Genomic DNA, 131,329 nt, shown 5'->3' on the forward strand with positions numbered 1-131,329 from the left:
GTGATGCTCATATCCGAAACCCACTTCACCGATAAAAACTACCTCAAAATACACGGCTACAACTTCTACCACACCCAACACCCCAGCGGAAAGGCCCACGGCGGCACCGGAATCATAATCGAATCAAACATTAAGCACTACGAACTTCCACCATTCCAGAAAGACTACCTCCAAGCAACAAACGTAGCAATAGAAGACTGTCATGGTACAATCACCACTTCAGCTGTATACTGCCCTCCCAGACACTCCATCGCCAAAGAAGACTTTGACGACTCCCTGGACACCCTGGGCAATAGATTCATAGCTGGAGGAGACTACAACGTCAAACACACCCAATGGGGCAGCAGATTGGTTACAGTAAGAGGCAAAAACCTCCTCAACAGCGTAATAACCAACAACCTCAACTACCTTACCACATACGAACCTACACACTGGCCCACCGACACAAACAAAATACCCGATCTCCTTGATTTCCTCATAACTAAAAATATCTCGTCAAGACACGTCCAAATCAATTCCTCGGCTGATCTCTCCTCTGATCATTCCCCCGTGATAGTAACAGTCAGTTCAACTATCATCGAGAATACACCTAATGGCTCCATACATAACCAACACACCAACTGGCAGCTCTTTAGAGAAGTCTTTACACACACAACTTCAGCCTCAACTTCACTAAAAACCAATGAAGAAATCGAAGCAGCCACGGAATACTTAAACACGAACATAATAAACGCTATCCGCTTCTCCACACCGGCAAAAACGTCCATCGGCAATCACGAATACCCCCAGTACATATTAAAAAAATAGCAGAAAAACGTAGACTAAGAAGGATATGGCAGACCCATAGAACACCGGAGGACAAACGCAAACTAAACAACGCAACTAGAAAATTATCCAAAACTATAAAAATCTACAATAATGACCGTTTTCACAAATATCTCGTCAGCTCGTCCCCCACAGCCGACTCCAACTACTCACTATGGAAGGCCTCCAGGAAACTCACGCGCCTCCCACAAATAATACCTCCAATCCGCCGTCCGCAGGGTGGATGGGCGCGTAGCCCTATAGAAAAAGCCAACCTATTTGCCAAACACTTGACTGAAGTATTCCAACCCCATTCCTCCATAGCTGCAGCGGACGTTACCGAATATCTGCACACTCCCTTCCAAATGTCCCCTCCTATTGAACCCTTCACTTCTTCAGAGATCATAGAAGCAATCAGTCGCCTAAACCCCAAGAAAGCAGCAGGTCACGACCTAATAGACAATAAAGCAATCAAGGAACTTCCCATAAAAGGGATTGCACTCATCGCATCAATCTTTAACGCTATCTTCCGCCTTGAATACTTTCCTCAGGCGTGGAAAATCTCACTGATCACCCTCATCCCTAAACCCGGTAAACCAATATATGAAACCAGCTCCTATCGCCCAATCAGTCTTTTACCTACACTGTCTAAACTATTCGAGAGGATGCTCACGAATCGTCTCCTTCCACTCCTAGAAGAATTGAAAACACTCCCAGATCACCAATTCGGCTTCCGAAAACAACACTCAACAGTAGAGCAAATCCACCGCATAACCCACATGATCAGCCAAACCCTTGAAAAGAAAAAACACTGCTCAGCGGTATTCCTAGACATCCAACAGGCATTCGACAAAGTATGGCATGAAGGGCTACTCTACAAGCTTAAAAAGATCCTACCCCACCCATACTACACCATATTAAAATCCTACCTAACCAACAGACAATTCATAGTTAAATGCCTAGGCGCCACTTCCGCAACATTCCCAATAGAATCCGACATACCCCAAGGTAGTGTCCTCGGACCCCTACTGTTCTCCATCGACACTGCCGACTTACCTATATCAAACGAGGTAACAATAGCAACATTTGCCGACGACACAGCACTATTAGCTACCCACGCAGACCCGGCAATTGCCTCATCCACTCTCCAGCGAAGTCTCGACTCCATGGAAAAGTGGTTCGAAAAATGAGGCTTCAAAATAAACGAAAAAAATCCTCTCATGTAACCTTCACGCTCCGAAAACAAACCTGCCCCCAGGTCACCATTAACAACACAATAATCCCAAGCAAGGACTCCGTAAGATACCTGGGCATGACCCTGGACAGGAGGCTAACTTGGAAAAAACATATCTCAGAAAAAACAAAGCAACTAAAGGAAAAACTAAGAAAATTCTATTGGCTCACGGGCCGACGCTCCAAGCTAAACATACAGAACAAAATAACCCTCTACAAGGCCGTAATAAAACCTGTCTGGACCTACGGAATCCAACTATGGGGAACAGCAAGTAATTCCAACATTGAAATACTCCAACGCTTCCAATCGAAAACGCTAAGATCCCTATCAAATGCACCCTGGTATCTTACCAACGAAACAATCCACCGTGACCTCAAGATACCTACAGTCAAAGATGAAATACACAAGTCCAGAAGCAGATATAACACAAGAGTCAACAACCACCACAACCCACTAGTCACCCAACTACTGGACACGACGGACCAGATCCGCAGACTAAAAAGAAAATACCCTCTAGATTAAATCCTTAGTTTCTACTAGAACCAACAATATAAAACTATTATGATCCATGTCATTGTATCACGCCAAATTAAATTAATTACTGAAAATTCTCAACGAGAATTGATCGTAAATATTCTAATAAAAAAAAAATCTCTAAAAAATTCGATGAAAATTCTCATGAGACATCAATTGAAACAATTAAACGCAACAGAGAATGGGTATAATCATATAATTCCTCCCCATTTCAAAATTCATTAATATACATCGATTTTTGTTTTCATATTTGTTTTATGTGTGAAGAATACGTATTTATTGGCATAAAAATATTTTCTATTTCAATTCCTGGTCATTTTAGATCGAAACTTCCAAATATCGTTGATTAAAAATTTTTTAATTTTTAAAATGAAAGGCACTAATTATAGGACAAAAAGTTGTTTCAATTATTTGAACATTCTGCTTCATTCCTACAATAACATATTTTATTTTAAATTAAAACAAGAATCAATACTATTGTGTATAAGTTTAATGGAGTGACACAGGTGATTTGTAGCTAACACTGTAGCTAACATAGTTTCTGCAATATACCCTTTAATCGAGTAGAAATAAGGGGATTTTAGAAATTTCTATTAACCGACAGTATTGTCAACAAGTTTTAACAATGACTGAAGGTTGCAAAATTAAATATAAAATGATTTATTAATAGCATATGCAGTGTTAAATTTGTAAATAAGCAGTTTATCTTTTAAGAATAACAAAGACACCAGAAAATAAAGATAATATTCTAATTATATTGCAAACTAACGAATAATGTAAAGAATTTATTTTTGTTATCTATATCACAGATTTTAGGTAAAATATTAATTTACTTATTACTAGGAGATTGAATTTGAAATATAATTATAATTTATAAGGGACACCTTTAAACTAGCAGATATTTGGTAGCAGTTCTCTAGCCTTTGTACAATATAACACAGTTCGGTTTAATTGAATTTAATCCCTTTGACCAGCCAGTTTCCAATTTCATTTATGGCATAATCTCCTGACAATTTCATACCCTTCAAAAGAAACACGATTTTCTATTATTGTTTTACAATCGCGGAATATGATCAGTGTTTCAATTAAGCTCCACTGTTTTAATTTCCCGTCTACGCACGATGTGGGTACACCGTTTTTTTTGTTGTTTTTAGATACAAGTGACGAGAAATTATGAAATGATATTTTAAATTTAAACTGATTTCATTCATTGATTTATTGTAGCGACAATGGTAACTTGTTTAAATAAAGATTTTATAAATAAAATATTTAAGGTCTAAAATAATAAATAAACACATGTGAAAACATTAAAGCTGTTATCCTTATTCATGGTCTTGTTGGAACGTGTTTAACGAGCGTAACGTAGGCGTGAAAACGAAAACGTTGAGACTCTTGTGGCGTAAAAAGACTGAATTCCTCATAAAAATACAAGAAACGAGAGAAAACGTGCACATAGTTTATTCTCGACCTGGGATACATAAAACCAAAAAAAAAAAAAAAAAGAAAAAGAAAAAGGAACAAAAATTTTTATTGGTTATTTACCGAAACTCATTGTATCATTTTTATTACTCTATATAAAACGTAGAATCATATACTGACGAATGCTATTTCGAATTTCTAACTTCAGAACGATAATTACATATTTGAAATTACCAATAAGTGGTAGTAGCATTAAAAATATGGAATATTCAACGAGATGAAATATAGGTAAGGTATTTAAAAGAAAAAAGATTGAAACGTTCGATGTAAAACGATGAAATTAAATGATTGGATTTGAAAACTTGATTCGGTTTAATAATTCGATGAAAAAAGTATTCATCCTATGAAAAAAGAATTCATGTTCCTGTCGATATATCAACGACGTGCGCCGTTACTTCCGACTGCTCTGCAATTCAAATGCAATACTCGAATATACATGGCGAAAGAAATGGAAATTGAGCAATTTAAGGGAACGAATTACTCTCGCGTCCACGTAACTTCAAAATGTTTCACGTGCCCGTGTTTGCGAAACGAAATTCGTCGTTGTCCAACTAACACGCTTGCAGATGCTACGTTCACTTTGTTGCATATAGGGCTTAAATATATGAACAAATAGAACGGCGCAACTGTCACTAGCGTAATTTTTAAAGTGAATTAATGCATAATCTCGTCATCTACGTTTGACCATGATTATGGCAGTGATCATTGTTATATACGAATCTTCGTGCAATATATGTGAAAATTCGTGGTTGTCCAATTAACACGCTTGCTGATGCTACGTTCACTTTGTTGCATATAGGGCTTAAATATATGAACAAATAGTACTGCGCAAGTCTCACTAGCGTAATCTTAACGTGTTAAAGTGAATCAATACATAACTTCGCCATCTACGCTTGACCATGACTACGGCAGTGGTCATTGATATATGTGAAGCTTCGTGGAGTAGATGTGAAAATTCGTCGTTGTCCGGTTAACACGCTTGCAGATGCTCCGTTCACTTTGTTCCATATAGGGCTCAAATATGTGAACAAATAGAATGGAGCAACTGTCATTAGCGTAATTTTAACGCGTTAAAATAAATTAATGTATAATTTCGTCATTTACGTTTGATCTACGTTTTTTCATCTACGTCATCTACGGCACCTACGCGAATCTTATTGATTACGTCTTTGGCAGTGTTCGTTGCTATAAATGAAACTTAATAGTTGTTGAAACCGCTCGAAAGTCGTGTTCCTAAATCATTCCCTCGTCTCGTATCGTGTTCATCAAATGGAAAAGGAGATTGTGTTTTAATGAAATCGCTTGTTACTATCAATCTTGCTGTGTCACTCGCATAGGAGAAGAAAGTGAGGAAGGAGAAAAAAATTAAGGTAAGGTCATCAATGAGCAAAATGTTTAATGTACATTAAAATTGAGTCCGCTGCAACCCTCGTGACTTTTAAAATTCCATACGTATATTGTTATACGTAACATTGCCATATTAAATATATTCGATCAAATATTCAATCTCGTTCCCTGAAAGCTGTTCCTGGATATCTGGTTGGATACTTTACGCACGGAAATACAGAGTGTGAACAGTAACAAACCCTCTATGTAGAGTTTTTGCTTTGCTCTTTTGAACAGGTAGATGACATTTTGCTTCGAAAAACGGATATATGTTCCACGGATATGCACATACAGAGTATGTGTATCGATATACACATTGATATACACCTTTGTACAAAGTGTCAAAAAAGTATTTATCGCGGTTTTTTTTCAAGCCATTCTACACCTTCGATTTGATGAAAATTGGTTAAATAAGTGTAGCGCAAAATTGATCTTGACCACAATTTTCAGTGTCAAATTGTTTTTCTATTGCATCATATAGTGCTCATTAGAAAGGAAAGTTCCGTTCTTTTAGAAAAAATGTTTGCAATTTCATTAATACTTAGACTGATTTTATTCATATTTTAAGGTCAAATATGGAATACAATAACATCAATACTAATATCTACTTTTTTGTGCGAATTACTTTATATTTCAATCTTCCTTGATATGCAGTGACAAGCAAAAGTGTAAACACAGCCCGTTGATTTTATGTAGAAAGCGAATGTCGAAGGTATAATGAGAAAAGAGCATTATTTGACCATTCCACAAAATAATTTACCTAAATAGTAGTTAATTCTATTGGATATAATAAACGTGAAGTAGTACTAGTGGACGAAATACTATGTTGAAACCTTGATTCGACGAGTATAATTAATGTGTAAAACTGTAAACGTGGTTTGAGATGTCCATTTTTGTAAAATGTTTTGTACATTATTAATGTTAATGAAAATTAACTATTACATTTCGTTAATAATAACTTGTAGTTACTGTTACCTAATCTTTACCGATCACTTGAAAAATTAGTTTTTTATATTTATGTGTTTACTTTTTTCGCTCGTCGCAGTACATGTTTAAGTCAGATATGAAATATCTGGCGTATTCCAGCGGCTTTAATTAAATCTAAGATGTTGATATCCTTAATATTGAGAATGTTGTTAGTAAAGTAACTATTTCTATCCAAAAACAAGATATCTTTGAGACAACGTGAATTTTCGTTCCAATTTTCTTAACTTACAAGTATAAAATTTTCATCGCATGATACAATCTATCCTACAAAGTTCTTGCACACGACGAAGCTGAGAACATAGATCTTCTTCAAATATTATTTTTTTCACTGCTTCGTGTGGAATTTCTACTCGACGAGATGTTATTAAACGCTTAAAAGCTTATTATTAAACGATAACATACTTTTTCCTACATGAATGAACATGAAAGACGTCGAGTGAGGAATTAGAACAATTGTGGATGGTTGGAAACTATTATGCTGCGATCTACCATTCGTTTTTGCCTATACATACCACGGAACAAAGGATAATTATCACCGAATTCATCCAGAGCACATTTTCTAAGTTTTACTGTATATGATTACGCCCATTATATTATATTATGTTATTACGATGTTATCTAATTAATTGTTGTCTATTTGTTTTGATACTTATATTAACCATTATTTATAACATAATATACTAAATACAATTAGTATACACAATTAGTATAGGGATTAGTATAAGAAATTTTAAACAGCTTTTTTCAAAAGAACGAATCATTTACGATCCAGGGGTTTTCTGAAACTTTCGTTTCTCGTGATGAGTACTTTATGATGCAATAAAAAATTTTATCTGAAAATTATACTCAAGATCAATTTCATGATCCATTTTCTCTAACAGATCTCCATCTTCCACAGCTATAACAAATAATTTTTTGACACTCTATACATTTAACATCGATTATAATTCTGATAATTGAAACACCGAACATCAATGTGTTTATTCACTACGCCAACACAGATAACAATTAACATTGATATATAATATATATTTGACGATATATATCTGAAAGAATAGAAATTTCATTTAATCGACTATATGACCATACTCGGTTAAGTACCAACAACGACTATCTATCAACCTTATCTTACTTCCTCGAAGATATAGAAAGACTTTAAAAATTTCAGCCATGTGATTTGGTCCTTTAAAATTTAGAAGTAATATAACGATAAAAAACATAGGGTAATCTGAAAGAATTTTTCGCAGAATTTCCTTCCCCTTTGAATTGGCTTTTATACAGAACGACTTTAACCTTTTCAAGGAAATACCTATAGATTGTGACGATCTATGATTTTAAATAGAGAGGTATATCTGAAAAGAGGTGGATGTAAAACGTAGCGTATAAAACGTAGATCAAATCTTTATTCAAGGTGTGGCGGCACTCGACAAGCCGAAAAATCAGCAGTACCCCGGCAGCGACATCTACAGCCCCCAGTGACACTTACAGCGGAACAGGCCTACTATCTACCACAACTATAACTCACAACACGGCCACCTCAAAGGATTTTTCTCTTCGCAGAGAATCAGGTTTTCAAGAACGATCGAATATGTATGCACTTGATTTACACGTGAAGTTGTCATTAAAAATATTGTTGCGTTTAAAAAGATAAATATTGATTTAAATTTAATGAAATTGTTAGTCCAATTGTTTTAAGCTTAAAGATACGTAGGTGTCACATTTATATATTGAAAACCTGGGAGCGGCATTAATTAACAAACCTAGTCACGCGCACACGTACTTCAAAACCATGCTTGAAAATCGATATTCCCTGAAACAATGCATCGTTCTCCGCTACCAATTTATTTTCGCACGAAGAATCAGTCCATTCATCGTTGCCGTCACCATCGCTACTGTAATCTATATTACTCGAATAAATTCTATATCTTGATTGGAAAATCGCATATTTTAACGAACTTTCTGTGTTTTTTTTTTTTATGATTTTAATTGGCAATTTCCGAAATTGAACTATAGCTTGAGAATAAACCGATAATATTTGAGGGTATATATACATACATCATGTTTTTGATGGGTTTTGTAGTAAAATAATTGTAGAAAAAGCAAACTTTTTAAGAAAAAATTACCATATTCGAGTAATAAATTATAGAAAATTACCAATGTAATTTAAAACTTAAAAAGAAGAATCTATTACACGTAATAAAGAGAAGGACTTGTTCGCGAACGGTAATTCAACAAATACAGTCGTTGCAGAAACATAGTTTTACAAGGGAGAAGAATCTCTCTAGGAACTCGACGTTGTCACGTCAAGCGAAAATTCAATAAAGTGATTACTAACCGTATTACCAGCGACAATCGTGTAACGGCGATTCGTAAATAAGTTAGTCGTCTATTTGGAGAAACGTCGCTGGCAATATCGTCACATTTTAATTACGTCAGCGCTATCAATTGGTCTTGGAAGAAAGTTTTCCATTATGTACTTTTGCCCACGGCGTCGTTCCAACAAATGAGTCCGAGTTTTGAATCGCTTTCTCTTATATCACGAATTTGTAACGGTGCTTCTTCAAACTTTAAACGATTGTAATGAATGCCTTTGCGTACAAAGACTGATACCTGGTTTGACTAGAAGCTTCAGCTAATTAGTGCCCCAGTTAATTTGGATGTTCACTACCACGCCACTTATGAAGTGGCTTCGTGTCCGAGCGGATTTCCTCCACGTAAAAAAAAAAGAAAAAGAAAAAGGAAAAAAAAAGAAAAAGAGATAGGAAAAGAAGAAAAAGAAAAAGGAAGAAAAATAGAAAAAGAGAAAGGAAAAAAAGAAAAAGAAAAAAAACAGTTAATTTGGATGTTCACTACCACGCCACTTAAGAAGTGGCTTCGTGTCCGAGCGAATTTTCCCCACGTAAAAAAGAAAAAAGAAAAAGAAAAAGGAAAAAAAATAGAAAAAGAGAAAGGAAAAAAAAGAAAAAGAAAAAAAACAGTTAATTTGGATGTTCACTACCACGCCACTTAAGAAGTGGCTTCGTGTCCGAGCGAATTTTCCCCACGTAAAAAAGAAAAAAGAAAAAGAAAAAGAAAAAAAAGAAAAAGAGAAAGGAAAAAAAAGAAAAAGAAAAAGGGAGAAAAAAAGAAATGAGGGTAATGATGCAAATATTTTTTGTAGCCATTATATAGAATTTCGATGGTATAATTAATCAGTATCAACTTACCAGCCCCTGACGGGACGATTGTGACGAAAATAGCTTGCACACAGATGAGGATTGCAAGTATTTTCGAGTCCTTCATGGTTGTAAAAAATCAGGTAATGTTGTCGCTGTAGAATATGGGAAAATCAGGCGTTTCAATATCAGTTGTGCGGGCACTGGAGTGCGTAGACCAGAAATATCTGCGACAAAAATCAGAATACATTTGTTTTCACATGATTGGATCAATTTTGTGTAGGACTAAGCTGACTGAACCTAACACGGGATAATTTTTTTTTTTTTGCGTGGGGAGGGGAAAATGCTATTACGCATGCCCAGTGACCCGCATCACTGGGTTATGTGGGAGTCGGTCGGATGTCGTTGCCATACCCAGTAAAAACCCCTCCTCCTTCTTCCTCCGCTTGGGGGGCAGACAACCCCGGTAAAACCTGTCGGCAGTCATCAGGGTTGTCCTTTCGTGCCCCGTAGTATCTGCTTCTTCGGGCAGTTACTGCTCATGTCGTCCTCTCAGCCAGTTCAGAATACTGGGCTGGTCTCCTTCTGCGGTTTTTCGTTGTTTCATGTTCTTGCCCTCATTGCCCCGCGTAGTTGTTGTTTCGCTCGTTCTCCTCCTTGCTTCCTCCCAGGCCCTCGCTGTCACCCTCCTGTGACACATGACGGTCTTGCAGAATTGCCTGAATTTATTCGAGCTCTCGTCCTTGGCGGTCGCCGTGGCGATCAGATTGCCCACGTCTATCTTCCCGCCCAGAGCGTTCTCCAGCTCGATCCTTCTATCCGTCCACTTCGGGCACGCGAAGAGGGCGTGCTCCGCATCGTCGTTCGGGTCTCCACAGTCGAGACAGTTGCTGTCGCTGTCCCTGCCAATCCTTTTCCTATAGACACCGAAGCTCCCATGCCCGGTTAGCAGCTGCATGGTGTGGTGATCGATGTCCATCTTCTTTTTGGTAAATAGCAGCGCACTCGGTATTAGCTTCTTTGTGATATTTTCTTTTTTGTAGTTGTTCCACTCCTTCTGCCAGTCCTCTTGGGCCTTCTTGCGAATCGCCTCCAGTTCCTCCTTCAGCTTGCAGTCGTCATCCGTGCCACTCCTGGACCCATGGATCTTGTTCCTCTCGTAGGTCTCTCCGAGCATCTTTATCTTTATGTAAATCGGGAGATTCCCGGTCAACACGCAAAGTGCCGCGTGGGAGACGGTACGGTATGCCGTCGTTGTTATGCACAGGGCCGTTCGTTGTGCACGTTTCAGCTTTTTCCTGTTCTTATCGGTATTCGCTGCTCTAGCCCACACCGGTGCTCCGTAAGTTACGATGGACTCCCACACATTGTAGTAGAGCCTACGAGCCAAGCTGGGCGGCCCGTTGATGTTGGGTAGAATTCCCCTAAGTGCTCCTATTAACTTGTCGGCTCTGTTACACACCATCTCGATATGCGCACCGAACCTCCGACTGGAGTCAATGACGACTCCGAGATACCTGATGCGATCGACCGTTTCGATGTCCGAGGAGCCCAACGTGAGTTTCACCACTCTCGGCACTCGCAAGCTTGTGATGAACATGACCTCCGTCTTTTCTCTCGCCAGGGTGAGCCCGACACTCGTGCACCAGTCGTTGGCGATCCTTAGCATCGTGTTGACCTTAGCGGAGGCCTCTTCGTTCCTCCCGACGGAGCATGTGATGGCCAGATCATCCGCGAAGGCGGTTGCTCTGACCATTGGCATGTTGTCGAGTCTCTCGAGCAACCGGTCGTATACCAAGTTCTACAGGAATGGTCCGAGGATGGATCCCTGCGGGACTCCCGCCGCCACCTCGTGCTCCACCGTGCCGTGCTGGTTGCTCACGATGATCCTCCTTCCGGATAGGTAACTGCCGATTAGCCTTTTGACCTTCCATGGCAGCTTCCTCTTGTCAAATTCCTCGTATATGCTCTTCCAGCTGAGCGAATTGAAGGCATTGCTAATATCTAGGGTGATCATCACGCATACTACCTTCTTCTGTCTGCAGATGTTGGCAAACTTCATCACCTGCGTGATGGTGTCTACCGTACTCCTCTTCTTTCTGAAGCCATATTGCCTCCGATGGAACGGGTCCATTCCGATGCATCTCTCGATGATCTTCTTAAAGTATTTTTCCCAGATCTTGCTCATGGTTGGGAGTATGCTTATCGGCCGGTACGCGTTAGGGAGACTGGGATCCTTACCCGGTTTCCTTAGCAGTATTACTCTGGCCGTCTTCCAGCAGACTGGGATCCTTCCTGATTCAGTGATGCCGTTGAACGCCCTTGTCACGAGCTCGCTCCTGCGACTCGCTACCAGCTTCGCGATCTCGCCCGGCACGCCATCGACTCCTGCAGCCTTCTTGGTGTTCATTCTTCCGGCGGCATCGACGACATCGCCTTCGCCGATGGTGACGCTGAGGCTAATATCTCCTTCTTCTTCGGTCTCTGCCTCTTCGCGGCCCTCATAATGGGGGGGTCCGTGTCCCAAGTTGAATAGCCTCTGTAGGACTGCCTTCACCATGTCGATCGGCATGTCGTTGGTTGGTCCCTTGCTTTTACATATCTTCATGACCGTGCGATAGGGTTTGCCCCAAGGGTCGCTCTCCAGTATCTTGCAGTATTCTGCCCAGGCTGTTTTTTTGCTGCGGGCGATCTCCTTTTTTAATTGTCTTCGGATCTCCTTGTAGGCGTTGACGAGGGGCTCGGTGTTGCCGGCGTTCTTCTTCCTTTCTCTCGTCACCTTCCTGAGCGCTTTGTGCGCCTGCGCTCTCAGTTCCGCGATCATCGGGTTCCACCAGTAGTTCGCGTACTTGCGGGTCGCCGCACAGTTCGACTTCCTTAGCATCCCTTCGCACGTACCTTCGATGCTCTTTTGCAGGGGCTCGGCCCCATCCTCTCCGATAGCCGCGTTGAGGTCTTCCTTCTTCAGTGTGTCGTCGAATCTGCTCAGGAACTCCTCCGGCGATATGTCCTTCGTCACGTACCTGTAGAACTTCGATACGGTTCGGGTCTTCCTCGCCTTAAACCTGTGGAGCACGTACAGATGGTCCGAGGCCGAGTATTTGTCCAAGACCGCGCTTCCGGCGTGTATCTCGCTGACCTTATTGGATACGCTTATTTGTCGGGGAAGCTCGTCTTCCCGTTCATGAAGAAGGTATACTTTTCCTTGAGCCTCAGTGGAAACACCCGGTGGCTGCTTAGTGCCTCCATTAAGACTCTCCATCTCTTGTCTGTGGTCGATCCTCCCCAACAGGTTGACTTTGCGTTGAAGTCTCCGGCCACGACGACCTTGTCGTGTCTTCTAGCAGCGCTCTTCGTCATAGTCGACAGCGTGTCTATGTATTCGGAGTATGCTAGCATATTTATGTTGGGCGAACAGTATCCGCTGAAGCAGAAGACGTCGCCGACGCGGACGCCCACTATCCCGTCGCTCTTGACCTCTGTTGTTTCATCAGGCAGTTTGCCGTTGAGGAGTGTGACCCATATCGAGGCGTCTCCTTTGGTGTCATTAAACCAGTGCGGTAGCTGCCTGTTCGGCTCGGAAATTATTATTATATCCGGCCTAAGTTCGATCGCGCATTGGTGCATCATGTCCTGCGCCAGCTTGCATCTGTTGAGGTTTATCTGCAGTATCCTCATTTATTCGCTTTCAACCGCCTTCTATACTCTGGACAAGCCAGGGATCCGGTTACGTGGTCAAATTTCACACCTTTCTCCTTGCTGCAGATGGAGCAGCAGGGTGCGTTGGCGCAGGCAGCTATCGTGTGGTCTTTGGCTCCGCACTTCCTGCAAATCTCCTTTCCAGGGCTTATCGCCGTGCATTTGTTCGCGATATGACCGAACATGTGACATCTGTAGCACTTTACTACATTGGGTAGTGCCTTTATCGAGGCTATCGTCAAGCCGGTTCTGATCTTCCGGCTCGCCCCCTCTTTGGCCAGGTAGGCTTTCGGCATCGTCACTATTGCCGATTGGGTGCCCCACGGCGCCATTTTTAGGGTCTTTACTTCGACCTCAGTGATGTCGCTTATGCCCAGATGCATTCCTATCACCCTGGCTAGTTCTTCCTTGCCTACGAGCGGGTCTATATCCCTGATCTCTACGGAGGTCTTGTCGCGCATTGGTAGCGCTCTCACCTTGCCTCTTAGCGCCGTGTTCATATCCGCCGCGGTCTTTTTGGCGTTGCTACCTGCTTTCAGCTCGATCAGAATGTCACCTGTTCTGGTCCTCCTAATTCCACAGCTCTCTTTTAGGGTCTCCTTTGCCCCCATCAAGTCTTTGTAGACCTGGATCCACTCCTTGTCTTGCCCTACTTTGACGAGGATGGCTTCGGGTCTGTTACGTATCCTCTTCGGTCCCTCCGGCCTCTTTGGCTTGTCCAATGCCGCCCTTCCTGCGTTCGCCTTACTGACCACCGTCGGGGTGTCCGTTCTTTTTCCTCTCCTTCCGCGGACAGGGATCCAGTCATCCTTTACATCGCTGTCCGTGTAGTCAGTAGTCGCTTTTGCCGAGCTGTTGCCGGCACAGGCTCCTGCGTAGGAGGCCTCCATGGTCGTTGGTCTCTTTCTCTTGGTGTCGCCCTTCCCCTCGACGGGCGATCTCTCCTTCCTTTTTCCTTCCTTCTCCTCACTCCTCCCCGAAGGGGTGGTCATCCTGGTGGCCGTGACTGTCCTAGCGTTCCTCTTGAGCCTCATCTCGTTCAACATCGAGTGGAGCTTGGACGCTTTTTTACTGATAGCGTCCCTCCTTTTCTTGATGTCGGTATCCTTTTTGCTCATGAGGTAGAGTCTGCTACCTATGTATTGGATTTCGCGGAAGACTTCTGTGATGATTTCCGTCATCGCCTTCCATTCGCTCATTTTGATGACGATACTGTCCTCGTCATTGCTTTCGGTCTCGGCCGTTGCTCTGTTCGCCATGGCCTTCCTCCTGAGACATTCCCTTGGTGCCGCCGCTTCGCTGCCGCTGTCCGACATTTCCGCCGGTGTGTCTAGCTCCGAGGTGCTGGCCGCTTCGTCCTTCGTTGCCATCGGCTGGCTCCTGGCCAGGCTTCTCGTTGTCTTGCACGCGCTCCCCTCCACTGGGGACTTTCTCAAATATCTGGTGATCTTGTCACCTTTCGGGATTTTTTCCTTGGCGAATCGGGTCGCCTTTTCGGTGGGTGGTGTCTTATCCTTGAGTGCCTGCATTGGCATCTCGACATCCTCGATGAATCCCGCGATGTCTTCATCAAATTCGAGGTATCTTCTTGTGCTTTTTTTGCACATCTTTTCCTCTGTGACATCTGCGGGTGTTTCTTGGTCCCCGGTCGTGTTTACCGAACGAGGGGAGGCCCTGGGATCGACCTTCCCCTCGCCGTTCGTCCAGTCGTTGGGTGACCGTCGGGTCGAGCCTGGGACGCTACTCGAATCCCCGACGGGGCCTGGAAGCTCCGAAACCCCCTGAGCCGTAAGTTTACTTACCTTGTAGTACTTGTCCATATTGTGTTTATGACTTTAATATACATATATATATATGTATGTTTGAGGTGTATCCTTCCGCGTGTATGCGATTCGTGTCCTAAATAACTTGCCGATGTCGTCGTAAGGTCGCCAGTCGTCTGTCTGATGACCGGATACTTAAACTCGCAGTGTCCCTACCACTGTTCGACGCGGGGAGTTTAGACTGGCCCTCCACGGGGGCGCTCTCCCACTCCTTGGTTACCCAGGTAGCCCGCACGGTGGCGCTTCGGTCTCGCGACCCAAGATGGCCTTCGCTCTGCCCCTAACCTCACTTTCCACACACAGCACTTTCAATCGTTTCTCTCGCTTTTATACCAGCGAGCTCCCCTATTTCTTGTATTCCCACTCATTCCGGAGCACTAGAAACTTCACTTTCGTGCACTTTTCCGCCCGAGTTCTTTAATTTACCCAGATATTTCGGTTATGCCTACGGAGCGACGTGCACGTGTCCGTTCTGCTTGCCGCCATCATCGAGCATGCAACACGGGATAATTGTCCAACTTACGACCTTAACAAGCCCGCTTGATTCCCTATAAGCGCTTGAAATTGATGCTTGTATTCTTTCCAGATTAACAAGCTTTGCCCCCCCCCCCCCTTAGATCGTGTTTTCTCAAACAGAAAATATTGGAAGCGTACTCGTTGGCAAAACAGTTCACGGATAGTTCGTCCTCTGCTTGTTATTTGTTACAATACCGTTAACAAATAAATTCATGAAACATAGTGGTATCGCATAAATTGAAAATAAAAGCTTTGCGTATACTTGGGAGTTGAACTTTGGCTATTATACGTGTGTTATATATATATAATACACAATTATATGTACATATATAGAAGATTGCTTAGAATTTGGAGCTTAATAACATATCTCAAAATCATTGACATTAAAGAAGGTGAACCTTACTTACAAAATTTCCTTCCGCCAAATGATACATAAAAATTGAAAAAAATAATATACATAGTTTTGACTTTCTTCCGCATTATAATTTGAATCACTCGATTTATTCGACTAAAGATAATCAAGCAATAACCTTACTTTACAAGTATTCTCATCACGTGAAATAGGTCACATCAGGGATTTTCAAAAGTCGATGGAATATTAATAGCGATTAATTATTTATGCATGTATTCTGCACGGTTAAAGCAATCACCTAGTGAATTATCGAGTTCCAGGAATATCAATTAGTCTTGGAAAAAAGTTTTCCATTATGTACTTTTGCCCACGGCGTCGTTCCAACAAATGAATCCGAGTTCTGAATCGCTTTCTCTCATATCACGAATTTGTAACGGTGTATCTTCAAACTTTAAACGATTGTAATGAATGCCTTTGCGTACAAAGACTGATACCTGGTTTGACTAGAAGCTTCAGTTAATTAGTGCCCCAGTTGATTTGGATGTTCACTACAACGCCACTCCCCCCCCCCTCCCAAAAGTGGCTTGGTGTCCATGCGGATTTCCTCCACGTAAAAAAAAAGAAAAAGAGAAAGGAAAAAAAAGAAAAAGAAAAAAAAACAGTTAATTTGGATGTTCACTACAACGCCACTTAAGAAGTGGCTTCGTGTCCGAGCGAATTTTCCCCACGTAAAAAAAAAAAGAAAAAGAAAAAGGAAAGAAAAAGAAAAAGAGAAAGGATAAAAAAAGAAAAAGAAAATGGGAAAAAAAAGAAAAAGGAAAAAAAAGAAAAAGAGAAAGGAAAAAAAAGAAAAAGAAAAAGAAAATGAAAAAAAAGTTAATTTGGATGTTATAAAATGTTATATAACCAAGAACTTATCTTCTACTTGGTAGTCGAATAAGAGAAGACCGAGCCATTGAATCGCTCAAATAGATTAGCTGATTCGCTTAACGTATTTTTACTTCCCATGACGTAAACAAGAGCAGAAAGTACACAAGTAATAATACAGAAATGTCGAATGTACAGAGGAATAGATTTCGTTAAATCATTAGCACGTAACATTTCCTTATAATTCTATTTGTGTATAGCAAAATAGCTTGTGTGCTTTCATGAATTATATTTGATATTTAGAAGCTTTCATGTAGGTAGATATATAACTCGTGTTAATTAGTAATTTAACAATACATCATGACAACATATCATTTTCGTTTCTTCGTTTATCTCGTTATGCGCGTAAACGAATGTGTAAATAAAGACATATAATCAACGATAACATGTAGTGGCAAGCATTATAATTATCGACAAAGGAGAATATTGGTGAAATGATTGTGGATGATTTCACTCGGTGTATCGGTAAATAAACTTTGATAGACATTGCCGATGAATTCGCTGTCGGTGAAATCGTGTCGATGAAATAATTGTCAGTGATTTAAAGATAACCCAATTTATTGATCTCTCCTTCATAGAGTTGTACGTCTCTCTATAAAACATATTCTACCTGGAAGGGCTGAAACATTTAGCTTAGTCGCACTAAACTGGACTGGACTGCAAGTAAGAAGATTGAAATGCAAAATTCACGTGTGAGCGCAACGGTTTAGATGGAAAGTTCGATAAGGCGATTATGTATATTAACCCGAAAAAAAGCTCATGGCTTTGCAACGCGTTACACGCAACACGGAATTTCCCTCGCTGAAATAATCCTATTACAACGATACGATTTTCCTTAACTGATCTCGCAATGTAATTCTCCCTCTACAACTTTTTATTAGGTTTGAAACACGAGAGTTTCGAAGCTCTGCAAAGTCTCGCGAATCTAGAAGTCGAGTTTCAACGTATCTTCGCTTCTTATTTTATAGCTGTTAATAGTTATTATCTCTCTCTGCACGTACATCAAACGAGTACTTATGTAAATCCAAAGGAAACGGAAACAACCGAGAATAATTGAGGATAATTCGAATACGTACCGATTAGTAAAGTGTTTGGCAAAGAAAAAAAAAGGAAAATTGTATCGGAGAAATAGGGGAAAAACGGTGGCGTACATCAAGCAATCTTTATGGCTGTAATACATTTATTATTCATTTATGTTCATTTTCTATCGCGTAACAGACGTTGAAATAACTGGCAGAACGAGCATATAAATCTTGTATCGCTCGACATGACTTCTCCCGATGGAAAAATATTCACCAGCCTGGGATCGTGCATCGCTAATTACTCCGTTACTTTTACATTTAGAACGCGTTTCCATCCATACAAAAAAGCAAGAAGGCAAACCCTATCGCACAGTCATGAAGAGATGCAAAAGCAAGAAACCAACCAACGACATGCCGATCGACATGGTGGAAGCAGTCCTACAGAGGCTATTCACCATGGGACACGGACTCTCCCATTACGAGGGCCGCGAAGAGGCAGAGACCGAAGAAGAGGAAGACATCAGCTTCAGCGTCGTCATCGGCGAAGGCGATGTCGTCGATGCCGCCGGAAGAATGAACACCAAGAAGGCTGCAGGAGTCGATGGAAGACTCCTGGACTGCTGGAAGCAGGAGCTGGAAGCAAGCTGGAACCAGACTGCTGGAAGACGGTCAGAGTAATACTGCTAAGGAAGCCGGGAGAGGATCCCGGTCTCCCTAACGCGTACCGGCCGATAAGCATACTCCCAGCCATGAGCAAGATCTGGGAAAAATGCTTTAACAAGATCATCGAGAGATGCATCGGAACGGACCCGTTCCATCGGAGGCAGTATGGGTTCAGAAAGAAGAATTAGCTTAGCGAATACCGATAAGAACAGGAAGAAGCTGAAACGGACACAGCGAACGGCCCTGTGCATACCGTACCGTCTCCCACGCTGCACTTTGCGTGTTGACCGGGAATCTCCCGATCTACATAAAGATAAAGATGCTCGGAGAGACTTACGAGAGGAACAAGATCCATAAGACCAGGATCGGCGCGGATGACGGCAACGAGCTGAAGGAGGAACTGGAGGCGCAAGGAAATTAATACCGAGTGCGCTGCTATTTACCAAAAAGAAGATGGACATCGATCATCACACCGTGCAGCTGTTAACCGGGCATGGGAGTGTGACGGCACTCGACAAGCCAAATACCACCACTCGACACTAAATACTGTCGGACGACGGCAGCGACATCTACAGCTCCCAGTGACAATTACAGCGGACCAGGCCCAACTACTACAACTATCACGCACGTCCAATAAATATATAACGCACACACGCTCACCTCTACAGGAGTTTTGGTTTCTATAGGAAGAGGATTGGCAAGAGCAGCGACAGCAACTGTCTCGACTGTGCACACCCTAACGACGATGCAGAGCACGCCCTCTTCACGTGCCCGAAGTGAACGGACAGAAGGATTGAGCTGGAGAACGCTCTTGGCGACGTGGACAATCTGATCGCCACGGTGGCCGCCAAGAACGAGAGCTGGGATAAATTCAGGCAATTTCGCAAGACCGTCATGTCTCACAGGAGGGTGACAGCGAAGGCCTTGAAGGAGGTAAGGAGGAGAACGAGAGCAACAACAACTACGCGGAGCAGTGAAGGCAGAGATACAAGACAACAAAGAACCACAGAAGGAGATCAGCCCAGTATTCTGAACTAGCTGAGAAGATGACGAGAGCAATACTGAATATACAGTATACTGAATATACAGAATAACTGCCCGACGAAGAAGATACAACGGGGCATGAAAGGACAACCCTGATGACTGCCGACAGGTTTTACCGGGGTTGTCTGTCCTCAAAGCAAAGGAAAAAGGAGGAGGGGTTTTTAGTGGGTATGGCAACAACATCCGCCCGAGTCCCACATAACCCAGTGATGCGGATCACTGGGTATGCGTAACAGCATTTTCCCCTCCTCACGCAAAAAAAAAAAAAAAAAAAAAAAAAAACTATACACTCTATCAATTTTAAGTTAATAATTTCGTTATTATATAATTTTTCTTAGTCTAAACTGAATCCAGGAGGAAGAACTTTCATCCAATTACATACTTCATTAATTCATGAATTATATTCGTTACCGTACGTACAAAAAGAAAGTTGACTGATATAAAAATTCAAAGGATAGAACTTCTAATCTCGCGATTGGAAACAGATTCAGTTCAATGGTTTAATTTGCCATTTAATTGAATTCTCTGGCAATTTCAGCGAACTGTGGGCTTTAAAAGTGTCCCGCATTCAAACGCAAGACTTCTCCTCCACCTTTCCCTTTCTTTCAATTCCAACCTCAAGTAATTGACCTATTAATTCGACGATATATTTACATGCTTGCAAGGGATTCAAACAACTTCGTTGCGTTAAATTCGCAATTATAACCAACACGAATGTCTCAATCAATGTGCAGCTCGAAACAAATAAAAGATAATTAACTTTTCAATATAACGATTGATATGTTTGATGAAGAAAAATTTATGAATTTTTAAAAACGTCTCCTAGTACATTTAGCATTGTTATAATAAAAACTTAGAACACATACGCACACATATACTATTCCATGAAATGATTTACACAGCTATGAGTCTAATCCTATCATGTTATAAAGGGATGAACGAACTTTTCCTAATAAATATAACTTTATACAAAATCTTGTTTAAAAAAATTAGTTTTTTATTCTCATTAAATTAATTTAATATCAGAATATATAATTTTAGTCGTTATCAAAATTTTATGTCAAATGCGTTCATAGATACATATATAAATAAATGTATAATCCTATGTATTTATTTCAACTGAATTCTTAACTTAAATATTTATTAACAATATTCTGACGAATATGCAATGAAAGATAAAAACAACTTTATTTTTCTTATAGAATGTCTCATGCTTCTTACTCATTTTATGTTTCTCGTTGTCAGTGCGTAACTACTTATCAGCCGCATGAATGCTAAGTTTTACTACTGAGAAACGAAGAGACATATAGATGCAAATATACGCTACCTCGTGTGAAAAAACATCAGATACATTAACCAGAAGGAATATCCGATACATATAAAATTCATAGCGTAGTTATTTATACATACGGAATATTTCTTTCTGTATGAAATATTCTTTCTTCTGAATTCTTATTATAAATGTATGTCCATTTCCTACCTTAAAATGTCTCTCCTTTGAAAAACTCCATTTAAATATAACGATTAACAAAATATTACCAATAAAAATATTAAAACGAGATGCTGAAAGAACCTTTTAACGAAGTACAAATGATTATTTCAACTTTAATTCTGTTAAATTTGAATTGAATCATTTATAAACCGAACAGGTGTATAAAATTTTATTGCGTAAAAATCGTGAAGCTGAAAATTAGGAACGAATAACGAATGAGTAACCTAGTTTCATTAAAAGGTACGTGTACGCCGATCCGCGTAACAACTTCGACACTCCAATTATTATAAAGCATGTACCCTTCAGAGATTTTTTGCGCGAACGCAAGATACCTTTTACACGTGCAACTGAATAAGTGGAACGTGATTTTCAATATTTCTTCTTGTAGAACTTGTAACAACGTAACTGTTTCACGAATATTTTCCCTGACACTTTTACAACGATGCGTAGAAATCTCCTTTTCTAATTAATAATTTCAGCATTTCTCTGAACAGTTTCGTTGCGATTAAAAAATATACAAAGCTTACGACGTGCTTGTTTAAAAATATTTATATGGAACAAGATTTCGAATTTGTCGCATCAATCGCGATCTCAGCAGGTGTAAATTAATTCGTTCTAATGAACGAATAAATTAAACGGCTCGTGACAAAAATTATCCCTGTCCATGTTTGTTTTTCTAAAACTAATTCAAGGCGAGTTAAATGAATCGCTGTGTACCCTATTCGCGCAGCATGTGTTTTAACGACCAGCATGCAAGCGTTAACGGTGTACTTTAGTTTCTCATGGTTGTGTTAAGCTGGTTGCTCTTAGAATGAGCATATACTTACAAAAGGAGGTGAACAGAAGATAGCCTGGCACCATTTTGGCTCCGAATGGTAGCAGACGCAGAGGCTGCAAACCGAAGGTCCCGGCACATACATCAGTCCATGTGAGATAACTTCTCCTTCGAAATCAATACAGTTTTCTCCTAAAGCCACTGAAAACGATTACCAGCGTCAATATCTTTGCCACTCGACAATTTTTCGTACTTCGCCTCATATATTCTCCATGTTAGACATACCATAAAATATTTCGTGCAATCGCGTATTCCTGTCTAATGTCATGAATTCTCTTTCCATAGATCTGCGTTTCCCATATTAAATATTTTGCTTATCAGTAAACATTCTTACAATTTGTGATTAATACTGTACGTACAAGAACGTTAAGTTTTTGACGTTGTAATATTTCACATGAAATAATAATGGCTGTATAACGACTAACTTATTAATTAATTAAATTCGTGTATATCAAGTTTCCTATCATTTAATACTTTCGTGTAACTACAGAGATTTGATACTATGAAATGAAATATAAAACTTGGTAAAAAGACGCGCTTCGTTAGGAAATGAGGGTAATGATGCAAATATTTTTTGTAGCCATTATATAGAATTTCGATGGTATAATTAATCAGTATCAACTTACCAGCCCCTGACGGGAAGAAAGTGACAAAAATAACCTGCAAGCAGATGAGCATTGCAAGTATTTTCGAGTACGAGTTCTTCATGGTTGTAAAAGATCAGGGGATGTTGTCGCTCTGGAATAGGGGAAAATCAGCTGTTTAAATAACTGTTGTGTGGGCACTGGAGTGCGTAGACCAGAAATATCTGCGACAAAAATCAGAATGCATTTGTTTTCACATGATTGGATCAATTTTGTGTAGGACTAAGCTGACTGAACCTAACACGGGATAATTGTCCAACTTACGACCTTAACAAGCCCGCTTGATTCCCTATAAGCGCTTGAAATTGATGCTTGTATTCTTTCGAGATTATCAAGCTTTGCCCCCCCCCCCTTAGATCGTGTTTTCTCAAACAGAAAATATTGGAAGCGTACTCGTTGGCAAAACAGTTCACGGATAGTTCGTCCTCTGCTTGGTATTTGTTTCAATACCGTTAACAAATAAATTCATGAAACATAGTGGTATCGCATAAATTGAAAATAAAAGCTTTGCGTATACTTGGGAGTTGAACTTTGGCTATTATACGTATGTTATATATATATATAATACACAATTATATGTACATATATAGAAGATTGCTTAGAATTTGGAGCTTAATAACATATCTCAAAATCATTGACATTAAAGAAGGTGAACCTTACTTGAACGATGAAACGTTTGATCAAATAATGTTCTTCGTTCGATACTAAAGGAAATTGAGAAGAAACATCGAAAATTCGTTAATAAAACGAATTTCTTTGTTTCTGTGAGATAATAAACTTGATATACGTATTGGTTTTTAAAATCAATATATCTAACCAATGGGCACACTTTTAACAAGGGTGATGGAACATACCAAAAATCTTTCAAGATGGTCTTGGCAACGGAAGAGTCGAAAATATGACAATTATAAATGAAAAATTCTAATATTTTACAGCTGACAACGATAAAGAACTCCAGATATTCTCCTAATTAATTTACAACAAATTCGCGTATATGATCGATAGCTGACGTCATTGTGCCCCACAGCCCTTGTAAAACGATAAGAATTTCCTGGAAAAACTTGTAGCCACGAAATGAAAAATATGATAAAACTTCTAACAAGAGTACTGAGACGAGCAACTTTGTACTTACCCTTTCGGAGTAGGGAACGTGATTAAACGTCCGCGAGTTCGAAACTTTTGTAAGTCACTGGCACGGCCGCTGCTTATGGTGGGAATGTAATAGATATGTCGGAGATGAAAGAACACCGGAGCCTCCCCTTTGGAGCGGTGGGAGGACCCCCTTAGCGCTGTAATCCAGATTTCATCATAGCCGCACTAAGAAACTGTTGTAATTCTATCCGACTGTACTTATTCGAAATTTATGATAGGGAGCTCGGGCTCGAGGTGACAACCGGTCGCCGAACGTAGTCGCGGTCAAGGGATGAACGTTTTATCTAACAGAGGCATGAAGTAACTCTATAGCTTTCCTTAAAAGAAATACTTGGGACGGGGCACGACGGTAAACATTTCAACGATTTCTGTCCCGTGGCTCGCCACACGCAGACTTTGTCCTTCGGGTAAGACGATTGCCAGATGCCAACGCATCTTCACAGTATATGTTTAGCTGGGCGAGGACCCGCTACGAATATTAAATTTCAATTACACAAAGTCTCTCAAATAGACAAATGGCCTGTGCCCCGACTACGGGAAGATAAGAGAAATCTATCCTTCCACGAACGACGCTTCTCGCTAGCAACTTTCCCCAAGGACAGCTAATATCTTTCTCTAACCACCAACATGGAAATTGACCAATTAACAGCAACGTCAATTTCCCTCACCCTTCGAGCGAAGACTTTTCTCCGCGAATCCGATGATCTCGTGCCCTTAGGCACACCCATCATAGTTTTCTTCGACAGCGTCACCGCGACGGAGAGTCACTCTCTAGTGCGATCTCATCAGTAATCGACCTGTCTTTCGTATACGAAATAATTGCCCCCGTGCTCTAACATATAGTGTAACTTAGACGCAAACGAAGGGTAAAGTCCAGTATCCGTTGACCGCGGAAACGTTGCCGGAGCCGAGACCATTGTCATAGTGCCGCGAATATCGAAACCTTGCGATTATCTATCGACGCTGTAAATCTCCCTAATTTGTGTCAATAAACTCAACCATTGTTACACCGCACCTATGGCTAATTCCAACGAAGATTCACCGAACACCCCCACCCCCAATCCTGACGTGCGTCCGACAGATATAAGTACAGAGCGCGTGAGCGAACTAAAAACGCGATATAGGGCTAAAGAGAGAGACCGTTCCGTCCTTCTCTAATGCCCGCGTACTTGTACCGGAAATATGTAACAACGGTAAACGAGCGCCGTCAGTGTCCACTAGTGTGCATGCCTGATTAAACAAGGACAGGAAATGCCTATATACAGCCTTCTCTTTCTATTTCCATGTCGCATCCATCTTACTATACAGTAGACAGGACTCGACTATTCCATCATTATATTCGCACCCTGCTTATGTGTGAACCAACATCGCCATGACAACAAATCGTTCGTCTCCTGTTTGATGCTCAGTTTTCAACGGAGTTGAAGGGAAACTTTATAAGAGAAAGGAAGTGACGGATTGTCTCAAAGTAATAAACGAAAATTCTCGTAACTATCGAAAAACGATAGTCAATACAAGGATATCATTATCACATTTAAAACTATCACAATGAACGGTGATTTATCGCTGCAAGGTACCACAAATAAGATATCTTATAATTTGCGAAAAGAGGTAAGGAATATTCTAGATTTTAGACTTTGGAACTTCCATGACAGTCATGAGTGTGTTTTGTCATTGATTTGCCATATTGCGTTTTTCACAATTGTTGTTCATTTTTTGTGATATTTTACACTCGCACATAGTATCTATGATTTTTTCTTTCGATAATTCTTATAATTATTGTCAATAATTAATTATTTATAACCATTTACGCTGTATCATATATCATTAAGATTTATCTTTGCACGTATCAAGATGGTAGATAACAAAATTATGTGTAACAAATTGATTAAACTCGCAATGTAACAGAAAATTGCATGAAAATCTTTATATTATTAATAATTATTGTTAATAATAAAAAAAATAAATGTCGCATTAGGAGGAGAGTCGTACTTCGGAACGTAATCGGAACATATTGTACCTTATATGTGATTATTTGGGACGCAATGGGTGAGTACATTGCAATTTAGATATCTTCTTAGTTGCAATTTTTTCGAATAATATCGGTGACCAATCGAAATAGAAATTAGTGCGGAAAGAGGGGAAGGAACCAAAATTTGAAAATCGACATCGGTAACTCAGTAGTTATAGAATAACTCAATCGATAACGTAGATTAACTAGTTATAAATGAAAATATATATAAATTCAAACTTTAAAAATTGGAAATTAAAAAGCAGAAGGCAAAATATTATCGCCGAGGATTTATATAATAATAAATAGACAGTACATTCTTTTTGTCTGTCTTACCTAGAAATAAAACAGTTAATTGATGATTATCGTATAGTGTGTACTCATAGCATAAAATTTGTTCAATGAATTAAAAATTATATTTTTTAGATATGTAGACATTAGCGATGTATTAATCCGGGAAGCTCGTCTACCTCGGAAATATCGAGTCTGCGACAACGTCGATTTGGAAATTATTCTTACAGAATATGAAAATTATTACAAGATGAAATTCCAAAAATATCCTATATTGTGCAAGAAAATAACTGAAAAGGAAATAAAGACGAGGGAAATGACAAATGCGAACAAAGTGTAAGAATTTAAATTATTTAACACTATTCAACGTTCTCAACGTATTCAACGTATCGATTACAATATCATTCAATCTTCGAAGAAGTAGTAAAACGTGTCAAATCTGTTAGCAAAGAAACGAGAAGTGAGTCTGTGAAAGGGAGGAATGTACAACAGAAGATGACGGGTGACGCTACGGATGATATTAATCTCGCAATGACAGTGACACCAATTTTCGCCAATGAAAGCGATGGAGCTTCATCAGAAGAGCTATTTAACGTCTCAATGGAACAATCCACGCAATCAAAGATATCGCAACGGGCTCGGAAGCTTTATATAGACAATCCGGAATTGCGGAAGATTGCTGAAGACATTTCATGCGTAAGTTATTTTCGATTAATATACGTATTGTAAAGCTTTTTAAAAATAAAATACCTATCGATAAACAATCCACTGTATATCAATGACGCAGGGATTTCAGTAAAGCTTTAAATAACGAATTACATAACACTTACGGAAATTAATACGGAGATTATGCGCCATTTCATCTTTGTATTGTCGCAGGAAATCATACTGACAAAATTAAATGTATATTGGGACAACATTGTAGGCCTAGAGGAATGTAAATCTGCTATTAAGGAGGCCATTGTGTATCCCCTTAAGTACCCTATCTTTTTTAATGGCCCATTTTCTCCCTGGAAAGGTATTCTGCTATACGGACCACCTGGTACAGGTAAGATACTCGTATTTCTTTCATTCCCGTACATGTTTACAATCAATTACGAAATAGGGAAGACGATGTTGGCGAAGGCAGTCGCAACAGAATGCCAATGCACCTTTTTTAACATAACGGCCAGCTCATTGGTGAGCAAATGGAGAGGCGATTCCGAGAAGTATATCCGTGTAAGTTGATTTCCTTTGTCTATGAAGAAGAGATTCTAGGTTTAAAAAGATTTGTTTTTATTTGTCGTCATTCATATATAAATAGAATAGTTGTTTAGAAAACGAAATGATATTACGTTCGTGATGAAACAATGAATTTAAGGAATTTTGAATATAATATTTAATAAATAATAAATACATTTGTTAAACTGAACAGGTTTTATTTGAACTTGCCTATAATTATTCGCCTACAATTATTTTTATCGACGAGATTGACTGGATAGGCACAAATAAAGGAGTAAACTGTACATTGTCTGAACCTGCAAAGAGATTCAGATCAGAACTTCTTTCTAGATTGGATGGATTAGTATCTAACGAAAATTCTAATGTAGTTCTTTTGGCTGCAACTAATTGCCCTTGGTATGTATATCACGCTATTTCAATGTTTTCTAAGTAGAAAATATCTTAATATCATAATTATTCATTATCTTAATCTTAATTATTGTGTTGTTCGGAATATTCCTTCGTTATTATTAATATAACAGAACAATAATATTTATTGTAAATATATTATTAGGGACATTGATGCAGCTTTACACAGACGCCTCGAAAAGAAAATATACGTATCATTACCAAATGAAGTTACTCGACTCGATATGTTCAAATTATACCTTAGCAACCAGTTATTAGAGAATATGGATATTGTAAACCACATAATAAAATCTACTGAAAAATATTCTTGCGCGGATATAAAATTGCTTTGTAAGCAAGCATGGCTGCTAGAAATAAGTCCAATGTGGGAAAAACTTGAAAAAAAAGAAACATCTGTTACGACTTTGAAATATGAATTAAAGAATTATGAAATAATAGCAAAATTGTTAAAAACAATGTCACCTACAGTCACGGATGTGGATAGATATAAAGCGTGGAATAAATATGTATGCCATAAGAACATATTTTAAAAAATATAAATGGTTATCATAATATATATCATTAATATAATTATCGTTCGAAAAATTGTTCGTGTGCGTGCATGTATGTGTGCGCACGCGCTATAAACAAGTTTGAAATGTTCGTTCTACATATATGTATACGTGGTATACGTATTCCCTTATAATATATAATATGTGTAATCTGAGTGGTAATATATCCACGTATTACATATGTGTTAGTGTATTTTATCGATAATCTGTCTTTTATTTCCTCTTATCTTATTAACGCATGTATGGGCGCGTATATGCGCCGGGCGAAAGCTATGGGTGTAGACTCAGAACACATATATGCGTTTTTTGCAAGTATTCCGCATGGCCTAAGGACAGATATACGCGTTTGTCGATTTTTCCGATCAAGTAGAAGTAATACTATTACATTTATGTGAGATAAATATGAATGTATTCCTTAGTAACGGCAGTAAGCAAATGCCAATAATGTCTCGTTATAATTGTCTACCTGTTTCGAGGACAGTCGCATCTAATTATCGAGAAGAAAATGTGTTGTTTGTGAGAAAAATAAGAGAATGCAGAAAATGCGATGTCGGATTATGTATCGATAATTGTCTTGAAATTTTTCTCATACAACTGAATTATTAGCCAAATTCTGTTGTAAATTCTAAATGTTTATTGTAAATTTCAATGTTTAAAATAAATAATCAATACTAAAAAATAACGCTCTTGAATTATTTAATCTCGTGCAAAAGAATTACTATAACTTATTACGCTTTGCGCTTTCAATAGTCAATCAACAGAGTTCAGTCTAACGAAGAAGTTCCCTCCTACGCTAACGAACTGTCCTGTTTTTGCGTCCAGGCTTTCAGGACATAAATTAAAATATCGCACATAAGCACAGCGTAACAGCGGCTTAAATTTAAGTTACAATAATAATCTTAAAAAAAAAAAAGAAAAAAAATGTAATAATGCATGGCTATGTCGTACCGTCGCGTATCGGTACTTTTGCCTGTACCACCCTACAATCAGAATTCAGCGTTTATTCTGGAAGAAAATCATGTAAAAAAAAAATATGTAAAAAATCTGGAATTAATAAACAAAGATTTAAAAAAATCAACAATTAAACAAGGGATTGAGATGACCAATCCCGCTCACGCTGCGAACTTCGAACGCGGAAGAGTCGAGCCGTGGCCATGATGGGTGATTCCAGGAATCGGTCGCGTATGGCAGGATCTGCCATGCTTTACCGATCCCAGCCGCGCCGATTTCCGTCAACAGGCACAGTAACGGAGATATTTGGAACAGAAGCAGCCGCATATTCGTCTATCTGAAATTAAAGAGATGATTTCATGTAGAAGATACAAATTCGTTCCCTGATATTGAAATGCCGAACACGAGGAAAATGAGACATGCAAATGACAAAGTCGATGATCAATAGGAAGATAACATAAACAATTGTAGATTGCAAGGAAAATTTTGAAAAATGATACGTGTTCTAATAATAGAATATAAATAATAAAAAGGAGAATGTAATTGCCATTCTTCTATGTATTTTAATTTATGAGACGTAACTTCTGAATGACCTGTAATGCCCGTTTCCGCGGCATTATGCGCCGAGTTCCGGACTAAGCGTAGACCCGGTAGCGCGATTGTTCACTCGATTACATTTACCATAGCGAAATCGAACTAGAATTCGACTCGACACGCGTACGCGCGCAACCACTGAAAGTTCAACGCACCAGTACCGTCAGACGATTCGAAACTTGTGAATCATCTGCTAACGATACGTATCCACCGTCAAAATTTTTCATTGCAATAATTTTTCATAACGTTGCAACGATCGCTATATTTTCAATATACATGTATGATCGTAATAAAGAGTGTTTACTCTTCTTAGACTGTTATTTGTACAACATTATACGGAAATGTATGTTTTACGTGATATGGCTTCTCTCGACGCGTGGATCCATTGGGAAAACTGCTATATTTATGGTAACTTAATCGTTACAATAACATGAGAACACGTAAAACCGACTCAAAGTTGTAAAAACATGCTTGATACAACTCAAGTGTATTATATACGTTTGAAGCATCACCGCCCATTACTACACCATCAACATCAATCATGTTCTACACCACGGTCATTCTTCTGCAAAAAACGATAATTAAAAGAGAAAGAGAAAGAAGAATTACTGCACAAACTTCGACAACCATGGGACTTCCGTATACATATACAACAATGAGATCACCGTGAAATTGTCTTATCTTGTTCTTTTAATCGCGAAAAATCTGTCCGTAAGTTCGTGGACCGTGTCGAACAGAACGCTATATACGAGGTAGAACGGGTTTTTGTCCGACTGTTGCACGGTTAAGAGCACGACGAGCAACATTGTTCGTGGCGATATAATGAAAGTAAAAAAATGCAACGAGGAAACAAAGGATAGAACGTCTAGACATAGCGGAACAAATCTTCGGCAGGAAGATCTTCTCCGTTAACATCGACTCCGCACAGTTACGCTCGCTCTTTTACAGTTAGCCTCGCGGACCTGTCTTAATTTGTAACTACGTTTCGGGACATCCTCAACACGTTCCCCAACGCGTAGGTTTCATACGACAAATTCAATGTCATAGTGGTTTAAGTCGTAATTCCGAATGTTTGAATTCATTTTTACTCTAAAACATATCTTCCCTTTGGTTTCAGAACCGATTAAGTCGTAACTTTATTCTCTACCATTTCTGTTTCCACGGTTTGAACAGATGTAATCTATTTTTACGGTAATAAACACAGAAGATTATTTGATGAAAACTGGCAATGGCCTAACTTACACCACTATGATTCTCAACCCTGTTTTCCAAATTGTGTTATATAATATTTTATGAAATGTTGGTGCCATACAGGATGAAACGATCTTAGGCGAATCAAACATCTTATTTTCCCTTACGCCATTCAAATTATAAAATATGCAAACTTTTTAACATTTAACTCCGCTGTCTCATTATGTCGATTCCGTCAACTGTACGTATGCTGATGAACAGTAGTTAATTGTCGGTTTCACGATGGGATTTCGAAGAGGAAATTGGATAACGGATAGGTGAGGGGCTCTGAAGTAGGATAAGAACGTAATTGTAACTCGACTTTTGATGATTTATTGCCTAGCTAGCGGGATCGAGAGCGTGACTGGTGATGTAAGATACTGAGGAAAGTTAATTAAACTTAGCTTCATTACGTAGAGTAAATAAGATGTTTGATTGCAGCAGAAATTGTCACATATTTGATAAATGTTAGATTTCTATATATAAGAAAAATGTATAAAAGATATGTAAGAGTATAAGACTATTTCTAAGAAAGGTAAATTATGGGTTTTTCATCAAATGTTTGAATCAACTTTGTTAAAGCATTCCCTAATTTAACCATTTAGATGTTAACTATCGAGAAACCAGTCCAGTGTGTCGTATATCTCATCATTTACATAGGAACAAAATCTCCACGTTCAGGCTGTACAGTTAATTGAAATTAAAGGCAAACACTGTAACTCTGGCACAACTGTCCTTATTTTCGCAACTAATTACCATTTGTCCCATTTCATTAAAACTTTTTAACAGCCGGTAAATAAATTGATGGAATTTCCTCGGTTCAATTTATGAGTGATGAAAATCAAAATTACTTAAAAGTACCATTCCTCGATATCTCCAAAAATATGTCATTTCTAACCGTATAATAATCTATAAGCAGAGAAATGTCAATGAAAATTTAAGACGAAAAAGAGGTAAATTTACCTGAATTCCAGAGCGCGGCCGGCTTTCAAATGTCGTTGACTGTTCAGAGTTACCACGCTTACTACGGTCCGTGAACTACGGCTTGCCGGTTTACCCCGGCTTCGTATCTGCATACCGTGTGCTGTTGTCGCCGCTAAAACACGCTCACCCCTCTACTCGCGGACTTAACTACCGTTCTCAATTGGTCGCTGTTTTTAACTGTAGTTCTTGTTCCGAAAGATAGGTAAATGGCTTCCTCTATGATCTACGAGCCAACACAATCAAAGATGATCGTTTAAAGTAGCTTATAGGAACAGGCAGACTACGGGCACATTTACGCTCCGATCGTGTGTAGAACGCTAAAAGGTAGAATTCTGAAAACTGTAGAACAAACGAGCGATAGTATTGCTAAAAAGACAAGTTAAGAGTACATAAATATGTAGTAAGAGGAAAGAAAAGATCTTCAACTGACAAACAAGTAATTGTGTCTATCATCATTTCGTCAATGCGGTTAAGGATAGTTATATACATTTATACATTACATTCTAAGAGTTACAGTTGCATGAAACAAAGGAGAAAGTGATGGGAGCAACTTACCTGCTCATTTATCCTCTGCACGTTCGGAGATGCGCATTAACATTATCATAATCGCTCAGTTGAATTATGCTTGTATTAGTATGTTTTATCTTCTTCGTTAATACATAAGAAGTACTTCAATATCGAATCCAAATCTGTGAAATCTAAGTTATATATAAATATATATACTTTCAATGTGATTATCAATAGTTTAGTTTATTTAATTCAACATATGTATATTTTCATGAAAACAAAAGTACGTCAAATTTTAACGAGCAATAGCTTTCGTTTTACATCACTATACGGTAATTTGCAGGATGCAAAAAGAAAAATAGAGAGTCTGATCTGAAAATAGAATGATCTTGAATAAATTGTAAAGGACATAATAGCGCTGTCATGCGCTATGGTGCATAAACTAGGGTAGAATTAAAAGCGTAGTAGAATGTAGATCGTTAACAAATAAAAATTAATCTAGGTGTTATTAAAGAAATTTGTTTCACCTTTTAAACTTTTTGATGATTGGTTTACTTTGAATATTTTGCATATTTTTGCATATCATGAGCATTTTGTACATTTCCATACATTCAAATTTTCTATGAATATAAAATGATCCGCACTCTACTTCATAGTATACTCTATACGTTTAAAATGCTCCATTAGAAGCTTAAATCTATCAAAATACAGCTCCTAAGGAAATGTGAACTTTCACATGAACACATAATATCGATTTTCTGATTGAAACGTATAGACAGATATATACTAGCATAAGCCACCTTCGGCATTTGACTGCATGGTGCAGCACTACTCTCTCTGGGATATCCTAGCCACTTTCGGCATTTGGCCGTATGGTGCAGCACTAGCTCTGTAACATAGAAAACCATAGGCGTCAGTTCTTCTTATTTCCTCTCTCATATATGTTTACTTTAATGTCACTTATTCAGGCGCTTGATATATTGTCGGAATGAAATTTTAGTAATGTGCAAGTAATTGTGAGTAGATTAATAAAGTATAATAAGATATTAGATTCATGCACATAGTTTCAAGTGACATCAATCTTTATGTCTAGTATATACATGTGTATTGATCTATAAGTCAGTGTTAAAATAACAAACAAACCAGCAGAAGAAGGAAAGAAGATTTCCTTCGGTTTTGCAAAATCTATTAAGAAATCTATTAAGAAAAAATGCTATTCCACAAGAAAAAAAGAAAGTTGATTACATTGAATGCCTTAATGAAAAAGGTATTAAAGTAATAGGGTGAGTTCAAAAAGTAAAATTTATAATCAAGAAACATATAACCTCAACCTAACCTATAAAAATCACCAATAGCGGAATATATATATTTGAAAACAATTTTTTATTTCAATGAGGAAGAAAGAAAAGATGAATCTCTAATTATTCCATTACTAGGTTCAAAAACCTGGCATGATAGAATTGTTAATAAAATAGATGCAGACATTTTCCTTCCGAAGGCAGATAAGGAAAAGGTAGGAGACGCTAGTGTTAACGAGGCAAAATCAAAGCTATCTAATGGAAAAACATCGCCAATAATATCAATAAAGAAAGAGCCAGTTGAAGATAGTGAAAATAAAGTTGTTACTTTAGAAGAGCAAGCGGCGGAAGAAATCATTGAGGAACTTAAGTCAAAGAATGAACATGAAACTAAAACAAATGATTTAACTTTACCTTTAGTAGAAGATGAATCATTAAGAGGCAAAGAACAGGTACGTTATCAACATATTGATGTGCAATGCACAGATGTATTACATTTGCATATTATAAATATTGTTTTTTATTCTTCAGTCTACGTTACAAGATTATGAAAAAATTCCTATTGATGCTTTTGGTGTAGCAATGTTACAGGGAATGGGATGGCAACCAGGAAAGGGAATTGGTTGAAATGAAAAGTATGAATTTTATTCTAGATTAAATTAATTATATGTGTTTAATACATCACTTATTGGAAAGTAAACAGAGAACATCATTTTTTATTTCACAATCGTTTATTCTAACTATTACAGATTAGTAGCAGCTGTCATACCAGAATTACGACCAAAAGGTATGGGTCTTGGAGCAGACAAAGTAGCATTGCAGAAGAAAAATACAGATTCCAAAAAAGAAGAGGAAGAAGTTAAAATCGAGAAAGGAACATTTGTGAAAATTATAGCTGGAAAACAAGGTAATAATTATGGTCAAATAGAAGGATTCGATGATGATGCAGGAAGGCTCATAATAAACCTAGCTCTTGGTGGAAATATAATATCTGTAAATGAATTTATGGTACAGCCAGTGACTAAATCAGAATATTCTAAGAACTCAAAAGTTCTAAGTTAGTATGAAGTGTTAGTTTTTCATTAAGGGACTTTTAAGAAAATAAATTTGAATTGACATACACATATAAAGACATAATCAGACATGTAGAAAAACTAATTCAAGAGTACCTGTAAGTGTGTTGTTGCATGCAATTTTTTAAAGGTCCCTTCTAATTTTATATAAAATATGATAAATGTAGATCGGTCCGTCGTGTCCAGTAGTTGGGTGACTAGTGGGTTGTGGTGGTTGTTGACTCTTGTGTCATATCTGCTTCTGGCCTTGTGTATTTCATCTTTGACTGTAGGTATCTTGAGGTCACGGTGGATTGTTTCGTTGGTAAGATACCAGGGTGCATTTGATAGGGATCTTAGCGTTTTCGATTGGAAGCGTTGGAGTATTTCAATGTTGGAATTACTTGCTGTTCCCCATAGTTGGATTCCGTAGGTCCAGACAGGTTTTATTACGGCCTTGTAGAGGGTTATTTTGTTCTGTATGTTTAGCTTGGAGCGTCGGCCCGTGAGCCAATAGAATTTTCTTAGTTTTTCCTTTAGTTGCTTTGTTTTTTCTGAGATATGTTTTTTCCAAGTTAGCCTCCTGTCCAGGGTCATGCCCAGGTATCTTACGGAGTCCTTGCTTGGGATTATTGTGTTGTTAATGGTGACCTGGGGGCAGGTTTGTTTTCGGAGCGTGAAGGTTACATGAGAGGATTTTTTTCGTTTATTTTGAAGCCTCATTTTTCGAACCACTTTTCCATGGAGTCGAGACTTTGCTGGAGAGTGGATGAGGCAATTGCCAGGTCTGCGTGGGTAGCTAATAGTGCTGTGTCGTCGGCAAATGTTGCTATTGTTACCTCGTTTGATATAGGTAAGTCGGCAGTGTGGATGGAGAACAGTAGGGGTCCGAGGACACTACCTTGGGGTATGTCGGATTCTATTGGGAATGTTGCGGAAGTGGCGCCTAGGCATTTAACTATGAATTGTCTGTTGGTTAGGTAGGATTTTAAGATGGTGTAGTATGGGTGGGGTAGGATCTTTTTAAGCTTGTAGAGTAGCCCTTCATGCCATACTTTGTCGAATGCCTGTTGGATGTCTAGGAATACCGCTGAGCAGTATTTTTTCTTTTCAAGGGTTTGGCTGATCATGTGGGTTATGTGGTGGATTTGCTCTACTGTTGAGTGTTGTTTTCGGAAGCCGAATTGGTGATCTGGGAGTGTTTTCAATTCTTCTAGGAGTGGAAGGAGACGATTCGTGAGCATCCTCTCGAATAGTTTAGACAGTGTAGGTAAAAGACTGATTGGGCGATAGGAGCTGGTTTCATATATTGGTTTACCGGGTTTAGGGATGAGGGTGATCAGTGAGATTTTCCACGCCTGAGGAAAGTATTCAAGGCGGAAGATAGCGTTAAAGATTGATGCGATGAGTGCAATCCCTTTTATGGGAAGTTCCTTGATTGCTTTATTGTCTATTAGGTCGTGACCTGCTGCTTTCTTGGGGTTTAGGCGACTGATTGCTTCTATGATCTCTGAAGAAGTGAAGGGTTCAATAGGAGGGGACATTTGGAAGGGAGTGTGCAGATATTCGGTAACGTCCGCTGCAGCTATGGAGGAATGGGGTTGGAATACTTCAGTCAAGTGTTTGGCAAATAGGTTGGCTTTTTCTATAGGGCTACGCGCCCATCCACCCTGCGGACGGCGGATTGGAGGTATTATTTGTGGGAGGCGCGTGAGTTTCCTGGAGGCCTTCCATAGTGAGTAGTTGGAGTCGGCTGTGGGGGACGAGCTGACGAGATATTTGTGAAAACGGTCATTATTGTAGATTTTTATAGTTTTGGATAATTTTCTAGTTGCGTTGTTTAGTTTGCGTTTGTCCTCCGGTGTTCTATGGGTCTGCCATATCCTTCTTAGTCTACGTTTTTCTGCTATTTTTTTAATATGTACTGGGGGTATTCGTGATTGCCGATGGACGTTTTTGCCGGTGTGGAGAAGCGGATAGCGTTTATTATGCTCGTGTTTAAGTATTCCGTGGCTGCTTCGATTTCTTCATTGGTTTTTAGTGAAGTTGAGGCTGAAGTTGTGTGTGTAAAGACTTCTCTAAAGAGCTGCCAGTTGGTGTGTTGGTTATGTATGGAGCCATTAGGTGTATTCTCAATGATAGTTGAACTGACTGTTACTATCACGGGGGAATGATCAGAGGAGAGATCAGCCGAGGAATTGATTTGGACGTGTCTTGACGAGATATTTTTAGTTATGAGGAAATCAAGGAGATCGGGTATTTTGTTTGTGTCGGTGGGCCAGTGTGTAGGTTCGTATGTGGTAAGGTAGTTGAGGTTGTTGGTTATTACGCTGTTGAGGAGGTTTTTGCCTCTTACTGTAACCAGTCTGCTGCCCCATTGGGTGTGTTTGGCGTTGTAGTCTCCTCCAGCTATGAATCTATTGCCCAGGGTGTCCAGGAAGTCGTCAAAGTCTTCTTTGGCGATGGAGTGTCTGGGAGGGCAGTATACAGCTGAAGTGGTGATTGTACCATGACAGTCTTCTATTGCTACGTTTGTTGCTTGGAGGTAGTCTTTCTGGAATGGTGGAAGTTCGTAGTGCTTAATGTTTGATTCGATTATGATTCCGGTGCCGCCGTGGGCCTTTCCGCTGGGGTGTTGGGTGTGGTAGAAGTTGTAGCCGTGTATTTTGAGGTAGTTTTTATCGGTGAAGTGGGTTTCGGATATGAGCATCACATCGATTTGCTGTTGTTTTAAGAATAGTTCTAGTTCAAATTTGTGCTGAGCTAGACCGTTGGCGTTCCGCAAAGCTATGCGTCTTGGTTTTATTTTGCTTCTGTGCGTATGAATTTGTCCATGAAGAGTGTGAGTAGTGACAGCAAGTTGTTAATTTGCTCAGTTTGCTTCTCGATAAGTTTTTCGAGTCTGGTGAAGTTGTTTGTGTTTTGTGGGGTGGGAATTCTATTTTCTGTGTGTACACTGTGGGTTTTCGAGTTGTTTACGTTTCCTTGTGTTGCCTGCGCGTGGGATACTGATGGTGAGGTGAGCTTTGGGGTCTAGGTTCTTGTATGGTTATGTCCTTGGGTCTCAGTTTTGGATACTTAATATTATGTAGTGTTTTATATGCTGAGCATCCTTTGTAGTTCGCAGGATGCTCTCCTTGACAGTGGATGCACTTAGCGGGGGTTTCGGGGGATTTAGTGTATTGGTCAGTGGGGTGATTACTTGCACATTTTACGCACCGGAAGTTATGGTTGCAGTATTTCTGCGTGTGGCCGTACCTTTGGCACCTTTTACATTGTATTATTTCTTTCTTTACAAGAGGTGGTTCGAACTTAACTATGGAGTTCATCAGCCGGTTGACGTTGTAAATTTCTTTGTTGTTCCCTTTTTGTTTTAAATTTATGAAGAATAGTGATAGTGGGTATCTTGAGATTCTATGTTTAATGTTGCTTATGTTTGTTACCTCATGGCCAAGATTTTGAAGTTTGTACTTTAGTTCATCTAGGTCGACTGAGTGGTGGATGTTGCGTAGCACCACACGAAAAGGTCTTTCTTCTTTGAGCTGATATGTGTGGAATTTAGCGTTTAACGTTTTTAGCAACTTAGTTAACTTTCTACAGGCGTCTGGGTGGGTCAGCAGAATTTTCACGTGGTTGTTGTTAATTTTTAACTTGTAGTCCTCTTTGCTGATGTCTTTTTCAATGGTCCTTATCATTGACTGTATGTCGATTACGTCGTCAATGAATATTGGTGGAGGAGGGGGAATTCTTTGAGTATGGAGATTATTTACCTTCTCGGTTGTATTCATGGAGTTTTCCGTAGACTCCAGTATTGAGAATCTATTGAAGGTGGTCACCTGGCTGGCTGGTGGTTTAGTTTGACTCTTATTCACATTTGTCTTGCTTGGTTCCAGCTTGCGTTTTTTCGAGTGATGGTCGTTTACCAGGATAGATGTGTTGCCCCCTTGCCACGGGGGAGGAAAAACGGCGGTGTTATAATTTAGCTCCGGAGAGCCTGTTTGGAATGATAGAGCCATCATCGAGCTAGTTAATTCAGTGTGAAAGAACTAGTCGAGAGGCTGTTAACCCTTAGCTAGGTTTGTTGGATTTGCTTTCGACAGATGAGCGTCACGTGGAGTTTTGTGAATTTCACAGGGCACTGGACACACGTCTCGGCACTCAGCAGCAACTGGATGGTCACGTGCTGTTTTGTGGACTTCGCAGGGCACTGGACACACGTTTGCACGCCTCGGCACTCACCAGCAAACTGTTCATGGTAACGCTGTCGAGGAAAACTATGATGGGTGTGCCTAAGGGCCCGAAATCATCGGATTCGTGGAAAAAAGCCTTCGTTCGGAAAGTGAGGGAAATTGGCGTTACTGTTAATTGGTCAATTTCCATGTTGGTGGTTAGGGAAGGGTGCTAGCCGCCCTAGAACTATCGAAACTCGGCCACGAAGTCATCAATGTCAGCAACATAAGGCATAGAGTCTCGAAAAAACCGTTATCCCTATTTTTTATCGATTTAAAACAGAAACCCAACAATAAGGAAATCTACAACATCAGTCGCCTAATGAACGCTATAGTAAAATTCGAACCACCGCAAATCAAAAAGGAGATAGTGCAATGCAAGAGGTGCCAAAGATACGGGCACACGCAGAAATACTGCAACCATATCTTCCGCTGCGTCAAATGTGCAGGTACACACCCCACCGACCAGTGCAGTAAATCACCGGAAATCCCAGCGAAGTGCATCCACTGTCAAGGTGACCATCCTGCCAACTACAAAGGCTGCTCAGCCTACAAAACACTGTACTCAAACAAGTACCCCAAACTTAGAACAAAAGAGGTAACCTACCAAATACCCAGCTCACCGAAATTCATCTTTACCCCAATCTCCCCAACCAATCAAACACCCAGCCCTACCAAATTCACCACTCCCTCAACCTCCTATGCCCAAGCGGTACAAGGCACTCAAAATATACCAAATAGCCACAGGGATCCTCCTCAAAATAGTGCCCCCAAATCACCTGATACAGACAACGTCTCTAGGCTTGAAAAGCTAATAGAGAAACAATCAGAGCAAATTAACAACTTGCTGTCACTACTCACACTCTTCATGGACAAATTCATACGCACAGAAGCAAAATAAAACCAATGCGAATAGCTCTGCGGAACGCCAACGGTCTAGCTCAGCACAAATTTGAACTAGAACTATTCTTAAAACAACAGCAAATCGATGTGATGCTCATATCCGAAACCCACTTCACCGATAAAAACTACCTCAAAATACACGGCTACAACTTCTACCACACCCAACACCCCAGCGGAAAGGCCCACGGCGGCACCGGAATCATAATCGAATCAAACATTAAGCACTACGAACTTCCACCATTCCAGAAAGACTACCTCCAAGCAACAAACGTAGCAATAGAAGACTGTCATGGTACAATCACCACTTCAGCTGTATACTGCCCTCCCAGACACTCCATCGCCAAAGAAGACTTTGACGACTTCCTGGACACCCTGGGCAATAGATTCATAGCTGGAGGAGACTACAACGCCAAACACACCCAATGGGGCAGCAGACTGGTTACAGTAAGAGGCAAAAACCTCCTCAACAGCGTAATAACCAACAACCTCAACTACCTTACCACATACGAACCTACACACTGGCCCACCGACACAAACAAAATACCCGATCTCCTTGATTTCCTCATAACTAAAAATATCTCGTCAAGACACGTCCAAATCAATTCCTCGGCTGATCTCTCCTCTGATCATTCCCCCGTGATAGTAACAGTCAGTTCAACTATCATCGAGAATACACCTAATGGCTCCATACATAACCAACACACCAACTGGCAGCTCTTTAGAGAAGTCTTTACACACACAACTTCAGCCTCAACTTCACTAAAAACCAATGAAGAAATCGAAGCAGCCACGGAATACTTAAACACGAGCATAATAAACGCTATCCGCTTCTCCACACCGGCAAAAACGTCCATCGGCAATCACGAATACCCCCAGTACATATTTAAAAAAATAGCAGAAAAACGTAGACTAAGAAGGATATGGCAGACCCATAGAACACCGGAGGACAAACGCAAACTAAACAACGCAACTAGAAAATTATCCAAAACTATAAAAAACTACAATAATGACCGTTTTCACAAATATCTCGTCAGCTTGTCCCCCACAGCCGACTCCAACTACTCACTATGGAAGGCGTCCAGGAAACTCACGCGCCTCCCACAAATAATACCTCCAATCCGCCGTCCGCAGGGTGGATGGGCGCGTAGCCCTATAGAAAAAGCCAACCTATTTGCCAAACACTTGACTGAAGTATTCCAACCCCATTCCTCCATAGCTGCAGCGGACGTTACCGAATATCTGCACACTCCCTTCCAAATGTCCCCTCCTATTGAACCCTTCACTTCTTCAGAGATCATAGAAGCAATCAGTCGCCTAAACCCCAAGAAAGCAGCAGGTCACGACCTAATAGACAATAAAGCAATCAAGGAACTTCCCATAAAAGGGATTGCACTCATCGCATCAATCTTTAACGCTATCTTCCGCCTTGAATACTTTCCTCAGGCGTGGAAAATCTCACTGATCACCCTCATCCCTAAACCCGGTAAACCAATATATGAAACCAGCTCCTATCGCCCAATCAGTCTTTTACCTACACTGTCTAAACTATTCGAGAGGATGCTCACGAATCGTCTCCTTCCACTCCTAGAAGAATTGAAAACACTCCCAGATCACCAATTCGGCTTCCGAAAACAACACTCAACAGTAGAGCAAATCCACCGCATAACCCACATGATCAGCCAAACCCTTGAAAAGAAAAAATACTGCTCAGCGGTATTCCTAGACATCCAACAGGCATTCGACAAAGTATGGCATGAAGGCCTACTCTACAAGCTTAAAAAGATCCTACCCCACCCATACTACACCATCTTAAAATCCTACCTAACCAACAGACAATTCATAGTTAAATGCCTAGGCGCCACTTCCGCAACATTCCCAATAGAATCCGACATACCCCAAGGTAGTGTCCTCGGACCCCTACTGTTCTCCATCCACACTGCCGACTTACCTATATCAAACGAGGTAACAATAGCAACATTTGCCGACGACACAGCACTATTAGCTACCCACGCAGACCCGGCAATTGCCTCATCCACTCTCCAGCGAAGTCTCGACTCCATGGAAAAGTGGTTCGAAAAATGAGGCTTCAAAATAAACGAAAAAAATCCTCTCATGTAACCTTCACGCTCCGAAAACAAACCTGCCCCCAGGTCACCATTAACAACACAATAATCCCAAGCAAGGACTCCGTAAGATACCTGGGCATGACCCTGGACAGGAGACTAACTTGGAAAAAACATATCTCAGAAAAAACAAAGCAACTAAAGGAAAAACTAAGAAAATTCTATTGGCTCACGGGCCGACGCTCCAAGCTAAACATACAGAACAAAATAGCCCTCTAGAAGGCCGTAATAAAACCTGTCTGGACCTACGGAATCCAACTATGGGGAACAGCAAGTAATTCCAACATTGAAATACTCCAACGCTTCCAATCGAAAACGCTAAGATCCCTATCAAATGCACCCTGGTATCTTACCAACGAAACAATCCACCGTGACCTCAAGATACCTACAGTCAAAGATGAAATACACAAGTCCAGAAGCAGATATAACACAAGAGTCAACAACCACCACAACCCACTAGTCACCCAACTACTGGACACGACGGACCAGATCCGCAGACTAAAAAGAAAATACCCTCTAGATTAAATCCTTAGTTTCTACTAGAACCAACAATATAAAACTATTATGATCCATGTCATTGTATCACGCCAAATTAAATTAATTACTGAAAATTCTCAACGAGAATTGATCGTAAATATTCTAATAAAAAAAAAATCTCTAAAAAATTCGATGAAAATTCTCATGAGACATCAATTGAAACAATTAAACGCAACAGAGAATGGGTATAATCATATAATTCCTCCCCATTTCAAAATTCATTAATATACATCGATTTTTGTTTTCATATTTGTTTTATGTGTGAAGAATACGTATTTATTGGCATAAAAATATTTTCTATTTCAATTCCTGGTCATTTTAGATCGAAACTTCCAAATATCGTTGATTAAAAATTTTTTAATTTTTAAAATGAAAGGCACTAATTATAGGACAAAAAGTTGTTTCAATTATTTGAACATTCTGCTTCATTCCTACAATAACATATTTTATTTTAAATTAAAACAAGAATCAATACTATTGTGTATAAGTTTAATGGAGTGACACAGGTGATTTGTAGCTAACACTGTAGCTAACATAGTTTCTGCAATATACCCTTTAATCGAGTAGAAATAAGGGGATTTTAGAAATTTCTATTAACCGACAGTATTGTCAACAAGTTTTAACAATGACTGAAGGTTGCAAAATTAAATATAAAATGATTTATTAATAGCATATGCAGTGTTAAATTTGTAAATAAGCAGTTTATCTTTTAAGAATAACAAAGACACCAGAAAATAAAGATAATATTCTAATTATATTGCAAACTAACGAATAATGTAAAGAATTTATTTTTGTTATCTATATCACAGATTTTAGGTAAAATATTAATTTACTTATTACTAGGAGATTGAATTTGAAATATAATTATAATTTATAAGGGACACCTTTAAACTAGCAGATATTTGGTAGCAGTTCTCTAGCCTTTGTACAATATAACACAGTTCGGTTTAATTGAATTTAATCCCTTTGACCAGCCAGTTTCCAATTTCATTTATGGCATAATCTCCTGACAATTTCATACCCTTCAAAAGAAACACGATTTTCTATTATTGTTTTACAATCGCGGAATATGATCAGTGTTTCAATTAAGCTCCACTGTTTTAATTTCCCGTCTACGCACGATGTGGGTACACCGTTTTTTTTGTTGTTTTTAGATACAAGTGACGAGAAATTATGAAATGATATTTTAAATTTAAACTGATTTCATTCATTGATTTATTGTAGCGACAATGGTAACTTGTTTAAATAAAGATTTTATAAATAAAATATTTAAGGTCTAAAATAATAAATAAACACATGTGAAAACATTAAAGCTGTTATCCTTATTCATGGTCTTGTTGGAACGTGTTTAACGAGCGTAACGTAGGCGTGAAAACGAAAACGTTGAGACTCTTGTGGCGTAAAAAGACTGAATTCCTCATAAAAATACAAGAAACGAGAGAAAACGTGCACATAGTTTATTCTCGACCTGGGATACATAAAACAAAAAAAAAAAAAAAAGAAAAAGAAAAAGGAACAAAAATTTTTATTGGTTATTTACCGAAACTCATTGTATCATTTTTATTACTCTATATAAAACGTAGAATCATATACTGACGAATGCTATTTCGAATTTCTAACTTCAGAACGATAATTACATATTTGAAATTACCAATAAGTGGTAGTAGCATTAAAAATATGGAATATTCAACGAGATGAAATATAGGTAAGGTATTTAAAAGAAAAAAGATTGAAACGTTCGATGTAAAACGATGAAATTAAATGATTGGATTTGAAAACTTGATTCGGTTTAATAATTCGATGAAAAAAGTATTCATCCTATGAAAAAAGAATTCATGTTCCTGTCGATATATCAACGACGTGCGCCGTTACTTCCGACTGCTCTGCAATTCAAATGCAATACTCGAATATACATGGCGAAAGAAATGGAAATTGAGCAATTTAAGGGAACGAATTACTCTCGCGTCCACGTAACTTCAAAATGTTTCACGTGTCCGTGTTTGCGAAACGAAATTCGTCGTTGTCCAACTAACACGCTTGCAGATGCTACGTTCGCTTTGTTGCATATAGGGCTTAAATATATGAACAAATAGAACGGCGCAACTGTCACTAGCGTAATTTTTAAAGTGAATTAATGCATAATCTCGTCATCTACGTTTGACCATGATTATGGCAGTGATCATTGTTATATACGAATCTTCGTGCAATATATGTGAAAATTCGTGGTTGTCCAATTAACACGCTTGCTGATGCTACGTTCACTTTGTTGCATATAGGGCTTAAATATATGAACAAATAGTACTGCGCAAGTCTCACTAGCGTAATCTTAACGTGTTAAAGTGAATCAATACATAACTTCGCGATCTACGCTTGACCATGACTACGGCAGTGGTCATTGATATATGTGAAGCTTCGTGGAGTAGATGTGAAAATTCGTCGTTGTCCGGTTAACACGCTTGCAGATGCTCCGTTCACTTTGTTCCATATAGGGCTCAAATATGTGAACAAATAGAATGGAGCAACTGTCATTAGCGTAATTTTAACGCGTTAAAATAAATTAATGTATAATTTCGTCATTTACGTTTGATCTACGTTTTTTCATCTACGTCATCTACGGCACCTACGCGAATCTTATTGATTACGTCTTTGGCAGTGTTCGTTGCTATAAATGAAACTTAATAGTTGTTGAAACCGCTCGAAAGTCGTGTTCCTAAATCATTCCCTCGTCTCGTATCGTGTTCATCAAATGGAAAAGGAGATTGTGTTTTAATGAAATCGCTTGTTACTATCAATCTTGCTGTGTCACTCGCATAGGAGAAGAAAGTGAGGAAGGAGAAAAAAATTAAGGTAAGGTCATCAATGAGCAAAATGTTTAATGTACATTAAAATTGAGTCCGCTGCAACCCTCGTGACTTTTAAAATTCCATACGTATATTGTTATACGTAACATTGCCATATTAAATATATTCGATCAAATATTCAATCTCGTTCCCTGAAAGCTGTTCCTGGATATCTGGTTGGATACTTTACGCACGGAAATACAGAGTGTGAACAGTAACAAACCCTCTATGTAGAGTTTTTGCTTTGCTCTTTTGAACAGGTAGATGACATTTTGCTTCGAAAAACGGATATATGTTCCACGGATATGCACATACAGAGTATGTGTATCGATATACACATTGATATACACCTTTGTACAAAGTGTCAAAAAAGTATTTATCGCGGTTTTTTTTTCAAGCCATTCTACACCTTCGATTTGATGAAAATTGGTTAAATAAGTGTAGCGCAAAATTGATCTTGACCACAATTTTCAGTGTCAAATTGTTTTTCTATTGCATCATATAGTGCTCATTAGAAAGGAAAGTTCCGTTCTTTTAGAAAAAATGTTTGCAATTTCATTAATACTTAGACTGATTTTATTCATATTTTAAGGTCAAATATGGAATACAATAACATCAATACTAATATCTACTTTTTTGTGCGAATTACTTTATATTTCAATCTTCCTTGATATGCAGTGACAAGCAAAAGTGTAAACACAGCCCGTTGATTTTATGTAGAAAGCGAATGTCGAAGGTATAATGAGAAAAGAGCATTATTTGACCATTCCACAAAATAATTTACCTAAATAGTAGTTAATTCTATTGGATATAATAAACGTGAAGTAGTACTAGTGGACGAAATACTATGTTGAAACCTTGATTCGACGAGTATAATTAATGTGTAAAACTGTAAACGTGGTTTGAGATGTCCATTTTTGTAAAATGTTTTGTACATTATTAATGTTAATGAAAATTAACTATTACATTTCGTTAATAATAACTTGTAGTTACTGTTACCTAATCTTTACCGATCACTTGAAAAATTAGTTTTTTATATTTATGTGTTTACTTTTTTCGCTCGTCGCAGTACATGTTTAAGTCAGATATGAAATATCTGGCGTATTCCAGCGGCTTTAATTAAATCTAAGATGTTGATATCCTTAATATTGAGAATGTTGTTAGTAAAGTAACTATTTCTATCCAAAAACAAGATATCTTTGAGACAACGTGAATTTTCGTTCCAATTTTCTTAACTTACAAGTATAAAATTTTCATCGCATGATACAATCTATCCTACAAAGTTCTTGCACACGACGAAGCTGAGAACATAGATCTTCTTCAAATATTATTTTTCTCACTGCTTCGTGTGGAATTTCTACTCGACGAGATGTTATTAAACGCTTAAAAGCTTATTATTAAACGATAACATACTTTTTCCTACATGAATGAACATGAAAGACGTCGAGTGAGGAATTAGAACAATTGTGGATGGTTGGAAACTATTATGCTGCGATCTACCATTCGTTTTTGCCTATACATACCACGGAACAAAGGATAATTATCACCGAATTCATCCAGAGCACATTTTCTAAGTTTTACTGTATATGATTACGCCCATTATATTATATTATGTTATTACGATGTTATCTAATTAATTGTTGTCTATTTGTTTTGATACTTATATTAACCATTATTTATAACATAATATACTAAATACAATTAGTATACACAATTAGTATAGGGATTAGTATAAGAAATTTTAAACAGCTTTTTTCAAAAGAACGAATCATTTACGATCCAGGGGTTTTCTGAAACTTTCGTTTCTCGTGATGAGTACTTTATGATGCAATAAAAAATTTTATCTGAAAATTATACTCAAGATCAATTTCATGATCCATTTTCTCTAACAGATCTCCATCTTCCACAGCTATAACAAATAATTTTTTGACACTCTATACATTTAACATCGATTATAATTCTGATAATTGAAACACCGAACATCAATGTGTTTATTCACTACGCCAACACAGATAACAATTAACATTGATATATAATATATATTTGACGATATATATCTGAAAGAATAGAAATTTCATTTAATCGACTATATGACCATACTCGGTTAAGTACCAACAACGACTATCTATCAACCTTATCTTACTTCCTCGAAGATATAGAAAGACTTTAAAAATTTCAGCCATGTGATTTGGTCCTTTAAAATTTAGAAGTAATATAACGATAAAAAACATAGGGTAATCTGAAAGAATTTTTCGCAGAATTTCCTTCCCCTTTGAATTGGCTTTTATACAGAACGACTTTAACCTTTTCAAGGAAATACCTATAGATTGTGACGATCTATGATTTTAAATAGAGAGGTATATCTGAAAAGAGGTGGATGTAAAACGTAGCGTATAAAACGTAGATCAAATCTTTATTCAAGGTGTGGCGGCACTCGACAAGCCGAAAAATCAGCAGTACCCCGGCAGCGACATCTACAGCCCCCAGTGACACTTACAGCGGAACAGGCCTACTATCTACCACAACTATAACTCACAACACGGCCACCTCAAAGGATTTTTCTCTTCGCAGAGAATCAGGTTTTCAAGAACGATCGAATATGTATGCACTTGATTTACACGTGAAGTTGTCATTAAAAATATTGTTGCGTTTAAAAAGATAAATATTGATTTAAATTTAATGAAATTGTTAGTCCAATTGTTTTAAGCTTAAAGATACGTAGGTGTCACATTTATATATTGAAAACCTGGGAGCGGCATTAATTAACAAACCTAGTCACGCGCACACGTACTTCAAAACCATGCTTGAAAATCGATATTCCCTGAAACAATGCATCGTTCTCCGCTACCAATTTATTTTCGCACGAAGAATCAGTCCATTCATCGTTGCCGTCACCATCGCTACTGTAATCTATATTACTCGAATAAATTCTATATCTTGATTGGAAAATCGCATATTTTAACGAACTTTCTGTGTTTTTTTTTTTTATGATTTTAATTGGCAATTTCCGAAATTGAACTATAGCTTGAGAATAAACCGATAATATTTGAGGGTATATATACATACATCATGTTTTTGATGGGTTTTGTAGTAAAATAATTGTAGAAAAAGCAAACTTTTTAAGAAAAAATTACCATATTCGAGTAATAAATTATAGAAAATTACCAATGTAATTTAAAACTTAAAAAGAAGAATCTATTACACGTAATAAAGCGAAAATTCAATAAAGTGATTACTAACCGTATTACCAGCGACAATCGTGTAACGGCGATTCGTAAATAAGTTAGTCGTCTATTTGGAGAAACGTCGCTGGCAATATCGTCACATTTTAATTACGTCAGCGCTATCAATTGGTCTTGGAAGAAAGTTTTCCATTATGTACTTTTGCCCACGGCGTCGTTCCAACAAATGAGTCCGAGTTTTGAATCGCTTTCTCTTATATCACGAATTTGTAACGGTGCTTCTTCAAACTTTAAACGATTGTAATGAATGCCTTTGCGTACAAAGACTGATACCTGGTTTGACTAGAAGCTTCAGCTAATTAGTGCCCCAGTTAATTTGGATGTTCACTACCACGCCACTTATGAAGTGGCTTCGTGTCCGAGCGGATTTCCTCCACGTAAAAAAAAAAGAAAAAGAAAAAGGAAAAAAAAAAGAAAAAGAGATAGGAAAAGAAGAAAAAGAAAAAGGAAAAAAAATAGAAAAAGAGAAAGGAAAAAAAGAAAAAGAAAAAAAACAGTTAATTTGGATGTTCACTACCACGCCACTTAAGAAGTGGCTTCGTGTCCGAGCGGATTTCCCCCACGTAAAAAAAACAAGAAAAAGAAAAGGAAAAAAAAGAAAAAGAGAAAGGAAAAAAAAAGAAAAAGAAAAAGGAAAAAAAATAGAAAAAGAGAAAGGAAAGAAAAGAAAAAGAAAAAAAACAGTTAATTTGGATGTTCACTACCACGCCACTTAAGAAGTGGCTTCGTGTCCGAGCGAATTTTCCCCACGTAAAAAAGAAAAAAGAAAAAGAAAAAGAAAAAAAAGAAAAAGAGAAAGGATAAAAAAAGAAAAAGAAAAAAAATAATTAATTTGGATGTTCACTACCACGCCACTAATGAAGTGTCTTCGTGTCCGAGCGAATTTTCCCCACGTAAAAAAAAAAGAAAAAGAAAAAGGAAAAAAAAGAAAAAGAGAAAGGAAAAAAAAGAAAAAGAAAAAGGGAAAAAAAAGAAATGAGGGTAATGATGCAAATATTTTTTGTAGCCATTATATAGAATTTCGATGGTATAATTAATCAGTATCAACTTACCAGCCCCTGACGGGAAGAAAGTGACAAAAATAACCTGCAAGCAGATGAGCATTGCAAGTATTTTCGAGTACGAGTTCTTCATGGTTGTAAAAGATCAGGGGATGTTGTCGCTCTAGAATAGGGGAAAATCAGCTGTTTAAATAACTGTTGTGTGGGCACTGGAGTGCGTAGACCAGAAATATCTGCGACAAAAATCAGAATGCATTTGTTTTCACATGATTGGATCAATTTTGTGTAGGACTAAGCTGACTGAACCTAACACGGGATAATTGTCCAACTTACGACCTTAACAAGCCCGCTTGATTCCCTATAAGCGCTTGAAATTGATGCTTGTATTCTTTCGAGATTATCAAGCTTTGCCCCCCCCCCCTTAGATCGTGTTTTCTCAAACAGAAAATATTGGAAGCGTACTCGTTGGCAAAACAGTTCACGGATAGTTCGTCCTCTGCTTGTTATTTGTTACAATACCGTTAACAAATAAATTCATGAAACATAGTGGTATCGCATAAATTGAAAATAAAAGCTTTGCGTATACTTGGGAGTTGAACTTTGGCTATTATACGTGTGTTATATATATATAATACACAATTATATGTACATATATAGAAGATTGCTTAGAATTTGGAGCTTAATAACATATCTCAAAATCATTGACTTTAAAGAAGGTGAACCTTACTTACCAAATTTCCTTCCGCCAAATGATACATAAAAATTGAAAAAAATAATATACATAGTTTTGACTTTCTTCCGCATTATAATTTGAATCACTCGATTTATTCGACTAAAGATAATCAAGCAATAACCTTACTTTACACGTATTCTCATCACGTGAAATAGGTCACATCAGGGATTTTCAAAAGTCGATGGAATATTAATAGCGATTAATTATTTATGCATGTATTCTGCACGGTTAAAGCAATCACCTAGTGAATTATCGAGTTCCAGGAATATCAATTAGTCTTGGAAAAAAGTTTTCCATTATGTACTTTTGCCCACGGCGTCGTTCCAACAAATGAATCCGAGTTCTGAATCGCTTTCTCTCATATCACGAATTTGTAACGGTGTTTCTTCAAACTTTAAACGATTGTAATGAATGCCTTTGCGTACAAAGACTGATACCTGGTTTGACTAGAAGCTTCAGCTAATTAGTGCCCCAGTTAATTTGGATGTTCACTACCACGCCACTTATGAAGTGGCTTCGTGTCCGAGCGGATTTCCCCCACGTAAAAAAAAAAGAAAAAGAAAAAGGAAAAAAAAAAGAAAAAGAAAAAGGAAAAAAAATAGAAAAAGAGAAAGGAAAAAAAAGAAAAAGAAAAAAAACAGTTAATTTGGATGTTCACTACCACGCCACTTAAGAAGTGGCTTCGTGTCCGAGCGGATTTCCCCCACGTAAAAAAAACAAGAAAAAGAAAAGGAAAAAAAAGAAAAAGAGAAAGGAAAAAAAAGAAAAAGAAAAAGGAAAAAAAATAGAAAAAGAGAAAGGAAAAAAGAGAAAAAGAAAAAAAACAGTTAATTTGGATGTTCACTACCACGCCACTTAAGAAGTGGCTTCGTGTCCGAGCGGATTTCCCCCACGTAAAAAAAACAAGAAAAAGAAAAGGAAAAAAAAAGAAAAAGAGATAGGAAAAGAAGAAAAAGAAAAAGGAAAAAAAATAGAAAAAGAGAAAGGAAAAAAAAGAAAAAGAAAAAAAACAGTTAATTTGGATGTTCACTACCACGCCACTTAAGAAGTGGCTTCGTGTCCGAGCGAATTTTCCCCACGTAAAAAAAAAAAAAGAAAAAGAAAAAGAAAAAAAAAGAAAAAGAGAAAGGATAAAAAAAGAAAAAGAAAAAAAATAATTAATTTGGATGTTCACTACCACGTCACTAATGAAGTGTCTTCGTGTCCGAGCGAATTTTCCCCACGTAAAAAAAAAAGAAAAAGAAAAAGGAAAAAAAAAGAAAAAGAGAAAGGAAAAAAAGAAAAAGAAAAAGGGAAAAAAAAGAAATGAGGGTAATGATGCAAATATTTTTTGTAGCCATTATATAGAATTTCGATGGTATAATTAATCAGTATCAACTTACCAGCCCCTGACGGGACGAAAGTGACGAAAATAATTTGCAAACAGATGAGGATTGCAAGTATTTTCGAGTCCTTCATGGTTGTAAAAAATCAGGTAATGTTGTCGCTGTAGAATATGGGAAAATCAGGCGTTTCAATATCAGTTGTGCGGGCACTGGAGTGCGTAGACCAGAAATATCTGCGACAAAAATCAGAATACATTTGTTTTCACATGATTGGATCAATTTTGTGTAGGACTAAGCTGACTGAACCTAACACGGGATAATTGTCCAACTTACGACCTTAACAAGCCCGCTTGATTCCCTATAAGCGCTTGAAATTGATGCTTGTATTCTTTCCAGATTAACAAGCTTTGCCCCCCCCCCCCCTTAGATCGTGTTTTCTCAAACAGAAAATATTGGAAGCGTACTCGTTGGCAAAACAGTTCACGGATAGTTCGTCCTCTGCTTGTTATTTGTTACAATACCGTTAACAAATAAATTCATGAAACATAGTGGTATCGCATAAATTGAAAATAAAAGCTTTGCGTATACTTGGGAGTTGAACTTTGGCTATTATACGTGTGTTATATATATATAATACACAATTATATGTACATATATAGAAGATTGCTTAGAATTTGGAGCTTAATAACATATCTCAAAATCATTGACATTAAAGAAGGTGAACCTCACTTACCAAATTTCCTTCCGCCAAATGATACATAAAAATTGAAAAAAATAATATACATAGTTTTGACTTTCTTCCGCATTATAATTTCAATCACTCGATTTATTCGGCTAAAGATAATCAAGCAATAACCTTACTTTACACGTATTCTCATCTCGTGAAATAGGTCACATCAGGGATTTTCAAAAGTCGATGGAATATTAATAGCGATTAATTATTTATGCATGTATTCTGCACGGTTAAAGCAATCACCTAGTGAATTATCGAGTTCCAGGAATATCAATTGGTCTTGGAAAAAAGTTTTCCATTATGTACTTTTGCCCACGGCGTCGTTCCAACAAATGAATCCGAGTTCTGAATCGCTTTCTCTCATATCACGAATTTGTAACGGTGTATCTTCAAACTTTAAACGATTGTAATGAATGCCTTTGCGTACAAAGACTGATACCTGGTTTGACTAGAAGCTTCAGTTAATTAGTGCCCCAGTTGATTTGGATGTTCACTACAACGCCACTCCCCCCCCCCTCCCAAAAGTGGCTTGGTGTCCATGCGGATTTCCTCCACGTAAAAAAAAAGAAAAAGAGAAAGGAAAAAAAAGAAAAAGAAAAAAAAACAGTTAATTTGGATGTTCACTACAACGCCACTTAAGAAGTGGCTTCGTGTCCGAGCGAATTTTCCCCACGTAAAAAAAAAAAGAAAAAGAAAAAGGAAAGAAAAAGAAAAAGAGAAAGGATAAAAAAAGAAAAAGAAAATGGGAAAAAAAAGAAAAAGGAAAAAAAAGAAAAAGAGAAAGGAAAAAAAAGAAAAAGAAAAAGAAAATGAAAAAAAAGTTAATTTGGATGTTATAAAATGTTATATAACCAAGAACTTATCTTCTACTTGGTAGTCGAATAAGAGAAGACCGAGCCATTGAATCGCTCAAATAGATTAGCTGATTCGCTTAACGTATTTTTACTTCCCATGACGTAAACAAGAGCAGAAAGTACACAAGTAATAATACAGAAATGTCGAATGTACAGAGGAATAGATTTCGTTAAATCATTAGCACGTAACATTTCCTTATAATTCTATTTGTGTATAGCAAAATAGCTTGTGTGCTTTCATGAATTATATTTGATATTTAGAAGCTTTCATGTAGGTAGATATATAACTCGTGTTAATTAGTAATTTAACAATACATCATGACAACATATCATTTTCGTTTCTTCGTTTATCTCGTTATGCGCGTAAACGAATGTGTAAATAAAGACATATAATCAACGATAACATGTAGTGGCAAGCATTATAATTATCGACAAAGGAGAATATTGGTGAAATGATTGTGGATGATTTCACTCGGTGTATCGGTAAATAAACTTTGATAGACATTGCCGATGAATTCGCTGTCGGTGAAATCGTGTCGATGAAATAATTGTCAGTGATTTAAAGATAACCCAATTTATTGATCTCTCCTTCATAGAGTTGTACGTCTCTCTATAAAACATATTCTACCTGGAAGGGCTGAAACATTTAGCTTAGTCGCACTAAACTGGACTGGACTGCAAGTAAGAAGATTGAAATGCAAAATTCACGTGTGAGCGCAACGGTTTAGATGGAAAGTTCGATAAGGCGATTATGTATATTAACCCGAAAAAAAGCTCATGGCTTTGCAACGCGTTACTCGCAACACGGAATTTCCCTCGCTGAAATAATCCTATTACAACGATACGATTTTCCTTAACTGATCTCGCAATGTAATTCTCCCTCTACAACTTTTTATTAGGTTTGAAACACGAGAGTTTCGAAGCTCTGCAAAGTCTCGCGAATCTAGAAGTCGAGTTTCAACGTATCTTCGCTTCTTATTTTATAGCTGTTAATAGTTATTATCTCTCTCTGCACGTACATCAAACGAGTACTTATGTAAATCCAAAGGAAACGGAAACAACCGAGAATAATTGAGGATAATTCGAATACGTACCGATTAGTAAAGTGTTTGGCAAAGAAAAAAAAAGGAAAATTGTATCGGAGAAATAGGGGAAAAACGGTGGCGTACATCAAGCAATCTTTATGGCTGTAATACATTTATTATTCATTTATGTTCATTTTCTATCGCGTAACAGACGTTGAAATAACTGGCAGAACGAGCATATAAATCTTGTATCGCTCGACATGACTTCTCCCGATGGAAAAATATTCACCAGCCTGGGATCGTGCATCGCTAATTACTCCGTTACTTTTACATTTGGAACGCGTTTCCATCCATACAAAAAAGCAAGAAGGCAAACCCTATCGCACAGTCATGAAGAGATGCAAAAGCAAGAAACCAACCAACGACATGCCGATCGACATGGTGGAAGCAGTCCTACAGAGGCTATTCACCATGGGACACGGACTCTCCCATTACGAGGGCCGCGAAGAGGCAGAGACCGAAGAAGAGGAAGACATCAGCTTCAGCGTCGTCATCGGCGAAGGCGATGTCGTCGATGCCGCCGGAAGAATGAACACCAAGAAGGCTGCAGGAGTCGATGGAAGACTCCTGGACTGCTGGAAGCAGGAGCTGGAAGCAAGCTGGAACCAGACTGCTGGAAGACGGTCAGAGTAATACTGCTAAGGAAGCCGGGAGAGGATCCCGGTCTCCCTAACGCGTACCGGCCGAAAAGCATACTCCCAGCCATGAGCAAGATCTGGGAAAAATGCTTTAACAAGATCATCGAGAGATGCATCGGAACGGACCCATTCCATCGGAGGCAGTATGGGTTCAGAAAGAAGAATTAGCTTAGCGAATACCGATAAGAACAGGAAGAAGCTGAAACGGACACAGCGAACGGCCCTGTGCATACCGTACCGTCTCCCACGCTGCACTTTGCGTGTTGACCGGGAATCTCCCGATCTACATAAAGATAAAGATGCTCGGAGAGACTTACGAGAGGAACAAGATCCATAAGACCAGGATCGGCGCGGATGACGGCAACGAGCTGAAGGAGGAACTGGAGGCGCAAGGAAATTAATACCGAGTGCGCTGCTATTTACCAAAAAGAAGATGGACATCGATCATCACACCGTGCAGCTGTTAACCGGGCATGGGAGTGTGACGGCACTCGACAAGCCAAATACCACCACTCGACACTAAATACTGTCGGACGACGGCAGCGACATCTACAGCTCCCAGTGACAATTACAGCGGACCAGGCCCAACTACTACAACTATCACGCACGTCCAATAAATATATAACGCACACACGCTCACCTCTACAGGAGTTTTGGTTTCTATAGGAAGAGGATTGGCAAGAGCAGCAACAGCAACTGTCTCGACTGTGCACACCCTAACGACGATGCAGAGCACGCCCTCTTCACGTGCCCGAAGTGAACGGACAGAAGGATTGAGCTGGAGAACGCTCTTGGCGACGTGGACAATCTGATCGCCACGGTGACCGCCAAGAACGAGAGCTGGGATAAATTCAGGCAATTTCGCAAGACCGTCATGACTCACAGGAGGGTGACAGCGAAGGCCTTGAAGGAGGTAAGGAGGAGAACGAGAGCAACAACAACTACGCGGAGCAGTGAAGGCAGAGATACAAGACAACAAAGAACCACAGAAGGAGATCAGCCCAGTATTCTGAACTAGCTGAGAAGATGACGAGAGCAATACTGAATATACAGTATACTGAATATACAGAATAACTGCCCGACGAAGAAGATACAACGGGGCATGAAAGGACAACCCTGATGACTGCCGACAGGTTTTACCGGGGTTGTCTGTCCTCAAAGCAAAGGAAAAAGGAGGAGGGGTTTTTAGTGGGTATGGCAACAACATCCGCCCGAGTCCCACATAACCCAGTGATGCGGATCACTGGGTATGCGTAACAGCATTTTCCCCTCCTCACGCAAAAAAAAAAAAAAAAAAAAAAAAAAAAAACTATACACTCTATCAATTTTAAGTTAATAATTTCGTTATTATATAATTTTTCTTAGTCTAAACTGAATCCAGGAGGAAGAACTTTCATCCAATTACATACTTCATTAATTCATGAATTATATTCGTTACCGTACGTACAAAAAGAAAGTTGACTGATATAAAAATTCAAAGGATAGAACTTCTAATCTCGCGATTGGAAACAGATTCAGTTCAATGGTTTAATTTGCCATTTAATTGAATTCTCTGGCAATTTCAGCGAACTGTGGGCTTTAAAAGTGTCCCGCATTCAAACGCAAGACTTCTCCTCCACCTTTCCCTTTCTTTCAATTCCAACCTCAAGTAATTGACCTATTAATTCGACGATATATTTACATGCTTGCAAGGGATTCAAACAACTTCGTTGCGTTAAATTCGCAATTATAACCAACACGAATGTCTCAATCAATGTGCAGCTCGAAACAAATAAAAGATAATTAACTTTTCAATATAACGATTGATATGTTTGATGAAGAAAAATTTATGAATTTTTAAAAACGTCTCCTAGTACATTTAGCATTGTTATAATAAAAACTTAGAACACATACGCACACATATACTATTCCATGAAATGATTTACACAGCTATGAGTCTAATCCTATCATGTTATAAAGGGATGAACGAACTTTTCCTAATAAATATAACTTTATACAAAATCTTGTTTAAAAAAATTAGTTTTTTATTCTCATTAAATTAATTTAATATCAGAATATATAATTTTAGTCGTTATCAAAATTTTATGTCAAATGCGTTCATAGATACATATATAAATAAATGTATAATCCTATGTATTTATTTCAACTGAATTCTTAACTTAAATATTTATTAACAATATTCTGACGAATATGCAATGAAAGATAAAAACAACTTTATTTTTCTTATAGAATGTCTCATGCTTCTTACTCATTTTATGTTTCTCGTTGTCAGTGCGTAACTACTTATCAGCCGCATGAATGCTAAGTTTTACTACTGAGAAACGAAGAGACATATAGATGCAAATATACGCTACCTCGTGTGAAAAAACATCAGATACATTAACCAGAAGGAATATCCGATACATATAAAATTCATAGCGTAGTTATTTATACATACGGAATATTTCTTTCTGTATGAAATATTCTTTCTTCTGAATTCTTATTATAAATGTATGTCCATTTCCTACCTTAAAATGTCTCTCCTTTGAAAAACTCCATTTAAATATAACGATTAACAAAATATTACCAATAAAAATATTAAAACGAGATGCTGAAAGAACCTTTTAACGAAGTACAAATGATTATTTCAACTTTAATTCTGTTAAATTTGAATTGAATCATTTATAAACCGAACAGGTGTATAAAATTTTATTGCGTAAAAATCGTGAAGCTGAAAATTAGGAACGAATAACGAATGAGTAACCTAGTTTCATTAAAAGGTACGTGTACGCCGATCCGCGTAACAACTTCGACACTCCAATTATTATAAAGCATGTACCCTTCAGAGATTTTTTGCGCGAACGCAAGATACCTTTTACACGTGCAACTGAATAAGTGGAACGTGATTTTCAATATTTCTTCTTGTAGAACTTGTAACAACGTAACTGTTTCACGAATATTTTCCCTGACACTTTTACAACGATGCGTAGAAATCTCCTTTTCTAATTAATAATTTCAGCATTTCTCTGAACAGTTTCGTTGCGATTAAAAAATATACAAAGCTTACGACGTGCTTGTTTAAAAATATTTATATGGAACAAGATTTCGAATTTGTCGCATCAATCGCGATCTCAGCAGGTGTAAATTAATTCGTTCTAATGAACGAATAAATTAAACGGCTCGTGACAAAAATTATCCCTGTCCATGTTTGTTTTTCTAAAACTAATTCAAGGCGAGTTAAATGAATCGCTGTGTACCCTATTCGCGCAGCATGTGTTTTAACGACCAGCATGCAAGCGTTAACGGTGTACTTTAGTTTCTCATGGTTGTGTTAAGCTGGTTGCTCTTAGAATGAGCATATACTTACAAAAGGAGGTGAACAGAAGATAGCCTGGCACCATTTTGGCTCCGAATGGTAGCAGACGCAGAGGCTGCAAACCGAAGGTCCCGGCACATACATCAGTCCATGTGAGATAACTTCTCCTTCGAAATCAATACAGTTTTCTCCTAAAGCCACTGAAAACGATTACCAGCGTCAATATCTTTGCCACTCGACAATTTTTCGTACTTCGCCTCATATATTCTCCATGTTAGACATACCATAAAATATTTCGTGCAATCGCGTATTCCTGTCTAATGTCAGGAATTCTCTTTCCATAGATCTGCGTTTCCCATATTAAATATTTTGCTTATCAGTAAACATTCTTACAATTTGTGATTAATACTGTACGTACAAGAACGTTAAGTTTTTGACGTTGTAATATTTCACATGAAATAATAATGGCTGTATAACGACTAACTTATTAATTAATTAAATTCGTGTATATCAAGTTTCCTATCATTTAATACTTTCGTGTAACTACAGAGATTTGATACTATGAAATGAAATATAAAACTTGGTAAAAAGACGCGCTTCGTTAGGAAATGAGGGTAATGATGCAAATATTTTTTGTAGCCATTATATAGAATTTCGATGGTATAATTAATCAGTATCAACTTACCAGCCCCTGACGGGAAGAAAGTGACAAAAATAACCTGCAAGCAGATGAGCATTGCAAGTATTTTCGAGTACGAGTTCTTCATGGTTGTAAAAGATCAGGGGATGTTGTCGCTCTAGAATAGGGGAAAATCAGCTGTTTAAATAACTGTTGTGTGGGCACTGGAGTGCGTAGACCAGAAATATCTGCGACAAAAATCAGAATGCATTTGTTTTCACATGATTGGATCAATTTTGTGTAGGACTAAGCTGACTGAACCTAACACGGGATAATTGTCCAACTTACGACCTTAACAAGCCCGCTTGATTCCCTATAAGCGCTTGAAATTGATGCTTGTATTCTTTCGAGATTATCAAGCTTTGCCCCCCCCCCCTTAGATCGTGTTTTCTCAAACAGAAAATATTGGAAGCGTACTCGTTGGCAAAACAGTTCACGGATAGTTCGTCCTCTGCTTGGTATTTGTTTCAATACCGTTAACAAATAAATTCATGAAACATAGTGGTATCGCATAAATTGAAAATAAAAGCTTTGCGTATACTTGGGAGTTGAACTTTGGCTATTATACGTATGTTATATATATATATAATACACAATTATATGTACATATATAGAAGATTGCTTAGAATTTGGAGCTTAATAACATATCTCAAAATCATTGACATTAAAGAAGGTGAACCTTACTTGAACGATGAAACGTTTGATCAAATAATGTTCTTCGTTCGATACTAAAGGAAATTGAGAAGAAACATCGAAAATTCGTTAATAAAACGAATTTCTTTGTTTCTGTGAGATAATAAACTTGATATACGTATTGGTTTTTAAAATCAATATATCTAACCAATGGGCACACTTTTAACAAGGGTGATGGAACATACCAAAAATCTTTCAAGATGGTCTTGGCAACGGAAGAGTCGAAAATATGACAATTATAAATGAAAAATTCTAATATTTTACAGCTGACAACGATAAAGAACTCCAGATATTCTCCTAATTAATTTACAACAAATTCGCGTATATGATCGATAGCTGACGTCATTGTGCCCCACAGCCCTTGTAAAACGATAAGAATTTCCTGGAAAAACTTGTAGCCACGAAATGAAAAATATGATAAAACTTCTAACAAGAGTACTGAGACGAGCAACTTTGTACTTACCCTTTCGGAGTAGGGAACGTGATTAAACATCCGCGAGTTCGAAACTTTTGTAAGTCACTGGCACGGCCGCTGCTTATGGTGGGAATGTAATAGATATGTCGGAGATGAAAGAACACCGGAGCCTCCCCTTTGGAGCGGTGGGAGGACCCCCTTAGCGCTGTAATCCAGATTTCATCATAGCCGCACTAAGAAACTGTTGTAATTCGATCCGACTGTACTTATTCGAAATTTATGATAGCGAGCTCGGGCTCGAGGTGACAACCGGTCGCCGAACGTAGTCGCGGTCAAGGGATGAACGTTTTATCTAACAGAGGCATGAAGTAACTCTATAGCTTTCCTTAAAAGAAATACTTGGGACGGGGCACGACGGTAAACATTTCAACGATTTCTGTCCCGTGGCTCGCCACACGCAGACTTTGTCCTTCGGGTAAGACGATTGCCAGATGCCAACGCATCTTCACAGTATATGTTTAGCTGGGCGAGGACCCGCTACGAATATTAAATTTCAATTACACAAAGTCTCTCAAATAGACAAATGGCCTGTGCCCCGACTACGGGAAGATAAGAGAAATCTATCCTTCCACGAACGACGCTTCTCGCTAGCAACTTTCCCCAAGGACAGCTAATATCTTTCTCTAACCACCAACATGGAAATTGACCAATTAACAGCAACGTCAATTTCCCTCACCCTTCGAGCGAAGACTTTTCTCCGCGAATCCGATGATCTCGTGCCCTTAGGCACACCCATCATAGTTTTCTTCGACAGCGTCACCGCGACGGAGAGTCACTCTCTAGTGCGATCTCATCAGTAATCGACCTGTCTTTCGTATACGAAATAATTGCCCCCGTGCTCTAACATATAGTGTAACTTAGACGCAAACGAAGGGTAAAGTCCAGTATCCGTTGACCGCGGAAACGTTGCCGGAGCCGAGACCATTGTCATAGTGCCGCGAATATCGAAACCTTGCGATTATCTATCGACGCTGTAAATCTCCCTAATTTGTGTCAATAAACTCAACCATTGTTACACCGCACCTATGGCTAATTCCAACGAAGATTCACCGAACACCCCCACCCCCAATCCTGACGTGCGTCCGACAGATATAAGTACAGAGCGCGTGAGCGAACTAAAAACGCGATATAGGGCTAAAGAGAGAGACCGTTCCGTCCTTCTCTAATGCCCGCGTACTTGTACCGGAAATATGTAACAACGGTAAACGAGCGCCGTCAGTGTCCACTAGTGTGCATGCCTGATTAAACAAGGACAGGAAATGCCTATATACAGCCTTCTCTTTCTATTTCCATGTCGCATCCATCTTACTATACAGTAGACAGGACTCGACTATTCCATCATTATATTCGCACCCTGCTTATGTGTGAACCAACATCGCCATGACAACAAATCGTTCGTCTCCTGTTTGATGCTCAGTTTTCAACGGAGTTGAAGGGAAACTTTATAAGAGAAAGGAAGTGACGGATTGTCTCAAAGTAATAAACGAAAATTCTCGTAACTATCGAAAAACGATAGTCAATACAAGGATATCATTATCACATTTAAAACTATCACAATGAACGGTGATTTATCGCTGCAAGGTACCACAAATAAGATATCTTATAATTTGCGAAAAGAGGTAAGGAATATTCTAGATTTTAGACTTTGGAACTTCCATGACAGTCATGAGTGTGTTTTGTCATTGATTTGCCATATTGCGTTTTTCACAATTGTTGTTCATTTTTTGTGATATTTTACACTCGCACATAGTATCTATGATTTTTTCTTTCGATAATTCTTATAATTATTGTCAATAATTAATTATTTATAACCATTTACGCTGTATCATATATCATTAAGATTTATCTTTGCACGTATCAAGATGGTAGATAACAAAATTATGTGTAACAAATTGATTAAACTCGCAATGTAACAGAAAATTGCATGAAAATCTTTATATTATTAATAATTATTGTTAATAATAAAAAAAATAAATGTCGCATTAGGAGGAGAGTCGTACTTCGGAACGTAATCGGAACATATTGTACCTTATATGTGATTATTTGGGACGCAATGGGTGAGTACATTGCAATTTAGATATCTTCTTAGTTGCAATTTTTTCGAATAATATCGGTGACCAATCGAAATAGAAATTAGTGCGGAAAGAGGGGAAGGAACCAAAATTTGAAAATCGACATCGGTAACTCAGTAGTTATAGAATAACTCAATCGATAACGTAGATTAACTAGTTATAAATGAAAATATATATAAATTCAAACTTTAAAAATTGGAAATTAAAAAGCAGAAGGCAAAATATTATCGCCGAGGATTTATATAATAATAAATAGACAGTACATTCTTTTTGTCTGTCTTACCTAGAAATAAAACAGTTAATTGATGATTATCGTATAGTGTGTACTCATAGCATAAAATTTGTTCAATGAATTAAAAATTATATTTTTTAGATATGTAGACATTAGCGATGTATTAATCCGGGAAGCTCGTCTACCTCGGAAATATCGAGTCTGCGACAACGTCGATTTGGAAATTATTCTTACAGAATATGAAAATTATTACAAGATGAAATTCCAAAAATATCCTATATTGTGCAAGAAAATAACTGAAAAGGAAATAAAGACGAGGGAAATGACAAATGCGAACAAAGTGTAAGAATTTAAATTATTTAACACTATTCAACGTTCTCAACGTATTCAACGTATCGATTACAATATCATTCAATCTTCGAAGAAGTAGTAAAACGTGTCAAATCTGTTAGCAAAGAAACGAGAAGTGAGTCTGTGAAAGGGAGGAATGTACAACAGAAGATGACGGGTGACGCTACGGATGATATTAATCTCGCAATGACAGTGACACCAATTTTCGCCAATGAAAGCGATGGAGCTTCATCAGAAGAGCTATTTAACGTCTCAATGGAACAATCCACGCAATCAAAGATATCGCAACGGGCTCGGAAGCTTTATATAGACAATCCGGAATTGCGGAAGATTGCTGAAGACATTTCATGCGTAAGTTATTTTCGATTAATATACGTATTGTAAAGCTTTTTAAAAATAAAATACCTATCGATAAACAATCCACTGTATATCAATGACGCAGGGATTTCAGTAAAGCTTTAAATAACGAATTACATAACACTTACGGAAATTAATACGGAGATTATGCGCCATTTCATCTTTGTATTGTCGCAGGAAATCATACTGACAAAATTAAATGTATATTGGGACAACATTGTAGGCCTAGAGGAATGTAAATCTGCTATTAAGGAGGCCATTGTGTATCCCCTTAAGTACCCTATCTTTTTTAATGGCCCATTTTCTCCCTGGAAAGGTATTCTGCTATACGGACCACCTGGTACAGGTAAGATACTCGTATTTCTTTCATTCCCGTACATGTTTACAATCAATTACGAAATAGGGAAGACGATGTTGGCGAAGGCAGTCGCAACAGAATGCCAATGCACCTTTTTTAACATAACGGCCAGCTCATTGGTGAGCAAATGGAGAGGCGATTCCGAGAAGTATATCCGTGTAAGTTGATTTCCTTTGTCTATGAAGAAGAGATTCTAGGTTTAAAAAGATTTGTTTTTATTTGTCGTCATTCATATATAAATAGAATAGTTGTTTGGAAAACGAAATGATATTACGTTCGTGATGAAACAATGAATTTAAGGAATTTTGAATATAATATTTAATAAATAATAAATACATTTGTTAAACTGAACAGGTTTTATTTGAACTTGCCTATAATTATTCGCCTACAATTATTTTTATCGACGAGATTGACTGGATAGGCACAAATAAAGGAGTAAACTGTACATTGTCTGAACCTGCAAAGAGATTCAGATCAGAACTTCTTTCTAGATTGGATGGATTAGTATCTAACGAAAATTCTAATGTAGTTCTTTTGGCTGCAACTAATTGCCCTTGGTATGTATATCACGCTATTTCAATGTTTTCTAAGTAGAAAATATCTTAATATCATAATTATTCATTATCTTAATCTTAATTATTGTGTTGTTCGGAATATTCCTTCGTTATTATTAATATAACAGAACAATAATATTTATTGTAAATATATTATTAGGGACATTGATGCAGCTTTACACAGACGCCTCGAAAAGAAAATATACGTATCATTACCAAATGAAGTTACTCGACTCGATATGTTCAAATTATACCTTAGCAACCAGTTATTAGAGAATATGGATATTGTAAACCACATAATAAAATCTACTGAAAAATATTCTTGCGCGGATATAAAATTGCTTTGTAAGCAAGCATGGCTGCTAGAAATAAGTCCAATGTGGGAAAAACTTGAAAAAAAAGAAACATCTGTTACGACTTTGAAATATGAATTAAAGAATTATGAAATAATAGCAAAATTGTTAAAAACAATGTCACCTACAGTCACGGATGTGGATAGATATAAAGCGCGGAATAAATATGTATGCCATAAGAACATATTTTAAAAAATATAAATGGTTATCATAATATATATCATTAATATAATTATCGTTCGAAAAATTGTTCGTGTGCGTGCATGTATGTGTGCGCACGCGCTATAAACAAGTTTGAAATGTTCGTTCTACATATATGTATACGTGGTATACGTATTCCCTTATAATATATAATATGTGTAATCTGAGTGGTAATATATCCACGTATTACATATGTGTTAGTGTATTTTATCGATAATCTGTCTTTTATTTCCTCTTATCTTATTAACGCATGTATGGGCGCGTATATGCGCCGGGCGAAAGCTATGGGTGTAGACTCAGAACACATATATGCGTTTTTTGCAAGTATTCCGCATGGTCTAAGGACAGATATACGCGTTTGTCGATTTTTCCGATCAAGTAGAAGTAATACTATTACATTTATGTGAGATAAATATGAATGTATTCCTTAGTAACGGCAGTAAGCAAATGCCAATAATGTCTCGTTATAATTGTCTACCTGTTTCGAGGACAGTCGCATCTAATTATCGAGAAGAAAATGTGTTGTTTGTGAGAAAAATAAGAGAATGCAGAAAATGCGATGTCGGATTATGTATCGATAATTGTCTTGAAATTTTTCTCATACAACTGAATTATTAGCCAAATTCTGTTGTAAATTCTAAATGTTTATTGTAAATTTCAATGTTTAAAATAAATAATCAATACTAAAAAATAACGCTCTTGAATTATTTAATCTCGTGCAAAAGAATTACTATAACTTATTACGCTTTGCGCTTTCAATAGTCAATCAACAGAGTTCAGTCTAACGAAGAAGTTCCCTCCTACGCTAACGAACTGTCCTGTTTTTGCGTCCAGGCTTTCAGGACATAAATTAAAATATCGCACATAAGCACAGCGTAACAGCGGCTTAAATTTAAGTTACAATAATAATCTTAAAAAAAAAAAAGAAAAAAAATGTAATAATGCATGGCTATGTCGTACCGTCGCGTATCGGTACTTTTGCCTGTACCACCCTACAATCAGAATTCAGCGTTTATTCTGGAAGAAAATCATGTAAAAAAAAAATATGTAAAAAATCTGGAATTAATAAACAAAGATTTAAAAAAATCAACAATTAAACAAGGGATTGAGATGACCAATCCCGCTCACGCTGCGAACTTCGAACGCGGAAGAGTCGAGCCGTGGCCATGATGGGTGATTCCAGGAATCGGTCGCGTATGGCAGGATCTGCCATGCTTTACCGATCCCAGCCGCGCCGATTTCCGTCAACAGGCACAGTAACGGAGATATTTGGAACAGAAGCAGCCGCATATTCGTCTATCTGAAATTAAAGAGATGATTTCATGTAGAAGATACAAATTCGTTCCCTGATATTGAAATGCCGAACACGAGGAAAATGAGACATGCAAATGACAAAGTCGATGATCAATAGGAAGATAACATAAACAATTGTAGATTACAAGGAAAATTTTGAAAAATGATACGTGTTCTAATAATAGAATATAAATAATAAAAAGGAGAATGTAATTGCCATTCTTCTATGTATTTTAATTTATGAGACGTAACTTCTGAATGACCTGTAATGCCCGTTTCCGCGGCATTATGCGCCGAGTTCCGGAATACGCGTAGACCCGGTAGCGCGATTGTTCACTCGATTACATTTACCATAGCGAAATCGAACTAGAATTCGACTCGACACGCGTACGCGCGCAACCACTGAAAGTTCAACGCACCAGTACCGTCAGACGATTCGAAACTTGTGAATCATCTGCTAACGATACGTATCCACCGTCAAAATTTTTCATTGCAATAATTTTTCATAACGTTGCAACGATCGCTATATTTTCAATATACATGTATGATCGTAATAAAGAGTGTTTACTCTTCTTAGACTGTTATTTGTACAACATTATACGGAAATGTATGTTTTACGTGATATGGCTTCTCTCGACGCGTGGATCCATTGGGAAAACTGCTATATTTATGGTAACTTAATCGTTACAATAACATGAGAACACGTAAAACCGACTCAAAGTTGTAAAAACATGCTTGATACAACTCAAGTGTATTATATACGTTTGAAGCATCACCGCCCATTACTACACCATCAACATCAATCATGTTCTACACCACGGTCATTCTTCTGCAAAAAACGATAATTAAAAGAGAAAGAGAAAGAAGAATTACTGCACAAACTTCGACAACCATGGGACTTCCGTATACATATACAACAATGAGATCACCGTGAAATTGTCTTATCTTGTTCTTTTAATCGCGAAAAATCTGTCCGTAAGTTCGTGGGCCGTGTCGAACAGAACGCTATATACGAGGTAGAACGGGTTTTTGTCCGACTGTTGCACGGTTAAGAGCACGACGAGCAACATTGTTCGTGGCGATAAAATGAAAGTAAAAAAATGCAACGAGGAAACAAAGGATAGAACGTCTAGACATAGCGGAACAAATCTTCGGCAGGAAGATCTTCTCCGTTAACATCGACTCCGCACAGTTACGCTCGCTCTTTTACAGTTAGCCTCGCGGACCTGTCTTAATTTGTAACTACGTTTCGGGACATCCTCAACACGTTCCCCAACGCGTAGGTTTCATACGACAAATTCAATGTCATAGTGGTTTAAGTCGTAATTCCGAATGTTTGAATTCATTTTTACTCTAAAACATATCTTCCCTTTGGTTTCAGAACCGATTAAGTCGTAACTTTATTCTCTACCATTTCTGTTTCCACGGTTTGAACAGATGTAATCTATTTTTACGGTAATAAACACAGAAGATTATTTGATGAAAACTGGCAATGGCCTAACTTACACCACTATGATTCTCAACCCTGTTTTCCAAATTGTGTTATATAATATTTTATGAAATGTTGGTGCCATACAGGATGAAACGATCTTAGGCGAATCAAACATCTTATTTTCCCTTACGCCATTCAAATTATAAAATATGCAAACTTTTTAACATTTAACTCCGCTGTCTCATTATGTCGATTCCGTCAACTGTACGTATGCTGATGAACAGTAGTTAATTGTCGGTTTCACGATGGGATTTCGAAGAGGAAATTGGATAACGGATAGGTGAGGGGCTCTGAAGTAGGATAAGAACGTAATTGTAACTCGACTTTTGATGATTTATTGCCTAGCTAGCGGGATCGAGAGCGTGACTGGTGATGTAAGATACTGAGGAAAGTTAATTAAACTTAGCTTCATTACGTAGAGTAAATAAGATGTTTGATTGCAGCAGAAATTGTCACATATTTGATAAATGTTAGATTTCTATATATAAGAAAAATGTATAAAAGATATGTAAGAGTATAAGACTATTTCTAAGAAAGGTAAATTATGGGTTTTTCATCAAATGTTTGAATCAACTTTGTTAAAGCATTCCCTAATTTAACCATTTAGATGTTAACTATCGAGAAACCAGTCCAGTGTGTCGTATATCTCATCATTTACATAGGAACAAAATCTCCACGTTCAGGCTGTACAGTTAATTGAAATTAAAGGCAAACACTGTAACTCTGGCACAACTGTCCTTATTTTCGCAACTAATTACCATTTGTCCCATTTCATTAAAACTTTTTAACAGCCGGTAAATAAATTGATGGAATTTCCTCGGTTCAATTTATGAGTGATGAAAATCAAAATTACTTAAAAGTACCATTCCTCGATATCTCCAAAAATATGTCATTTCTAACCGTATAATAATCTATAAGCAGAGAAATGTCAATGAAAATTTAAGACGAAAAAGAGGTAAATTTACCTGAATTCCAGAGCGCGGCCGGCTTTCAAATGTCGTTGACTGTTCAGAGTTACCACGCTTACTACGGTCCGTGAACTACGGCTTGCCGGTTTACCCCGGCTTCGTATCTGCATACCGTGTGCTGTTGTCGCCGCTAAAACACGCTCACCCCTCTACTCGCGGACTTAACTACCGTTCTCAATTGGTCGCTGTTTTTAACTGTAGTTCTTGTTCCGAAAGATAGGTAAATGGCTTCCTCTATGATCTACGAGCCAACACAATCAAAGATGATCGTTTAAAGTAGCTTATAGGAACAGGCAGACTACGGGCACATTTACGCTCCGATCGTGTGTAGAACGCTAAAAGGTAGAATTCTGAAAACTGTAGAACAAACGAGCGATAGTATTGCTAAAAAGACAAGTTAAGAGTACATAAATATGTAGTAAGAGGAAAGAAAAGATCTTCAACTGACAAACAAGTAATTGTGTCTATCATCATTTCGTCAATGCGGTTAAGGATAGTTATATACATTTATACATTACATTCTAAGAGTTACAGTTGCATGAAACAAAGGAGAAAGTGATGGGAGCAACTTACCTGCTCATTTATCCTCTGCACGTTCGGAGATGCGCATTAACATTATCATAATCGCTCAGTTGAATTATGCTTGTATTAGTATGTTTTATCTTCTTCGTTAATACATAAGAAGTACTTCAATATCGAATCCAAATCTGTGAAATCTAAGTTATATATAAATATATATACTTTCAATGTGATTATCAATAGTTTAGTTTATTTAATTCAACATATGCATATTTTCATGAAAACAAAAGTACGTCAAATTTTAACGAGCAATAGCTTTCGTTTTACATCACTATACGGTAATTTGCAGGATGCAAAAAGAAAAATAGAGAGTCTGATCTGAAAATAGAATGATCTTGAATAAATTGTAAAGGACATAATAGCGCTGTCATGCGCTATGGTGCATAAACTAGGGTAGAATTAAAAGCGTAGTAGAATGTAGATCGTTAACAAATAAAAATTAATCTAGGTGTTATTAAAGAAATTTGTTTCACCTTTTAAACTTTTTGATGATTGGTTTACTTTGAATATTTTGCATATTTTTGCATATCATGAGCATTTGGTACATTTCCATACATTCAAATTTTCTATGAATATAAAATGATCCGCACTCTACTTCATAGTATACTCTATACGTTTAAAATGCTCCATTAGAAGCTTAAATCTATCAAAATACAGCTCCTAAGGAAATGTGAACTTTCACATGAACACATAATATCGATTTTCTGATTGAAACGTATAGACAGATATATACTAGCATAAGCCACCTTCGGCATTTGACTGCATGGTGCAGCACTACTCTCTCTGGGATATCCTAGCCACTTTCGGCATTTGGCCGTATGGTGCAGCACTAGCTCTGTAACATAGAAAACCATAGGCGTCAGTTCTTCTTATTTCCTCTCTCATATATGTTTACTTTAATGTCACTTATTCAGGCGCTTGATATATTGTCGGAATGAAATTTTAGTAATGTGCAAGTAATTGTGAGTAGATTAATAAAGTATAATAAGATATTAGATTCATGTACATAGTTTCAAGTGACATCAATCTTTATGTCTAGTATATACATGTGTATTGATCTATAAGTCAGTGTTAAAATAACAAACAAACCAGCAGAAGAAGGAAAGAAGATTTCCTTCGGTTTTGCAAAATCTATTAAGAAATCTATTAAGAAAAAATGCTATTCCACAAGAAAAAAAGAAAGTTGATTACATTGAATGCCTTATTGAAAAAGGTATTAAAGTAATAGGGTGAGTTCAAAAAGTAAAATTTATAATCAAGAAACATATAACCTCAACCTAACCTATAAAAATCACCAATAGCGGAATATATATATTTGAAAACAATTTTTTATTTCAATGAGGAAGAAAGAAAAGATGAATCTCTAATTATTCCATTACTAGGTTCAAAAACCTGGCATGATAGAATTGTTAATAAAATAGATGCAGACATTTTCCTTCCGAAGGCAGATAAGGAAAAGGTAGGAGACGCTAGTGTTAACGAGGCAAAATCAAAGCTATCTAATGGAAAAACATCGCCAATAATATCAATAAAGAAAGAGCCAGTTGAAGATAGTGAAAATAAAGTTGTTACTTTAGAAGAGCAAGCGGCGGAAGAAATCATTGAGGAACTTAAGTCAAAGAATGAACATGAAACTAAAACAAATGATTTAACTTTACCTTTAGTAGAAGATGAATCATTAAGAGGCAAAGAACAGGTACGTTATCAACATATTGATGTGCAATGCACAGATGTATTACATTTGCATATTATAAATATTGTTTTTTATTCTTCAGTCTACGTTACAAGATTATGAAAAAATTCCTATTGATGCTTTTGGTGTAGCAATGTTACAGGGAATGGGATGGCAACCAGGAAAGGGAATTGGTTGAAATGAAAAGTATGAATTTTATTCTAGATTAAATTAATTATATGTGTTTAATACATCACTTATTGGAAAGTAAACAGAGAACATCATTTTTTATTTCACAATCGTTTATTCTAACTATTACAGATTAGTAGCAGCTGTCATACCAGAATTACGACCAAAAGGTATGGGTCTTGGAGCAGACAAAGTAGCATTGCAGAAGAAAAATACAGATTCCAAAAAAGAAGAGGAAGAAGTTAAAATCGAGAAAGGAACATTTGTGAAAATTATAGCTGGAAAACAAGGTAATAATTATGGTCAAATAGAAGGATTCGATGATGATGCAGGAAGGCTCATAATAAACCTAGCTCTTGGTGGAAATATAATATCTGTAAATGAATTTATGGTACAGCCAGTGACTAAATCAGAATATTCTAAGAACTCAAAAGTTCTAAGTTAGTATGAAGTGTTAGTTTTTCATTAAGGGACTTTTAAGAAAATAAATTTGAATTGACATACACATATAAAGACATAATCAGACATGTAGAAAAACTAATTCAAGAGTACCTGTAAGTGTGTTGTTGCATGCAATTTTTTAAAGGTCCCTTCTAATTTTATATAAAATATGATAAATGTAGATCGGTCCGTCGTGTCCAGTAGTTGGGTGACTAGTGGGTTGTGGTGGTTGTTGACTCTTGTGTCATATCTGCTTCTGGCCTTGTGTATTTCATCTTTGACTGTAGGTATCTTGAGGTCACGGTGGATTGTTTCGTTGGTAAGATACCAGGGTGCATTTGATAGGGATCTTAGAGTTTTCGATTGGAAGCGTTGGAGTATTTCAATGTTGGAATTACTTGCTGTTCCCCATAGTTGGATTCCGTAGGTCCAGACAGGTTTTATTACGGCCTTGTAGAGGGTTATTTTGTTCTGTATGTTTAGCTTGGAGCGTCGGCCCGTGAGCCAATAGAATTTTCTTAGTTTTTCCTTTAGTTGCTTTGTTTTTTCTGAGATATGTTTTTTCCAAGTTAGCCTCCTGTCCAGGGTCATGCCCAGGTATCTTACGGAGTCCTTGCTTGGGATTATTGTGTTGTTAATGGTGACCTGGGGGCAGGTTTGTTTTCGGAGCGTGAAGGTTACATGAGAGGATTTTTTTCGTTTATTTTGAAGCCTCATTTTTCGAACCACTTTTCCATGGAGTCGAGACTTCGCTGGAGAGTGGATGAGGCAATTGCCGGGTCTGCGTGGGTAGCTAATAGTGCTGTGTCGTCGGCAAATGTTGCTATTGTTACCTCGTTTGATATAGGTAAGTCGGCAGTGTAGATGGAGAACAGTAGGGGTCCGAGGACACTACCTTGGGGTATGTCGGATTCTATTGGGAATGTTGCGGAAGTGGCGCCTAGGCATTTAACTATGAATTGTCTGTTGGTTAGGTAGGATTTTAAGATGGTGTAGTATGGGTGGGGTAGGATCTTTTTAAGCTTGTAGAGTAGCCCTTCATGCCATACTTTGTCGAATGCCTGTTGGATGTCTAGGAATACCGCTGAGCAGTATTTTTTCTTTTCATCATGTGGGTTATGTGGTGGATTTGCTCTACTGTTGAGTGTTGTTTTCGGAAGCCGAATTGGTGATCTGGGAGTGTTTTCAATTCTTCTAGGAGTGGAAGGAGACGATTCGTGAGCATCCTCTCGAATAGTTTAGACAGTGTAGGTAAAAGACTGATTGGGCGATAGGAGCTGGTTTCATATATTGGTTTACCGGGTTTAGGGATGAGGGTGATCAGTGAGATTTTCCACGCCTGAGGAAAGTATTCAAGGCGGAAGATAGCGTTAAAGATTGATGCGATGAGTGCAATCCCTTTTATGGGAAGTTCCTTGATTGCTTTATTGTCTATTAGGTCGTGACCTGCTGCTTTCTTGGGGTTTAGGCGACTGATTGCTTCTATGATCTCTGAAGAAGTGAAGGGTTCAATAGGAGGGGGACATTTGGAAGGGAGTGTGCAGATATTCGGTAACGTCCGCTGCAGCTATGGAGGAATGGGGTTGGAATACTTCAGTCAAGTGTTTGGCAAATAGGTTGGCTTTTTCTATAGGGCTACGCGCCCATCCACCCTGCGGACGGCGGATTGGAGGTATTATTTGTGGGAGGCGCGTGAGTTTCCTGGAGGCCTTCCATAGTGAGTAGTTGGAGTCGGCTGTGGGGGACGAGCTGACGAGATATTTGTGAAAACGGTCATTATTGTAGATTTTTATAGTTTTGGATAATTTTCTAGTTGCGTTGTTTAGTTTGCGTTTGTCCTCCGGTGTTCTATGGGTCTGCCATATCCTTCTTAGTCTACGTTTTTTCTGCTATTTTTTAAATATGTACTGGGGGTATTCGTGATTGCCGATGGACGTTTTTGCCGGTGTGGAGAAGCGGATAGCGTTTATTATGCTCGTGTTTAAGTATTCCGTGGCTGCTTCGATTTCTTCATTGGTTTTTAGTGAAGTTGAGGCTGAAGTTGTGTGTGTAAAGACTTCTCTAAAGAGCTGCCAGTTGGTGTGTTGGTTATGTATGGAGCCATTAGGTGTATTCTCGATGATAGTTGAACTGACTGTTACTATCACGGGGGAATGATCAGAGGAGAGATCAGCCGAGGAATTGATTTGGACGTGTCTTGACGAGATATTTTTAGTTATGAGGAAATCAAGGAGATCGGGTATTTTGTTTGTGTCGGTGGGCCAGTGTGTAGGTTCGTATGTGGTAAGGTAGTTGAGGTTGTTGGTTATTACGCTGTTGAGGAGGTTTTTGCCTCTTACTGTAACCAGTCTGCTGCCCCATTGGTGTGTTTGGCGTTGTAGTCTCCTCCAGCTATGAATCTATTGCCCAGGGTGTCCAGGAAGTCGTCAAAGTCTTCTTTGGCGATGGAGTGTCTGGGGAGGGGCAGTATACAGCTGAAGTGGTGATTGTACCATGACAGTCTTCTATTGCTACGTTTGTTGCTTGGAGGTAGTCTTTCTGGAATGGTGGAAGTTCGTAGTGCTTAATGTTTGATTCGATTATGATTCCGGTGCCGCCGTGGGCCTTTCCGCTGGGGTGTTGGGTGTGGTAGAAGTTGTAGCCGTGTATTTTGAGGTAGTTTTTATCGGTGAAGTGGGTTTCGGATATGAGCATCACATCGATTTGCTGTTGTTTTAAGAATAGTTCTAGTTCAAATTTGTGCTGAGCTAGACCGTTGGCGTTCCGCAAAGCTATGCGTCTTGGTTTTATTTTGCTTCTGTGCGTATGAATTTGTCCATGAAGAGTGTGAGTAGTGACAGCAAGTTGTTAATTTGCTCAGTTTGCTTCTCGATAAGTTTTTCGAGTCTGGGTGAAGTTGTTTGTGTTTTGTGGGGTGGGAATTCTATTTTCTGTGTGTACACTGTGGGTTTTCGAGTTGTTTACGTTTCCTTGTGTTGCCTGCGCGTGGGATACTGATGGTGAGGTGAGCTTTGGGGTCTAGGTTCTTGTATGGTTATGTCCTTGGGTCTCAGTTTTGGGATACTTAATATTATGTAGTGTTTTATATGCTGAGCATCCTTTGTAGTTCGCAGGATGCTCTCCTTGACAGTGGATGCACTTAGCGGGGGTTTCGGGGGATTTAGTGTATTGGTCAGTGGGGTGATTACTTGCACATTTTTACGCACCGGAAGTTATGGTTGCAGTATTTCTGCGTGTGGCCGTACCTTTGGCACCTTTTACATTGTATTATTTCTTTCTTTACAAGAGGTGGTTCGAACTTAACTATGGAGTTCATCAGCCGGTTGACGTTGTAAATTTCTTTGTTGTTCCCTTTTTGTTTTAAATTTATGAAGAATAGTGATAGTGGGTATCTTGAGATTCTATGTTTAATGTTGCTTATGTTTGTTACCTCATGGCCAAGATTTTGAAGTTTGTACTTTAGTTCATCTAGGTCGACTGAGTGGTGGATGTTGCGTAGCACCACACGAAAAGGTCTTTCTTCTTTGAGCTGATATGTGTGGAATTTAGCGTTTAACGTTTTTAGCAACTTAGTTAACTTTCTACAGGCGTCTGGGTGGGTCAGCAGAATTTTCACGTGGTTGTTGTTAATTTTTAACTTGTAGTCCTCTTTGCTGATGTCTTTTTCAATGGTCCTTATCATTGACTGTATGTCGATTACGTCGTCAATGAATATTGGTGGAGGAGGGGGAATTCTTTGAGTATGGAGATTATTTACCTTCTCGGTTGTATTCATGGAGTTTTCCCGTAGACTCCAGTATTGAGAATCTATTGAAGGTGGTCACCTGGCTGGCTGGTGGTTTAGTTTGACTCTTATTCACATTTGTCTTGCTTGGTTCCAGCTTGCGTTTTTTCGAGTGATGGTCGTTTACCCAGGATAGATGTGTTGCCCCCTTGCCACGGGGGAGGAAAAAACGGCGGTGTTATAATTTAGCTCCGGAGAGCCTGTTTGGAATGATAGAGCCATCATCGAGCTAGTTAATTCAGTGTGAAAGAACTAGTCGAGAGGCTGTTAACCCTTAGCTAGGTTTGTTGGATTTGCTTTCGACAGATGAGCGTCACGTGGAGTTTTGTGAATTTCACAGGGCACTGGACACACGTCTCGGCACTCAGCAGCAACTGGATGGTCACGTGCTGTTTTGTGGACTTCGCAGGGCACTGGACACACGTTTGCACGCCTCGGCACTCACCAGCAAACTGTTCATGGTAACGCTGTCGAGGAAAACTATGATGGGTGTGCCTAAGGGCCCGAAATCATCGGATTCGTGGAAAAAAGCCTTCGTTCGGAAAGTGAGGGAAATTGGCGTTACTGTTAATTGGTCAATTTCCATGTTGGTGGTTAGGGAAGGGTGCTAGCCGCCCTAGAACTATCGAAACTCGGCCACGAAGTCATCAATGTCAGCAACATAAGGCATAGAGTCTCGAAAAAAAACCGTTATCCCTATTTTTTATCGATTTAAAACAGAAACCCAACAATAAGGAAATCTACAACATCAGTCGCCTAATGAACGCTATAGTAAAATTCGAACCACCGCAAATCAAAAAGGAGATAGTGCAATGCAAGAGGTGCCAAAGATACGGGCACACGCAGAAATACTGCAACCATATCTTCCCGCTGCGTCCAAATGTGCAGGTACACACCCCCACCGACCAGTGCAGTAAATCACCGGAAATCCCAGCGAAGTGCATCCACTGTCAAGGTGACCATCCTGCCAACTACAAAGGCTGCTCAGCCTACAAAACACTGTACTCAAACAAGTACCCCAAACTTAGAACAAAAGAGGTAACCTACCAAATACCCAGCTCACCGAAATTCATCTTTACCCCAATCTCCCCAACCAATCAAACACCCAGCCCTACCAAATTCACCACTCCCTCAACCTCCTATGCCCAAGCGGTACAAGGCACTCAAAATATACCAAATAGCCACAGGGATCCTCCTCAAAATAGTGCCCCCAAATCACCTGATACAGACAACGTCTCTAGGCTTGAAAAGCTAATAGAGAAACAATCAGAGCAAATTAACAACTTGCTGTCACTACTCACACTCTTCATGGACAAATTCATACGCACAGAAGCAAAATAAAACCAATGCGAATAGCTCTGCGGAACGCCAACGGTCTAGCTCAGCACAAATTTGAACTAGAACTATTCTTAAAACAACAGCAAATCGATGTGATGCTCATATCCGAAACCCACTTCACCGATAAAAACTACCTCAAAATACACGGCTACAACTTCTACCACACCCAACACCCCAGCGGAAAGGCCCACGGCGGCACCGGAATCATAATCGAATCAAACATTAAGCACTACGAACTTCCACCATTCCAGAAAGACTACCTCCAAGCAACAAACGTAGCAATAGAAGACTGTCATGGTACAATCACCACTTCAGCTGTATACTGCCCTCCCAGACACTCCATCGCCAAAGAAGACTTTGACGACTTCCTGGACACCCTGGGCAATAGATTCATAGCTGGAGGAGACTACAACGCCAAACACACCCAATGGGGCAGCAGACTGGTTACAGTAAGAGGCAAAAACCTCCTCAACAGCGTAATAACCAACAACCTCAACTACCTTACCACATACGAACCTACACACTGGCCCACCGACACAAACAAAATACCCGATCTCCTTGATTTCCTCATAACTAAAAATATCTCGTCAAGACACGTCCAAATCAATTCCTCGGCTGATCTCTCCTCTGATCATTCCCCCGTGATAGTAACAGTCAGTTCAACTATCATCGAGAATACACCTAATGGCTCCATACATAACCAACACACCAACTGGCAGCTCTTTAGAGAAGTCTTTACACACACAACTTCAGCCTCAACTTCACTAAAAACCAATGAAGAAATCGAAGCAGCCACGGAATACTTAAACACGAGCATAATAAACGCTATCCGCTTCTCCACACCGGCAAAAACGTCCATCGGCAATCACGAATACCCCCAGTACATATTTAAAAAAATAGCAGAAAAACGTAGACTAAGAAGGATATGGCAGACCCATAGAACACCGGAGGACAAACGCAAACTAAACAACGCAACTAGAAAATTATCCAAAACTATAAAAAACTACAATAATGACCGTTTTCACAAATATCTCGTCAGCTTGTCCCCCACAGCCGACTCCAACTACTCACTATGGAAGGCGTCCAGGAAACTCACGCGCCTCCCACAAATAATACCTCCAATCCGCCGTCCGCAGGGTGGATGGGCGCGTAGCCCTATAGAAAAAGCCAACCTATTTGCCAAACACTTGACTGAAGTATTCCAACCCCATTCCTCCATAGCTGCAGCGGACGTTACCGAATATCTGCACACTCCCTTCCAAATGTCCCCTCCTATTGAACCCTTCACTTCTTCAGAGATCATAGAAGCAATCAGTCGCCTAAACCCCAAGAAAGCAGCAGGTCACGACCTAATAGACAATAAAGCAATCAAGGAACTTCCCATAAAAGGGATTGCACTCATCGCATCAATCTTTAACGCTATCTTCCGCCTTGAATACTTTCCTCAGGCGTGGAAAATCTCACTGATCACCCTCATCCCTAAACCCGGTAAACCAATATATGAAACCAGCTCCTATCGCCCAATCAGTCTTTTACCTACACTGTCTAAACTATTCGAGAGGATGCTCACGAATCGTCTCCTTCCACTCCTAGAAGAATTGAAAACACTCCCAGATCACCAATTCGGCTTCCGAAAACAACACTCAACAGTAGAGCAAATCCACCGCATAACCCACATGATCAGCCAAACCCTTGAAAAGAAAAAATACTGCTCAGCGGTATTCCTAGACATCCAACAGGCATTCGACAAAGTATGGCATGAAGGCCTACTCTACAAGCTTAAAAAGATCCTACCCCACCCATACTACACCATCTTAAAATCCTACCTAACCAACAGACAATTCATAGTTAAATGCCTAGGCGCCACTTCCGCAACATTCCCAATAGAATCCGACATACCCCAAGGTAGTGTCCTCGGACCCCTACTGTTCTCCATCCACACTGCCGACTTACCTATATCAAACGAGGTAACAATAGCAACATTTGCCGACGACACAGCACTATTAGCTACCCACGCAGACCCGGCAATTGCCTCATCCACTCTCCAGCGAAGTCTCGACTCCATGGAAAAGTGGTTCGAAAAATGAGGCTTCAAAATAAACGAAAAAAATCCTCTCATGTAACCTTCACGCTCCGAAAACAAACCTGCCCCCAGGTCACCATTAACAACACAATAATCCCAAGCAAGGACTCCGTAAGATACCTGGGCATGACCCTGGACAGGAGACTAACTTGGAAAAAACATATCTCAGAAAAAACAAAGCAACTAAAGGAAAAACTAAGAAAATTCTATTGGCTCACGGGCCGACGCTCCAAGCTAAACATACAGAACAAAATAGCCCTCTAGAAGGCCGTAATAAAACCTGTCTGGACCTACGGAATCCAACTATGGGGAACAGCAAGTAATTCCAACATTGAAATACTCCAACGCTTCCAATCGAAAACGCTAAGATCCCTATCAAATGCACCCTGGTATCTTACCAACGAAACAATCCACCGTGACCTCAAGATACCTACAGTCAAAGATGAAATACACAAGTCCAGAAGCAGATATAACACAAGAGTCAACAACCACCACAACCCACTAGTCACCCAACTACTGGACACGACGGACCAGATCCGCAGACTAAAAAGAAAATACCCTCTAGATTAAATCCTTAGTTTCTACTAGAACCAACAATATAAAACTATTATGATCCATGTCATTGTATCACGCCAAATTAAATTAATTACTGAAAATTCTCAACGAGAATTGATCGTAAATATTCTAATAAAAAAAAAATCTCTAAAAAATTCGATGAAAATTCTCATGAGACATCAATTGAAACAATTAAACGCAACAGAGAATGGGTATAATCATATAATTCCTCCCCATTTCAAAATTCATTAATATACATCGATTTTTGTTTTCATATTTGTTTTATGTGTGAAGAATACGTATTTATTGGCATAAAAATATTTTCTATTTCAATTCCTGGTCATTTTAGATCGAAACTTCCAAATATCGTTGATTAAAAATTTTTTAATTTTTAAAATGAAAGGCACTAATTATAGGACAAAAAGTTGTTTCAATTATTTGAACATTCTGCTTCATTCCTACAATAACATATTTTATTTTAAATTAAAACAAGAATCAATACTATTGTGTATAAGTTTAATGGAGTGACACAGGTGATTTGTAGCTAACACTGTAGCTAACATAGTTTCTGCAATATACCCTTTAATCGAGTAGAAATAAGGGGATTTTAGAAATTTCTATTAACCGACAGTATTGTCAACAAGTTTTAACAATGACTGAAGGTTGCAAAATTAAATATAAAATGATTTATTAATAGCATATGCAGTGTTAAATTTGTAAATAAGCAGTTTATCTTTTAAGAATAACAAAGACACCAGAAAATAAAGATAATATTCTAATTATATTGCAAACTAACGAATAATGTAAAGAATTTATTTTTGTTATCTATATCACAGATTTTAGGTAAAATATTAATTTACTTATTACTAGGAGATTGAATTTGAAATATAATTATAATTTATAAGGGACACCTTTAAACTAGCAGATATTTGGTAGCAGTTCTCTAGCCTTTGTACAATATAACACAGTTCGGTTTAATTGAATTTAATCCCTTTGACCAGCCAGTTTCCAATTTCATTTATGGCATAATCTCCTGACAATTTCATACCCTTCAAAAGAAACACGATTTTCTATTATTGTTTTACAATCGCGGAATATGATCAGTGTTTCAATTAAGCTCCACTGTTTTAATTTCCCGTCTACGCACGATGTGGGTACACCGTTTTTTTTGTTGTTTTTAGATACAAGTGACGAGAAATTATGAAATGATATTTTAAATTTAAACTGATTTCATTCATTGATTTATTGTAGCGACAATGGTAACTTGTTTAAATAAAGATTTTATAAATAAAATATTTAAGGTCTAAAATAATAAATAAACACATGTGAAAACATTAAAGCTGTTATCCTTATTCATGGTCTTGTTGGAACGTGTTTAACGAGCGTAACGTAGGCGTGAAAACGAAAACGTTGAGACTCTTGTGGCGTAAAAAGACTGAATTCCTCATAAAAATACAAGAAACGAGAGAAAACGTGCACATAGTTTATTCTCGACCTGGGATACATAAAACAAAAAAAAAAAAAAAAGAAAAAGAAAAAGGAACAAAAATTTTTATTGGTTATTTACCGAAACTCATTGTATCATTTTTATTACTCTATATAAAACGTAGAATCATATACTGACGAATGCTATTTCGAATTTCTAACTTCAGAACGATAATTACATATTTGAAATTACCAATAAGTGGTAGTAGCATTAAAAATATGGAATATTCAACGAGATGAAATATAGGTAAGGTATTTAAAAGAAAAAAGATTGAAACGTTCGATGTAAAACGATGAAATTAAATGATTGGATTTGAAAACTTGATTCGGTTTAATAATTCGATGAAAAAAGTATTCATCCTATGAAAAAAGAATTCATGTTCCTGTCGATATATCAACGACGTGCGCCGTTACTTCCGACTGCTCTGCAATTCAAATGCAATACTCGAATATACATGGCGAAAGAAATGGAAATTGAGCAATTTAAGGGAACGAATTACTCTCGCGTCCACGTAACTTCAAAATGTTTCACGTGTCCGTGTTTGCGAAACGAAATTCGTCGTTGTCCAACTAACACGCTTGCAGATGCTACGTTCGCTTTGTTGCATATAGGGCTTAAATATATGAACAAATAGAACGGCGCAACTGTCACTAGCGTAATTTTTAAAGTGAATTAATGCATAATCTCGTCATCTACGTTTGACCATGATTATGGCAGTGATCATTGTTATATACGAATCTTCGTGCAATATATGTGAAAATTCGTGGTTGTCCAACTAACACGCTTGCTGATGCTACGTTCACTTTGTTGCATATAGGGCTTAAATATATGAACAAATAGTACTGCGCAAGTGTCACTAGCGTAATCTTAACGTGTTAAAGTGAATCAATACATAACTTCGTCATCTACGCTTGACCATGACTACGGCAGTGGTCATTGATATATGTGAAGCTTCGTGGAGTAGATGTGAAAATTCGTCGTTGTCCGGTTAACACGCTTGCAGATGCTCCGTTCACTTTGTTCCATATAGGGCTCAAATATGTGAACAGATAGAATGGAGCAACTGTCATTAGCGTAATTTTAACGCGTTAAAATAAATTAATGTATAATTTCGTCATTTACGTTTGATCTACGTTTTTTCATCTACGTCATCTACGGCACCTACGCGAATCTTATTGATTACGTCTTTGGCAGTGTTCGTTGCTATAAATGAAACTTAATAGTTGTTGAAACCGCTCGAAAGTCGTGTTCCTAAATCATTCCCTCGTCTCGTATCGTGTTCATCAAATGGAAAAGGAGATTGTGTTTTAATGAAATCGCTTGTTACTATCAATCTTGCTGTGTCACTCGCATAGGAGAAGAAAGTGAGGAAGGAGAAAAAAATTAAGGTAAGGTCATCAATGAGCAAAATGTTTAATGTACATTAAAATTGAGTCCGCTGCAACCCTCGTGACTTTTAAAATTCCATACGTATATTGTTATACGTAACATTGCCATATTAAATATATTCGATCAAATATTCAATCTCGTTCCCTGAAAGCTGTTCCTGGATATCTGGTTGGATACTTTACGCACGGAAATACAGAGTGTGAACAGTAACAAACCCTCTATGTAGAGTTTTTGCTTTGCTCTTTTGAACAGGTAGATGACATTTTGCTTCGAAAAACGGATATATGTTCCACGGATATGCACATACAGAGTATGTGTATCGATATACACATTGATATACACCTTTGTACAAAGTGTCAAAAAAGTATTTATCGCGGTTTTTTTTTCAAGCCATTCTACACCTTCGATTTGATGAAAATTGGTTAAATAAGTGTAGCGCAAAATTGATCTTGACCACAATTTTCAGTGTCAAATTGTTTTTCTATTGCATCATATAGTGCTCATTAGAAAGGAAAGTTCCGTTCTTTTAGAAAAAATGTTTGCAATTTCATTAATACTTAGACTGATTTTATTCATATTTTAAGGTCAAATATGGAATACAATAACATCAATACTAATATCTACTTTTTTGTGCGAATTACTTTATATTTCAATCTTCCTTGATATGCAGTGACAAGCAAAAGTGTAAACACAGCCCGTTGATTTTATGTAGAAAGCGAATGTCGAAGGTATAATGAGAAAAGAGCATTATTTGACCATTCCACAAAATAATTTACCTAAATAGTAGTTAATTCTATTGGATATAATAAACGTGAAGTAGTACTAGTGGACGAAATACTATGTTGAAACCTTGATTCGACGAGTATAATTAATGTGTAAAACTGTAAACGTGGTTTGAGATGTCCATTTTTGTAAAATGTTTTGTACATTATTAATGTTAATGAAAATTAACTATTACATTTCGTTAATAATAACTTGTAGTTACTGTTACCTAATCTTTACCGATCACTTGAAAAATTAGTTTTTTATATTTATGTGTTTACTTTTTTCGCTCGTCGCAGTACATGTTTAAGTCAGATATGAAATATCTGGCGTATTCCAGCGGCTTTAATTAAATCTAAGATGTTGATATCCTTAATATTGAGAATGTTGTTAGTAAAGTAACTATTTCTATCCAAAAACAAGATATCTTTGAGACAACGTGAATTTTCGTTCCAATTTTCTTAACTTACAAGTATAAAATTTTCATCGCATGATACAATCTATCCTACAAAGTTCTTGCACACGACGAAGCTGAGAACATAGATCTTCTTCAAATATTATTTTTCTCACTGCTTCGTGTGGAATTTCTACTCGACGAGATGTTATTAAACGCTTAAAAGCTTATTATTAAACGATAACATACTTTTTCCTACATGAATGAACATGAAAGACGTCGAGTGAGGAATTAGAACAATTGTGGATGGTTGGAAACTATTATGCTGCGATCTACCATTCGTTTTTGCCTATACATACCACGGAACAAAGGATAATTATCACCGAATTCATCCAGAGCACATTTTCTAAGTTTTACTGTATATGATTACGCCCATTATATTATATTATGTTATTACGATGTTATCTAATTAATTGTTGTCTATTTGTTTTGATACTTATATTAACCATTATTTATAATATAATATACTAAATACAATTAGTATACACAATTAGTATAGGGATTAGTATAAGAAATTTTAAACAGCTTTTTTCAAAAGAACGAATCATTTACGATCCAGGGGTTTTCTGAAACTTTCGTTTCTCGTGATGAGTACTTTATGATGCAATAAAAAATTTTATCTGAAAATTATACTCAAGATCAATTTCATGATCCATTTTCTCTAACAGATCTCCATCTTCCACAGCTATAACAAATAATTTTTTGACACTCTATACATTTAACATCGATTATAATTCTGATAATTGAAACACCGAACATCAATGTGTTTATTCACTACGCCAACACAGATAACAATTAACATTGATATATAATATATATTTGACGATATATATCTGAAAGAATAGAAATTTCATTTAATCGACTATATGACCATACTCGGTTAAGTACCAACAACGACTATCTATCAACCTTATCTTACTTCCTCGAAGATATAGAAAGACTTTAAAAATTTCAGCCATGTGATTTGGTGCTTTAAAATTTAGAAGTAATATAACGATAAAAAACATAGGGTAATCTGAAAGAATTTTTCGCAGAATTTCCTTCCCCTTTGAATTGGCTTTTATACAGAACGACTTTAACCTTTTCAAGGAAATACCTATAGATTGTGACGATCTATGATTTTAAATAGAGAGGTATATCTGAAAAGAGGTGGATGTAAAACGTAGCGTATAAAACGTAGATCAAATCTTTATTCAAGGTGTGGCGGCACTCGACAAGCCGAAAAATCAGCAGTACCCCGGCAGCGACATCTACAGCCCCCAGTGACACTTACAGCGGAACAGGCCTACTATCTACCACAACTATAACTCACAACACGGCCACCTCAAAGGATTTTTCTCTTCGCAGAGAATCAGGTTTTCAAGAACGATCGAATATGTATGCACTTGATTTACACGTGAAGTTGTCATTAAAAATATTGTTGCGTTTAAAAAGATAAATATTGATTTAAATTTAATGAAATTGTTAGTCCAATTGTTTTAAGCTTAAAGATACGTAGGTGTCACATTTATATATTGAAAACCTGGGAGCGGCATTAATTAACAAACCTAGTCACGCGCACACGTACTTCAAAACCATGCTTGAAAATCGATATTCCCTGAAACAATGCATCGTTCTCCGCTACCAATTTATTTTCGCACGAAGAATCAGTCCATTCATCGTTGCCGTCACCATCGCTACTGTAATCTATATTACTCGAATAAATTCTATATCTTGATTGGAAAATCGCATATTTTAACGAACTTTCTGTGTTTTTTTTTTTATGATTTTAATTGGCAATTTCCGAAATTGAACTATAGCTTGAGAATAAACCGATAATATTTGAGGGTATATATACATACATCATGTTTTTGATGGGTTTTGTAGTAAAATAATTGTAGAAAAAGCAAACTTTTTAAGAAAAAATTACCATATTCGAGTAATAAATTATAGAAAATTACCAATGTAATTTAAAACTTAAAAAGAAGAATCTATTACACGTAATAAAGAGAAGGACTTGTTCGCGAACGGTAATTCAACAAATACAGTCGTTGCAGAAACATAGTTTTACAAGGGAGAAGAATCTCTCTAGGAACTCGACGTTGTCACGTCAAGCGAAAATTCAATAAAGTGATTACTAACCGTATTACCAGCGACAATCGTGTAACGGCGATTCGTAAATAAGTTAGTCGTCTATTTGGAGAAACGTCGCTGGCAATATCGTCACATTTTAATTACGTCAGCGCTATCAATTGGTCTTGGAAGAAAGTTTTCCATTATGTACTTTTGCCCACGGCGTCGTTCCAACAAATGAGTCCGAGTTTTGAATCGCTTTCTCTTATATCACGAATTTGTAACGGTGCTTCTTCAAACTTTAAACGATTGTAATGAATGCCTTTGCGTACAAAGACTGATACCTGGTTTGACTAGAAGCTTCAGCTAATTAGTGCCCCAGTTAATTTGGATGTTCACTACCACGCCACTTATGAAGTGGCTTCGTGTCCGAGCGGATTTCCTCCACGTAAAAAAAAAAGAAAAAGAAAAAGGAAAAAAAAAGAAAAAGAGATAGGAAAAGAAGAAAAAGAAAAAGGAAGAAAAATAGAAAAAGAGAAAGGAAAAAAAGAAAAAGAAAAAAAACAGTTAATTTGGATGTTCACTACCACGCCACTTAAGAAGTGGCTTCGTGTCCGAGCGAATTTTCCCCACGTAAAAAAGAAAAAAGAAAAAGAAAAAGGAAAAAAAATAGAAAAAGAGAAAGGAAAAAAAAGAAAAAGAAAAAAAACAGTTAATTTGGATGTTCACTACCACGCCACTTAAGAAGTGGCTTCGTGTCCGAGCGAATTTTCCCCACGTAAAAAAGAAAAAAGAAAAAGAAAAAGAAAAAAAAGAAAAAGAGAAAGGAAAAAAAAGAAAAAGAAAAAGGGAGAAAAAAAGAAATGAGGGTAATGATGCAAATATTTTTTGTAGCCATTATATAGAATTTCGATGGTATAATTAATCAGTATCAACTTACCAGCCCCTGACGGGACGATTGTGACGAAAATAGCTTGCACACAGATGAGGATTGCAAGTATTTTCGAGTCCTTCATGGTTGTAAAAAATCAGGTAATGTTGTCGCTGTAGAATATGGGAAAATCAGGCGTTTCAATATCAGTTGTGCGGGCACTGGAGTGCGTAGACCAGAAATATCTGCGACAAAAATCAGAATACATTTGTTTTCACATGATTGGATCAATTTTGTGTAGGACTAAGCTGACTGAACCTAACACGGGATAATTTTTTTTTTTTTGCGTGGGGAGGGGAAAATGCTATTACGCATGCCCAGTGACCCGCATCACTGGGTTATGTGGGAGTCGGTCGGATGTCGTTGCCATACCCAGTAAAAACCCCTCCTCCTTCTTCCTCCGCTTGGGGGGCAGACAACCCCGGTAAAACCTGTCGGCAGTCATCAGGGTTGTCCTTTCGTGCCCCGTAGTATCTGCTTCTTCGGGCAGTTACTGCTCATGTCGTCCTCTCAGCCAGTTCAGAATACTGGGCTGGTCTCCTTCTGCGGTTTTTCGTTGTTTCATGTTCTTGCCCTCATTGCCCCGCGTAGTTGTTGTTTCGCTCGTTCTCCTCCTTGCTTCCTCCCAGGCCCTCGCTGTCACCCTCCTGTGACACATGACGGTCTTGCAGAATTGCCTGAATTTATTCGAGCTCTCGTCCTTGGCGGTCGCCGTGGCGATCAGATTGCCCACGTCTATCTTCCCGCCCAGAGCGTTCTCCAGCTCGATCCTTCTGTCCGTCCACTTCGGGCACGCGAAGAGGGCGTGCTCCGCATCGTCGTTCGGGTCTCCACAGTCGAGACAGTTGCTGTCGCTGTCCCTGCCAATCCTTTTCCTATAGACACCGAAGCTCCCATGCCCGGTTAGCAGCTGCATGGTGTGGTGATCGATGTCCATCTTCTTTTTGGTAAATAGCAGCGCACTCGGTATTAGCTTCTTTGTGATATTTTCTTTTTTGTAGTTGTTCCACTCCTTCTGCCAGTCCTCTTGGGCCTTCTTGCGAATCGCCTCCAGTTCCTCCTTCAGCTTGCAGTCGTCATCCGTGCCACTCCTGGACCCATGGATCTTGTTCCTCTCGTAGGTCTCTCCGAGCATCTTTATCTTTATGTAAATCGGGAGATTCCCGGTCAACACGCAAAGTGCCGCGTGGGAGACGGTACGGTATGCCGTCGTTGTTATGCACAGGGCCGTTCGTTGTGCACGTTTCAGCTTTTTCCTGTTCTTATCGGTATTCGCTGCTCTAGCCCACACCGGTGCTCCGTAAGTTACGATGGACTCCCACACATTGTAGTAGAGCCTACGAGCCAAGCTGGGCGGCCCGTTGATGTTGGGTAGAATTCCCCTAAGTGCTCCTATTAACTTGTCGGCTCTGTTACACACCATCTCGATATGCGCACCGAACCTCCGACTGGAGTCAATGACGACTCCGAGATACCTGATGCGATCGACCGTTTCGATGTCCGAGGAGCCCAACCTGAGTTTCACCACTCTCGGCACTCGCAAGCTTGTGATGAACATGACCTCCGTCTTTTCTCTCGCCAGGGTGAGCCCGACACTCGTGCACCAGTCGTTGGCGATCCTTAGCATCGTGTTGACCTTAGCGGAGGCCTCTTCGTTCCTCCCGACGGAGCATGTGATGGCCAGATCATCCGCGAAGGCGGTTGCTCTGACCATTGGCATGTTGTCGAGTCTCTCGAGCAACCGGTCGTATACCAAGTTCTACAGGAATGGTCCGAGGATGGATCCCTGCGGGACTCCCGCCGCCACCTCGTGCTCCACCGTGCCGTGCTGGTTGCTCACGATGATCCTCCTTCCGGATAGGTAACTGCCGATTAGCCTTTTGACCTTCCATGGCAGCTTCCTCTTGTCAAATTCCTCGTATATGCTCTTCCAGCTGAGCGAATTGAAGGCATTGCTAATATCTAGGGTGATCATCACGCATACTACCTTCTTCTGTCTGCAGATGTTGGCAAACTTCATCACCTGCGTGATGGCGTCTACCGTACTCCTCTTCTTTCTGAAGCCATATTGCCTCCGATGGAACGGGTCCATTCCGATGCATCTCTCGATGATCTTCTTAAAGTATTTTTCCCAGATCTTGCTCATGGTTGGGAGTATGCTTATCGGCCGGTACGCGTTAGGGAGACTGGGATCCTTACCCGGTTTCCTTAGCAGTATTACTCTGGCCGTCTTCCAGCAGACTGGGATCCTTCCTGATTCAGTGATGCCGTTGAACGCCCTTGTCACGAGCTCGCTCCTGCGACTCGCTACCAGCTTCGCGATCTCGCCCGGCACGCCATCGACTCCTGCAGCCTTCTTGGTGTTCATTCTTCCGGCGGCATCGACGACATCGCCTTCGCCGATGGCGACGCTGAGGCTAATATCTCCTTCTTCTTCGGTCTCTGCCTCTTCGCGGCCCTCATAATGGGGGGGTCCGTGTCCCAAGTTGAATAGCCTCTGTAGGACTGCCTTCACCATGTCGATCGGCATGTCGTTGGTTGGTCCCTTGCTTTTACACATCTTCATGACCGTGCGATAGGGTTTGCCCCAAGGGTCGCTCTCCAGTATCTTGCAGTATTCTGCCCAGGCTGTTTTTTTGCTGCGGGCGATCTCCTTTTTTAATTGCCTTCGGATCTCCTTGTAGGCGTTGACGAGGGGCTCGGTGTTGCCGGCGTTCTTCTTCCTTTCTCTCGTCACCTTCCTGAGCGCTTTGTGCGCCTGCGCTCTCAGTTCCGCGATCATCGGGTTCCACCAGTAGTTCGCGTACTTGCGGGTCGCCGCACAGTTCGACTTCCTTAGCATCCCTTCGCACGTACCTTCGATGCTCTTTTGCAGGGGCTCGGCCCCATCCTCTCCGATAGCCGCGTTGAGGTCTTCCTTCTTCAGTGTGTCGTCGAATCTGCTCAGGAACTCCTCCGGCGATATGTCCTTGGTCACGTACCTGTAGAACTTCGATACGGTTCGGGTCTTCCTCGCCTTAAACCTGTGGAGCACGTACAGATGGTCCGAGGCCGAGTATTTGTCCAAGACCGCGCTTCCGGCGTGTATCTCGCTGACCTTATTGGATACGCTCATTTGTCGGGGAAGCTCGTCTTCCCGTTCATGAAGAAGGTATACTTTTCCTTGAGCCTCAGTGGAAACACCCGGTGGCTGCTTAGTGCCTCCATTAAGACTCTCCATCTCTTGTCTGTGGTCGATCCTCCCCAACAGGTTGACTTTGCGTTGAAGTCTCCGGCCACGACGACCTTGTCGTGTCTTCTAGCAGCGCTCTTCGTCATAGTCGACAGCGTGTCTATGTATTCGGAGTATGCTAGCATATTTATGTTGGGCGAACAGTATCCGCTGAAGCAGAAGACGTCGCCGACGCGGACGCCCACTATCCCGTCGCTCTTGACCTCTGTTGTTTCATCAGGCAGTTTGCCGTTGAGGAGTGTGACCCATATCGAGGCGTCTCCTTTGGTGTCATTAAACCAGTGCGGTAGCTGCCTGTTCGGCTCGGAAATTATTATTATATCCGGCCTAAGTTCGATCGCGCATTGGTGCATCATGTCCTGCGCCAGCTTGCATCTGTTGAGGTTTATCTGCAGTATCCTCATTTATTCGCTTTCAACCGCCTTCTATACTCTGGACAAGCCAGGGATCCGGTTACGTGGTCAAATTTCACACCTTTCTCCTTGCTGCAGATGGAGCAGCAGGGTGCGTTGGCGCAGGCAGCTATCGTGTGGTCTTTGGCTCCGCACTTCCTGCAAATCTCCTTTCCAGGGCTTATCGCCGTGCATTTGTTCGCGATATGACCGAACATGTGACATCTGTAGCACTTTACTACATTGGGTAGTGCCTTTATCGAGGCTATCGTCAAGCCGGTTCTGATCTTCCGGCTCGCCCCCTCTTTGGCCAGGTAGGCTTTCGGCATCGTCACTATTGCCGATTGGGTGCCCCACGGCGCCATTTTTAGGGTCTTTACTTCGACCTCAGTGATGTCGCTTATGCCCAGATGCATTCCTATCACCCTGGCTAGTTCTTCCTTGCCTACGAGCGGGTCTATATCCCTGATCTCTACGGAGGTCTTGTCGCGCATTGGTAGCGCTCTCACCTTGCCTCTTAGCGCCGTGTTCATATCCGCCGCGGTCTTTTTGGCGTTGCTACCTGCTTTCAGCTCGATCAGAATGTCACCTGTTCTGGTCCTCCTAATTCCACAGCTCTCTTTTAGGGTCTCCTTTGCCCCCATCAAGTCTTTGTAGACCTGGATCCACTCCTTGTCTTGCCCTACTTTGACGAGGATGGCTTCGGGTCTGTTACGTATCCTCTTCGGTCCCTCCGGCCTCTTTGGCTTGTCCAATGCCGCCCTTCCTGCGTTCGCCTTACTGACCACCGTCGGGGTGTCCGTTCTTTTTCCTCTCCTTCCGCGGACAGGGATCCAGTCATCCTTTACATCGCTGTCCGTGTAGTCAGTAGTCGCTTTTGCCGAGCTGTTGCCGGCACAGGCTCCTGCGTAGGAGGCCTCCATGGTCGTTGGTCTCTTTCTCTTGGTGTCGCCCTTCCCCTCGACGGGCGATCTCTCCTTCCTTTTTCCTTCCTTCTCCTCACTCCTCCCCGAAGGGGTGGTCATCCTGGTGGCCGTGACTGTCCTAGCGTTCCTCTTGAGCCTCATCTCGTTCAACATCGAGTGGAGCTTGGACGCTTTTTTACTGATAGCGTCCCTCCTTTTCTTGATGTCGGTATCCTTTTTGCTCATGAGGTAGAGTCTGCTACCTATGTATTGGATTTCGCGGAAGACTTCTGTGATGATTTCCGTCATCGCCTTCCATTCGCTCATTTTGATGACGATACTGTCCTCGTCATTGCTTTCGGTCTCGGCCGTTGCTCTGTTCGCCATGGCCTTCCTCCTGAGACATTCCCTTGGTGCCGCCGCTTCGCTGCCGCTGTCCGACATTTCCGCCGGTGTGTCTAGCTCCGAGGTGCTGGCCGCTTCGTCCTTCGTTGCCATCGGCTGGCTCCTGGCCAGGCTTCTCGTTGTCTTGCACGCGCTCCCCTCCACTGGGGACTTTCTCAAATATCTGGTGATCTTGTCACCTTTCGGGATTTTTTCCTTGGCGAATCGGGTCGCCTTTTCGGTGGGTGGTGTCTTATCCTTGAGTGCCTGCATTGGCATCTCGACATCCTCGATGAATCCCGCGATGTCTTCATCAAATTCGAGGTATCTTCTTGTGCTTTTTTTGCACATCTTTTCCTCTGTGACATCTGCGGGTGTTTCTTGGTCCCCGGTCGTGTTTACCGAACGAGGGGAGGCCCTGGGATCGACCTTCCCCTCGCCGTTCGTCCAGTCGTTGGGTGACCGTCGGGTCGAGCCTGGGACGCTACTCGAATCCCCGACGGGGCCTGGAAGCTCCGAAACCCCCTGAGCCGTAAGTTTACTTACCTTGTAGTACTTGTCCATATTGTGTTTATGACTTTAATATACATATATATATATGTATGTTTGAGGTGTATCCTTCCGCGTGTATGCGATTCGTGTCCTAAATAACTTGCCGATGTCGTCGTAAGGTCGCCAGTCGTCTGTCTGATGACCGGATACTTAAACTCGCAGTGTCCCTACCACTGTTCGACGCGGGGAGTTTAGACTGGCCCTCCACGGGGGCGCTCTCCCACTCCTTGGTTACCCAGGTAGCCCGCACGGTGGCGCTTCGGTCTCGCGACCCAAGATGGCCTTCGCTCTGCCCCTAACCTCACTTTCCACACACAGCACTTTCAATCGTTTCTCTCGCTTTTATACCAGCGAGCTCCCCTATTTCTTGTATTCCCACTCATTCCGGAGCACTAGAAACTTCACTTTCGTGCACTTTTCCGCCCGAGTTCTTTAATTTACCCAGATATTTCGGTTATGCCTACGGAGCGACGTGCACGTGTCCGTTCTGCTTGCCGCCATCATCGAGCATGCAACACGGGATAATTGTCCAACTTACGACCTTAACAAGCCCGCTTGATTCCCTATAAGCGCTTGAAATTGATGCCTGTATTCTTTCCAGATTAACAAACTTTGCCCCCTCCCCCCTTAGATCGTGTTTTCTCAAACAGAAAATATTGCAAGCGTACTCGTTGGCAAAACAGTTCACGGATAGTTCGTCCTCTGCTTGTTATTTGTTACAATACCGTTAACAAATAAATTCATGAAACATAGTGGTATCGCATAAATTGAAAATAAAAGCTTTGCGTATACTTGGGAGTTGAACTTTGGCTATTATACGTGTGTTATATATATATAATACACAATTATATGTACATATATAGAAGATTGCTTAGAATTTGGAGCTTAATAACATATCTCAAAATCATTGACATTAAAGAAGGTGAACCTTACTTACAAAATTTCCTTCCGCCAAATGATACATAAAAATTGAAAAAAATAATATACATAGTTTTGACTTTCTTCCGCATTATAATTTGAATCACTCGATTTATTCGACTAAAGATAATCAAGCAATAACCTTACTTTACAAGTATTCTCATCACGTGAAATAGGTCACATCAGGGATTTTCAAAAGTCGATGGAATATTAATAGCGATTAATTATTTATGCATGTATTCTGCACGGTTAAAGCAATCACCTAGTGAATTATCGAGTTCCAGGAATATCAATTAGTCTTGGAAAAAAGTTTTCCATTATGTACTTTTGCCCACGGCGTCGTTCCAACAAATGAATCCGAGTTCTGAATCGCTTTCTCTCATATCACGAATTTGTAACGGTGTATCTTCAAACTTTAAACGATTGTAATGAATGCCTTTGCGTACAAAGACTGATACCTGGTTTGACTAGAAGCTTCAGTTAATTAGTGCCCCAGTTGATTTGGATGTTCACTACAACGCCACTCCCCCCCCCCTCCCAAAAGTGGCTTGGTGTCCATGCGGATTTCCTCCACGTAAAAAAAAAGAAAAAGAGAAAGGAAAAAAAAGAAAAAGAAAAAAAAACAGTTAATTTGGATGTTCACTACAACGCCACTTAAGAAGTGGCTTCGTGTCCGAGCGAATTTTCCCCACGTAAAAAAAAAAAGAAAAAGAAAAAGGAAAGAAAAAGAAAAAGAGAAAGGATAAAAAAAGAAAAAGAAAATGGGAAAAAAAAGAAAAAGGAAAAAAAAGAAAAAGAGAAAGGAAAAAAAAGAAAAAGAAAAAGAAAATGAAAAAAAAGTTAATTTGGATGTTATAAAATGTTATATAACCAAGAACTTATCTTCTACTTGGTAGTCGAATAAGAGAAGACCGAGCCATTGAATCGCTCAAATAGATTAGCTGATTCGCTTAACGTATTTTTACTTCCCATGACGTAAACAAGAGCAGAAAGTACACAAGTAATAATACAGAAATGTCGAATGTACAGAGGAATAGATTTCGTTAAATCATTAGCACGTAACATTTCCTTATAATTCTATTTGTGTATAGCAAAATAGCTTGTGTGCTTTCATGAATTATATTTGATATTTAGAAGCTTTCATGTAGGTAGATATATAACTCGTGTTAATTAGTAATTTAACAATACATCATGACAACATATCATTTTCGTTTCTTCGTTTATCTCGTTATGCGCGTAAACGAATGTGTAAATAAAGACATATAATCAACGATAACATGTAGTGGCAAGCATTATAATTATCGACAAAGGAGAATATTGGTGAAATGATTGTGGATGATTTCACTCGGTGTATCGGTAAATAAACTTTGATAGACATTGCCGATGAATTCGCTGTCGGTGAAATCGTGTCGATGAAATAATTGTCAGTGATTTAAAGATAACCCAATTTATTGATCTCTCCTTCATAGAGTTGTACGTCTCTCTATAAAACATATTCTACCTGGAAGGGCTGAAACATTTAGCTTAGTCGCACTAAACTGGACTGGACTGCAAGTAAGAAGATTGAAATGCAAAATTCACGTGTGAGCGCAACGGTTTAGATGGAAAGTTCGATAAGGCGATTATGTATATTAACCCGAAAAAAAGCTCATGGCTTTGCAACGCGTTACACGCAACACGGAATTTCCCTCGCTGAAATAATCCTATTACAACGATACGATTTTCCTTAACTGATCTCGCAATGTAATTCTCCCTCTACAACTTTTTATTAGGTTTGAAACACGAGAGTTTCGAAGCTCTGCAAAGTCTCGCGAATCTAGAAGTCGAGTTTCAACGTATCTTCGCTTCTTATTTTATAGCTGTTAATAGTTATTATCTCTCTCTGCACGTACATCAAACGAGTACTTATGTAAATCCAAAGGAAACGGAAACAACCGAGAATAATTGAGGATAATTCGAATACGTACCGATTAGTAAAGTGTTTGGCAAAGAAAAAAAAAGGAAAATTGTATCGGAGAAATAGGGGAAAAACGGTGGCGTACATCAAGCAATCTTTATGGCTGTAATACATTTATTATTCATTTATGTTCATTTTCTATCGCGTAACAGACGTTGAAATAACTGGCAGAACGAGCATATAAATCTTGTATCGCTCGACATGACTTCTCCCGATGGAAAAATATTCACCAGCCTGGGATCGTGCATCGCTAATTACTCCGTTACTTTTACATTTAGAACGCGTTTCCATCCATACAAAAAAGCAAGAAGGCAAACCCTATCGCACAGTCATGAAGAGATGCAAAAGCAAGAAACCAACCAACGACATGCCGATCGACATGGTGGAAGCAGTCCTACAGAGGCTATTCACCATGGGACACGGACTCTCCCATTACGAGGGCCGCGAAGAGGCAGAGACCGAAGAAGAGGAAGACATCAGCTTCAGCGTCGTCATCGGCGAAGGCGATGTCGTCGATGCCGCCGGAAGAATGAACACCAAGAAGGCTGCAGGAGTCGATGGAAGACTCCTGGACTGCTGGAAGCAGGAGCTGGAAGCAAGCTGGAACCAGACTGCTGGAAGACGGTCAGAGTAATACTGCTAAGGAAGCCGGGAGAGGATCCCGGTCTCCCTAACGCGTACCGGCCGATAAGCATACTCCCAGCCATGAGCAAGATCTGGGAAAAATGCTTTAACAAGATCATCGAGAGATGCATCGGAACGGACCCGTTCCATCGGAGGCAGTATGGGTTCAGAAAGAAGAATTAGCTTAGCGAATACCGATAAGAACAGGAAGAAGCTGAAACGGACACAGCGAACGGCCCTGTGCATACCGTACCGTCTCCCACGCTGCACTTTGCGTGTTGACCGGGAATCTCCCGATCTACATAAAGATAAAGATGCTCGGAAAGACTTACGAGAGGAACAAGATCCATAAGACCAGGATCGGCGCGGATGACGGCAACGAGCTGAAGGAGGAACTGGAGGCGCAAGGAAATTAATACCGAGTGCGCTGCTATTTACCAAAAAGAAGATGGACATCGATCATCACACCGTGCAGCTGTTAACCGGGCATGGGAGTGTGACGGCACTCGACAAGCCAAATACCACCACTCGACACTAAATACTGTCGGACGACGGCAGCGACATCTACAGCTCCCAGTGACAATTACAGCGGACCAGGCCCAACTACTACAACTATCACGCACGTCCAATAAATATATAACGCACACACGCTCACCTCTACAGGAGTTTTGGTTTCTATAGGAAGAGGATTGGCAAGAGCAGCGACAGCAACTGTCTCGACTGTGCACACCCTAACGACGATGCAGAGCACGCCCTCTTCACGTGCCCGAAGTGAACGGACAGAAGGATTGAGCTGGAGAACGCTCTTGGCGACGTGGACAATCTGATCGCCACGGTGACCGCCAAGAACGAGAGCTGGGATAAATTCAGGCAATTTCGCAAGACCGTCATGTCTCACAGGAGGGTGACAGCGAAGGCCTTGAAGGAGGTAAGGAGGAGAACGAGAGCAACAACAACTACGCGGAGCAGTGAAGGCAGAGATACAAGACAACAAAGAACCACAGAAGGAGATCAGCCCAGTATTCTGAACTAGCTGAGAAGATGACGAGAGCAATACTGAATATACAGTATACTGAATATACAGAATAACTGCCCGACGAAGAAGATACAACGGGGCATGAAAGGACAACCCTGATGACTGCCGACAGGTTTTACCGGGGTTGTCTGTCCTCAAAGCAAAGGAAAAAGGAGGAGGGGTTTTTAGTGGGTATGGCAACAACATCCGCCCGAGTCCCACATAACCCAGTGATGCGGATCACTGGGTATGCGTAACAGCATTTTCCCCTCCTCACGCAAAAAAAAAAAAAAAAAAAAAAAAAAACTATACACTCTATCAATTTTAAGTTAATAATTTCGTTATTATATAATTTTTCTTAGTCTAAACTGAATCCAGGAGGAAGAACTTTCATCCAATTACATACTTCATTAATTCATGAATTATATTCGTTACCGTACGTACAAAAAGAAAGTTGACTGATATAAAAATTCAAAGGATAGAACTTCTAATCTCGCGATTGGAAACAGATTCAGTTCAATGGTTTAATTTGCCATTTAATTGAATTCTCTGGCAATTTCAGCGAACTGTGGGCTTTAAAAGTGTCCCGCATTCAAACGCAAGACTTCTCCTCCACCTTTCCCTTTCTTTCAATTCCAACCTCAAGTAATTGACCTATTAATTCGACGATATATTTACATGCTTGCAAGGGATTCAAACAACTTCGTTGCGTTAAATTCGCAATTATAACCAACACGAATGTCTCAATCAATGTGCAGCTCGAAACAAATAAAAGATAATTAACTTTTCAATATAACGATTGATATGTTTGATGAAGAAAAATTTATGAATTTTTAAAAACGTCTCCTAGTACATTTAGCATTGTTATAATAAAAACTTAGAACACATACGCACACATATACTATTCCATGAAATGATTTACACAGCTATGAGTCTAATCCTATCATGTTATAAAGGGATGAACGAACTTTTCCTAATAAATATAACTTTATACAAAATCTTGTTTAAAAAAATTAGTTTTTTATTCTCATTAAATTAATTTAATATCAGAATATATAATTTTAGTCGTTATCAAAATTTTATGTCAAATGCGTTCATAGATACATATATAAATAAATGTATAATCCTATGTATTTATTTCAACTGAATTCTTAACTTAAATATTTATTAACAATATTCTGACGAATATGCAATGAAAGATAAAAACAACTTTATTTTTCTTATAGAATGTCTCATGCTTCTTACTCATTTTATGTTTCTCGTTGTCAGTGCGTAACTACTTATCAGCCGCATGAATGCTAAGTTTTACTACTGAGAAACGAAGAGACATATAGATGCAAATATACGCTACCTCGTGTGAAAAAACATCAGATACATTAACCAGAAGGAATATCCGATACATATAAAATTCATAGCGTAGTTATTTATACATACGGAATATTTCTTTCTGTATGAAATATTCTTTCTTCTGAATTCTTATTATAAATGTATGTCCATTTCCTACCTTAAAATGTCTCTCCTTTGAAAAACTCCATTTAAATATAACGATTAACAAAATATTACCAATAAAAATATTAAAACGAGATGCTGAAAGAACCTTTTAACGAAGTACAAATGATTATTTCAACTTTAATTCTGTTAAATTTGAATTGAATCATTTATAAACCGAACAGGTGTATAAAATTTTATTGCGTAAAAATCGTGAAGCTGAAAATTAGGAACGAATAACGAATGAGTAACCTAGTTTCATTAAAAGGTACGTGTACGCCGATCCGCGTAACAACTTCGACACTCCAATTATTATAAAGCATGTACCCTTCAGAGATTTTTTGCGCGAACGCAAGATACCTTTTACACGTGCAACTGAATAAGTGGAACGTGATTTTCAATATTTCTTCTTGTAGAACTTGTAACAACGTAACTGTTTCACGAATATTTTCCCTGACACTTTTACAACGATGCGTAGAAATCTCCTTTTCTAATTAATAATTTCAGCATTTCTCTGAACAGTTTCGTTGCGATTAAAAAATATACAAAGCTTACGACGTGCTTGTTTAAAAATATTTATATGGAACAAGATTTCGAATTTGTCGCATCAATCGCGATCTCAGCAGGTGTAAATTAATTCGTTCTAATGAACGAATAAATTAAACGGCTCGTGACAAAAATTATCCCTGTCCATGTTTGTTTTTCTAAAACTAATTCAAGGCGAGTTAAATGAATCGCTGTGTACCCTATTCGCGCAGCATGTGTTTTAACGACCAGCATGCAAGCGTTAACGGTGTACTTTAGTTTCTCATGGTTGTGTTAAGCTGGTTGCTCTTAGAATGAGCATATACTTACAAAAGGAGGTGAACAGAAGATAGCCTGGCACCATTTTGGCTCCGAATGGTAGCAGACGCAGAGGCTGCAAACCGAAGGTCCCGGCACATACATCAGTCCATGTGAGATAACTTCTCCTTCGAAATCAATACAGTTTTCTCCTAAAGCCACTGAAAACGATTACCAGCGTCAATATCTTTGCCACTCGACAATTTTTCGTACTTCGCCTCATATATTCTCCATGTTAGACATACCATAAAATATTTCGTGCAATCGCGTATTCCTGTCTAATGTCAGGAATTCTCTTTCCATAGATCTGCGTTTCCCATATTAAATATTTTGCTTATCAGTAAACATTCTTACAATTTGTGATTAATACTGTACGTACAAGAACGTTAAGTTTTTGACGTTGTAATATTTCACATGAAATAATAATGGCTGTATATCGACTAACTTATTAATTAATTAAATTCGTGTATATCAAGTTTCCTATCATTTAATACTTTCGTGTAACTACAGAGATTTGATACTATGAAATGAAATATAAAACTTGGTAAAAAGACGCGCTTCGTTAGGAAATGAGGGTAATGATGCAAATATTTTTTGTAGCCATTATATAGAATTTCGATGGTATAATTAATCAGTATCAACTTACCAGCCCCTGACGGGAAGAAAGTGACAAAAATAACCTGCAAGCAGATGAGCATTGCAAGTATTTTCGAGTACGAGTTCTTCATGGTTGTAAAAGATCAGGGGATGTTGTCGCTCTAGAATAGGGGAAAATCAGCTGTTTAAATAACTGTTGTGTGGGCACTGGAGTGCGTAGACCAGAAATATCTGCGACAAAAATCAGAATGCATTTGTTTTCACATGATTGGATCAATTTTGTGTAGGACTAAGCTGACTGAACCTAACACGGGATAATTGTCCAACTTACGACCTTAACAAGCCCGCTTGATTCCCTATAAGCGCTTGAAATTGATGCTTGTATTCTTTCGAGATTATCAAGCTTTGCCCCCCCCCCTTAGATCGTGTTTTCTCAAACAGAAAATATTGGAAGCGTACTCGTTGGCAAAACAGTTCACGGATAGTTCGTCCTCTGCTTGGTATTTGTTTCAATACCGTTAACAAATAAATTCATGAAACATAGTGGTATCGCATAAATTGAAAATAAAAGCTTTGCGTATACTTGGGAGTTGAACTTTGGCTATTATACGTATGTTATATATGTCGGGTCGGCGTTAACATTTGAGTTAGGGTTGAGGGCGTGAAACGAATCCCTATTGGCGCTAGACGTGATCATTATGCAATAAAGGAGATATTTACTAGTGCAAATATGACTATGATGGAATTGGACAAGTAATCGGATAATTAGGTACTCGAGAAGCTAATGACAATGATCCTAGGCTCACTAACGAATCCGCGGTCAAGGGGATGACGGACTCTACTTTTCCTCAGCGTCTAAGTTGTACTCAATATTAATGCACGAGGCAATCACTACGTATCTGAGAGTTACTTGAATCGTCTTTGAGATCGTACCGGAGAGTGGTTCTCCATCACGGTAACGCTGTCGAGGAAAACTATGATGGGTGTGCCCAAGGGCACGAAATCATCGGATTCGTGGAGAAAAGCCTTCATTCGGAAAGTGAGGGAAATTGGCGTTACTGTTAATTGGTCAATTTCCATGTTGGTGGTTAGGGAAGGGTGCTAGCCGCCCTTAAGAGAAAGTTCGAGAAGAGGAAGCGTCGTTGGTGAGAAAAATAGATTTCTCCTATTTTCTCGTAGTTGGGACGAGGACTGTTTGTCGGTTTGAAGGACTTTAGTTAAACAGACCTTAAGATTTATAGCAGGTCCTCGGGCTAGCTGAACATGTACTGTGGAGACGCGTCGACATCTGGTAATCATCTTACTCAAAGAATAGAGTCTGCGTGTGGCGAGCCACGGGACAGAAATCGTTGAAATGCTTACCGTCGTGCCCCGTCCTAAGTATTTCTTTTAAGGAGAGCTATAGGGTTACTTCATGCCTTTGTTAGACAAAACGTTCATCCCTTGACCGCGACTACGTTCGGCGACTGGTTGTCGCCTCGAGCCCGAGCTCACTATCATAAATCTCAAATAAGTACAGTCGAATCGAATGACAACAGTTTCTTAATTCGGCTATGGTGAAAACCAAATTACAATACTAGGGGTCTTCCCAAAGTTCCGAAGGGAAGGTTCCAGTATTCTTTCATCTCCGACATATATATATAATACACAATTATATGTACATATATAGAAGATTGCTTAGAATTTGGAGCTTAATAACATATCTCAAAATCATTGACATTAAAGAAGGTGAACCTTACTTGAACGATGAAACGTTTGATCAGATAATGTTCTTCGTTCGATACTAAAGGAAATTGAGAAGAAACATCGAAAATTCGTTAATAAAACGAATTTCTTTGTTTCTGTGAGATAATAAACTTGATATACGTATTGGTTTTTAAAATCAATATATCTAACCAATGGGCACACTTTTAACAAGGGTGATGGAACATACCAAAAATCTTTCAAGATGGTCTTGGCAACGGAAGAGTCGAAAATATGACAATTATAAATGAAAAATTCTAATATTTTACAGCTGACAACGATAAAGAACTCCAGATATTCTCCTAATTAATTTACAACAAATTCGCGTATATGATCGATAGCTGACGTCATTGTGCCCCACAGCCCTTGTAAAACGATAAGAATTTCCTGGAAAAACTTGTAGCCACGAAATGAAAAATATGATAAAACTTCTAACAAGAGTACTGAGACGAGCAACTTTGTACTTACCCTTTCGGAGTAGGGAACGTGATTAAACGTCCGCGAGTTCGAAACTTTTGTAAGTCACTGGCACGGCCGCTGCTTATGGTGGGAATGTAATAGATATGTCGGAGATGAAAGAACACCGGAGCCTCCCCTTTGGAGCGGTGGGAGGACCCCCTTAGCGCTGTAATCCAGATTTCATCATAGCCGCACTAAGAAACTGTTGTAATTCGATCCGACTGTACTTATTCGAAATTTATGATAGTGAGCTCGGGCTCGAGGTGACAACCGGTCGCCGAACGTAGTCGCGGTCAAGGGATGAACGTTTTATCTAACAGAGGCATGAAGTAACTCTATAGCTTTCCTTAAAAGAAATACTTGGGACGGGGCACGACGGTAAACATTTCAACGATTTCTGTCCCGTGGCTCGCCACACGCAGACTTTGTCCTTCGGGTAAGACGATTGCCAGATGCCAACGCATCTTCACAGTATATGTTTAGCTGGGCGAGGACCCGCTACGAATATTAAATTTCAATTACACAAAGTCTCTCAAATAGACAAATGGCCTGTGCCCCGACTACGGGAAGATAAGAGAAATCTATCCTTCCACGAACGACGCTTCTCGCTAGCAACTTTCCCCAAGGACAGCTAATATCTTTCTCTAACCACCAACATGGAAATTGACCAATTAACAGCAACGTCAATTTCCCTCACCCTTCGAGCGAAGACTTTTCTCCGCGAATCCGATGATCTCGTGCCCTTAGGCACACCCATCATAGTTTTCTTCGACAGCGTCACCGCGACGGAGAGTCACTCTCTAGTGCGATCTCATCAGTAATCGACCTGTCTTTCGTATACGAAATAATTGCCCCCGTGCTCTAACATATAGTGTAACTTAGACGCAAACGAAGGGTAAAGTCCAGTATCCGTTGACCGCGGAAACGTTGCCGGAGCCGAGACCATTGTCATAGTGCCGCGAATATCGAAACCTTGCGATTATCTATCGACGCTGTAAATCTCCCTAATTTGTGTCAATAAACTCAACCATTGTTACACCGCACCTATGGCTAATTCCAACGAAGATTCACCGAACACCCCCACCCCCAATCCTGACGTGCGTCCGACAGATATAAGTACAGAGCGCGTGAGCGAACTAAAAACGCGATATAGGGCTAAAGAGAGAGACCGTTCCGTCCTTCTCTAATGCCCGCGTACTTGTACCGGAAATATGTAACAACGGTAAACGAGCGCCGTCAGTGTCCACTAGTGTGCATGCCTGATTAAACAAGGACAGGAAATGCCTATATACAGCCTTCTCTTTCTATTTCCATGTCGCATCCATCTTACTATACAGTAGACAGGACTCGACTATTCCATCATTATATTCGCACCCTGCTTATGTGTGAACCAACATCGCCATGACAACAAATCGTTCGTCTCCTGTTTGATGCTCAGTTTTCAACGGAGTTGAAGGGAAACTTTATAAGAGAAAGGAAGTGACGGATTGTCTCAAAGTAATAAACGAAAATTCTCGTAACTATCGAAAAACGATAGTCAATACAAGGATATCATTATCACATTTAAAACTATCACAATGAACGGTGATTTATCGCTGCAAGGTACCACAAATAAGATATCTTATAATTTGCGAAAAGAGGTAAGGAATATTCTAGATTTTAGACTTTGGAACTTCCATGACAGTCATGAGTGTGTTTTGTCATTGATTTGCCATATTGCGTTTTTCACAATTGTTGTTCATTTTTTGTGATATTTTACACTCGCACATAGTATCTATGATTTTTTCTTTCGATAATTCTTATAATTATTGTCAATAATTAATTATTTATAACCATTTACGCTGTATGATATATCATTAAGATTTATCTTTGCACGTATCAAGATGGTAGATAACAAAATTATGTGTAACAAATTGATTAAACTCGCAATGTAACAGAAAATTGCATGAAAATCTTTATATTATTAATAATTATTGTTAATAATAAAAAAAATAAATGTCGCATTAGGAGGAGAGTCGTACTTCGGAACGTAATCGGAACATATTGTACCTTATATGTGATTATTTGGGACGCAATGGGTGAGTACATTGCAATTTAGATATCTTCTTAGTTGCAATTTTTTCGAATAATATCGGTGACCAATCGAAATAGAAATTAGTGCGGAAAGAGGGGAAGGAACCAAAATTTGAAAATCGACATCGGTAACTCAGTAGTTATAGAATAACTCAATCGATAACGTAGATTAACTAGTTATAAATGAAAATATATATAAATTCAAACTTTAAAAATTGGAAATTAAAAAGCAGAAGGCAAAATATTATCGCCGAGGATTTATATAATAATAAATAGACAGTACATTCTTTTTGTCTGTCTTACCTAGAAATAAAACAGTTAATTGATGATTATCGTATAGTGTGTACTCATAGCATAAAATTTGTTCAATGAATTAAAAATTATATTTTTTAGATATGTAGACATTAGCGATGTATTAATCCGGGAAGCTCGTCTACCTCGGAAATATCGAGTCTGCGACAACGTCGATTTGGAAATTATTCTTACAGAATATGAAAATTATTACAAGATGAAATTCCAAAAATATCCTATATTGTGCAAGAAAATAACTGAAAAGGAAATAAAGACGAGGGAAATGACAAATGCGAACAAAGTGTAAGAATTTAAATTATTTAACACTATTCAACGTTCTCAACGTATTCAACGTATCGATTACAATATCATTCAATCTTCGAAGAAGTAGTAAAACGTGTCAAATCTGTTAGCAAAGAAACGAGAAGTGAGTCTGTGAAAGGGAGGAATGTACAACAGAAGATGACGGGTGACGCTACGGATGATATTAATCTCGCAATGACAGTGACACCAATTTTCGCCAATGAAAGCGATGGAGCTTCATCAGAAGAGCTATTTAACGTCTCAATGGAACAATCCACGCAATCAAAGATATCGCAACGGGCTCGGAAGCTTTATATAGACAATCCGGAATTGCGGAAGATTGCTGAAGACATTTCATGCGTAAGTTATTTTCGATTAATATACGTATTGTAAAGCTTTTTAAAAATAAAATACCTATCGATAAACAATCCACTGTATATCAATGACGCAGGGATTTCAGTAAAGCTTTAAATAACGAATTACATAACACTTACGGAAATTAATACGGAGATTATGCGCCATTTCATCTTTGTATTGTCGCAGGAAATCATACTGACAAAATTAAATGTATATTGGGACAACATTGTAGGCCTAGAGGAATGTAAATCTGCTATTAAGGAGGCCATTGTGTATCCCCTTAAGTACCCTATCTTTTTTAATGGCCCATTTTCTCCCTGGAAAGGTATTCTGCTATACGGACCACCTGGTACAGGTAAGATACTCGTATTTCTTTCATTCCCGTACATGTTTACAATCAATTACGAAATAGGGAAGACGATGTTGGCGAAGGCAGTCGCAACAGAATGCCAATGCACCTTTTTTAACATAACGGCCAGCTCATTGGTGAGCAAATGGAGAGGCGATTCCGAGAAGTATATCCGTGTAAGTTGATTTCCTTTGTCTATGAAGAAGAGATTCTAGGTTTAAAAAGATTTGTTTTTATTTGTCGTCATTCATATATAAATAGAATAGTTGTTTGGAAAACGAAATGATATTACGTTCGTGATGAAACAATGAATTTAAGGAATTTTGAATATAATATTTAATAAATAATAAATACATTTGTTAAACTGAACAGGTTTTATTTGAACTTGCCTATAATTATTCGCCTACAATTATTTTTATCGACGAGATTGACTGGATAGGCACAAATAAAGGAGTAAACTGTACATTGTCTGAACCTGCAAAGAGATTCAGATCAGAACTTCTTTCTAGATTGGATGGATTAGTATCTAACGAAAATTCTAATGTAGTTCTTTTGGCTGCAACTAATTGCCCTTGGTATGTATATCACGCTATTTCAATGTTTTCTAAGTAGAAAATATCTTAATATCATAATTATTCATTATCTTAATCTTAATTATTGTGTTGTTCGGAATATTCCTTCGTTATTATTAATATAACAGAACAATAATATTTATTGTAAATATATTATTAGGGACATTGATGCAGCTTTACACAGACGCCTCGAAAAGAAAATATACGTATCATTACCAAATGAAGTTACTCGACTCGATATGTTCAAATTATACCTTAGCAACCAGTTATTAGAGAATATGGATATTGTAAACCACATAATAAAATCTACTGAAAAATATTCTTGCGCGGATATAAAATTGCTTTGTAAGCAAGCATGGCTGCTAGAAATAAGTCCAATGTGGGAAAAACTTGAAAAAAAAGAAACATCTGTTACGACTTTGAAATATGAATTAAAGAATTATGAAATAATAGCAAAATTGTTAAAAACAATGTCACCTACAGTCACGGATGTGGATAGATATAAAGCGTGGAATAAATATGTATGCCATAAGAACATATTTTAAAAAATATAAATGGTTATCATAATATATATCATTAATATAATTATCGTTCGAAAAATTGTTCGTGTGCGTGCATGTATGTGTGCGCACGCGCTATAAACAAGTTTGAAATGTTCGTTCTACATATATGTATACGTGGTATACGTATTCCCTTATAATATATAATATGTGTAATCTGAGTGGTAATATATCCACGTATTACATATGTGTTAGTGTATTTTATCGATAATCTGTCTTTTATTTCCTCTTATCTTATTAACGCATGTATGGGCGCGTATATGCGCCGGGCGAAAGCTATGGGTGTAGACTCAGAACACATATATGCGTTTTTTGCAAGTATTCCGCATGGCCTAAGGACAGATATACGCGTTTGTCGATTTTTCCGATCAAGTAGAAGTAATACTATTACATTTATGTGAGATAAATATGAATGTATTCCTTAGTAACGGCAGTAAGCAAATGCCAATAATGTCTCGTTATAATTGTCTACCTGTTTCGAGGACAGTCGCATCTAATTATCGAGAAGAAAATGTGTTGTTTGTGAGAAAAATAAGAGAATGCAGAAAATGCGATGTCGGATTATGTATCGATAATTGTCTTGAAATTTTTCTCATACAACTGAATTATTAGCCAAATTCTGTTGTAAATTCTAAATGTTTATTGTAAATTTCAATGTTTAAAATAAATAATCAATACTAAAAAATAACGCTCTTGAATTATTTAATCTCGTGCAAAAGAATTACTATAACTTATTACGCTTTGCGCTTTCAATAGTCAATCAACAGAGTTCAGTCTAACGAAGAAGTTCCCTCCTACGCTAACGAACTGTCCTGTTTTTGCGTCCAGGCTTTCAGGACATAAATTAAAATATCGCACATAAGCACAGCGTAACAGCGGCTTAAATTTAAGTTACAATAATAATCTTAAAAAAAAAAAAGAAAAAAAATGTAATAATGCATGGCTATGTCGTACCGTCGCGTATCGGTACTTTTGCCTGTACCACCCTACAATCAGAATTCAGCGTTTATTCTGGAAGAAAATCATGTAAAAAAAAAATATGTAAAAAATCTGGAATTAATAAACAAAGATTTAAAAAAATCAACAATTAAACAAGGGATTGAGATGACCAATCCCGCTCACGCTGCGAACTTCGAACGCGGAAGAGTCGAGCCGTGGCCATGATGGGTGATTCCAGGAATCGGTCGCGTATGGCAGGATCTGCCATGCTTTACCGATCCCAGCCGCGCCGATTTCCGTCAACAGGCACAGTAACGGAGATATTTGGAACAGAAGCAGCCGCATATTCGTCTATCTGAAATTAAAGAGATGATTTCATGTAGAAGATACAAATTCGTTCCCTGATATTGAAATGCCGAACACGAGGAAAATGAGACATGCAAATGACAAAGTCGATGATCAATAGGAAGATAACATAAACAATTGTAGATTACAAGGAAAATTTTGAAAAATGATACGTGTTCTAATAATAGAATATAAATAATAAAAAGGAGAATGTAATTGCCATTCTTCTATGTATTTTAATTTATGAGACGTAACTTCTGAATGACCTGTAATGCCCGTTTCCGCGGCATTATGCGCCGAGTTCCGGACTACGCGTAGACCCGGTAGCGCGATTGTTCACTCGATTACATTTACCATAGCGAAATCGAACTAGAATTCGACTCGACACGCGTACGCGCGCAACCACTGAAAGTTCAACGCACCAGTACCGTCAGACGATTCGAAACTTGTGAATCATCTGCTAACGATACGTATCCACCGTCAAAATTTTTCATTGCAATAATTTTTCATAACGTTGCAACGATCGCTATATTTTCAATATACATGTATGATCGTAATAAAGAGTGTTTACTCTTCTTAGACTGTTATTTGTACAACATTATACGGAAATGTATGTTTTACGTGATATGGCTTCTCTCGACGCGTGGATCCATTGGGAAAACTGCTATATTTATGGTAACTTAATCGTTACAATAACATGAGAACACGTAAAACCGACTCAAAGTTGTAAAAACATGCTTGATACAACTCAAGTGTATTATATACGTTTGAAGCATCACCGCCCATTACTACACCATCAACATCAATCATGTTCTACACCACGGTCATTCTTCTGCAAAAAACGATAATTAAAAGAGAAAGAGAAAGAAGAATTACTGCACAAACTTCGACAACCATGGGACTTCCGTATACATATACAACAATGAGATCACCGTGAAATTGTCTTATCTTGTTCTTTTAATCGCGAAAAATCTGTCCGTAAGTTCGTGGACCGTGTCGAACAGAACGCTATATACGAGGTAGAACGGGTTTTTGTCCGACTGTTGCACGGTTAAGAGCACGACGAGCAACATTGTTCGTGGCGATATAATGAAAGTAAAAAAATGCAACGAGGAAACAAAGGATAGAACGTCTAGACATAGCGGAACAAATCTTCGGCAGGAAGATCTTCTCCGTTAACATCGACTCCGCACAGTTACGCTCGCTCTTTTACAGTTAGCCTCGCGGACCTGTCTTAATTTGTAACTACGTTTCGGGACATCCTCAACACGTTCCCCAACGCGTAGGTTTCATACGACAAATTCAATGTCATAGTGGTTTAAGTCGTAATTCCGAATGTTTGAATTCATTTTTACTCTAAAACATATCTTCCCTTTGGTTTCAGAACCGATTAAGTCGTAACTTTATTCTCTACCATTTCTGTTTCCACGGTTTGAACAGATGTAATCTATTTTTACGGTAATAAACACAGAAGATTATTTGATGAAAACTGGCAATGGCCTAACTTACACCACTATGATTCTCAACCCTGTTTTCCAAATTGTGTTATATAATATTTTATGAAATGTTGGTGCCATACAGGATGAAACGATCTTAGGCGAATCAAACATCTTATTTTCCCTTACGCCATTCAAATTATAAAATATGCAAACTTTTTAACATTTAACTCCGCTGTCTCATTATGTCGATTCCGTCAACTGTACGTATGCTGATGAACAGTAGTTAATTGTCGGTTTCACGATGGGATTTCGAAGAGGAAATTGGATAACGGATAGGTGAGGGGCTCTGAAGTAGGATAAGAACGTAATTGTAACTCGACTTTTGATGATTTATTGCCTAGCTAGCGGGATCGAGAGCGTGACTGGTGATGTAAGATACTGAGGAAAGTTAATTAAACTTAGCTTCATTACGTAGAGTAAATAAGATGTTTGATTGCAGCAGAAATTGTCACATATTTGATAAATGTTAGATTTCTATATATAAGAAAAATGTATAAAAGATATGTAAGAGTATAAGACTATTTCTAAGAAAGGTAAATTATGGGTTTTTCATCAAATGTTTGAATCAACTTTGTTAAAGCATTCCCTAATTTAACCATTTAGATGTTAACTATCGAGAAACCAGTCCAGTGTGTCGTATATCTCATCATTTACATAGGAACAAAATCTCCACGTTCAGGCTGTACAGTTAATTGAAATTAAAGGCAAACACTGTAACTCTGGCACAACTGTCCTTATTTTCGCAACTAATTACCATTTGTCCCATTTCATTAAAACTTTTTAACAGCCGGTAAATAAATTGATGGAATTTCCTCGGTTCAATTTATGAGTGATGAAAATCAAAATTACTTAAAAGTACCATTCCTCGATATCTCCAAAAATATGTCATTTCTAACCGTATAATAATCTATAAGCAGAGAAATGTCAATGAAAATTTAAGACGAAAAAGAGGTAAATTTACCTGAATTCCAGAGCGCGGCCGGCTTTCAAATGTCGTTGACTGTTCAGAGTTACCACGCTTACTACGGTCCGTGAACTACGGCTTGCCGGTTTACCCCGGCTTCGTATCTGCATACCGTGTGCTGTTGTCGCCGCTAAAACACGCTCACCCCTCTACTCGCGGACTTAACTACCGTTCTCAATTGGTCGCTGTTTTTAACTGTAGTTCTTGTTCCGAAAGATAGGTAAATGGCTTCCTCTATGATCTACGAGCCAACACAATCAAAGATGATCGTTTAAAGTAGCTTATAGGAACAGGCAGACTACGGGCACATTTACGCTCCGATCGTGTGTAGAACGCTAAAAGGTAGAATTCTGAAAACTGTAGAACAAACGAGCGATAGTATTGCTAAAAAGACAAGTTAAGAGTACATAAATATGTAGTAAGAGGAAAGAAAAGATCTTCAACTGACAAACAAGTAATTGTGTCTATCATCATTTCGTCAATGCGGTTAAGGATAGTTATATACATTTATACATTACATTCTAAGAGTTACAGTTGCATGAAACAAAGGAGAAAGTGATGGGAGCAACTTACCTGCTCATTTATCCTCTGCACGTTCGGAGATGCGCATTAACATTATCATAATCGCTCAGTTGAATTATGCTTGTATTAGTATGTTTTATCTTCTTCGTTAATACATAAGAAGTACTTCAATATCGAATCCAAATCTGTGAAATCTAAGTTATATATAAATATATATACTTTCAATGTGATTATCAATAGTTTAGTTTATTTAATTCAACATATGTATATTTTCATGAAAACAAAAGTACGTCAAATTTTAACGAGCAATAGCTTTCGTTTTACATCACTATACGGTAATTTGCAGGATGCAAAAAGAAAAATAGAGAGTCTGATCTGAAAATAGAATGATCTTGAATAAATTGTAAAGGACATAATAGCGCTGTCATGCGCTATGGTGCATAAACTAGGGTAGAATTAAAAGCGTAGTAGAATGTAGATCGTTAACAAATAAAAATTAATCTAGGTGTTATTAAAGAAATTTGTTTCACCTTTTAAACTTTTTGATGATTGGTTTACTTTGAATATTTTGCATATTTTTGCATATCATGAGCATTTGGTACATTTCCATACATTCAAATTTTCTATGAATATAAAATGATCCGCACTCTACTTCATAGTATACTCTATACGTTTAAAATGCTCCATTAGAAGCTTAAATCTATCAAAATACAGCTCCTAAGGAAATGTGAACTTTCACATGAACACATAATATCGATTTTCTGATTGAAACGTATAGACAGATATATACTAGCATAAGCCACCTTCGGCATTTGACTGCATGGTGCAGCACTACTCTCTCTGGGATATCCTAGCCACTTTCGGCATTTGGCCGTATGGTGCAGCACTAGCTCTGTAACATAGAAAACCATAGGCGTCAGTTCTTCTTATTTCCTCTCTCATATATGTTTACTTTAATGTCACTTATTCAGGCGCTTGATATATTGTCGGAATGAAATTTTAGTAATGTGCAAGTAATTGTGAGTAGATTAATAAAGTATAATAAGATATTAGATTCATGCACATAGTTTCAAGTGACATCAATCTTTATGTCTAGTATATACATGTGTATTGATCTATAAGTCAGTGTTAAAATAACAAACAAACCAGCAGAAGAAGGAAAGAAGATTTCCTTCGGTTTTGCAAAATCTATTAAGAAATCTATTAAGAAAAAATGCTATTCCACAAGAAAAAAAGAAAGTTGATTACATTGAATGCCTTAATGAAAAAGGTATTAAAGTAATAGGGTGAGTTCAAAAAGTAAAATTTATAATCAAGAAACATATAACCTCAACCTAACCTATAAAAATCACCAATAGCGGAATATATATATTTGAAAACAATTTTTTATTTCAATGAGGAAGAAAGAAAAGATGAATCTCTAATTATTCCATTACTAGGTTCAAAAACCTGGCATGATAGAATTGTTAATAAAATAGATGCAGACATTTTCCTTCCGAAGGCAGATAAGGAAAAGGTAGGAGACGCTAGTGTTAACGAGGCAAAATCAAAGCTATCTAATGGAAAAACATCGCCAATAATATCAATAAAGAAAGAGCCAGTTGAAGATAGTGAAAATAAAGTTGTTACTTTAGAAGAGCAAGCGGCGGAAGAAATCATTGAGGAACTTAAGTCAAAGAATGAACATGAAACTAAAACAAATGATTTAACTTTACCTTTAGTAGAAGATGAATCATTAAGAGGCAAAGAACAGGTACGTTATCAACATATTGATGTGCAATGCACAGATGTATTACATTTGCATATTATAAATATTGTTTTTTATTCTTCAGTCTACGTTACAAGATTATGAAAAAATTCCTATTGATGCTTTTGGTGTAGCAATGTTACAGGGAATGGGATGGCAACCAGGAAAGGGAATTGGTTGAAATGAAAAGTATGAATTTTATTCTAGATTAAATTAATTATATGTGTTTAATACATCACTTATTGGAAAGTAAACAGAGAACATCATTTTTTATTTCACAATCGTTTATTCTAACTATTACAGATTAGTAGCAGCTGTCATACCAGAATTACGACCAAAAGGTATGGGTCTTGGAGCAGACAAAGTAGCATTGCAGAAGAAAAATACAGATTCCAAAAAAGAAGAGGAAGAAGTTAAAATCGAGAAAGGAACATTTGTGAAAATTATAGCTGGAAAACAAGGTAATAATTATGGTCAAATAGAAGGATTCGATGATGATGCAGGAAGGCTCATAATAAACCTAGCTCTTGGTGGAAATATAATATCTGTAAATGAATTTATGGTACAGCCAGTGACTAAATCAGAATATTCTAAGAACTCAAAAGTTCTAAGTTAGTATGAAGTGTTAGTTTTTCATTAAGGGACTTTTAAGAAAATAAATTTGAATTGACATACACATATAAAGACATAATCAGACATGTAGAAAAACTAATTCAAGAGTACCTGTAAGTGTGTTGTTGCATGCAATTTTTTAAAGGTCCCTTCTAATTTTATATAAAATATGATAAATGTAGATCGGTCCGTCGTGTCCAGTAGTTGGGTGACTAGTGGGTTGTGGTGGTTGTTGACTCTTGTGTCATATCTGCTTCTGGACTTGTGTATTTCATCTTTGACTGTAGGTATCTTGAGGTCACGGTGGATTGTTTCGTTGGTAAGATACCAGGGTGCATTTGATAGGGATCTTAGCGTTTTCGATTGGAAGCGTTGGAGTATTTCAATGTTGGAATTACTTGCTGTTCCCCATAGTTGGATTCCGTAGGTCCAGACAGGTTTTATTACGGCCTTGTAGAGGGTTATTTTGTTCTGTATGTTTAGCTTGGAGCGTCGGCCCGTGAGCCAATAGAATTTTCTTAGTTTTTCCTTTAGTTGCTTTGTTTTTTCTGAGATATGTTTTTTCCAAGTTAGCCTCCTGTCCAGGGTCATGCCCAGGTATCTTACGGAGTCCTTGCTTGGGATTATTGTGTTGTTAATGGTGACCTGGGGGCAGGTTTGTTTTCGGAGCGTGAAGGTTACATGAGAGGATTTTTTTCGTTTATTTTGAAGCCTCATTTTTCGAACCACTTTTCCATGGAGTCGAGACTTCGCTGGAGAGTGGATGAGGCAATTGCCGGGTCTGCGTGGGTAGCTAATAGTGCTGTGTCGTCGGCAAATGTTGCTATTGTTACCTCGTTTGATATAGGTAAGTCGGCAGTGTAGATGGAGAACAGTAGGGGTCCGAGGACACTACCTTGGGGTATGTCGGATTCTATTGGGAATGTTGCGGAAGTGGCGCCTAGGCATTTAACTATGAATTGTCTGTTGGTTAGGTAGGATTTTAAGATGGTGTAGTATGGGTGGGGTAGGATCTTTTTAAGCTTGTAGAGTAGCCCTTCATGCCATACTTTGTCGAATGCCTGTTGGATGTCTAGGAATACCGCTGAGCAGTATTTTTTCTTTTCAAGGGTTTGGCTGATCATGTGGGTTATGTGGTGGATTTGCTCTACTGTTGAGTGTTGTTTTCGGAAGCCGAATTGGTGATCTGGGAGTGTTTTCAATTCTTCTAGGAGTGGAAGGAGACGATTCGTGAGCATCCTCTCGAATAGTTTAGACAGTGTAGGTAAAAGACTGATTGGGCGATAGGAGCTGGTTTCATATATTGGTTTACCGGGTTTAGGGATGAGGGTGATCAGTGAGATTTTCCACGCCTGAGGAAAGTATTCAAGGCGGAAGATAGCGTTAAAGATTGATGCGATGAGTGCAATCCCTTTTATGGGAAGTTCCTTGATTGCTTTATTGTCTATTAGGTCGTGACCTGCTGCTTTCTTGGGGTTTAGGCGACTGATTGCTTCTATGATCTCTGAAGAAGTGAAGGGTTCAATAGGAGGGGACATTTGGAAGGGAGTGTGCAGATATTCGGTAACGTCCGCTGCAGCTATGGAGGAATGGGGTTGGAATACTTCAGTCAAGTGTTTGGCAAATAGGTTGGCTTTTTCTATAGGGCTACGCGCCCATCCACCCTGCGGACGGCGGATTGGAGGTATTATTTGTGGGAGGCGCGTGAGTTTCCTGGAGGCCTTCCATAGTGAGTAGTTGGAGTCGGCTGTGGGGGACAAGCTGACGAGATATTTGTGAAAACGGTCATTATTGTAGATTTTTATAGTTTTGGATAATTTTCTAGTTGCGTTGTTTAGTTTGCGTTTGTCCTCCGGTGTTCTATGGGTCTGCCATATCCTTCTTAGTCTACGTTTTTCTGCTATTTTTTTAAATATGTACTGGGGGTATTCGTGATTGCCGATGGACGTTTTTGCCGGTGTGGAGAAGCGGATAGCGTTTATTATGCTCGTGTTTAGGTATTCCGTGGCTGCTTCGATTTCTTCATTGGTTTTTAGTGAAGTTGAGGCTGAAGTTGTGTGTGTAAAGACTTCTCTAAAGAGCTGCCAGTTGGTGTGTTGGTTATGTATGGAGCCATTAGGTGTATTCTCGATGATAGTTGAACTGACTGTTACTATCACGGGGGAATGATCAGAGGAGAGATCAGCCGAGGAATTGATTTGGACGTGTCTTGACGAGATATTTTTAGTTATGAGGAAATCAAGGAGATCGGGTATTTTGTTTGTGTCGGTGGGCCAGTGTGTAGGTTCGTATGTGGTAAGGTAGTTGAGGTTGTTGGTTATTACGCTGTTGAGGAGGTTTTTGCCTCTTACTGTAACCAGTCTGCTGCCCCATTGGGTGTGTTTGGCGTTGTAGTCTCCTCCAGCTATGAATCTATTGCCCAGGGTGTCCAGGAAGTCGTCAAAGTCTTCTTTGGCGATGGAGTGTCTGGGAGGGCAGTATACAGCTGAAGTGGTGATTGTACCATGACAGTCTTCTATTGCTACGTTTGTTGCTTGGAGGTAGTCTTTCTGGAATGGTGGAAGTTCGTAGTGCTTAATGTTTGATTCGATTATGATTCCGGTGCCGCCGTGGGCCTTTCCGCTGGGGTGTTGGGTGTGGTAGAAGTTGTAGCCGTGTATTTTGAGGTAGTTCTTATCGGTGAAGTGGGTTTCGGATATGAGCATCACATCGATTTGCTGTTGTTTTAAGAATAGTTCTAGTTCAAATTTGTGCTGAGCTAGACCGTTGGCGTTCCGCAGAGCTATGCGTCTTGGTTTTATTTTGCTTCTGTGCGTATGAATTTGTCCATGAAGAGTGTGAGTAGTGACAGCAAGTTGTTAATTTGCTCAGTTTGCTTCTCGATAAGTTTTTCGAGTCTGGTGAAGTTGTTTGTGTTTTGTGGGGTGGGAATTCTATTTTCTGTGTGTACACTGTGGGTTTTCGAGTTGTTTACGTTTCCTTGTGTTGCCTGCGCGTGGGATACTGATGGTGAGGTGAGTTTTTGGGGTCTAGGTTCTTGTATGGTTATGTCCTTGGGTCTCAGTTTTGGATACTTAATATTATGTAGTGTTTTATATGCTGAGCATCCTTTGTAGTTCGCAGGATGCTCTCCTTGACAGTGGATGCACTTAGCGGGGGTTTCGGGGGATTTAGTGTATTGGTCAGTGGGGTGATTACTTGCACATTTTACGCACCGGAAGTTATGGTTGCAGTATTTCTGCGTGTGGCCGTACCTTTGACACCTTTTACATTGTACTATTTCTTTCTTTACAAGAGGTGGTTCGAACTTAACTATGGAGTTCATCAGCCGGTTGACGTTGTAAATTTCTTTGTTGTTCCCTTTTTGTTTTAAATCTATGAAGAATAGTGATAGTGGGTATCTTGAAATTCTATGTTTAATGTTGCTTATGTTTGTTACCTCATGGCCAAGATTTTGAAGTTTGTACTTTAGTTCATCTAGGTCGACTGAGTGGTGGATGTTGCGTAGCACCACACGAAAAGGTCTTTCTTCTTTGAGCTGATATGTGTGGAATTTAGCGTTTAACGTTTTTAGCAACTTAGTTAACTTTCTACAGGCGTCTGGGTGGGTCAGCAGAATTTTCACGTGGTTGTTGTTAATTTTTAACTTGTAGTCCTCTTTGCTGATGTCTTTTTCAATGGTCCTTATCATTGACTGTATGTCGATTACGTCGTCAATGAATATTGGTGGAGGAGGGGGAATTCTTTGAGTATGGAGATTATTTACCTTCTCGGTTGTATTCATGGAGTTTTCCGTAGACTCCAGTATTGAGAATCTATTGAAGGTGGTCACCTGGCTGGCTGGTGGTTTAGTTTGACTCTTATTCACATTTGTCTTGCTTGGTTCCAGCTTGCGTTTTTTCGAGTGATGGTCGTTTACCAGGATAGATGTGTTGCCCCCTTGCCACGGGGGAGGAAAAACGGCGGTGTTATAATTTAGCTCCGGAGAGCCTGTTTGGAATGATAGAGCCATCATCGAGCTAGTTAATTCAGTGTGAAAGAACTAGTCGAGAGGCTGTTAACCCTTAGCTAGGTTTGTTGGATTTGCTTTCGACAGATGAGCGTCACGTGGAGTTTTGTGAATTTCACAGGGCACTGGACACACGTCTCGGCACTCAGCAGCAACTGGATGGTCACGTGCTGTTTTGTGGACTTCGCAGGGCACTGGACACACGTTTGCACGCCTCGGCACTCACCAGCAAACTGTTCATGGTAACGCTGTCGAGGAAAACTATGATGGGTGTGCCTAAGGGCCCGAAATCATCGGATTCGTGGAAAAAAGCCTTCGTTCGGAAAGTGAGGGAAATTGGCGTTACTGTTAATTGGTCAATTTCCATGTTGGTGGTTAGGGAAGGGTGCTAGCCGCCCTAGAACTATCGAAACTCGGCCACGAAGTCATCAATGTCAGCAACATAAGGCATAGAGTCTCGAAAAAACCGTTATCCCTATTTTTTATCGATTTAAAACAGAAACCCAACAATAAGGAAATCTACAACATCAGTCGCCTAATAAACGCTATAGTAAAATTCGAACCACCGCAAATCAAAAAGGAGATAGTGCAATGCAAGAGGTGCCAAAGATACGGGCACACGCAGAAATACTGCAACCATATCTTCCGCTGCGTCAAATGTGCAGGTACACACCCCACCGACCAGTGCAGTAAATCACCAGAAATCCCAGCGAAGTGCATCCACTGTCAAGGTGACCATCCTGCCAACTACAAAGGCTGCTCAGCCTACAAAACACTGTACTCAAACAAGTACCCCAAACTTAGAACAAAAGAGGTAACCTACCAAATACCCAGCTCACCGAAATTCATCTTTACCCCAATCTCCCCAACCAATCAAACACCCAGCCCTACCAAATTCACCACTCCCTCAACCTCCTATGCCCAAGCGGTACAAGGCACTCAAAATATACCAAATAGCCACAGGGATCCTCCTCAAAATAGTGCCCCCAAATCACCTGATACAGACAACGTCTCTAGGCTTGAAAAGCTAATAGAGAAACAATCAGAGCAAATTAACAACTTGCTGTCACTACTCACACTCTTCATGGACAAATTCATACGCACAGAAGCAAAATAAAACCAATGCGAATAGCTCTGCGGAACGCCAACGGTCTAGCTCAGCACAAATTTGAACTAGAACTATTCTTAAAACAACAGCAAATCGATGTGATGCTCATATCCGAAACCCACTTCACCGATAAAAACTACCTCAAAATACACGGCTACAACTTCTACCACACCCAACACCCCAGCGGAAAGGCCCACGGCGGCACCGGAATCATAATCGAATCAAACATTAAGCACTACGAACTTCCACCATTCCAGAAAGACTACCTCCAAGCAACAAACGTAGCAATAGAAGACTGTCATGGTACAATCACCACTTCAGCTGTATACTGCCCTCCCAGACACTCCATCGCCAAAGAAGACTTTGACGACTTCCTGGACACCCTGGGCAATAGATTCATAGCTGGAGGAGACTACAACGCCAAACACACCCAATGGGGCAGCAGACTGGTTACAGTAAGAGGCAAAAACCTCCTCAACAGCGTAATAACCAACAACCTCAACTACCTTACCACATACGAACCTACACACTGGCCCACCGACACAAACAAAATACCCGATCTCCTTGATTTCCTCATAACTAAAAATATCTCGTCAAGACACGTCCAAATCAATTCCTCGGCTGATCTCTCCTCTGATCATTCCCCCGTGATAGTAACAGTCAGTTCAACTATCATCGAGAATACACCTAATGGCTCCATACATAACCAACACACCAACTGGCAGCTCTTTAGAGAAGTCTTTACACACACAACTTTAGCCTCAACTTCACTAAAAACCAATGAAGAAATCGAAGCAGCCACGGAATACTTAAACACGAGCATAATAAACGCTATCCGCTTCTCCACACCGGCAAAAACGTCCATCGGCAATCACGAATACCCCCAGTACATATTAAAAAAAATAGCAGAAAAACGTAGACTAAGAAGGATATGGCAGACCCATAGAACACCGGAGGACAAACGCAAACTAAACAACGCAACTAGAAAATTATCCAAAACTATAAAAAACTACAATAATGACCGTTTTCACAAATATCTCGTCAGCTTGTCCCCCACAGCCGACTCCAACTACTCACTATGGAAGGCGTCCAGGAAACTCACGCGCCTCCCACAAATAATACCTCCAATCCGCCGTCCGCAGGGTGGATGGGCGCGTAGCCCTATAGAAAAAGCCAACCTATTTGCCAAACACTTGACTGAAGTATTCCAACCCCATTCCTCCATAGCTGCAGCGGACGTTACCGAATATCTGCACACTCCCTTCCAAATGTCCCCTCCTATTGAACCCTTCACTTCTTCAGAGATCATAGAAGCAATCAGTCGCCTAAACCCCAAGAAAGCAGCAGGTCACGACCTAATAGACAATAAAGCAATCAAGGAACTTCCCATAAAAGGGATTGCACTCATCGCATCAATCTTTAACGCTATCTTCCGCCTTGAATACTTTCCTCAGGCGTGGAAAATCTCACTGATCACCCTCATCCCTAAACCCGGTAAACCAATATATGAAACCAGCTCCTATCGCCCAATCAGTCTTTTACCTACACTGTCTAAACTATTCGAGAGGATGCTCACGAATCGTCTCCTTCCACTCCTAGAAGAATTGAAAACACTCCCAGATCACCAATTCGGCTTCCGAAAACAACACTCAACAGTAGAGCAAATCCACCGCATAACCCACATGATCAGCCAAACCCTTGAAAAGAAAAAATACTGCTCAGCGGTATTCCTAGACATCCAACAGGCATTCGACAAAGTATGGCATGAAGGCCTACTCTACAAGCTTAAAAAGATCCTACCCCACCCATACTACACCATCTTAAAATCCTACCTAACCAACAGACAATTCATAGTTAAATGCCTAGGCGCCACTTCCGCAACATTCCCAATAGAATCCGACATACCCCAAGGTAGTGTCCTCGGACCCCTACTGTTCTCCATCCACACTGCCGACTTACCTATATCAAACGAGGTAACAATAGCAACATTTGCCGACGACACAGCACTATTAGCTACCCACGCAGACCCGGCAATTGCCTCATCCACTCTCCAGCGAAGTCTCGACTCCATGGAAAAGTGGTTCGAAAAATGAGGCTTCAAAATAAACGAAAAAAATCCTCTCATGTAACCTTCACGCTCCGAAAACAAACCTGCCCCCAGGTCACCATTAACAACACAATAATCCCAAGCAAGGACTCCGTAAGATACCTGGGCATGACCCTGGACAGGAGACTAACTTGGAAAAAACATATCTCAGAAAAAACAAAGCAACTAAAGGAAAAACTAAGAAAATTCTATTGGCTCACGGGCCGACGCTCCAAGCTAAACATACAGAACAAAATAGCCCTCTAGAAGGCCGTAATAAAACCTGTCTGGACCTACGGAATCCAACTATGGGGAACAGCAAGTAATTCCAACATTGAAATACTCCAACGCTTCCAATCGAAAACGCTAAGATCCCTATCAAATGCACCCTGGTATCTTACCAACGAAACAATCCACCGTGACCTCAAGATACCTACAGTCAAAGATGAAATACACAAGTCCAGAAGCAGATATAACACAAGAGTCAACAACCACCACAACCCACTAGTCACCCAACTACTGGACACGACGGACCAGATCCGCAGACTAAAAAGAAAATACCCTCTAGATTAAATCCTTAGTTTCTACTAGAACCAACAATATAAAACTATTGTGATCCATGTCATTGTATCACGCCAAATTAAATTAATTACTGAAAATTCTCAACGAGAATTGATCGTAAATATTCTAATAAAAAAAAAATCTCTAAAAAATTCGATGAAAATTCTCATGAAACATCAATTGAAACAATTAAACGCAACAGAGAATGGGTATAATCATATAATTCCTCCCCATTTCAAAATTCATTAATATACATCGATTTTTGTTTTCATATTTGTTTTGTATGTGAAGAATACGTATTTATTGGCATAAAAATATTTTCTGTTTCAATTCCTGGTCATTTTAGATCGAAACTTCCAAATATCGTTGATTAAAAATTTTTTAATTTTTGAAATGAAAGGCACTAATTATAGGACAAAAAGTTGTTTCAATTATTTGAACATTCTGCTTCATTCCTACAATAACATATTTTATTTTAAATTAAAACAAGAATCAATACTATTGTGTATAAGTTTAATGGAGTGACACAGGTGATTTGTAGCTAACACTGTAGCTAACATAGTTTCTGCAATATACCCTTTAATCGAGTAGAAATAAGGGGATTTTAGAAATTTCTATTAACCGACAGTATTGTCAACAAGTTTTAACAATGACTGAAGGTTGCAAAATTAAATATAAAATGATTTATTAATAGCATATGCAGTGTTAAATTTGTAAATAAGCAGTTTATCTTTTAAGAATAACAAAGACACCAGAAAATAAAGATAATATTCTAATTATATTGCAAACTAACGAATAATGTAAAGAATTTATTTTTGTTATCTATATCACAGATTTTAGGTAAAATATTAATTTACTTATTACTAGGAGATTGAATTTGAAATATAATTATAATTTATAAGGGACACCTTTAAACTAGCAGATATTTTGTAGCAGTTCTCTAGCCTTTGTACAATATAACACAGTTCGGTTTAATTGAATTTAATCCCTTTGACCAGCCAGTTTCCAATTTCATTTATGGCATAATCTCCTGACAATTTCATACCCTTCAAAAGAAACACGATTTTCTATTATTGTTTTACAATCGCGGAATATGATCAGTGTTTCAATTAAGCTCCACTGTTTTAATTTCCCGTCTACGCACGATGTGGGTACACCGTTTTTTTTGTTTTTAGATACAAGTGACGAGAAATTATGAAATGATATTTTAAATTTAAACTGATTTCATTCATTGATTTATTGTAGCGACAATGGTAACTTGTTTAAATAAAGATTTTATAAATAAAATATTTAAGGTCTAAAATAATAAATAAACACATGTGAAAACATTAAAGCTGTTATCCTTATTCATGGTCTTGTTGGAACGTGTTTAACGAGCGTAACGTAGGCGTGAAAACGAAAACGTTGAGACTCTTGTGGCGTAAAAAGACTGAATTCCTCATAAAAATACAAGAAACGAGAGAAAACGTGCACATAGTTTATTCTCGACCTGGGATACATAAAACCAAAAAAAAAAAAAAGAAAAAGAAAAAGGAACAAAAATTTTTATTGGTTATTTACCGAAACTCATTGTATCATTTTTATTACTCTATATAAAACGTAGAATCATATACTGACGAATGCTATTTCGAATTTCTAACTTCAGAACGATAATTACATATTTGAAATTACCAATAAGTGGTAGTAGCATTAAAAATATGGAATATTCAACGAGATGAAATATAGGTAAGGTATTTAAAAGAAAAAAGATTGAAACGTTCGATGTAAAACGATGAAATTAAATGATTGGATTTGAAAACTTGATTCGGTTTAATAATTCGATGAAAAAAGTATTCATCCTATGAAAAAAGAATTCATGTTCCTGTCGATATATCAACGACGTGCGCCGTTACTTCCGACTGCTCTGCAATTCAAATGCAATACTCGAATATACATGGCGAAAGAAATGGAAATTGAGCAATTTAAGGGAACGAATTACTCTCGCGTCCACGTAACTTCAAAATGTTTCACGTGTCCGTGTTTGCGAAACGAAATTCGTCGTTGTCCAACTAACACGCTTGCAGATGCTACGTTCACTTTGTTGCATATAGGGCTTAAATATATGAACAAATAGAACGGCGCAACTGTCACTAGCGTAATTTTTAAAGTGAATTAATGCATAATCTCGTCATCTACGTTTGACCATGATTATGGCAGTGATCATTGTTATATACGAATCTTCGTGCAATATATGTGAAAATTCGTGGTTGTCCAATTAACACGCTTGCTGATGCTACGTTCACTTTGTTGCATATAGGGCTTAAATATATGAACAAATAGTACTGCGCAAGTGTCACTAGCGTAATCTTAACGTGTTAAAGTGAATCAATACATAACTTCGTCATCTACGCTTGACCATGACTACGGCAGTGGTCATTGATATATGTGAAGCTTCGTGGAGTAGATGTGAAAATTCGTCGTTGTCCGGTTAACACGCTTGCAGATGCTCCGTTCACTTTGTTCCATATAGGGCTCAAATATGTGAACAGATAGAATGGAGCAACTGTCATTAGCGTAATTTTAACGCGTTAAAATAAATTAATGTATAATTTCGTCATTTACGTTTGATCTACGTTTTTTCATCTACGTCATCTACGGCACCTACGCGAATCTTATTGATTACGTCTTTGGCAGTGTTCGTTGCTATAAATGAAACTTAATAGTTGTTGAAACCGCTCGAAAGTCGTGTTCCTAAATCATTCCCTCGTCTCGTATCGTGTTCATCAAATGGAAAAGGAGATTGTGTTTTAATGAAATCGCTTGTTACTATCAATCTTGCTGTGTCACTCGCATAGGAGAAGAAAGTGAGGAAGGAGAAAAAAATTAAGGTAAGGTCATCAATGAGCAAAATGTTTAATGTACATTAAAATTGAGTCCGCTGCAACCCTCGTGACTTTTAAAATTCCATACGTATATTGTTATACGTAACATTGCCATATTAAATATATTCGATCAAATATTCAATCTCGTTCCCTGAAAGCTGTTCCTGGATATCTGGTTGGATACTTTACGCACGGAAATACAGAGTGTGAACAGTAACAAACCCTCTATGTAGAGTTTTTGCTTTGCTCTTTTGAACAGGTAGATGACATTTTGCTTCGAAAAACGGATATATGTTCCACGGATATGCACATACAGAGTATGTGTATCGATATACACATTGATATACACCTTTGTACAGAGTGTCAAAAAAGTATTTATCGCGGTTTTTTTTCAAGCCATTCTACACCTTCGATTTGATGAAAATTGGTTAAATAAGTGTAGCGCAAAATTGATCTTGACCACAATTTTCAGTGTCAAATTGTTTTTCTATTGCATCATATAGTGCTCATTAGAAAGGAAAGTTCCGTTCTTTTAGAAAAAATGTTTGCAATTTCATTAATACTTAGACTGATTTTATTCATATTTTAAGGTCAAATATGGAATACAATAACATCAATACTAATATCTACTTTTTTGTGCGAATTACTTTATATTTCAATCTTCCTTGATATGCAGTGACAAGCAAAAGTGTAAACACAGCCCGTTGATTTTATGTAGAAAGCGAATGTCGAAGGTATAATGAGAAAAGAGCATTATTTGACCATTCCACAAAATAATTTACCTAAATAGTAGTTAATTCTATTGGATATAATAAACGTGAAGTAGTACTAGTGGACGAAATACTATGTTGAAACCTTGATTCGACGAGTATAATTAATGTGTAAAACTGTAAACGTGGTTTGAGATGTCCATTTTTGTAAAATGTTTTGTACATTATTAATGTTAATGAAAATTAACTATTACATTTCGTTAATAATAACTTGTAGTTACTGTTACCTAATCTTTACCGATCACTTGAAAAATTAGTTTTTTATATTTATGTGTTTACTTTTTTCGCTCGTCGCAGTACATGTTTAAGTCAGATATGAAATATCTGGCGTATTCCAGCGGCTTTAATTAAATCTAAGATGTTGATATCCTTAATATTGAGAATGTTGTTAGTAAAGTAACTATTTCTATCCAAAAACAAGATATCTTTGAGACAACGTGAATTTTCGTTCCAATTTTCTTAACTTACAAGTATAAAATTTTCATCGCATGATACAATCTATCCTACAAAGTTCTTGCACACGACGAAGCTGAGAACATAGATCTTCTTCAAATATTATTTTTCTCACTGCTTCGTGTGGAATTTCTACTCGACGAGATGTTATTAAACGCTTAAAAGCTTATTATTAAACGATAACATACTTTTTCCTACATGAATGAACATGAAAGACGTCGAGTGAGGAATTAGAACAATTGTGGATGGTTGGAAACTATTATGCTGCGATCTACCATTCGTTATTGCCTATACATACCACGGAACAAAGGATAATTATCACCGAATTCATCCAGAGCACATTTTCTAAGTTTTACTGTATATGATTACGCCCATTATATTATATTATGTTATTACGATGTTATCTAATTAATTGTTGTCTATTTGTTTTGATACTTATATTAACCATTATTTATAACATAATATACTAAATACAATTAGTATACACAATTAGTATAGGGATTAGTATAAGAAATTTTAAACAGCTTTTTTCAAAAGAACGAATCATTTACGATCCAGGGGTTTTCTGAAACTTTCGTTTCTCGTGATGAGTACTTTATGATGCAATAAAAAATTTTATCTGAAAATTATACTCAAGATCAATTTCATGATCCATTTTCTCTAACAGATCTCCATCTTCCACAGCTATAACAAATAATTTTTTGACACTCTATACATTTAACATCGATTATAATTCTGATAATTGAAACACCGAACATCAATGTGTTTATTCACTACGCCAACACAGATAACAATTAACATTGATATATAATATATATTTGACGATATATATCTGAAAGAATAGAAATTTCATTTAATCGACTATATGACCATACTCGGTTAAGTACCAACAACGACTATCTATCAACCTTATCTTACTTCCTCGAAGATATAGAAAGACTTTAAAAATTTCAGCCATGTGATTTGGTCCTTTAAAATTTAGAAGTAATATAACGATAAAAAACATAGGGTAATCTGAAAGAATTTTTCGCAGAATTTCCTTCCCCTTTGAATTGGCTTTTATACAGAACGACTTTAACCTTTTCAAGGAAATACCTATAGATTGTGACGATCTATGATTTTAAATAGAGAGGTATATCTGAAAAGAGGTGGATGTAAAACGTAGCGTATAAAACGTAGATCAAATCTTTATTCAAGGTGTGGCGGCACTCGACAAGCCGAAAAATCAGCAGTACCCCGGCAGCGACATCTACAGCCCCCAGTGACACTTACAGCGGAACAGGCCTACTATCTACCACAACTATAACTCACAACACGGCCACCTCAAAGGATTTTTCTCTTCGCAGAGAATCAGGTTTTCAAGAACGATCGAATATGTATGCACTTGATTTACACGTGAAGTTGTCATTAAAAATATTGTTGCGTTTAAAAAGATAAATATTGATTTAAATTTAATGAAATTGTTAGTCCAATTGTTTTAAGCTTAAAGATATGTAGGTGTCACATTTATATATTGAAAACCTGGGAGCGGCATTAATTAACAAACCTAGTCACGCGCACACGTACTTCAAAACCATGCTTGAAAATCGATATTCCCTGAAACAATGCATCGTTCTCCGCTACCAATTTATTTTCGCACGAAGAATCAGTCCATTCATCGTTGCCGCCACCATCGCTACTGTAATCTATATTACTCGAATAAATTCTATATCTTGATTGGAAAATCGCATATTTTAACGAACTTTCTGTGTTTTTTTTTAATGATTTTAATTGGCAATTTCCGAAATTGAACTATAGCTTGAGAATAAACCGATAATATTTGAGGGTATATATACATACATCATGTTTTTGATGGGTTTTGTAGTAAAATAATTGTAGAAAAAGCAAACTTTTTAAGAAAAAATTACCATATTCGAGTAATAAATTATAGAAAATTACCAATGTAATTTAAAACTTAAAAAGAAGAATCTATTACACGTAATAAAGAGAAGGACTTGTTCACGAACGGTAATTCAACAAATACAGTCGTTGCAGGAACATAGTTTTACAAGGGAGAAGAATCTCTCTAGGAACTCGACGTTGTCACGTCAAGCGAAAATTCAATAAAGTGATTACTAACCGTATTACCAGCGACAATCGTGTAACGGCGATTCGTAAATAAGTTAGTCGTCTATTTGGAGAAACGTCGCTGGCAATATCGTCACATTTTAATTACGTCAGCGCTATCAATTGGTCTTGGAAGAAAGTTTTCCATTATGTACTTTTGCCCACGGCGTCGTTCCAACAAATGAGTCCGAGTTTTGAATCGCTTTCTCTTATATCACGAATTTGTAACGGTGCTTCTTCAAACTTTAAACGATTGTAATGAATGCCTTTGCGTACAAAGACTGATACCTGGTTTGACTAGAAGCTTCAGCTAATTAGTGCCCCAGTTAATTTGGATGTTCACTACCACGCCACTTATGAAGTGGCTTCGTGTCCGAGCGGATTTCCTCCACGTAAAAAAAAAAGAAAAAGAAAAAGGAAAAAAAAAGAAAAAGAGATAGGAAAAAAGAAAAAGAAAAAGAAAAAAAAGAAAAAGAGAAAGGATAAAAAAAGAAAAAGAAAAAAAATAATTAATTTGGATGTTCACTACCACGCCACTTAAGAAGTGGCTTCGTGTCCGAGCGAATTTTCCCCACGTAAAAAAGAAAAAAGAAAAAGAAAAAGAAAAAAAAGAAGAAGAGAAAGGAAAAAAAAGAAAAAGAAAAAGGGAAAAAAAAGAAATGAGGGTAATGATGCAAATATTTTTTGTAGCCATTATATAGAATTTCGATGGTATAATTAATCAGTATCAACTTACCAGCCCCTGACGGGACGATAGTGACGAAAATAGTTTGCACACAGATGAGGATTGCAAGTATTTTCGAGTCCTTCATGGTTGTAAAAAATCAGGTAATGTTGTCGCTGTAGAATATGGGAAAATCAGGCGTTTCAATATCAGTTGTGCGGGCACTGGAGTGCGTAGACCAGAAATATCTGCGACAAAAATCAGAATACATTTGTTTTCACATGATTGGATCAATTTTGTGTAGGACTAAGCTGACTGAACCTAACACGGGATAATTTTTTTTTTTTTTTTTTTGCGTGGGGAGGGGAAAATGCTATTACGCATGCCCAGTGACCAGCATCACTGGATTATGTGGGAGTCGGTCGGATGTCGTTGCCATACCCAGTAAAAACCCCTCCTCCTTCTTCCTCCGCTTGGGGGGCAGACAACCCCGGTAAAACCTGTCGGCAGTCATCAGGGTTGTCCTTTCGTGCCCCGTAGTATCTGCTTCTTCGGGCAGTTACTGCTCATGTCGTCCTCTCAGCCAGTTCAGAATACTGGGCTGGTCTCCTTCTGCGGTTTTTCGTTGTTTCATGTTCTTGCCCTCATTGCCCCGCGTAGTTGTTGTTTCGCTCGTTCTCCTCCTTGCTTCCTCCCAGGCCCTCGCTGTCACCCTCCTGTGACACATGACGGTCTTGCAGAATTGCCTGAATTTATTCGAGCTCTCGTCCTTGGCGGTCGCCGTGGCGATCAGATTGCCCACGTCTATCTTCCCGCCCAGAGCGTTCTCCAGCTCGATCCTTCTGTCCGTCCACTTCGGGCACGCGAAGAGGGCGTGCTCCGCATCGTCGTTCGGGTCTCCACAGTCGAGACAGTTGCTGTCGCTGTCCCTGCCAATCCTTTTCCTATAGACACCGAAGCTCCCATGCCCGGTTAGCAGCTGCATGGTGTGGTGATCGATGTCCATCTTCTTTTTGGTAAATAGCAGCGCACTCGGTATTAGCTTCTTTGTGATATTTTCTTTTTTGTAGTTGTTCCACTCCTTCTGCCAGTCCTCTTGGGCCTTCTTGCGAATCGCCTCCAGTTCCTCCTTCAGCTTGCAGTCGTCATCCGTGCCACTCCTGGACCCATGGATCTTGTTCCTCTCGTAGGTCTCTCCGAGCATCTTTATCTTTATGTAAATCGGGAGATTCCCGGTCAACACGCAAAGTGCCGCGTGGGAGACGGTACGGTATGCCGTCGTTGTTATGCACAGGGCCGTTCGTTGTGCACGTTTCAGCTTTTTCCTGTTCTTATCGGTATTCGCTGCTCTAGCCCACACCGGTGCTCCGTAAGTTACGATGGACTCCCACACATTGTAGTAGAGCCTACGAGCCAAGCTGGGCGGCCCGTTGATGTTGGGTAGAATTCCCCTAAGTGCTCCTATTAACTTGTCGGCTCTGTTACACACCATCTCGATATGCGCACCGAACCTCCGACTGGAGTCAATGACGACTCCGAGATACCTGATGCGATCGACCGTTTCGATGTCCGAGGAGCCCAACCTGAGTTTCACCACTCTCGGCACTCGCAAGCTTGTGATGAACATGACCTCCGTCTTTTCTCTCGCCAGGGTGAGCCCGACACTCGTGCACCAGTCGTTGGCGATCCTTAGCATCGTGTTGACCTTAGCGGAGGCCTCTTCGTTCCTCCCGACGGAGCATGTGATGGCCAGATCATCCGCGAAGGCGGTTGCTCTGACCATTGGCATGTTGTCGAGTCTCTCGAGCAACCGGTCGTATACCAAGTTCTACAGGAATGGTCCGAGGATGGATCCCTGCGGGACTCCCGCCGCCACCTCGTGCTCCACCGTGCCGTGCTGGTTGCTCACGATGATCCTCCTTCCGGATAGGTAACTGCCGATTAGCCTTTTGACCTTCCATGGCAGCTTCCTCTTGTCAAATTCCTCGTATATGCTCTTCCAGCTGAGCGAATTGAAGGCATTGCTAATATCTAGGGTGATCATCACGCATACTACCTTCTTCTGTCTGCAGATGTTGGCAAACTTCATCACCTGCGTGATGGCGTCTACCGTACTCCTCTTCTTTCTGAAGCCATATTGCCTCCGATGGAACGGGTCCATTCCGATGCATCTCTCGATGATCTTCTTAAAGTATTTTTCCCAGATCTTGCTCATGGTTGGGAGTATGCTTATCGGCCGGTACGCGTTAGGGAGACTGGGATCCTTACCCGGTTTCCTTAGCAGTATTACTCTGGCCGTCTTCCAGCAGACTGGGATCCTTCCTGATTCAGTGATGCCGTTGAACGCCCTTGTCACGAGCTCGCTCCTGCGACTCGCTACCAGCTTCGCGATCTCGCCCGGCACGCCATCGACTCCTGCAGCCTTCTTGGTGTTCATTCTTCCGGCGGCATCGACGACATCGCCTTCGCCGATGGCGACGCTGAGGCTAATATCTCCTTCTTCTTCGGTCTCTGCCTCTTCGCGGCCCTCATAATGGGGGGGTCCGTGTCCCAAGTTGAATAGCCTCTGTAGGACTGCCTTCACCATGTCGATCGGCATGTCGTTGGTTGGTCCCTTGCTTTTACACATCTTCATGACCGTGCGATAGGGTTTGCCCCAAGGGTCGCTCTCCAGTATCTTGCAGTATTCTGCCCAGGCTGTTTTTTTGCTGCGGGCGATCTCCTTTTTTAATTGCCTTCGGATCTCCTTGTAGGCGTTGACGAGGGGCTCGGTGTTGCCGGCGTTCTTCTTCCTTTCTCTCGTCACCTTCCTGAGCGCTTTGTGCGCCTGCGCTCTCAGTTCCGCGATCATCGGGTTCCACCAGTAGTTCGCGTACTTGCGGGTCGCCGCACAGTTCGACTTCCTTAGCATCCCTTCGCACGTACCTTCGATGCTCTTTTGCAGGGGCTCGGCCCCATCCTCTCCGATAGCCGCGTTGAGGTCTTCCTTCTTCAGTGTGTCGTCGAATCTGCTCAGGAACTCCTCCGGCGATATGTCCTTGGTCACGTACCTGTAGAACTTCGATACGGTTCGGGTCTTCCTCGCCTTAAACCTGTGGAGCACGTACAGATGGTCCGAGGCCGAGTATTTGTCCAAGACCGCGCTTCCGGCGTGTATCTCGCTGACCTTATTGGATACGCTCATTTGTCGGGGAAGCTCGTCTTCCCGTTCATGAAGAAGGTATACTTTTCCTTGAGCCTCAGTGGAAACACCCGGTGGCTGCTTAGTGCCTCCATTAAGACTCTCCATCTCTTGTCTGTGGTCGATCCTCCCCAACAGGTTGACTTTGCGTTGAAGTCTCCGGCCACGACGACCTTGTCGTGTCTTCTAGCAGCGCTCTTCGTCATAGTCGACAGCGTGTCTATGTATTCGGAGTATGCTAGCATATTTATGTTGGGCGAACAGTATCCGCTGAAGCAGAAGACGTCGCCGACGCGGACGCCCACTATCCCGTCGCTCTTGACCTCTGTTGTTTCATCAGGCAGTTTGCCGTTGAGGAGTGTGACCCATATCGAGGCGTCTCCTTTGGTGTCATTAAACCAGTGCGGTAGCTGCCTGTTCGGCTCGGAAATTATTATTATATCCGGCCTAAGTTCGATCGCGCATTGGTGCATCATGTCCTGCGCCAGCTTGCATCTGTTGAGGTTTATCTGCAGTATCCTCATTTATTCGCTTTCAACCGCCTTCTATACTCTGGACAAGCCAGGGATCCGGTTACGTGGTCAAATTTCACACCTTTCTCCTTGATGCAGATGGAGCAGCAGGGTGCGTTGGCGCAGGCAGCTATCGTGTGGTCTTTGGCTCCGCACTTCCTGCAAATCTCCTTTCCAGGGCTTATCGCCGTGCATTTGTTCGCGATATGACCGAACATGTGACATCTGTAGCACTTTACTACATTGGGTAGTGCCTTTATCGAGGCTATCGTCAAGCCGGTTCTGATCTTCCGGCTCGCCCCCTCTTTGGCCAGGTAGGCTTTCGGCATCGTCACTATTGCCGATTGGGTGCCCCACGGCGCCATTTTTAGGGTCTTTACTTCGACCTCAGTGATGTCGCTTATGCCCAGATGCATTCCTATCACCCTGGCTAGTTCTTCCTTGCCTACGAGCGGGTCTATATCCCTGATCTCTACGGAGGTCTTGTCGCGCATTGGTAGCGCTCTCACCTTGCCTCTTAGCGCCGTGTTCATATCCGCCGCGGTCTTTTTAGCGTTGCTACCTGCTTTCAGCTCGATCAGAATGTCACCTGTTCTGGT

The 131,329-nt window shown here is 38.9% G+C and overlaps 3 protein-coding genes and 9 long non-coding RNA genes across 15 annotated transcripts; 10 read left to right on the top strand and 2 right to left on the bottom strand.

Annotated features, from left to right (window-relative positions):
- The first annotated feature begins 4,937 nt into the window (after positions 1-4,937).
- Positions 4,938-8,362, top strand: LOC126913826 (uncharacterized). Its single transcript, XR_007709419.1, has 2 exons — positions 4,938-5,421; positions 7,836-8,362. It is a non-coding gene; the product is annotated as an uncharacterized LOC126913826 (long non-coding RNA).
- Positions 8,363-15,605: 7,243 nt separating this feature from the next.
- LOC126913835 (uncharacterized) lies at positions 15,606-23,643 on the top strand. The gene is made up of 2 exons (XR_007709447.1): positions 15,606-16,009; positions 23,246-23,643. It is a non-coding gene; the product is annotated as an uncharacterized LOC126913835 (long non-coding RNA).
- A 1,255-nt stretch (positions 23,644-24,898) lies between these two features.
- LOC126929027 (katanin p60 ATPase-containing subunit A-like 2) lies at positions 24,899-28,912 on the top strand. Of its 2 annotated transcripts, XM_050745022.1 has the most exons (7): positions 24,899-25,797; positions 26,186-26,386; positions 26,497-26,746; positions 26,930-27,098; positions 27,156-27,268; positions 27,465-27,667; positions 27,825-28,912. In XM_050745022.1, the coding sequence occupies exons 2-7, from the start codon at positions 26,301-26,303 to the stop codon at positions 28,207-28,209; spliced, it is 1,206 nt and encodes a 401-aa protein (XP_050600979.1). In that variant the 5' UTR covers positions 24,899-25,797; positions 26,186-26,300; the 3' UTR covers positions 28,210-28,912. The 2 variants fall into 2 exon arrangements, with proteins under 2 accessions (XP_050600979.1, XP_050600980.1); XM_050745023.1 differs by lacking the exon at positions 24,899-25,797 and having other exon boundaries at positions 26,230-26,386; positions 26,502-26,746.
- Positions 28,913-33,132: 4,220 nt separating this feature from the next.
- Positions 33,133-34,969, top strand: LOC126913828 (uncharacterized). Its single transcript, XR_007709421.1, has 4 exons — positions 33,133-33,512; positions 33,590-33,792; positions 33,901-34,429; positions 34,544-34,969. It is a non-coding gene; the product is annotated as an uncharacterized LOC126913828 (long non-coding RNA).
- A 9,735-nt stretch (positions 34,970-44,704) lies between these two features.
- On the top strand, positions 44,705-48,427 carry LOC126913825 (uncharacterized). Its single transcript, XR_007709418.1, has 2 exons — positions 44,705-45,485; positions 47,901-48,427. It is a non-coding gene; the product is annotated as an uncharacterized LOC126913825 (long non-coding RNA).
- Positions 48,428-51,905: 3,478 nt separating this feature from the next.
- On the top strand, positions 51,906-60,134 carry LOC126913853 (uncharacterized). The gene is made up of 2 exons (XR_007709483.1): positions 51,906-52,497; positions 59,737-60,134. It is a non-coding gene; the product is annotated as an uncharacterized LOC126913853 (long non-coding RNA).
- Positions 60,135-61,388: 1,254 nt separating this feature from the next.
- LOC126929024 (katanin p60 ATPase-containing subunit A-like 2) lies at positions 61,389-65,403 on the top strand. 2 transcript variants are annotated; one of them, XM_050745015.1, is made up of 7 exons: positions 61,389-62,288; positions 62,677-62,877; positions 62,988-63,237; positions 63,421-63,589; positions 63,647-63,759; positions 63,956-64,158; positions 64,316-65,403. In XM_050745015.1, exons 2-7 carry the CDS (start codon positions 62,792-62,794, stop codon positions 64,698-64,700), a joined length of 1,206 nt encoding a protein of 401 aa, XP_050600972.1. In that variant the 5' UTR covers positions 61,389-62,288; positions 62,677-62,791; the 3' UTR covers positions 64,701-65,403. The 2 variants fall into 2 exon arrangements, with proteins under 2 accessions (XP_050600972.1, XP_050600973.1); XM_050745016.1 differs by lacking the exon at positions 61,389-62,288 and having other exon boundaries at positions 62,721-62,877; positions 62,993-63,237.
- Positions 65,404-69,565: 4,162 nt separating this feature from the next.
- LOC126913818 (uncharacterized) lies at positions 69,566-71,460 on the top strand. The gene is made up of 3 exons (XR_007709405.1): positions 69,566-70,283; positions 70,392-70,920; positions 71,035-71,460. It is a non-coding gene; the product is annotated as an uncharacterized LOC126913818 (long non-coding RNA).
- Positions 71,461-86,246: 14,786 nt separating this feature from the next.
- Positions 86,247-99,493, bottom strand: LOC126913820 (uncharacterized). Its single transcript, XR_007709407.1, has 2 exons — positions 99,389-99,493; positions 86,247-86,435 (listed from the first exon to the last, which is right to left on the bottom strand). It is a non-coding gene; the product is annotated as an uncharacterized LOC126913820 (long non-coding RNA).
- Positions 99,494-103,115: 3,622 nt separating this feature from the next.
- Positions 103,116-106,479, top strand: LOC126929019 (katanin p60 ATPase-containing subunit A-like 2). 2 transcript variants are annotated; one of them, XM_050745007.1, is made up of 7 exons: positions 103,116-103,364; positions 103,753-103,953; positions 104,064-104,313; positions 104,497-104,665; positions 104,723-104,835; positions 105,032-105,234; positions 105,392-106,479. In XM_050745007.1, the coding sequence occupies exons 2-7, from the start codon at positions 103,868-103,870 to the stop codon at positions 105,774-105,776; spliced, it is 1,206 nt and encodes a 401-aa protein (XP_050600964.1). In that variant the 5' UTR covers positions 103,116-103,364; positions 103,753-103,867; the 3' UTR covers positions 105,777-106,479. The 2 variants fall into 2 exon arrangements, with proteins under 2 accessions (XP_050600964.1, XP_050600965.1); XM_050745008.1 differs by lacking the exon at positions 103,116-103,364 and having other exon boundaries at positions 103,797-103,953; positions 104,069-104,313.
- Positions 106,480-108,540: 2,061 nt separating this feature from the next.
- Positions 108,541-110,605, bottom strand: LOC126913813 (uncharacterized). The gene is made up of 4 exons (XR_007709400.1): positions 110,591-110,605; positions 110,112-110,435; positions 109,536-109,895; positions 108,541-109,481 (listed from the first exon to the last, which is right to left on the bottom strand). It is a non-coding gene; the product is annotated as an uncharacterized LOC126913813 (long non-coding RNA).
- Positions 110,606-110,913: 308 nt separating this feature from the next.
- LOC126913830 (uncharacterized) lies at positions 110,914-112,536 on the top strand. Its single transcript, XR_007709423.1, has 4 exons — positions 110,914-111,079; positions 111,157-111,359; positions 111,468-111,996; positions 112,111-112,536. It is a non-coding gene; the product is annotated as an uncharacterized LOC126913830 (long non-coding RNA).
- Positions 112,537-131,329: the final 18,793 nt, after the last annotated feature.

Source organism: Bombus affinis, chromosome 2, assembly GCF_024516045.1.
Source record: "Bombus affinis isolate iyBomAffi1 chromosome 2, iyBomAffi1.2, whole genome shotgun sequence".
NCBI lineage: Eukaryota > Metazoa > Arthropoda > Insecta > Hymenoptera > Apidae > Bombus > Bombus affinis.

Bases quoted from the DNA above. Each gene is read 5' to 3' on its own strand.
- LOC126929027 (XM_050745022.1), top strand. From the start codon at position 26,301: ATGAAATTCCAAAAATATCCTATATTGTGCAAGAAAATAACTGAAAAG. The intron at 26,747-26,929 runs GTAAGTTATTTT...GTATTGTCGCAG, and splicing joins TTGCTGAAGACATTTCATGC to GAAATCATACTGACAAAATT. The intron at 27,668-27,824 runs GTATGTATATCA...ATATATTATTAG, and splicing joins GCTGCAACTAATTGCCCTTG to GGACATTGATGCAGCTTTAC.
- LOC126929019 (XM_050745007.1), top strand. From the start codon at position 103,868: ATGAAATTCCAAAAATATCCTATATTGTGCAAGAAAATAACTGAAAAG. The intron at 104,314-104,496 runs GTAAGTTATTTT...GTATTGTCGCAG, and splicing joins TTGCTGAAGACATTTCATGC to GAAATCATACTGACAAAATT. The intron at 104,836-105,031 runs GTAAGTTGATTT...TAAACTGAACAG, and splicing joins ATTCCGAGAAGTATATCCGT to GTTTTATTTGAACTTGCCTA.
- LOC126929024 (XM_050745015.1), top strand. From the start codon at position 62,792: ATGAAATTCCAAAAATATCCTATATTGTGCAAGAAAATAACTGAAAAG. The intron at 63,238-63,420 runs GTAAGTTATTTT...GTATTGTCGCAG, and splicing joins TTGCTGAAGACATTTCATGC to GAAATCATACTGACAAAATT. The intron at 63,760-63,955 runs GTAAGTTGATTT...TAAACTGAACAG, and splicing joins ATTCCGAGAAGTATATCCGT to GTTTTATTTGAACTTGCCTA.